General features: G+C 43.6%; 2 protein-coding genes and 1 long non-coding RNA gene across 3 annotated transcripts in view; 2 read left to right on the top strand and 1 right to left on the bottom strand.

Moving 5' to 3' along the window:
* Positions 1–4,970: 4,970 nt before the first annotated feature.
* Positions 4,971–112,726, bottom strand: LOC138981183 (kinetochore-associated protein 1-like). The gene is made up of 62 exons (XM_070354020.1): positions 112,613–112,726; positions 111,585–111,727; positions 111,267–111,384; positions 110,663–110,778; positions 110,159–110,225; positions 109,683–109,763; positions 109,124–109,248; positions 108,750–108,837; positions 107,314–107,378; positions 106,857–106,984; positions 106,261–106,402; positions 105,790–105,827; positions 96,892–97,030; positions 96,361–96,486; positions 95,678–95,767; positions 94,300–94,347; positions 93,891–93,952; positions 93,377–93,485; positions 92,043–92,186; positions 90,986–91,042; positions 90,613–90,729; positions 89,518–89,634; positions 88,228–88,371; positions 86,039–86,137; positions 85,532–85,635; positions 69,425–69,527; positions 68,445–68,591; positions 67,581–67,706; positions 66,144–66,222; positions 65,737–65,801; positions 59,966–60,076; positions 59,055–59,083; positions 58,692–58,793; positions 58,152–58,357; positions 56,924–57,018; positions 54,590–54,743; positions 54,030–54,232; positions 52,246–52,344; positions 41,732–41,860; positions 40,996–41,112; positions 39,866–39,975; positions 38,872–39,037; positions 37,325–37,405; positions 36,885–36,986; positions 36,350–36,440; positions 35,820–35,878; positions 35,369–35,633; positions 34,692–34,765; positions 34,039–34,243; positions 19,660–19,778; positions 17,067–17,143; positions 16,559–16,628; positions 13,306–13,418; positions 12,627–12,762; positions 11,298–11,393; positions 10,888–10,999; positions 10,499–10,562; positions 9,854–9,977; positions 8,798–8,884; positions 7,600–7,742; positions 7,145–7,259; positions 4,971–6,165 (listed from the first exon to the last, which is right to left on the bottom strand). Exons 2-62 carry the CDS (start codon positions 111,711–111,713, stop codon positions 6,136–6,138), a joined length of 6,657 nt encoding a protein of 2,218 aa, XP_070210121.1. The 5' UTR covers positions 111,714–111,727; positions 112,613–112,726; the 3' UTR covers positions 4,971–6,135.
* Positions 19,638–54,276, top strand: LOC138981189 (uncharacterized). Its single transcript, XR_011460584.1, has 3 exons — positions 19,638–19,737; positions 36,902–37,054; positions 54,141–54,276. It is a non-coding gene; the product is annotated as an uncharacterized lncRNA (long non-coding RNA).
* Positions 112,727–119,170: 6,444 nt separating the features above from the next.
* The window catches only part of LOC138981086 (uncharacterized), a 16,605-nt gene continuing 14,081 nt past the window's right edge, over positions 119,171–121,694 (top strand). Inside the window, exon 1 of the mRNA XM_070353921.1 lies at positions 119,171–119,305. Coding sequence (XP_070210022.1) covers positions 119,240–119,305 — 66 coding nt within the window. The 5' untranslated portion in view covers positions 119,171–119,239. The remainder of the gene's footprint in view (positions 119,306–121,694) is intronic.

Here is a 121,694-nt window from a genome sequence, read left to right as displayed (position 1 = left end):
TAGTTGGTAGGTTGATTGAATATCTGATAATTGTTGGTTGGTTGGTCCGTTCGTTCGTTCATACGTCCGTTCGTGTGTTCCTTCCTTCCTTCATTCGTTGGTCGATCGGTTGTTTGGCCGATTGAATGCATGGTTGGATGATAAAAAGGTAGTATTGTAACTTGCCTTACCGCAAGAAAGAAATAAATGAAATTAAAAACATAATTAAAAACAAAATATATAAACAAAAACACCACACACACAAACAAGAAAATCAGAGTAAACGAACCACTTGCCATAACCTACGCTAAACCCTCACCCCCGTCCACACCCAAACACCTCATCCTCTTCCAAACCCTCTCACGCAACCACTCACTATCCGTAAATGGTACGACGATCAGAAAACTAGAATAGACAAACACAGAGAAAAACATCAGACAAAAACGGAACACTCAGACATGTCCAAACAACAAGCAGCTATGCTCTTCCCTAGCTACCGCACGATACTTATACACTCCACAACCGGGTGATCACTAAATGTCGTTCCAGCGATCAAAGTATTGAAGGCTTTTGATAAAACCCTTCAATGCAATCGTGAATAGCACGCTTTATACTTTTCACAAGAGCTGTGTACTCTAGACCAAATCACGAAAGGTACGGTTTATGACAGCATGATAACAGTCCCTCCCAAGCCCTCTTTGCTTCTTCGAATTCGCCTTATCCCTATTTTCGGGGAAACTGAGGGGAATTTTTCTCTTCGACAACTTGAAATTCAATGGAAGTTGTCTATATATCAGAGTGGTTTGTTTGGACACCTGTAAAAATTGATGACGATATTCACAAGAGTAATCCGGCAACGGGGAAATGCTATCCTAATCGGGGGTTTAAAACTTTAAATACAAATGACTGCGGGCGAGAGAGGTACAAAATGGAATCGACACCAGTTGTCGAAATGTAACAAGCAAGACACAACTCGACTCATCGAGTTTCGACGACTGTCTTCATTCGCAATTTAGATAGAGAAATGCTTACAAAGATAGTTTTAAACGACTAAGAACAAAAAAGGAAACACAAAAATCATAGAAGAGTGTAGATGAGAATCGTGACAGCGATCCCCTTCTTTATCGGTTTGTTGTTAACGTTTGTTCCAGTTTTGAAATTGAAATTGGAGGGGGTATTTTGAGTGATTCGCCTCTCATACAGATTTCAGGTTTTTTTTATGCACTCAGAGCGAATCACGTATTTTGAGTTTATCAGTAAAATCAGCTGCAGCGAGTGTTTTTAGAGGCACGTTCGTGTTAACATAAAAATCTATATTTGTCACATCAAAATGAGTGGGTGACTGGCCCTAAAGTTCAATGGGTAAAATACTACTGAAGCACAAATTAATTTCACAAAATTGAGTGTAAGCCCGTGGTTAGAAAATCATCGCAAACTTAAAGGTCTACTGTAGTTGTATTAGATGTAATCTTGCTTTTTGATCGGAAAGAAAGAAAGACAATATTACTGAAGCACAAGTTATTTTCTCAAAGCTAACAGCAGCGCCACTGTGAGAAAGTCTTCGCAAACTGAATTGACTATTGCATTTGGGTACATGTATTTAAACATCGGAAAAACAAAAGGAAAGGAGGAAGGGGGAACAAAGAAAGATAGCAAGCTAGAAAGAAAGGAATTAATAAAATTTTGAAGTGGGGGAAAAGCTACTACTGTAGTGGAGGGGTGGCCTTACCCCATGTAAAAGCCTGGCCAGTTTATAGACGATGTTCGGAAATAACTGTGGGGTTTGTATCAATCAATAGGAGGCTTGTATCGGGCATATTCCGTGGGTACAGTTCTAGGCGCTCTGCAATGATGCCGTGTGAGATGAAATTTTATACGGCCAGTAGATTGCAGCCATTTCGGCGCATATTTACCTTTCACGGCCTATTATTCCCAGTCACACGGGTATAGGTAGACAATTATTAACTGTGCCAAAGCAATTTTGCCAGGAAAGACCCTTTTGTCAATCGTGGGATCTTTAATGTGCACACCCCAACGGGTGTACAACGGGTGTACACGGGGGGTGTTCGGACACCGAAGAGAGTCTGCACACAAAGTTGACTCTGAGAAATAAATTTCCGCCGAATGTGGGTTTGAACTCACGCTGACAGCGGCCAACTGAATACAAATCCAGCGCGCTACCAACTGAGCTATATCCCCGCCCCTGATATATATGGGTTGTGAACGAGTGAATACTCTTGATCTTGCTTTTATTGAGGCAAACTTTCCCACGTGAAATTATGGCCAGTCACTGGCGAGGGGTGTGTCTGAAACACATGGACAAGGAGCACGTGTGGAAAGTTTGCCTCAATAAAAGCCAGAGTATTCACTTTCACAACCCATACAAACCTGACAGAGCTAATTCCGGAGTTCGTCTATTATGATGTTGAATAGCAAAGGGACAAAAGCGCTTACAACACAAGACAATAATGAGCAAGAGTTATGTGGAACTCATGTGCCAACAAGAAGGGCAAAGCCCATACGACTCACATGCTTGACCTTGACATGACCTTGACCTTCAGGGTCAAGGTCAAATAACTAAACCTAGCAATGACATCATACACTAAGAACTGCTTTACACATTTTTCCTACCAAAATACATGTGACCTTGACCCAAGGTCAAGGTCATCCAAGGCCATGCAACACAAAGCTGTTAATTCAAGACATAGGAAGTACAATGGTGCTTATTGGCTCTTTCTACCATGAGATATGGTCACTTTTAGTGGTTCACTACCTTATTTTGGTCACATTTCATAAGGGTCAAAGTGACCTTGACCTTGATCATATGTGACCAAATGTGTCTCATGATGAAAGAATAACATGTGCCCCACATAATTTTTAAGTTTGAAACAGTTATCTTCCATAGTTCAGGGTCAAGGTCACTTCAAAATATGTATACAATCCAACTTTGAAGAGCTCCTGTGACCTTGACCTTGAAGCAAGGTAAACCAAACTGGTATCAAAAGATGGGGCTTACTTTGCCCTATATATCATATATAGGTGAGGTATTCAATCTCAAAAACTTCAGAGAAAATGGGAAAAATGTGAAAAATAGCTGTTTTTTAGACATTTATGGCCCCTGCGACCTTGAAGCAAGGTCAAGATGCTATGTATGTTTTTTGGGGCCTTGTCATCATACACCATCTTGCCAAATTTGGTACTGATAGACTGAATAGTGTCCAAGAAATATCCAACGTTAAAGTTTTCCGGCCGGCCGGACGACTCGGGTGAGTACATAGACTCACTTTTGCTTCGCATGTGAGTCAAAAAAAGGATTATTCTACTTTCATCTTCAGCTTAGGGCTGTGTTCAAAGGAAGCCCTTCTCTGTGTAGCTCAGAATCCAGAGGCATTTCAGTCTCCAAATTTGTAGAACCTGCACTTGTAATCATAACAAGTCATTTTAGATCCCTTTGAAGTTACGGAATGAACTCCGATGAACTGTACGAATGCATTTTGTTTACATGGGTCAAAGAAGGAATTATCCGTATGATCGGACAAGGGAGACAACTCTTTCGTGTAAATGATGTCCCATGGTTGACAACGTACGCCATTTTCGGTGCATTTTCGTCGATTGAACAACCAAATTAATTAATTATGCTTAAGTTTGAAGCTCAATCCGTCAATTAATTTCACGACAAATGTTCTTTGGCTTGCTTACATGGACTTGTATCAAAAATAAGTAAAGAATGTCACTGGATTCTGAGCTATGAATTAAACACGCTAAAGTTCAAGATTACCCAGAAGATATTGCTTCATATATCCTGGAGAGAAAAAAGGTTTGCAATTTTTTTTTTTAATCTTAGGCAGACCCAATTCATTTTCAGGTAAATTGCACGCAACATCCTTTCATTCCAGAAAAAAAAAACCACTACAACGAAACATACTGCTTTTGAGGAAGAGAAATTGGATCTACTAGTTGTTTGATTTTTGCTCTTTCATGTATTTTCTCCTCCATAGCTGGCTCTGGAATTTGGATTATTCTGTAGTGTCTGCACGTTCTCAACAAAGCTTGATACTGGTGTGTTTTCCCTGTGAAATTAAAGTCACAGTGCTTCCTGTGTTGACGATTTCGCACACCATCCCAGATCTGCATGGCCAGGATGTTACATGGGGAAAGGCGGGATCAGCTCGTTACTCCCCCGGCTCGTTACTCCCCCTTAGGGTGAGGGTTAGGGTTGGGGTTAGTAACAAGCCGGGGGAGTAACGAGCCGGGGGAGTAACAATACGGGGGAGTAACGAGATGCTCCTGGGAAAGGCCACAAGCGACCTTTTGGGAAAGTAATTTATGAAAACCAAATTCCAACTCTGCACAGGAACCAGTCAAGGTGTGGATTTTGTGGTATGTGTCCAAGTGGTGGGATGGTCTTATCCCATGTAAAAGCATGCAAAGATGTGAGATAGTGCGTAAAACTGTTTTTGCAGAAAGTACTGTGCCTTTAGTCTTCAATCAAATGCAGATGAAGGTCCAGCTGCTCCTTTCCCGTGAATTGTTTTAGGAGATTTGTGCCTAAGAATGTCCTTTAACTGGAGATAATTTTCTCACCGTTGGCATGTTTGAGAATGGTTATTTGTAAAATTATTAGAGGGCTAAACAACTGTTGATTTGCACAATGCCAATTGTGATTCTGCATCACAGAAATTGTTCAGGAGAATGCCAGTACAGACTACTAATGTGTTGAATCATTGCTGTCGGTCAAGATTGTGTATGTGTGTGGGAGTGGATGTGTGCGCGAGCGAGAGAGAGAGAGAGAGAGAGAGAGAGAGAGAGAGAGAGAGAGAGAGAGAGAGAGAGAGAGAGAGAGAGAGAGAGAGAGAGAGAGAGAGAGAGAGAGAGAGAGAGAGAGAGAGAGAGACACGATGTCTGCCTACACAAAATGCAGAATTATGCCAAAATAGATACCATGTCACACACACACACAAGACCGTATAATTTCAGACACAAAAACGGTATAATTATTGTTACCATTTATTTGCTTATGTTCTTAACGTCCACTTCTGAGCCTGGTCTAACATTAACATAAAACAGTAATAAACTGCCATGTGACACGGTCCAGTCAATCGAAGTTGCAGATTTATCTTCTATACAGCATCGAGGTCAAGTTTTTCATTGAGATTCATGCACTAATAATAAAACTTACAGTGATAAACTTCATCTACACAATCTGTTACCCTTTCTCAAGCTTTACTTCAACACAAGAGGCAAAGCCTTCAAGGCTAACGTTTGAAAACACAAGATCTTGTCAAAGGGACAGCACAATGTTAGGCATGGGAATTCAAAAATAGAAAAAACTCTGAAAATAGGTCGAGGTCCAGGGGCCGCCTAGGCTCCGGTGGGGTACAGGGGCAGAGCGAATCCCCCCAGAAGGAAAACGAATATTAGCATCTTAGACCAATATTTTGATAGTTCTCGTGTAAGCAAATAATGGATAGAGAGACAATTGTATACATGTACATATAATTTAATTTACCTTTTTTTTGCCGCGAACAATTTTTTATTTTCGCTGAAACGTAAATACACAATTCCCATGCCTGAATGTATGTAAACAAGTTTTCTTTAATTTTGAACAAGAAGAATTTACTTCACCATATAAAATACAAGCTATTGGAAAGGTCCTGGGATAGGCAAGCATTCATAAGAGAATACAATATACTACACACACAAAACACAACTTACTTTGCAGAAGGGAAAAATCGGTCTACATGCATACTGTTAAATGTGACCTTCCACCACGGAATGAGTCGCATTGTCACCTTTGCATGGTTTTCATATTTTTACATTTTCATAACGAGATTTTTATGCTCTGTTCAGTGGTGAAAACCGTTTTAGAAAAGAGCGAAAACTGTTTGAGTTATAAGCCTGTGACTAAGGTGACCCACACACTGTTACCAGACACTCCCCGGACTTATATTAAGCCTAGCGCAGAACCGCGCGAGGTGACATGCGACTCATTTCGTGGTGGAGGGTCACAAATGTACAAAAATGCAAACAATATCCAGCTCCTTTCCTGCATTGATTGCAACAGCAGTGCAGTAGTTCACACTTTCTTCCTCTTCAACATATCACATTGCACAAAACTCCAACCGAGTAGACTGCAGGTACAGAGGTAACCAGACTTCACACCAGCTCTTTCATGTGGAGATAAGCCTGCAAAAGGAGATACAGGTGAGGCAAAAAATAAATGAAACGTTTTGTTTCCGATGACAATGCAAAACAAACGAGAGTCGGTAGGTCAGCTTTTAAAAAAACTGTTCAAATATTTTTTTTTAAAGGTTGATGTTTTATTTATTCATTCGCATTTATTTAATTGCTGAAAATCTTATTTTTATTTTTATATTTCTAAATTTGCTCTGTCCTTGTAAAGTCTTGCATATTGAGATTCATGTTTTATTTACTTTGTTTTTGTTTTTGGTAGGGTAAAAATAATGTCTAGGGTCGGAAGGAAAAAATAAGGTTTGGTCAGGGAATCGGAAAAATTGATTTTTAACATTTTGGCCTAAGTAAGGAAATCCTAGTGTGGTGTAATAAACCCACTGGATATAGCAGGCACTGAAGAAGTTAACAGCAGCATGGGCACAAAAGACAACTGATCCAAAGAATGAAGCAGAATATGATAAGCCATAAAGACAGAAGTAAACGTGTTAGCCATATTATGCTGTTGAGGGTACCTGCATTTAACACTCGCAGGGTCACTTGATACAGGGAAGGTGACTGTCATCCAAGATTATGTATACAGTATATCAACAGTTTTTAATCACCCTGCCAAACAGGCGGCCATACTGCGTCTTAAGAGTAAGTGTTACCGGTGATCATATCAAATATAAACGGGGACAAAAAAATCGAAAAAAATCACACTACAAACAAATATTTTTCACAGCTTGTGTTTCTGGGCCACTGGTTGACATTCATTCCTTATGTTATACATATATATGTTAAATCAGGAATGAATGTTAAATCAGACAGCTTTTCTTTTTGTTTACTGGTTTTCTGAGAACATTTTTATCCTGGGCATGATCTCCGGAAAACACACACGGACAGACACACGAACTGAGAGACAGACCTGCATACAGCAGGTAAAAGTGCAGAAAGGCAGAGAGAAATCAACAAATGTACTCCTGTGACGTACGTGTAAACTGGAGTCCATTTCATATCCGTTGTTTTCACACCAAGCCTTGACTTCATCGTGACGTTCAGGGTGATGTTGAAGGTACAGTTCAATCAACGATTCTGCTTGGGCCAGCCTGGAATGAATAAATGAAATACATTTCATTTGGCCATTTAATGGAAGTTTGCCATTCCATCCTCTTAGTGACACACATGCACACTCACTCACGTACGTGCGCTTGCACACACACAAAACCATATACACACATGTAAAACTGAAAATAAATACAGCAAAGCAAACACAAAATAATAAGGTTATGACACATTACTCTCTCTAGCTTTATGTGGGAACAGGGAGAAAGAAAAAGTGTAGCTTTGGACCTAAATTATTGTAACCTGTTAAATCTTAGTTCAGCTCAATCAAAACGTCCATCTATCCACCAATCCATCTGTCTTTCTCTGCACCATGCAACTCACATGTCGTTAGACACAGCAAAGACGAGGCATCCATCAATGTTGTCCTGCAGGATGATGAAGTGTATGAAGTCCTGCAGGGCTTGAGGGCCCACCATGTGATAGTCGCCCTGCTGCAATATGCTGTGGAATATCGCTTCTCTCACCTGCTCACACAGACAAAACTCTCATGATTAAAAAGACATGGGCCTGTCTTTATGCAAATACACAAATATATGCTCACAAAAAATGTGTTCAAAACACCAACCTTGACCAGTAAAGAAAGGGCGAAAAAACCCACTCACTTACAGACTTTTAAAACTCAAGATGTGTGCATTTTCTTATTTACAGTCTCTCTTTCTCTGAGTGAAAGAAAAGGAGATGGATAAAGACAACAGGAGATCTTCACAGTGCCTTATTCATAATAATAGACCTACAATGTATCTAGATATTAATGCAATCAGACAGGGATATATACAGTAGTACCTGCCATATCCGGTCACCCATTAGTCATTGCAAAGGTGACCGCAAATATCAGGTGGCCGTCCATTACAGGCCCCCTCCTCCTCCAAAAAAAACCCAAAAACACGATCAAGTTTTCATGAAGAAAAGAAAGCGATCATCCATGAGCCGCCGATTCATTGTCTCTGTTAGTTTTGCTTTCGTTTATACATCTTAATTATTTGCGTGTTTAACTCGATCGTCCTGGCTAAGCTATTGTTTTGTATGTTTCTATGTGTGTTGTTTGGATTATTATATATGTATTTGAGTGTCAGATAAACAAGTGTTTCAAACTCACATCAGCTGTGATCGATCCGGAAGTGACTGCCGTAAATGTACATGTATGCGCATGTCTGTATTTACAGTTTGCGCATGCGTAAGTATTCATGTCGTCTGCTCGTGCTGTGCCGTCTGTGTACACAACACACACCACAGGCGCTCGCCCGCGAAAGTGAGACCGTTGACCTCGTCAGACAGGTTAACGGCCATTAAGAGTCAATTATAGAAGGAAAACTCATTAGTCATGGGAAAGCTGGCCGCTCCGGGCAGGTTCACGCCCACGAAAGGGCCGGAAATGGAAGGGACTACTGTATACAGCTTTGACACTCAGTAAAAGAAGAACCATAGGGTGTGCAAATAATGTTTGAAAAGAAACTCTTCAAACATCGTTCTAGATAATGGAGCATGAAAACAATGGGGCATAAGGTAATGATTACAATACCTGAGTTGCAGCAGGTAAATTCAGACCAAGGTGTATCAATGAGTAGCTTTTGTCTATCAGCTGTGCCGAGTCCTGGCTCAACAGTTCCTGAAACAATAAAACAGATAGTAAGACTCCTTAACATTCTTTCATTTTCATTTCATTTTCATTACATTATTGTCCCATTGCTGGGAAATTCGGGTCGCTTCCTCCCAATGGAAAGCTAGCAGCAACAGTCGCGCTACCTAGGTGTCTACGTGTTTAGGAGTATTCAGCCACCTGCACTTATGGCAGAATGACCAAGTCTTTTACGTGCCATTGTGGTGACACAGGGGTGGGACATGGCTTCCGTCTCTGGGTCTGCACATAAAGTTGACCCTTGTCCATCCCGGCCCAAATTCGAACCTCCGACCTTCCGATCACAAGTCCATTGCTCTACCAACTGAGCTACCGGGCCCCTGGACCTTCTGTTGCAACTGGAATCATTACCATCAGAAATTCTGTTAGAATTTTGCCTACGATGAACAATTCTTCAATCCCAATCTTTCAGATTTTTCTTTTACAACCTGCTTATTGCAAGTCTATTTGAATGTAAATTTGAATTCTCTTACCCAGTAGTTTACAAAGAGTGAATCCCACTGTTTTGTTGATACACACAAACGAAAAAGCGATCTTCTGCTTGTGTTTCTTTAGTCCAAAAAGTCAAGTCAGAAAAGATATGGTAGCAATAAGGAATTGATGACATCCCTACCTGCACATGGCACCGGCACAGTTGGCCTAGTGGTAAGGCGTCCGCCCTGTGATCGGGAGGTCGTGGGTTCGAACCCCGGCCGGGTCATACCTAAGACTTTAAAATTGGCAATCTAGTGGCTGCTCCGCCTGGCGTCTGGCATTATGGGGTTAGTGCTAGGACTGGTTGGTCCGGTGTCAGAATAATGTGACTGGGTGAGACATGAAGCCTGTGCTGCGACTTCTGTCTTGTGTGTGGCGCACGTTATATGTCAAAGCAGCACCGCCCTGATATGGCCCTTCGTGGTCGGCTGGGCGTTAAGCAAACAAACAAACAAACAAACAAACCTGCACATGGCTGTGTGACACAGTGGGGTCCATCATCATGCAGGCCGCTGCACACACATCAAGCTGCAGCCGCTCGAAGTGCTGCGTCATGGCCGACAGGTTCAGCTGTCCCAGCACTGGGCAACTAGCAACAAAAGCACAAAACTACGAAGCTCAAAAACAACAAGAGCATGAACAGCTGTGACAAAATCCTGCGTGTGTATACAGGGCAGCTAATGACAGATGCACAACATCACAATATTCAAACCACCACCAAAGGCAGTTGCAAAATCACATGGATGAGGGTCCACTACGTAAAACCTCTCCTCACTTTCGTGAAACTGATGACATTCTTACTGAATTATTTATTGTAAGAGGAGTGGCTTTCCACTACTTGTACCTACTGCACTCACCTAAGGGAAACAATGTAATAACAATTTTTCTGAACAACCATTCAAATCTGTATGGAAAGGCTCAAAGTCAAAGGCATTGTTCGTACGTGCCTATGACAACATTAACCATGCAATTTGTACTGATGAATGAACTGTTTTTGTGTTTAACACTTTTGACATGCAACCTTTTGCGCATTAAACACAAAGGCACAAATAGCAGAATTCTTCATGTTTTCACCACATGATCTTTGTTTGCCCACGATGCAGAACTGACCTCTGTAGAAGATTGAAGCAATGCAGACAGCTTTTGGTCTGTTCCTCTGTCAGTGGTAGTGTCGCTGCAGCATACAAATATTTGTGTTAAAACGAATCTGTTTACAACCACAAGGAGAAAAATTGCATCTATATTTTAATATTTTTTATTATAAAAACACAGGCTACAGAATTATAAATTGAGCACTCTGTGCACCTCATCTTTTCTTTTCTGTTTTTGTTTGTTTATATAACCTTCGACCATAAGACAAACTGCTCACGGTGTTATTAACATTCTTTCTTGAGCAACCTCAAATTTCAGGCAAACAAACTTATTTTTCTTTCTCTTTATAGCAGTAACTTTAAAAAAGTAAATGAATGTGCACTAGACAAGAGAAATGTGACATGTACCTTTGTTGAGGGGAGCCGTGAGCACAGCCTGCCAGGAGGAGGGTAAGATGGGAAGACTCCACAAGGTGGGGACAGACGTCAGTCTCTGTAGCACATGCTCCAACTCACACAGCTGAAAACAAGCACTTTGTTCATGACTTTGTTCTACTGCTGATGGCAACTTAAGGACAAGGGGTAGCAGGCATTGGAACTGTGAAGTGCATGAAGTCTGAAACTGACCTATGAGACCAAAATAAATCAGATTCTCTGTGTCTGAATCTCAAAAACTATTCCATAATCAAAGCCCTTGGGCTCACAGAAAAGTCTGATTTCAGTTAAAAATCTGAAGATTCTCATATAGATGGGTAAGTTTGGTGGCTCAAAGTAAGAAAGTCTGTTATCTATTTGCTAGTAGCCTACAGTTAACTGACCATGTGGAGCGTGATCATCTGTTGCAGTATGGCGGCCCATTGCTGTCGGTCGTGCAGCTTGTAGTCCAGACACAGGGCTGCTGACAATCTCACCGCCTGAAAGTCAACCCGTTGCACATAAATATATGCATATTTAACTGGAATAAGATACTTCACAGCTTTCTTGTATCACTCCCCCCCACCCCCCGCCCAACCCCCACCCCACTCACAGCTCCCTATCCCTAACATCCTTCCTATCCTGTGCAATATGCATTCATTTCACAGACTCTCTCGTCAGCATAGGTCCCATGGGGCCATGGATCTGCGCCTGGGAGGATTGTTCTACAGACTAACAATCATAGAAACCTGTGTATTTGACCCCCCAACAATTTTACTTACTTCCCTCTGTCATGAATCCATCCTGTATCGTCCCAACTGTCTGCATGCACCCTTCACTCAGTCTTTCTCTTTTAACCAACAGCCAACAAACCTTTATTTACTTATTTATTTTAGCAACGAAACACCTCATAGCAGGGTCCCCACTGGTTTTTAAAAACAAAATTCCATGACTTTTCCATGAGCCTCAATAACATTTTCCATGACTAGATCCACAGGTCGCCATTTTACGCAGTCAGATTATCGGTAATGTTTGCTGGTCCTGTCATTTCACTAAACTGGACCAGCCACTGTTTGTATCCATCTGCACTTTCGTAAATTCCGTTTCGTAACCGTCACTGTGACTTGACGAACTGTCATTCTTTTCACCGCGATACACAGTTCATTGCGAAGATCTTCCTCGGTAATTCGTTCCAATTCCGCATACTTTTTGTTGTCAAGAAACAACTCGAAAGAACGTTTCAAACTCATCATCCTCCATCTTGCTTGTCGAAGCGCTAAAGTACTTTATCGATGCAAAAACAAAAGCAGAAAACTTCGACGAAACCGACTCAAATGCAGCGCAGACGACACAACGAGATAACGGAAGGAAGTGAGCCTCGCTTTGGCTCAAGTGGCGTTAAAAATACCGTTATTCTCGAATGCAAATACGAACGAGAAGTTGGTCATACGAACAAGCCTTGTGCTGGCGACGCAAATCGCCGCTGGCGTGCTAAAGGTTAATTTTTTTTCTTTCTTATCTTTATGACTTTCCATGGCTTGAATTGAAATTCCATGACTTTCCAGGCCTGGAAAATTAAAAATCAAATTCCATGACTTTCCAGGTTTTCCATGACCTGTACGAACCCTGTCATAGGCAGTAAAATAACACTTTCACTACCGAAAGCTCAGCAAACAAAGAGGCAGATGTTGACAAAAGAAATACAAGAGACAGGCATATAAAGTAAAAGTTACCGATTTCTGATGTTTGTGGTTCCTCCAGATGGACTTGACCAGTCCGGTCTTGTTGCAGTCAGTCAGTGTCTGCACCGAGTGCTGGATGTGCAGCTCCTCCAGCTGGGTCAGGTAACACGACACACGCAGCATTTCTCTGAAAAGTGTGTGCAAAAAATGTGTGGAAATGGCATGCAAGCAACCAAACAAGACTCTGTATAGCGTGAGAATAAATACAGTAGGCAGATTCTTCTCAACTTTTTTAGCATAATTATAACCACTTCATGTCCCTAATAGGCACTAGTTCCTGTGAGGACGTTAAGCTTAAGTTAGCATAGCATTCTCAACTTCACAAATGAGGTAAGACACAAAAATTGCTTAATGATGTGCATTTTCTCTTTACATCATGATGTGCATTTTCTCTTCACTTTGCTCAAAGCGAATTAGATGTGGGTTAAAAAGTCAGCACATTTTACTTGAACCTTGCACATGATTGAATAAAGCGTGCTATGACAGTCAAACAAACAAAACAAAACAAACAAATGGACAGTTGTATTCAAAACTTTTACTTTAAACAGCACACAAAAAAGTGGTTCTACAACATTTAAGCCTATCCTTAATTAAGCCCAAAGTCGACTTCGTTGCAAGAGCTGAAACGAAGTTAACACACTGCAAAGCGCGACTTAAATACATTATTTACCTGATGCTGTGACAGGAGTGTCCGAGGGGCTGCAGATCAGCATCGTCAGCAATTTGCAGCAAGCAGTACAGACAATGCATGCGTCCTAAGTGACTGGTACTCTCCCCTTCTCCCTGTCAAAACAACAGCAGCATAATACATTTTCCACAGGTTGTACAGATCTTGACGCACATTCATGTGAAGAAAACTGTATTGGGGGAAAAAGAAAGAAGACAAAAAACATAAAACAGACTTAAGTTAAAAAAAACTTGGAGACTCTAACAATATAACATACAACAAGAGGCGAAGCCTTCACGGCTCACGTAAGAAATCGACAAACAGTAACACAAACTCGATAATAATGGTAATTCTGTTTCCGGTTTGTTGTGGAACAACAAAGATATAATTTGTCAAGGAAACCCACTCTTTTTTGCGGATTGGATTAAAAGTGGTATAATGTATGTGAGCGATGTGTGTGAGAATGGACGTTTTTCTACCTATGAAGAAGTGTGTGAAAGAACTGGCTACACTGCAAATAGATTGCTTGAGTACAATGTTGTTCGAATAGCTGTACATCTCCTTTTAAGAAATGTCGATATAAACGATGTAAATTGTTCAGTCTGTGACATTCCGACCTTCTGTGGGAAAAAAGTTAAATCAGTAAAAGAAATTCGAAAGATTCTGGTAGGAAAACAATACAGCCAACCCTGTTCAGAAGGATTTTGGAGAAGAAAATTAGGATTTGAAATTGACGAAAAGAATTGGAACTTAGCAGCCACTGTCACTAGTGAAGTTCGATTACGTGTATTGCATTGGAAAATATTGCAAAACATTTATCCAACTAATATTTTATTGTGTAAAATGAAAGTGAAGGCTGATAAAAACTGTACATATTGTAAGGATGAACTTGATGTATTGGAGCATTTTTTCTTTGAGTGCCCAACAGTGCTCAGGTTTTGGAAATATATTGAAATGTACATTTTAGTAAACATTGGTGAAAGAATTAGGTTGAATGTTACAGATGTGCTTTTTGGTATAAAAAGTAACAGCAAAAATATGAAGAAGATTAATCACATTATTTTAATCGCAAAGATGTGCGTAAGCATTTTTAAAAAAACCGATTCACGATTAACACTGGAAATTATTTTTGGAAATCATGTTGTTTTGAGATTTCGTTAGTCTGAAGTTTTATTAATTAAAAACAAACTATTGTTTATTTTCTTTGATATAATGTAAAGACAGCCATACATTATGATGCGAATATTGTTTAAAAAAAAAAGATCAATATATGATGACATATGATCATTTTGATGCTAAAAAAAAAATAAAAAAAAAAAAAAAAAAAAAAAAAAACACAAACTCAATCACTCCGTCACACATACACACACACAGTAAGCATACCGTCGCGATATAACCTTGAACGGTTGAAAACGACGTTAAACACCAAATAAAGAAAGAAAGAAAGAGTAAGCATAAGTGATACGGTGCAAGAGTGCGAGACACTAGATCTAGATCTGTCTGTCTGTAGCCTACTTACGGCGGGGACACGACTGCCAGATCGACACTGCGCTTTCGACAGCGCTTCCTCGCGCAGACACTGGAAACACGCTGTGCAGATTAACCTGTAGGAAATCTCCTTTGGTATCTTCTTTATCTATTTTTCTGGAGCTACGAAACCGAACAATGTGAAATCATGAGTCGTCTTCTTCGAATCGGCGAACTGCAGCTCGGTGATAACTGTATCTATACCACAATCCTTCACGTGATCTGACCTAACCTTGACCCCTGACCGGGTCTACATACCACACAGGACACAAACCAGTCGGCTGTTTTTACCCCCCCCCCCCCCCCCCAAAAAAACAAAACCCACCACCCGTTTTCTTTGGATACACACTTTAACTACATACGTGCCGACGAAATGTTGATCATTGCTTCAATACTTTGAAGCTGTTGCTTGAATAATAACCAAGTAAAATTAGTATTTCGGTGTTCAGTCAAATGTTAAAGTTTCTACCACAGACATCTATATATATATACGACTTGTGTCTGTGTGTCTGTGTGTTTGTGTATTTGTGTATTCGCCATGCACGGCCAAAGTTCTCGATGGATCTGCTTCAAATTTGGTGGGCTTATTCAGAGAGACCCCGGACACAACCTCATCGATGAGATATTTCAACACGTGCTCTCAGCGCGCAGCGCTGAACCGATTTTGGTTCCACCTCAGCTATTTTGGTTCCACCTCAGCTACCCGGGCCCCCATACCGACACACCAAAGCCAAAGTTCTCGGTGGATCTTTTTCAAATTTGGACACCGTATTCAGCTACACCCCGGACACAATATCATCGATGAGATATTTCAACACGTGCTCTCAGCGCGCAGCGCTGAATCGATTTTGGTTTTTGTGTTCATTTCACCATTATAAGTAACTCTTCCTTATCTTCTCATATTCTCCAGGTTTTCAGCGTTTACCTCCCTTCCTTCGTAATGGTGCACTATAGTGTGAGTGGAGCGTCTTCGGATATTCCCGGCGTTCTGTTACTGTTACTATTTTTAGAAGGTCAACGCAGTGTCCAGAACGTAAATTGGACCCGTAAATTATCCTCACTGTAAAAGTGCAAAGGTCGAATCAATTTATAGCCACGCGAAAAATACACTGTCATCTATCTCTCTATAGATACGGCTTCTCTGTGTTTGTGTGTGTGTGTGTGTGTGTGTGTGTGTGTGTGTCTCTATGTGAGCAACACCTGTGCATTGTTCAGTTCTGTTTGTGATGTGGTCTGGCGGCTTTTGTGAAAATTTATGTACTGGCCTTCCTTTTAGAAGCCATAACTTGCTCAGTCCTGTTTGAGTGGAGTTCGCCTCCAAAGGTGATTAACACGGTTACATTCGTCGACAAGGATGGGACTCGATATGGTCAGGAATGGCATTATGACCACTGAATCATTTTCGTGCTGTTCCCATTCCACGAATCTGGGAGGGACCTAAGCTTGGCGGGTCCATTGTTCGGACCCGGCGAAGCCGGCGTACGGCTCTAAGTACTTCTTCCCGGCGAAGCCGGCTACCCGGCGAAGCGGGTATTCATTCTAGTACATACATACACACATACATACACACGCACGCACGCACAGACAGACAAAAGTTAGCATCGCATAGGCTACACTTACGTGAGCCAACAAAAGTCAAAACTGAAGGCAAGAAGAATTCTAAGTGTGATCAAAGCATAGATAAAATACATGTAATTGCAACATATTAAGATGTTCTACATCTACTTACACTTTGCACTGTACTGATGAGCAACTTCAGCATCTCCTGTCTTGGTCCTCGATTGAGAAAGTACAGCACTCTGGAGAAACACAAACTTAGCTTGTCATTAGCTTCAGGAACTAAATATTAAAGTACATGTACATCTGAAATATGCTCATCGAAGACTGATCTGTATGCAAAGTATTTATTAATTGAATATCTGTGGACCTGAAGAAAAATAAACCTGAAGTTTTGAAGTACATGTATCAGGAAACTCTGCAAATGGTACGTTTTATGAGGAAACATTTCTGAGATCAACAAACAATTTTTCCTAGTGGAAACTGTCCTGTTGCGACAGATATACTTTGTTAAGTTCATTCATCAACAACCAACCAAAGATGTCCCTTATTTGAATCTGTTCTGGCATCAGAAAATTCTCATTAACAAGTGCTATACTGTTCTTTTCAGATGAGCCTCACATCAAGGTGTTACTGCTGTACTTCTATCCATCCATCCATCACAGCAAACGGCTACTGACCTCTTGATGTTGTCATTCCCATCACCTTGTATCGCTTCTTCCGTCATTTTCAGGTTGGAGAAACTCAGGTTCATTGTCTGCAGAACATCGAAAACAACACTGAATAAAACAAAAACACAAAAACACACATTCCAAAACCTTTATTCTGTCTGAATTTCAGTATGATTTTGTAAGAAGACTTACGAAATGAGATAAAGTACATGTGTAGAGGTTCGGAAACGAATGTTCTTTTGTTCTCTTTATGATGTGTTACGGACTCACTGGACTTTCACTCACGTGGACACACACGTACAAAGACATACACGTCTTTCTCTCCATTTCATCCACAACAGATGACATTGTGACAACAGCAGTACTACTGGTATGGCACCCTTTATTTCGGTGTTTCAACATCTTCTTCTCTCCTCTCGCCAACCCGACCGAAGCCGGTGGCCACAAGCCACAACATACAATACAAAGTTGACTACATCTCCTCAGTCAGCCGAGACACGGACTGAACGAATGAATGACTGACTGACTGACTGACCCCTTATGCTGGTACCGGGATGCTATTTATACTGCCCGCGCGGACTGCACTGCAAGCGGCTCTCAGCAATTTCCAAAAGGGCAGTCTGGCACTGCCTAATAGCCAAATCTGTGTTTGTTTAGAAACTTTGACAGCTAATAACTTTACAAAGAACGCACACATTAGAAATTGGTTTGTTGCTACAGAACCAGTGTGAAAAATACTTTTAAATCATGTTACAAGATATAACTTCAGAAGTCCAGACCAAAAAGTAATTATGATTAATTAGCCAGAACACATGACCGATTAACAATCAAAACCCAGCAAAATAAAGATTACTAAACTCTATCACTTTCTGCACCAAATACAATTCACTCCATTACAAAATGAACTCCTGAACTTTACATACATGTGTCATACTTGTGGTAAAATGGAACTTATGACGAGTTATGTGACATTAAACTTGATAAAGAAACACAGATACTAAAATGACGCGTGTGACGTCACGCGGCGAGACACCGGTCGAACTGAGGGGAAAACTTTGATTTACTCCATCCAGGCAAACAGTTATTAATGCACTTTAACTCAAAAAGTATCTTAATGGAATAAGAATTGAAGTGCACTAAGTTAGATTTACGAAAAAGTTACAATTATGGAGATAATAAAGAAATTCCAGACGTCACCTACTTGGCGCTAAAACTCGGATACCGTCGAAGGTTTGGGTCGGAGCTGATCGAACATTAAGGCAATTTAAGGAACAACAGGGCCTTAAAAAGTACTCAAGCATGAACATACAGCAACATAGTATCTATATCCATGCATTATTAACATCTAAAAGTAATATTTATCCTTAGATTGCATAAAATAGCACATGCACTCAATCTATTTTTAGACGGAATCAAACATGGCCACCGCTCAGATGTAAACAAGCTGTGTTTGAGCACGGCTGGTGCACACCAGTACTTTTTGTTAACAGATAATGAATAGACACCTAACACAAACTGATCGGCAACAAAGACTAAACTGGACAATGACAAAAGCTTACTCTATAATTAGTGACTGGTCACCCTGTCACACATGGATAAGGATAAGGACAAGATTTTACATGGTCCTGTGACGTTACTCTCATGGAAATTCGGGCTGCTTTCTCTCTGGGGAAAGCGAGCTGCCATACAGTATGGCGCTACCCATTTTCTTTTTCTTTTCTTTTTTCCTGTATGCGTGTACTCATGTTTCCCTGAGACTTATGCTCTTAACTTGGGTTCTTTATCGTGTGAGTGCGTGCACGCAGGGGTGTTCGGACACTGAGGAGAGTCTGCACAAAGTTGATTGAGAAAAATAAATCCCTCGCCGAACATGGGGATCGAACCCACACCAATTACACCAAGTTTTTAAGCCAGCACTGCTACGGACGGGGCTATTTCCCTGCTCCAGGTATATGAGATTCAAAGTTAGGCTTTTAAGTGCTTGTGTTACTGCAAAAAAAAACCAGAAAGAAAGGAGATGACATAGAAAAAATATAAACTACCAAAGGGAATGAAAACTGGCTGGACACCAGTTGGTTGAAGCCACAAATACCACTGGATAATTGTTTCTCTGTCCAGACCTGGGAACCCCTGTTTTGCACGTAGAGTATTCTCAAGCAAACTTGGTGTATTTTCAGACCAATAAGCATACTCTAGACAGCATTTGAACATCCATGATTCAAACATCTTTCACATGCGCCTGTCGCACCGTTAATTAAATTTACCAATACGTTTAAAACAAATGCTTCATTCAATGTTTACTGACAAAAACTAAAAACGTGTCAAAATACTGGATGCGCTTGTGAAGAAAAGTAGTCTAGACATTTTTTTCGTCATATTTTTTTCTCACTAACCGTACTGCTCGTTTTGTAGACAATCACACGTACAAAATTCAGCAAAATCATATGAGTTCCCAGGTCAGTCTGCCCTACATAGACCTTTCTTTTTTGTCTGTTCAATTCCTACATGACTGTCCTTGGCTTCAAGTATAGCCACGTGCATGCAGGCTATCAATCCTGGGATCATACATAGAGAGCAAAGAATCAATTCAAGGGGAACACACCGTTTCGTTGTCCTCTGCAGAGTCGGGCGAGAGAAGCCACTTGTGGACAGCGGTCACCAGCACCTCCCCAATGTCAAGGTCATTCACTTTACACACCTGCTGTATTGTGCTGTAGATATCTGTAAGTGTAGGGGCGCATACATGCAGTGTAAGTAAATCGAAAATTTACTTAAAAATTTTCATTTGATTAATATACTTACCCGAATCACATAAATGCATTGACGTAGTCAGAGATGCTAAGGTCTGAAAATCGCTACCCGTCTAACAGTCAAAGGGAAGCAACCCCACAAACAAAAAAGTGTAAGTGGAAGCGTAGCTAGGGATGCTTGCCATGTGGGTTACCTCCCCTTGGAGTGACCTACGTCACTGCCGCTTCCCGAGCACGTGGTAGAACTCATACGACTTATAGAATACTTAGAAACTATAATGCGGGGAAGGCGGGAGGGAATTACCTATGTGATTCGGGTAAGTATATTAAACAAATGAAAATTTACTTAAAAATTTTCGATTAAATTACATATTCTTACTCCGAATCACATAAATGCAGATAACTCCAACAAGGTGGTGGGAAAGATCAAAAGAGTTCTAACTCACTCTCAAGTTCTGGAAAGGCACTGGCCCGCTGCCACCAAGGCAGGGAGGGACCGTGAACCATCCTGGCAAACAGCGGCGACGTCTCTCAGGTAAAAGTTGATAAAGACGTCGTCAGAGCGCCAGTAAGCTGTCCGTAGGACGTCATCCAATCTCCGAGACCGTAAAACGGCCAAGGAGGAGGCCCACGCCCTGGATTCATGGACTCGGGCTGAGTCAAGGGGGAAAGACAGGCTGCGCCCCCCCCCCCCCCCCCCCCCCACTGTGTTCCGTGTGAGGTACTCTCTGCCAGGCTGCCACCAGCTAAAAATAACCGGCAGTACCACTCTCCTCCTGCCTATTTACCCTTTCCTTCCTCCAACCCCTTCCGCCCACACTGGCGCCTGAAATATATAGGGCCAGACCTGCACTCTTCTTTGTCTGCAGCGCTAGCGTGCGTGGCCCCAGCTCTCTGTTATGCTGTGTTGATAACCTGGATGCCGCGAGCAGAGAGATAGCAGTCGAGCAGAGAGATAGCAGTCGTTCTGAGTGTGTGGTGGCCACAGAGATATTGCCTATTTCGGAACTGATGTTTTTAGTGTGTTTAGTTGTATTTATTGCAATGCATGCCACAATTCACAAGACAGAAGAAAGGATACATGAGAGAATTAGAAAAAGTGTGTTCCCCCCCCCCCCCCCCCCCCAAGTATATAATTATGCGACTCTTTGCACTCTGAAAAAAAATGTGCATGCTGCATTTAATGAAACACCTTGAAACAACGCAGTAAACAAAACATCCTAAATGTGCCACAATAAAAGAACACAAAATAATGAAAGATAAAGACAAAGGTAATCCCCAAGTACATAATACATATATACAACACTTTACGAAATATATACAAACAGTAGAGTATATACAGTCGTATATTTACATACATATTATGCCAAGGACTACTAGTAGAAGTCATTGATGGTGCGCATGTAAAATTTGTTTTGCGTTTATATAAGTATATAATTCAAAATAGTGTAGATAATGTCAGTAACATATAAGAAAGAAAACTGTTCATGTTACAGTGTTAGCTGCATGTGAATAAAACAAAAAAGCTTACCTCACGGCCCTCCTATACAAGTCTCACAAACTTGTATATATAATATACCACAGGAGAAAAAAAAACGTAGCTCGCGCGCGCTCACCCAAATCCGCGCGAAGTGCCACATGATATTATACCCCGACAACACATAGGCGGATAATACATGTATGTCAATAGTATGAAACAAAACATGCCACAATTTTCAAGACAGAAGAAAGGGTAAATGAGAGAATTAGAAAAAGTGTTTGCTCCTCAAGTATATAATTATGCCACTCTTTACACTCTGAAAAACATGTGCATGTTGCATTTAAAGAAACAGGAACGGCACAGTATGTAAGACGGCAGAAGACAACACAGTAAACAAAACATCCTAAATGTGCCACAAAAAAAGAACACTAATTAATGTCGTATTTAAAAACATATTATAGGCATGCGTATGGTGCGCATGTGAAATTTGTTTTGCGTTTATATATACTGTTCAAAAAAAGAAACGCATAGCTTGTAATATTTGGTTAATTTAGTTATATGGCTACAAGGATATCCACCAAACTGCAGAAAATGTTTATCTGGTCGTCGACCTTTCGTCCATTGCCACAAGTGAGCTCTGCACGTGACGCATGCGTTATCAGTGGCTACAATGTCAAAATTGCTCATTTGGCATGACCACTCGTCATGCTTCAGTGTAATCTCGTGAAACTCGGGGAATATTGAGCTCTCACCATGTCTTCCAAAACCCATAAAAGCGGATTGTTCGCCACAAAGAAATCAGACGACAATTCATCGACGAAAGATGGCCCGATTGAGCAGAGAAGACCGCCAAATTGCATTGGGTCGTTTACAAGCAGGCCAAAGTCAAAGTGCAATCGCCAGGCACTTCCACGTGTCCCAGAGCACCATCAGTAGACTGTGGGTCAGGTTTCAAGCCACTGGCTCCGTTGCTGACTTGCCACGAGCGGGAAGACCAAGGGCGACAACTGCTGCTCACGACCGCTTCATACGGCTCCGCCACCTCCGGAATCGTTTCCTGTCGGCCTCATCTTCTGTCCAGGCTCTCCCCGGGCCACACCGATTATCGGACCAGACCGTGCGGAACCGCCTGCATGAAGCTGGTTTGAGAGCTCGCAGACCTCACAGAGGAGCTGTCCTCACCCGCCGCCATCGCCAGAACCGAGTGCAGTGGGGCAACCAGCACCTTCGCTGGACTGTCCGGAATCACTGGAGACACGTGTGGTTCAGCGACGAGTCCTACTTCCTGCTCCAGCGACATGATGGTCGGAGGAGGGTCTACCGGAGAGTAAACGAACGTTACGCGCCCAACTGTGTGGATGAGGCACCCGTTCATGGTGGTGGAGGCGTCATGGTGTGGGGGGCGATCAATACCGCTGGAAGGAGCACCCTGGTGCACGTCCAAGGGCGCATAACTGCCCAGCGATACGTGGAGGAAATTCTGCGCCCACACGCCCTTCCTCTTCTGGCTGACCAGGATGCCATATTCCAGCAGGACAACGCTCGCCCGTACACAGCACGACTCACCACCCAGTTCCTCACCGACCACCATGTCCAGGTGCTTCCCTGGCCATCCATGTCGCCAGACATGAACCCGATAGAACACCTCTGGGATGAATTGGACAGACGTGTGCGCAGGCGAGAAGAAGCGCCGGCAAATCACCGCGATCTATTGCAGGCACTTCAGGAGGAGTGGGACACCATCCCACAGCAAGATATCCGGCATCTGATCCAGTCCATGCCCAGAAGGTGCCGGGCAGTTGTTGCTGCTCAAGGCAGTCACACCCCCTACTGACTTGACAGCCTCGGCACCCAATCGTATTGATTGACTGATTGATTTGAAGATGCAAATGAACTGTGTGTGCATTCAACTGTGTCCATACCAAATTTCAAACAAATAATCTAAATATTGGATTTTCTGTTAATTTTTTCGAAAAATAAAACAAATTTGGCAAGTAGCAACTATGCGTTTCTTTTTTTGAACAGTATAATTCAAAATAGTGCAATTAATGCCTGTAATATAAAAGAAAGAAAAAACGGTCTTTCAATACATGTTCATGCAAATTGTTAGCTGCATGTGAAGAAAACAAAAAGCCTACCTGACCCTGCAACTGTTGGTCAGTAATCCAATAGCAGCACACAAGTCGATTTGAAAGTTTTTCAACACAGTTTTTCACTCGTATTGTTCTCACAAACTTGTATATATATACCACAGGAAAGAAAACTCGTCGATCCGACGACAATTTAACGTTTGTTTCATTATCGCAAACAAAACAGAACAGACAAAACGAAACAAAACAACACAACAACAGTTGGGGTTGTTATTTCTCTGAGATGCTGAAGAAAAAAAAGATGACGTGCATTGTAATGGAATAGAGTGGGTGTAATTTCAAACTAAACGGTTCAAATGTGAGTGTAAACACACTCTTTACGCGGGATCACATTCCCTCACACGCATATGAACACACACACACACACACACACACACACACACACACACACACACACTATGTACATTTTTAGAAAGAAAAACAAAACAAAAACACAATGTACATTGTTAGAAGAAGAAAAAAAACAATATGTACAATTTTAGAAGAAAAACAAACAACAAAAAACAATGTTTTAGAGCTGTTATTGTGTCAATATGCTAAAGGCCTCAATGACTTTTTATCATTCTTGTTTAGGATTTTGTTTTTGGCGGGGTGTCAAGCAGCATCGGTGAGGTCTTAATTTGTTGCTCTTTCATTAACTGGCAAAGTTGCTGTCCCTTGTTTTTCATGCCCCAAACTCTCCTTTTCAAATTGTTGACGTCAGAATGTATTTTTTCGCCGCCCTGTTCACCCATCAAACCAAGCCCCATCCCCCACCTGTCCATAAACTCTACACAATGTGCTTCAAGTATGTGCTGCTTTGGGATGACATTAACGTTGTCAAGGCACACGTTACCTCTGTAGAACTCCATGTATTCAGAAATAGCTACTTGGATGCCAGGAAGGTCATCTTTCCCAACTGGTTTTGTGTGTGACACAAGCCTGTGCACACTGGAGTAAAGACTGTTCAAACGGGTGTGTTTGTCTTTGATTTGACCTGCAAGGGTGTGCACGCCATAATCATCTGTCAGGATAAATGCCCTTCTTTCTACGCTGTCTGCTACGGCAGTAATCACTTCATCTTTAATGTATTTGTTGCAGTGATTCCCATTGAAGCTACCACCAAAAAAGGCCTGAGGTGTTATGCTATGCTTATTCAAAATCTCAGTAACCCCTGCAACTGTTGGTCCTTCAGATCTGTCGAAGACTGGAAACGTTTTCAGATTAAGTTTCCCTTTTTCTCGGAGATTATACATTTTTCTGACACACCTTCTGAATGCTTCGGTAGTGTTGTCAATCACCACCAAACGCTCTTCACTCAGTTTTATTTTAGAAAGGGCATCTGCTATTTGCTTGTCAAGCTGGTGACACTCATTTGCAAGAAGATCGTGGTGTTTGTTCACAACACCAAGGAGCAAATGAAGGTAAGGCGGCGCTACATGACTCACTTTGACGTCCCATATTGGAGCACGAATGACGTTGTAGTGGTCTTTGGCATGTTTTTTGTCACTGCCAGATTCTTGGTACCCTATGAGGTCTTCTTTCATGTTTCTTAACGTTCTTTTGGGGGCTTTTTCTCTTGGACTCCATTGCATTTGCGTTTTGGAAGTCTTGCACCAAAGACATGGATAACTACTCTGGGCTCCTGACAGTCCATACATTTTTGACTGGAAATCATAATCCCCAAACATAAACACTCGCAGCCTTTTTCCTTTCCACATCATGCCGTTGACAGCACTAACTCCCTCTTTAATAGTGCTGCCTAAAATCTTTTCAAGGTTTTCAGCACAATCTTTGGCTTCAGTCATCACAACCAACTTTGAGTTCGCATTTGGATTGTGGAGATTTGCTACTTCAAGAACAACTTTAAAACTCCCCCCTCCATGGTCACCCCCGATTTTAACCCAAATTTCATTTTCTGGCAAGGTGTTGTTATGCCATGTTAGCATGTTCTTCTTGTCGTACTGGTCTAAGAGATCCGTTACAAACTTGGGCCAGCTGACAATAGAAGACACGGGAATGCCCCTAACTTCCTCTTTCTTTGTCGCTTTGTTGATGCATGAGAGACGTAATGTGTAAACTTCTATTTTCCCACAAAGCACTCCCTCCTGAAATTCCCTCTCCTTTTTCTCACACTCCATTTTTATTCCCATTGCCTTGTTTAATTTTCGCAACTGCCTTTGTTTTGCCCAGCTAAGTGACAGTTTTGCTCTAATTTGAGCTGCTGATTTTGAAGAGACGCGTGCCTGTCCCAACCCAGCTGTTTTCAGAATGTCATCCCTTTTGCACTTTGTAGTGTGCTTGAGTTCAGTGCTTTGTTGTTTTATTATGTCAGCTTCCGTGGAACCGGAAATTTCTTTTCTCAAGTTGGCAATTTCCTTTGCTCTTCTCTTCCTCATTGGAGTAGAAACTAGCGCTGATGACTTTTTCGCTCTCACAATTTTCTTTAGGACAAGTGGCTGTGCTTTTGTCTTACATATCAACGTCTTCTTGTCATCTGACTGTGCCAGTTTCACCCTAACTAAGCCAGTTAAATACTCTTCCTCTTTTTTTGTCAAAGGTGCTTGCAACTGTTCTATTGGGCGGAGTTGGGTTTGTGGTTTGTTTTTTGACAAAACAGTGTTAGTATCTGTTGCTTTCTGTGACTGAGATACAGACTTTGCTACAGGTGTGTTATCGTTTGATTCTGCTGGGGCTTGGGTTTGAAATGATGTTGAAGCAGCTGACACGACGACTGTGTCATTGTTAGTACTTACATCACTCTGACTCTGAGTCGTACCCTTGCGAGATGTCAGCAGGTCGAACAGACGTTTTTTGACCACACGGCTTGCGGTTTTTGTTTCAGGTGTTGAAGAACACTGTGGCTGAAAGGTTTCAACAATAGAAGTGCTTGTACAGGCATCAGTACTGTCAACACATGTGCTTTTTCTTTGCGGACTAGCAGCTTTTTCACTGGCTTTTTTTTTTTTTTTTAAGACAACCGGCCATTTGTTCGGCAAACGTTTTACACACACTACAGTCAGCTACTTCCACTTTGGAGTTGTATTGTGTCCACATCACTTTTGTTTGTTCAATGTTACTATGCATTGCTTTTGAGAATCCTTGAGGTGGAATGTTAGGGTTTTTTTGTTGGCTGAGACGAACAGCGCATGTTGCACACAATGTACTTGAGAAAGTGGTGCCATTAGCTTCTTCAGAAACTTGAATACCGTGAAACTGAAACAACCCTGATGCATAGTTTTTGCAATGCCTAATGGTATGATGTTTGTCCTTCGCTGCCTTTGATCTTCTGCCACAAATTCTGCACATAGCATTTAGCCTAAATATGTGGAGATCTTCTGTATGTTGCACTGCCGCCATTCTTAACTGAGACACCTTAAATCAATAAATAGAGTGACTACAAATTGAAAGAAATTGATAACAATAAACAATCAAAACCATATACACTGATACAGACAGGCAAGAACATAAGCACAATTACAGTCACAACATTAAGTCAGGAATAAACACGTCACAAAAAAAAAGGGGGGGGGGACGCAAAACAAGCAATACAAAAAACAGAACAGATGAAATGCACTAGAGTCGAGTGCCTGTTCCAAACGGTGCATGCACTGATTAGGCGCGTGGATTAACGAATCAAAACTGCTCTAAACTCAAACACAAAAACAGCCTAAAAAACTTATTCTCACTCTATGACACAGTTTAGACTAAGTACTTACTGACGGCAACATCAGAAACACAGTCGGTCGTTGGTATAAACATTGAGCGTGGTTACAAAATGGTATACAATGCGCACGTTTTGATACAACAAAGAACGACCTGCCGGTAGATTCGATAGCAGTATTACTTCAACATCAAACAAACCGAATCCTATCAGGAACTCTAGTTTGCACATACACAAAGCCTGAATATCCGAGTAACAATATACACAAGATGACGGTAATCCAACGTTCAAGTCACGCAAACCAGTCCATTTCATACCAAGAAACACGTATTTTTTCACACTGGCCCAGCACGCTGTACACTTCCAGAGTACAATGAACAAGGGCTTTGTGAAGCTGGCATTTTCCCGCGAAACTAAAGAGGTCACCGCCAGCGCAGGGTAGGCTATTTATGGCCTGCTTGCTCCAAGCTGCCTGGCCGCTGAGATAACATAACCGCTGCAGCAGTGAAATAGTGTGCCCCCCCCCCCCTTCTTGAAAGGCTCCATACGTAGGCCTGCTTAATGAGAGCCGACACCCACCGGGCCAACGTTGTTCTGGCGATATCCTTGTCCCTTAGTGTTAAGGGAAATGAACAGAAGCTTCTGCGAGCTTGACCGAACAGGACGAATGCGAGCAAGATAAGCATCGAGGGCCCGAACAGGACAGTTAACCAAATCCGGATCGTCCGGGGCCAGGATGTGGGAAAGTGGTTTAACCTGAACCACAGGTGAAGGCTGATCCGGAGTCTGATTTTTGGCTAGAAACCCCACCCGGAATTTCAAAGTCAAAGAGCCATCCTGCTCACGAGAGATGTCCTCCTGACTACCTGAGAGGGCATGTATCTCGCTACCCCTGCGCGCCGTAGCTAAGAGAAGTAGAAAAAGCGCCTTCCGGGTAAGGTTAGGCAGGCTGGCGTCCCTCAAAGGTTCGAAGTCCGTAGAGCGTAAGAACTCAAGGACCAGGAAGAGATCCCACTTGGGAAAAGGAGAGCGAGTCTTGGCTTCCTCCAAGGCCGCGCCCTTAATGACTCCGGCAATAACCCCACTGACATTGATAGAATGCCCAATCTGTCTAAGTGTAGCAGCGATAGCCGACCTGCGGACCCTCAAAGAGGAGGCTGAGGCACCCTGAGAGGACAGGTCCTAGAGGTGGTTGGCCAAATGCATAGAGCGGGGCGCCACAGCGCTCAGCCCGTGAGACTGACACCATGCGGCCCAGGCCTTCCAATGGGAAGCGTAAACGGAAGAGGTAGAAGATCTGTGAGAGCGCTGTACCAAATCCAAAGTTCGTTCTGAGGCCCCAGAACGCCTCAGCGAGGACCGAACAACTTCCACGCGTGAAGGCTCAGTGACTGAGGGTCCTCGTGGGGAACGCCGGTTCGAGGCTGCACGAGCACGCCTCTCATGAGAGAGAGAGGGATGGGAGGGCCGTGAGCCAGTCTCAGAAGGTCTGGGAACCAGGTCTGAGAGGGCCAGAGAGGGGCCACCAGCAGCAGAGACGGACCCTCCAGATCCGCTTTCCTGAAGACTCGGTCGATTAACGGGAAAGGCGGAAAGGCGTAAGCCTCCAACCCCGCCCAGGGGATGTCCAATGCATTCGTCCGCCAAGCCTCCGGGTCGGGGAATGGCGAAACGAATATCGGGAGGCGCCTTGAGAATCTGGTGGCGAAAAGATCCACCATCGGCTTCTGGACCATCGCCCAAAGGCGAAGCAACGCCCCATGCGTGATGGTCCATTCCGATTGAAGCACCCTGTCGGAGCGGCTGAGCGCGTCCGCAAGTGTGCTCAGGTTCCCCGGCAGGTACCTTGCTGAAAGTGTGATCTGGTGAAGAGCGCACCAAGTCAAAATCTCGCAGGTCCTGCGCGAAAGAGTGGGGGACCGCGAACCTCCCTGTTTGTTCACGTAAGCAGCGACCGTGGTATTGTCTGTGAACAGACGAACGTGCTTGTGCTGGAGAGTAGGGAGGAACTCGGCCAGAGCTAGAGACACCGCCTCTAGCTCCAGGGAGTTGATGTGCCAACTGCTCTGGTCTGCTGACCACAGACCAGACGCTGTGAGCTGGTCCGTGTGTGCCCCCCACCCCGCCAGAGACGCATCTGTAAAGAGGTCCGTGTCTGGCGGAGGAGAGGCGATCGGCACGCCCCTGCACACCCAAGCCGTGTCCAGCCACGGAAGGGTAGCAGTCTGGAACCATTCCCCGAGAGGAACGAGGGTGTTCCAGTCCACACAAGGAGAATCCACAAACGGCTTCAGGGCAAGCTGAAGTGGATGCTTGTGAACCCTCCCCAGTGGTACCAGCTGAGACATAGACTCCATCTGCCCCAGGATGGAGGCCAGAGTCCTGAGGGAAGCCCTCACGAGAGGCAAAGTGGAGCGGATGAGAGCTTGGAGCTTGACCACCCGCTTCTGTGACGGCTGGACAGTCCAAGAGAACGTGTCGAACGTCATCCCCAAGTAGGTGAACGTTTGAGACGGTACTAGCTCCGACTTTGTGTGGTTGACCGAGAACCCCAGCAAACTGGCGCTTCGGAGAACCACCTGGGTATGCTGCGAACAGAGCATCTCGCTCTGACCCATGATGAGCCAGTCGTCGAGGTATGCTCGCAGCCGAATACCCTGTGACCTCACCAGTGCGCAAAACTGCCTTACCACCATGGTGAAAATCCATGGAGCAAGGGACAGCCCGAAGGGAAGAGCGCGGAACTGGTAGATCTGATCGGCCCACCGGAAACGAAGCCATTTCCGGTCAGCCGGATGCACAAGGATGTGAAAATATGCATCGGTCAGATCTATGGAGGTCACCCAGTCTCCTGGGCGGAGAGCGTCTCGGACCGAGGCTGGCGTCTCCATTTTGAACCGTATCGTTCTCATTTCATTTCATTTTCATTTTCATTTTCATTACTTTATTGTCCCATCGCTGGGAAATTCGGGTCGCTTCCTCCCAGTGGAAAGCTAGCAGCAACGGAGTCGCGCTACCCAGGTGTCTGCGTGTTTAGGTGTATTCAGCCACCTGCACTTATGGCAGAATGACCAAGGTCTTTTACGTGCCATTGTGATGACACCGGGGTGGGACATGGCCTCCGTCTCTGGGTCTGCACATAAAGTTGACCCGTGTCCGTCCCGGCCCGAATTCGAACCTGCGACCTTTCGATCACAAGTCCAGTGCTCTACCAACTGAGCTACCGGGCCCCCCTCAAGAGGGTGTTGAGAACCCATAGGTCCAGAACAGGACGCCAAGCTCCCGAGGCTTTGGGGACAGCGAAAAGCCGACCGTAAAACCCCGCGGAGCTGTGGTCGGAGACCTCCTCCACCGCTCCCTTCTCCAACAGAGAGGCAACTTCCGCCCGTAGGACAGCCTGTGCCTCTTGAGAGAAGGGGGGCTTGAAAACTGGAGGGCGCCTGGAAAGCGGGGCCTTGTTCTCCAGCCAAAGCAAGCGGAATCCCGACCTCACCACTCCCACTATCCACTGGCTGTGCGTAGCAGCCTGCCAATGTGAAAGTGCCCGGGAGGGGCCCCCCGCCATCACCAAAGTGGAGGGCGGGGAGGGGGGGGGGGTGAGACCGGGAACGCTTCATTGGGGGTGGGGCTTGCCACGAGAGCTGCCCCTACCCCTGCCCGTCGAAGACCTCTTGTTCGACCCGCGGGAAGGAACATGAGGCCTCTTCTGGGAAGCCGACTTAGTCTGAGCAGAAGACTGGGTCTGCTTAGGCTGAGAAGGCTTAGAACGCTTCAGACCCTGCAAAGCGAACTTAGAGAACTGCTGGTCTCTGTTGGTCTCTATCTCCTGCCTTCTGGCGTCCAGAGCCAGAGGACCGAAGAGAGACCCGTCCACGAAGGGTGAGGACCGGAGGATGTTTTTCGTTGATTCCTCAGCGAACTGGGAATGAGCGAGAAACAAGTCCCTCCTACACGTGACCGCGTGGGCATAGTGTAGAGAGGACAACCTCATTTGTTCCTCGTTAACCCTTGCAAGGGAAGCAAGAAGAGTGGCCACATCCTCTGGGTCCTGTTCCGTACTGAGCGTAAAAGGATCCAGGGACTCCGTAAGCGCCCGAGAAAGCGCTCTGAGGATGGTCTCGGAAATGGAAGCAAGTTCCAGAAGCTGTCGTCCAAGTTCCTCCGAAGAGGAAAGAGTCTGCTCAGAAAGAGTCAGACCCGAGTCCTTCTTCAGCGGCTTAGCGAGAAGAGGGAGAATCTCCGGCGACACCGACAAGGGTGAGCGCGGGAGAGAAAACGAAGACAGCAAATTCCGAGGAACCCTGGGCAAAGAAAGCTTCTTTGGCGCAGAGGGCACAAAACTCGAAGCCCGTGTAGAAGAGGCTAGCCAGGGCAGCGCCTGTTCCGGAGCTGGGCCGTAGGCCACCAGCAACGGAACAGGAACTGGAGGCACACCGCTGCCGGAAGGAGCGGATTTGGCAAAACGCCACAGATGGTGATTCTTCAAACCGGAAGTAGTGTTGCTCCTCCTTCTCCGAGCGGAAGTCAGCCATAGCCGACGGAACCGCCAAAGATGAAGTCACCGTAGCCGAGGCCCCTTCCGGGAAGTAACGAGAGGTGACCTCGGCCGCAGATTCTAGAGCCGCCCTAAGCCTGGCCGGAAAACCAGAACGTGTCTGCTCGTCGTCGACTGACTGCGAGTCCGACGCGGCGACAGAAGGGCAAGGCTCGAAACCGTAGTTGCCTGCGAAAGAGTGCTGGGGAGGAAAGCCGTAAGCCGGCAAACCACCCTGCCGGAAATCGTCCATCGTCGCCCCCTGACTCAGAGGAGGGTGAGAGGATGAAGCACCGAAATCCAAAGTCGCAGGAACAGAGGCGCCAGCAGTCGCCACCACAGAAGGGTGGAGAGGCTGCTGAACCACAGGAGGCTGGAAGCCTGAATGCCTGTAGGCCAGTCCATGGTCCGTGAAACCCGACGTCCATGAGGAAGCGTCGAGAACCGGACCGGACATTCCGGGCGGAGCCGGAAGTGCAACCGAAGCAGCGGCACTATGCCGAAGCTGATGCTGCAAGGACTGCGGGCGGAAGCCCGTAGGCCCATTGGCCTGCCCTAGGTCAGAACCGGATGGGACTGTCACATGTCCACTAGCCGGGAGACCTACACTTCCGGTAAAAATCGGAAGCGCAGCTGTCGAAGACTGCTGACGTAAGGCTAGGTTCATACCGGATGGGACTGTCACATGTCCGCTAGCCGGTAGACCTATGCTTCCGGTAAAAAACGGAAGCGCAGCCATCGAAAACGACGGCTGCTGCTGCCCCACTTCCTTGAACTGAATACTGGCGGAAGGAAGGGCAGCCATACCTGACAGGGAGTGACCCTGTGATGACCGCGTCCCCGAGGGGACATGCAAACCTGAGCTCCCGCAAGCGGGAGACAGAGAATGCCGATCAAGAAGAGAACCGACTCCCAAAAGGGAATGTCCTGCAGCGTCACGAGCGCTAGCGGACCGGTTCGAAGATCCAGGAGCGGACAGCGGCGGCGATGAACCAGGGAGATCCCCTCTGGAACAGGTAGCGGCCGGAACCCGAACTGTAGCCAAGGAAAGAGTGCCCCCCACCTCCGGGTGGGAAACGGAGCTGGAGCCCGGAACGGAGCGCTTCATCTCCTCGCGCACGAGGTTACGGATCTCTGGAAGTAAAGAGCTAACAGAGAAGACACCAAAGCACCAGGCTCTGGTGCCGGGGCAGAAGGCAAAGTAGAAGAAACAGTAACGCTAGGCTGAGAGCTAGCGCGAACATCTTCCGGGGCAGAAATAGGCACCGAAAACATCGTATTGCGTGCCTGATCCGATACTACAACCACCACGGGCTGCTTAGACGAAGTTGCAGAAGACTTGGGCTTAGAAGGACCCTTGCCCTTGCCCTCTGGCTTAACATTACGTTTTTTATCGCTGTCAGCCATGCTGACGCAAAAGGTAAACAAACTACTGAAACAAATTACAAGTCCGTCACGGACGTAAATCAGTAGCAATCAACAACTAACACTAGTCAAAAATAGCTACTCACAAGCAGCTAAACAACAACCTACTGAAAATATGAAAGTCCAAAACGGACGAACAAGCTCAGTAGAAAGACAACATGTGCTAGAACAAAATGGCTACCAAAATGGCGGCCGAACAACAACAAGCCACTCAAAATTTCAACGTCCAAAAAGGACAGAAATTCAGCAGAAACACAATCAAAACGCTAGTCAACAAGACTAACTGGAAAGAGCTCACCAACTACGAAGCAGTCAGCAAGCACACGGGTGAATAGCGTGGCCGGTGGGTGCCGGGCAAACACCAAGCAGACAGCCACGAGAGCGAAAGAAAATGCGACCTCCTCCTCTAAGTGAAAAAAGTCGTATGAGTTCTACCACGTGCTCGGGAAGCGGCAGTGACGTAGGTCACTCCAAGGGGAGGTAACCCACATGGCAAGCGTCCCTAGCTACGCTTCCACTTACACTTTTTTGTTTGTGGGGTTGCTTCCCTTTGACTGTTAGATGGGTAGCGATTTTCAGACCTTAGCATCTCTGACTACGTCAATGCATTTATGTGATTCGGAGTAAGAATATGTAATTTAATATGTGCTATAAGCATGTGGCTACTTTCAGAGAGTTTAAAGAGGTAACCCTTGTCCCCTCCCCCTTCCTTCTACACTCCCCATGTCATGCCGACCCATAATTTGGGATGTATTTTCGTATATGAATAATCATCCAGTGGAGAATTCCATGTGGAAGAAAGAAGATATATGGCAGGGAAACAAAAAGTCCTTTCTTGTAACCGATGATTCTTATAAGCGAGTTTCTTATTAGTGGGTTCGATTGTACATGCAAACACACACTTACAAACATTGTTTGATTGTAAGAAAGACAGAAAGAGTACTTTTCTTTTGATAGGAGAAAAAAATAGACAACAACACAGACTAGACCTTAACTCACCAGGAACAGGCCCAGCTTCCCAAGTCTGTGCTAGGACAGCGGCGTGCTCGGTGAGGCGTGAAATTAGGTCAGTGGGCATGGCAACCAGCTGCAGCAGCTGCGGTTCCGCCAGGTGGTTGATGTACAGGGCCTGCTCTGTCAGAACTTTGCGCAGAACTTTCTGGAACTTGTTGCTGGCTGCATGTGCCTTCTCCTTCTTGGCAGACTGTAGATTCAAATTGGCGAGAGATGCATGGTTCAGTACAAAGTGTTTTTGATGTGGTAGATGACTTGCAAATCATATCTGTGGGGTGAGACTTTTTTCACATTAATCATAAAGACGTGCGTTATAAGTGAAGAGCTCAATATTTGAAGCCCTGAACCTTTCACGATAAATCAGCGGTTGCTAACCTCTGAAAAAAATGAATAAGCCTTATATATTGAAGAATGCCAAACAGCTTTTGGAAGGGATTTAATATTACTGATAGGAAGAAGATCTGAGAAACAAAGGGATGTAACAGTAAGCGCTCCAAATGCATATGACATGTGCAACAGGAGTAAGTGCGAGTTAAGCAGAGCCAATCTCCTGGCATCTGAGAGAAGTAATAGAAGTAACATGCATTGAAATAAACAAACTTTCATTCTCTTGATAGGAAGAGAGATGGAACACTCACGTTGTCCTCACAGGCTGTGTACCATCTCTGTGCGAAAGCAACACAGCCCTGGAGCCCAAGCACCTTGTCTCCACCTGAAAGTACAGCAACAGCAAGCGTCAAGTCACTTGCTTTTCACAACACAACAAATCTAATGTAAAAGCTGTGTACAAAACTAACTCTGTGTACTAAATAGCATAGAAATATTCACTATCTTTGCAGCGAATTGTTAAGTGACACACTTTTCCCCAGCTGTTTTTTCGTTCTGCCTTTCTTTTTGGGACAATTCCATCCCTAACTAAGCTCAGTGCATAGTTACACAACCAGTTCAAGACTTTCCGCTTCATCCATTTTGACACAAAGTTCAACTTCTTTTAACTTTCACTGGAGTAAACAGACCGTGTCTGCATCAAAACCTATTCAATATAAACATCACTGCCTCTAACTCATTTCCTCCCGTGGCATGAAAAGTACATGTAACTACGTCAATTTCAAACCTGAACAAATCGTAGCAAAGTAACTACGACAAGTTTTCCAAAATCATAAATGGTCAAACATCGCAGAAATCCAGTAGAAATGAAAACAGATATGAGTCACAGGTAGCATTATGTACAGCGGGTGTTTCAGGGATCTGAATATGGGAGGTCGAGCAGGCGATATTGGGCGCTCTGGGGTGAAAAGAGCTAACGTCAACCTACCCATGGGCAGTTCTCTGACAACCCAGTTGGCGCAGGCAAGGGCCATCTCACAGCTGCGCACACAGCTCAGCAAGTGTTGCACCTGTTCCAACATCTGTAGACTGGCCTCGCTCACTTTCCAACTCCTGACCGTTGTCGGCTTGCTCTTGTCTCGCCCTGCTCCGCCGCCTTTGATGGTGGGAATGCTTGGGGCTGAGGTGGTGTTGGCAACGTGGCGACGAACTATGTTCTGCCCTGCCATCATGTAGACCTCGTCTGTTGAAAGCTGTTCAGAGATTGAGAAAGGTTTACATTGTAGAAAAGCGCCAGCATCACATCGCAAACCTTTTACCTAAGTGCTGTTTCTGCTTTTGATTTGTGATGAGTGCGACCGTAAACTGGCTAAACACACACGCATGCACACACACACACGTCTTGAAAGAAAAAGTGGCAAGTTTGTACCGATACTCACCTCCAACAGTTCAGCTATTTTCAGCCACTTGGGCACGGTTTCCGCATCTAATTCTGCAGCTATTGACAAACATACAAGACATCTGAATAAGTGAATCATTCTGTGTATAATTTGATCCACATGCTGACCTTTAGTCAAAGTAGAGCAGGTTATATGAAAGTAATGACTACCCTGAAACCAGCTGAAGCTTCCGAGGCCTAGACTACCGAAAAACAACAGTCATAAACTCTTCCCACAATGTCTTTCAGTACGATTGGTGATGGATACAGTTGACAATCTGAATGAATTGTTGAAGAACGCTATTTTAAGATCTCAGAAACAAAGGGACATAAGCGCTCAATATGTGTGACAAGATGTCCATTCAAGGGTTCTCTAAGGTGCCAGGAGATTGGTTTCACATAACTCTCGCTTACTCTTGTTGCTCATGTCGTGTTCATTTAGACAGCTTACTTCTCAGATGTTAGTTGATGTTGTGTATTAAGATCATACTAGAAACGCTTACAAAAACCGCTTAAGCAGAAAGCACTAACTGATGATTTTCCATGGTTCTCCTGTCAGCAACAAGTGAAGTGGAACTCGCTGTTTTGATCCATGTGGCAGCATGTCTCCAATGTCTCCACACTGTCAAACACATGCAAACGAGTTTCTCAAATATAATAAGCACATGTTTTGAAATTTCTACTTCATTGTAAGATCCTACTTGTGTAAGCAAGCCGCTCGAGAAGTAAAAAAAAAAAAAGCAGAGAGCACAGGCAAAGAGAAAACTTACCCAAGCAAAGGTCTTAACTACAAGACCTACCCAAATGATCATTATCTTCTCAACCACAAACAAGATGGCACACTTTCTTAATTTTCTTTTTGTTTTCCTGCTAGAGTTGGCACAACAAAACAATTTTCATTATAGGAGAAAATCAGGAAAGCTTTCGATAAAGGATTTCTGTCACCATTTCATCCCAAAACAAAACACTTATAAGTACAACTCTTAACGTGAAAGTGGCCTGCATACATAAGATGTAAAGTTAAATGTTCACAACAGCTGTGAGATTTATTCATAGTTAGACTTACTTCTTCTGTGCTTTCAGGAGCCACACTGACGCTGGTCAGCTCATACTCTGACGGAGGGTTGCGGCGTGTGTATACTTTCAGGTAAGACACCAGCTTTAAGCCCTGGAAAACATTTGCCAGTCTGAGATGAAAATCTACATCGCCATTCAACAATTGAAACTCTCAGGAAGGTCAGTTAATCAATCAAGCGGTCATTCTATTTTAATTTCAAGCCAAACACAGAGTATCACCAGCTTCAGGCCCTGAAAGAGCATAATCAAGACTGTAGTGAATATCCAAATCTTCAGCCAAACAGCCACTCCTCCAACACTCAAGAAAGTCAATCAATCCATCAATCTTTAAACCAATTTCAGAGTTTATACCACCAAAGGTCTTTCCCTGTGACTCTCTTTCGCAAATTAAATATCTGAAAAAAAGTCAGAAAACAAAAACTCTCTCACCTTCTCATACACTGGGCTGGTGTCGAGTCTGTTGATCTCTCCCAGAAGAAACTCAATGACCTCATAGTTGTAGGGGCTAGTCTGTAAACAGACATAAAAATGTAATGTAATGCATCCAGTCCTTACAATGGTCAGTGCATATAGCAACAGTCTTTATATGAAGTCTCATATCGCGCGCGTATCTCCAGACTCGGACTCAAGGCGCAGGGATCTATTTATGCCGTGTGAGATGGAATTTTTTACACAATACATCACGCATTCACATCGACCAGCAGATCGCAGCCATTTCGGCGCATATCGTACTTTTCACGGCCTATTATTCCAAGTCACACGGGTATTTTGGTGGACATTTTTATCTATGCCTATACAATTTTGCCAGGAAAGACCCTTTTGTCAATCGTTGGATCTTTAACGTGCACACCCCAATGTAGTGTACACGAAGGGACCTCGGTTTTTGGTCTCATCTGAAAGACTAGCACTTGAACCCACCACCTAGGTTAGGAAAGGGGGGAGAAAATTGCTAACGCCCTGACCCAGGGTCAAACTCGCAACCTCTCGCTTCCGAGCGCAAGTGCGTTACCACTCGGCCACCCAGCCCTATATAGTCTTTAACATACTTTACATTAACAGAAAACACACGGCATCTGTCGCAAACATTACATCTGCTTCATGTCTGGTGGTAATGCAGAAGATAGAGAAAAGCTGAGACTAAGGGTAAAGCGCTGACTGTCAAAATTGTACTCAACAATATACGAGTGCACTACAAATACATGTACAACATGAAATATACACTATAGATCTTCGCTCTTGCAATTCTTCTCTTTTCTTCTATCTCCATAAAAAATGAAGATCTACTATTAATTTTATCGGCAAGAAAGAAACAATTTCACTTGCGATCCCCCCACACTCCACGAAAAAAAAAAGTTAACAAGGCTGGCCGGCCATACAGACAAACACTACTCATTACTTTGTTTCACTGATTACTGAGGAGAGCCCAAAAAGGGGAAGGTTTTACCATGTTTGGCTTTTTGCAATAGGAACGCTACTTTTCCCCTGCACCAAGGTTTAGCAGTAGAACTGAATAAGAAAACTTGATATCGAGATCTGAGAAACAAAGGGAAGTCAGCGCTGTAAATGCCCACAACATGTGCATTAGAGTTAGTGAGAATTATGTGGACCCAATCTCCTGGCACCTGAGAGAGAATAAGAAGCATTGAAATGAACAAGCAACTTTCATCCTCTTTTTACATTTAGTCAATTTTGACTAAATGTTTTAACATCGACAGGGAATCAAGACGAGGTGTGTGAGTGAGTGAGTGAGTGAGTGAGTGAGTGAGTGAGTGAGTGTGTGTGAGTGTGTGCGCGTGTGTAATTGTATGTATGTATGTGGACAGCATATCCGGGAAGACTACCGAACATATCTTTATGAAACTTCGCAAACAAAGTTCTCCTAGATAATATCCCCCGCATGTTTTTTTCCATTTTTTCGATAAATGTTTTTGATGACGTCATATGGAGAAAGAGCAAAAGACAACGTAATGAACCACCTGCTTGTAAATAGACTTGAGCTTGTCTAAGCAGGCAGCCCTGTCCCTAGCCTCGACAGCAGCCACTGCAGCCTTTGCCCGTGACAGTTGTGTTGCTCCCTGGCACGTCTTGAGTAGCTCCTCCATGAACACCATCAGGCCATCGTCCGCCTCCATCCGGAAATCTCTGTCAGCACAGGAAGACATCAAAACATTTAAATCCCCCGAAAGCGGCGTATGGCTGCGTACATGGCGGGGTAAAAATGGTCATACATCTAAAAAGACACTCGTGCAAAAAACATGAGTGTACATGGAAGTTTCAGCCCATGAACGCAGAAGAAGAAGAAGAAGAAAACAATGAAAGTAATCATGAACAGTGTTCTGTGAAAAACAAGAATAAAAAATAAATATGAGAGGAACGGCCATCACAAAATTCTGAACACACTGACAGTTGGCATAAAATTGTAAGCATAAAGCCCGAAATTAATTGGACGAAGTAGACTACGTGAAGTCTACTTCACGAAGCTCGCTGCACAAAGCTTTTGCGCTGAAATTTCGTGAAGTCAACTTGGGCTCAATTCAGTACTTCTTTGTTCATGGGCTGAAACTCCATTTTTTTTATGTGTATGACCATTCTTACCCTGCCTGCATGGTATTTTTGTGTTTCTATAACCCACCCAACTCTGAAATGGATTACAGGATCTTTTCCGTGCGCACTTTGTCTTGTGCTTGTGTGTACACACGAAGGGGGAAAAGGCACTAGCTTGTCTGCACATAAGTTGACCTGGGAGATCGGAAAAATGTCCACCCTTAATCCACCAGGCGCAGCCGGGATTTGAACCCACGACCTTCTGCATGGGTGGCCGGCCAGCGTCTTATCTACTAGGCCACTGTGCCCGTCAATACAGAACAGCCTTAAAGAGACGAAAGACACTGTAAACTTGTTCCAATTAAACGAATTGAATTTTCAAAATAGTCCAAATGTAATTTTCCACAACAGCAGTTTCTTACTCACACAGCAAAATCAGCCACCATTTTGACGTCGGCCTCTTTGCAATGAGCCATGGCTGCAATGACCTCCTGCTTGGACGACACCCCTCCCTGAAACGCTTCCTTGAAGCTGATCTGCAAGACGCGATCAACAAAATAACAGCAACAGAGAAACAAGAAGGGCAAAGCCCATACGACTCACATGCTTGACCTTCTGCTTTACACATTTTTCCTACCAAAATACATGTGACCTTGACCCAAGGTCAAGGTCATCCAAGGTCATGCAACACAAAGCTGTTGATTCAAGACATAGGAAGTACAATGGTGCTTATTGGCTCTTTCTACCATGAGATATGGTCACTTTTAGTGGTTCACTACCTTATTTTGGTCACATTTCATAAGGGTCAAAGTGACCTTGACCTTGATCATATGGGACCAAATGTGTCTCATGATGAAAGCATAACATGTGCCCCACATAATTTTTAAGTTTGAAACAGTTATCTTCCATAGTTCAGGGTCAAGGTCACTTCAAAATATGTATACAATCCAACTTTGAAGAGCTCCTGTGACCTTGACCTTGAAGCAAGGTAAACCAAACTGGTATCAAAAGATGGGGCTTACTTTGCCCTATATATCATATATATAGGTGAGGTATTCAATCTCAAAAACTTCAGAGAAAATGGGAAAAATGGGAAAAATAGCTGTTTTTTAGACAACATTTATGGCCCCTGCGACCTTGACCTTGAAGCAAGGTCAAGATGCTATGTATGTTTTTTGGGGCCTTGTCATCATACACCATCTTGCCAAATTTGGTACTGATAGACTGAATAGTGTCCAAGAAATATTCAACGTTAAAGTTTTCCGGACGGACGGACGGACGGACGGACGACTCGGGTGAGTACATAGACTCACTTTTGCTTCGCATGTGAGTCAAAAAGCTCATTTAAAAATGCAAGCAGTCTTTTTTATTTTCAACTCTGTTTTAGGGATAAAACAAGATTGCAGAATGTATGGACCATTTCATAATTCAATACATTCAGATGTGTTTAGTGTTATCAATTATTCAATGTTCCATCAACTATTACCAAAAATCAAAGACGAAAAAAAAAAGACTGACAAAATTCCAGCTTTAGTTGGCGTGAAACAAGAGCGTACCTTGAGTTTGGCGAGTCGTACGCCCCAAGCAGCACCAGTTTCCAGGTCCTGACAGTAGGAAATCAACTTGCTCTCTCTTAACAGGTTACCCAGTGCCACACCTACACTTGCAATTGCCTGTTGGGGGAAGAAAAAATAAAAGAGATGGTCACAATAATGTCAATAATTGTGCTGTACTGTTGTTGATATTTCTTCTTTTTCTTTTTAGTTCATGGGCTGAAACTCCCAAAGTTCACTCATGTTTTTGCACGAGTGGGTTTTTAGGTGTATGGACGTTTTTACCTTGCCATTCAGGTGAAACATCTGTGATTTTGAAAGCAAGAGATATGTTCAAGCCTTCAATAATTATTAACCGCTAAGCATGAAAAGTATATAGTGTTGTTCTCAGGCCTCAGTCTTAGGTCAGTGGTGCACACTTTTCTTGATCTGACGCATTGTTCTGACCCCTGGCCTGTCGACCGTCCAATAGTTTAGACACATAGGTGGTCTTAGCCAGGACCTTTGGACCTATACATCTTTTCAATCCAAGTCCGACTGACCTATATTCCTCTGAGTCTGTGAACAACACTGTGCAGACAATCCATGGCTTTCACAGGAAATAGCCCTGCAGAAGTGATGTCACACACTGACAGAAGAGTGAACACTTGAGAGATTCATTCAGTGTAACAATGAACCTTAATCAGGGCTAAATCCAGAGACTGACCAAGCTACACATAACTAACCAAGTTAGCCTTACCCCCAGTTTGCGGAAGTTGAAGTTGCAAGTGGTAATGCTCTTCTTGAGACAGTCCATGCTGACTTTGCGTGGGAGAGACAGCAGGCAGGCCAGCGCCATCTTGTGGTCCACCCGATGAGCACTCAGTACCTACAGATGAGAACATTTATCAAAGACTGAATAGTACCAATCACATGTTCTATAAAAAGCGTGACAAGCTTACAAGCCAACCATTCACAAGACATATGTTACATAACTATCTGGTAATTATTTTATATTCATCAAATTGAAGTGGGATACCATACACCAAGAATTGGTTCAGATTAGTCACAAATGAATAAATAAAAATAAAAACAATGAACAAGCCAACACCTGAAAAATCCTAAGGGAAACAAAGAAATGCATGATATTGTCATCCCTGATTCATATTTCATCTACCTCGGTACCCAGCATGAGTGTGAACATGAGTTGAAAATTTTCATCTAAATTTTAATTTGATTATATACTTACCCAACTCACATACAGCAATTTACTTCAGTTTAGTGCTAGGACGCTGAATAGCATCGCCTTGGTAACAAGGGGAGGTCACCCTAAAAAAGAGCTACCTTGACCCCTTAACAGGACAAAGTCACACGTGACTTCCTGACCTTGCCGCCATCTTTGAATCATTCAATCGAAAGCGAACATAGAAAAATTTCCCTCTTTTTTAGGAAAAAACCCCCATAAAAACCCCAAAAGCGGGGCAGGCGGGCGGGTATCAACTATGTGAGTTGGGTAAGTATATAATCAAATTAAAATTTAGATGAAAATTTTCAATTAAATTACATTCTTATCCCAACTCACATACAGCAGAATGCTAATGAAGGAGGTGGGAAAACAAAATTCCACTTGTCCAGCAGCGACAATGGCTGGTAGGGAGCTACTGCCACCATGACGAGTGCTGGCCACATCTCGCAGGTAAAAGTTGATGAAAACGCCCTGCGATTTCCAGTAGGCAGCGTCTAAGACCTCCGCCAGCACGCCTGAGCGGAGGACTGCCAGAGAAGTAGCCCAGGCTCTGGCTTCATGAGTTCTTGACAACTTCATAGGAAGGACAGAATGCCCAATCCCAACTTGTCTGTGCCACCACGCATACGCTTGTTTAATAAGCGTAGAGACCCATCTTACCAAAGTGACCCGCGACAAGTCCTTGCTCCTTTCAGTGTTAACTGAGATGAAGAGCAGTTTTAGGTCCCTAGACCTAAAAGGCGTGGTACGGGATAAGTAGCTGGTAAGAGAACGAACAGGACAATTGACCATATCAGGGTCACCAGACGCAAGAATCCTACTTAAAGGAGAAATGCGAATAACAAAGGAGGACAGACCTTGTTTTTGGTTTTGGCAAGGAACTCCGGCCGAAAACTTAAAACAAAAGAGCCATAGCTCTCAAAAGAAATATCCTTAGCCAGGCCTGAAAGAGCGTGCACCTCACCGCCTCCACGGGCAGAGGCTAACAAAACGAGGAACAAGGCTTTACGAGTCAAGTTAGCTAAGCTCGCTGAAGCTAAAGGTTCGAAATCCGAAGAGGCTAGAAACTTGAGTACCAAAAAATAAGTACCACGCGGGAAGAGGGGACTTAGCCCTCGTAAAACCAATCGCTGCCCCCTTAAGAACACTAGCAATTACACCGCCCAGGTTAATGCTATGCCCTAATTGCTTCAGAGTAGAAGAAAAGGCTGAGCGCCTGACTCTCAAAAAAGAAGGAGCCGAGCCCTGAGCAGCCAAACACGAGAGATGATTTGCTACATGCATAGAGCGAGGTGAAGTAGCAGTAACTCCATTCTCCGAGCACCACTTTGTCCAAGCTGACCAGTGCGACGCATAAACAGTGCTGGTCGATTCCCTGTGGGCCTTTCAGACAAAGCCTAAAGTAGCGTCTGAGGAGCCAGAACGGCGCAGCGACCTAGAAAGAAGGGAGGGCCGTCTGCGAGGCGAAGGAGGACGGGGAACCAATGTTGGCTGGGCCACCAAGGGGCCACCAACACCAAGCAAGGCTGTCCCAGCTCCGCCTTCCTGAGAACCTTTCCCAAGAAATGAAACGGGGGGAAAGCATAGACTATCAGACGCGACCAGTTTACTTCGAGGGCGTCTGTTTCCCACGCCTCTGGGTCTGGAAAGGGGGAGACAAAGACCTGAAGCCTGCAGGAGAATCTTGTCACAACCAGATCGACTGTAGGCTTGCTGAAATGCGACCCAGACGTTGTAGGACCTGATGAGTCAGAGTCTACTCCGTGTGCATCGTCGCGACGGGCGACTGAGGTAGTCCGCAAGAACGTTAAGTTGGCCTGGGATGTACTTCGCGGACAACAGAATAAGGTGCTGGCTGCCCCAGGCAAGAATCTGACCTGACCTGACAGAAAGAGCGAGAGACAAAGTGCCTCCCTGTTTGTCAATATAGGCCGCCATGGTCGTGTTGTCTGTGCGAACCCCAATTTGTTCGTTCCTGACCATAGACAGAAACGATTGGAGTCCCAGGAAAACAGCCTCTAACTCTAGGGCATTAAACGTGCCCCCCACTCTGCGTCTCGTTCCACAGACCTGACGCAGTGTGAACAGAAAGATGGGCACCCCAGCCCTCCATAGACGCGTCTGTGAACAGAAACTCGTCCGGGGGGGGCAAACAAGATTGGCACTCCCTGTGAAATCCCAGGGAGCAGCCACTGCCTCGTTGTGTGCCGAAACCAGCTTTCAAGAGAGACTACCGTCTCCCAGCCCTGAAGAGAAGGCTTCCACAGCGAACTCAGGGCAGCCTGAAATGGCCGCTTGTGGACTCTGCCTAAGGGCACAAGAGTGGCCATCGATTCCATTTGGCCAAGAAGAGAGGTCAGAACACTTACAGCCGCTCTCTTTAACAAGGACAGAGTACAAAACAGACTTTGCAACCTGTCCACCCTTCTCTGTGAAGGGCGTACCAGCCAATCGACGGTGTATGTCTTTGCGTGTGGAAGAAAAACAACCCCAATGCTAAAAACGTCTGTGCCAAACCTAGGCTTAACCACATGATGGTGTTTAGTTCTTTCCGTAACCTCTTAGAAAGAAAAGCTGAAACTAAGGAATTCCTGCGAGTCCTTTGTGCTGCGCAGCGAAAGTCACTGACAGAAGCCACTGCCTCAAGAGGTAGGCTTAGCCGGAAAAGTTCCGACTGAGAGGTTACGAGCAATGGCTCAGTGAGCCTAAAAATCTAGTCAGAATGTGAGCCCATAATTTGGACATGTTCTGGCGCCTTGTCAGAAACCAAAGCTTATGACCCTGATGAGAAAAGCGCTATTCCGTAAGCCGTAAAAGCTAAGATAGTTTTAACAGCCTGCCTTGTTTTTCGCCACAGAGGCAAAAAACAAAAATTGAGGCCTTAGCAACTTCACCCTAGAAAGTGAAAAAAAGAAGGGCAAAGCCCATACGACTCACATGCTTGACCTTGACCTTTACATGACCTTGACCTTCAGGGTCAAGGTCAAATAACTAAACCTAGCAATGACATCATACACTAAGAACTGCTTTACACATTTTTCCTACCAAAATACATGTGACCTTGACCCAAGGTCAAGGTCATCCAAGGTCATGCAACACAAAGCTGTTAATTCAAGACATAGGAAGTACAATGGTGCTTATTGGCTCTTTCTACCTTGAGATATGGTCACTTTTAGTGGTTCACTACCTTATTTTGGTCACATTTCATAAGGGTCAAAGTGACCTTGACCTTGATCATATGTGACCAAATGTGTCTCATGATGAAAGCATAACATGTGCCCCACATAATTTTTAAGTTTGAAACAGTTATCTTCCATAGTTCAGGGTCAAGGTCACTTCAAAATATGTATACAATCCAACTTTGAAGAGCTCCTGTGACCTTGAACTTGAAGCAAGGTAAACCAAACTGGTATCAAAAGATGGGGCTTACTTTGCTTTATATATCATATATAGGTGAGGTATTCAATCTCAAAAACTTCAGAGAAAATGTAAAAAATGTGAACAATAGCTGTTTTTTAGACAACATTTATGGCCCCTGCGACCTTGACCTTGAAGCAAGGTCAAGATGCTATGTATGTTTTTTGGGGCCTTGTCACCATTCACCATCTTGCCAAATTTGGTACTGATAGACTGAATAGTGTCCAAGAAATATCCAACGTTAAAGTTTTCCGGACGGCCGGACGGACGGACGTCCGGACGGACGGACGGACGGACGGACGGACGACTCGGGTGAGTACATAGACTCACTTTTGCTTCGCATGTGAGTCAAAAATAAGAGGTATGCCGCACCAAAGATGGGCGTACATACCGCGAAGCTGCCTAAGGCAGAGGGTTTAACCCAATGTTTGTTTGCTTAGCTTCGTATCTTGCCCAAATAAAGGCCAAATGTGGCCAGCCGACGCAGATCACGCTTCTCCCAGAAGATGAACCACAAAAAGCAAAGAGCAAAGAGCGGAGTAGATCCGCCTCTTGTTTGCAACCTGAGCCAAGCAATGTGCCAAGAAAAGCGCTGGGAGGCTCCGCTGTTCAAAAGACTTTAGCCAAAGTAGCTAGCAGCGACATGACATCCTTCTCCCGTGCGTCACGACGAAACTCGAAGTTAACAAGAGCAGAGAAGATAGAGCTCTATAAAAAATCTTGCAAAGTTCCCGAAACAGAGGATAACTCGAAAAGATCATGTGCTTATTCCCCCAGAGACAAGAAAGAGAACTCAGTATAACAAACTGTTCTACTGTAGCCGTCTTCCCTACCAGAATAGTGACAACTTTCTCTACCGCATCGTCACGAAACCTGAATGGGTCTAATGACGACGCGATCAATCTCGACAGAGATCTCTGCAAAGTCTCAGAGAGAGACGATAACTCAAGCAAGCGTAAGCCAGTTACTCCAAAGACAAAAGAGAATTCTCCGAAAACGGGACTACCCTGTCTCTGCTGTATCATCTTGCCTAAGGACTGCAAGTTCCGGAAAAGTGGAACGAGGCAAGGCAAACGAGCCAATCAAATTGACTGAATTATGCAGCAGTGTAAACTTCTTAGCCAAACCAGCAGGCAAAGCTGAGGCTAAAAACAAAGAAGCACGGTAAGGCTGCGCTGAAACAGGAGCCAGACCTTGTGCTGTTAACCACGGTACAGCGTGAAACGCACCGCCATACTGCCCAGTAGTCAGTAGCATAGACAGCTCAAACGCTACCAACGGGAATTTCCGCAAACGGAACTGCTGTTCCCAGTCCTTCGCAGAACGGGAATCCCCCAAAGCGGAAGGAGGTTGGGCAACAAACCTACAAGTGCTGCCGCACCCTCCTCAAACTACCGTGAAGTAACTTCCGCCGCCAAAGCCAGTGCTAGCGGAAGTTCAACCAGTACACGGAAGTTGGCATCTTCGTCAACATGAACAGAAGCACCAAAATCCGACTCATAATCCCGCACATCCGTGCAACAAGGCAACGAACTTCCGCCCTGACTACAATAGTCAGGCGAAGCGTCACCCAGAAGAGACGACACACAAGGGATGCGATACCCAAGCAGTGTGTCCCTAGGGACTGCTTTCCTGCCCAGCGGGCGGAAGCGGGGAATGTCACCCCCTCCTCAAAATACCGTGAAGCCACTTCCTCCGCTAAAGCCAGAGCTTGCGGAAGCTTAGTCGGTATGCGGAAGTTGACATCTTCGTCCCCCTGGACGGAAGTGCCAAAATCCGACTCGTAGTCCCTCACTTCCGTGAAGTCAGGCAAGACACTTCCGCCGTGACTACCATAGTCCGACGAAGTGTCGCCCGGAAGAGACGCCCACGAGGGATTTTATACCCAAGCGGTACGTCTCTAGGGACTGCTTCCTGCCTGTAAGGCGGAAGCGGGGAAAGCTGTGAAAGCTGTGCTGCCGCACCCACCGCTCCTCTAGGGAGTGTAGGAGGACGCACTTCCCCTGTTCGGTCAGAGACCGAACGCGTGTCTGGGCTTTTCCCTCGATCTAGACGTTCACTCGATCGGAACGACGTAGACCGAGGGCCTAAGCTTTCGCGCACACGAACCGGTGTGGCTACTCTCTCCAAACACGCACTTCGTTTTGGCCGGAGAACCCGGTTACTGGCGAAGTATAAATACCTTGATCGTCGTCAGTCCAAGAGGCCTGGGAACGCAGCAGGGAAACACCACGGCTGCCCTCAAACGAGGCGTGAACGTCAGCGGACGTAAAAGTGGAGAAAGGCGGAACACACACCCTGGCAAGGGAACGCACACCTCCCACACCGGAAGGCAAAGACACATCTCAGCCTTGGTAGACGAAAACTCGGCTGAAAGAGAGGATATCTGAGCACTCAAGGAGTGCAAAATAGCATAAACATCCTGCTTCTCGCTAACAGGGCCTGAACCGGACAAGACCGGTGAAGCAGCTGAAGGCAAACTAGGCATAGCCGAAGAATTAGGTAAGTCTATCGCACATCAAACGAGGATTTAGTCAAGGATCTGTGACTTTAATCAAAGCTTAACATGCCGAACTCTACGACTTACGAGAAGGCTTCTTTGTGGGAGAAGGCTCGGCCACCAACTTAGCATCTTTATTCTTTCCTTATCCGACATGGCGAACGGAAAAAATGTAAACAAAGCTAAGTATTCGACCAAACCTAAGTCACAAAACGATAACAAACGACAAAAAAGCTCACCCAAACACACAGTAGGAGCAGAGGGACCGTGTGCAAGTACCAAGGCAGGGTCTGACAAAGGCAGAAGTCAGACAAACCGGCTGAAAGCCGGAGCAAAATCAAAACACGTCTGTAGACACGGATCGCTGAAGATGGAATGATTCAAAGATGGCGGCAAGGTCAGGAAGTCACGTGTGACTTTGTCCTGTTAAGGGGTCAAGGTAGCTCTTTTTTAGGGTGACCTCCCCTTGTTGGTTTAAGCGTGTTTATTCAAATTCACATACACACGTTTCAAACAATAACAACATTGAGAACGTTAACAAGCAGATTGCTTATGGACACGTTCTTGAACTTATAATCAATACACATTCAGATAGCAAAACATGGCGAACAAGTGATAGCTTCAACACTTATCTTGATAATCTTTAATTATATTTTATACAAATAGGGTAAAGAGAGAGAGAGAGAGAGAGAGAGAGAGAGAGAGAGAGAGAGAGAGAGAGAGAGAGAGAGAGAGAGAGAGAGAGGGAGAGGGAGAGAGAGAGAGGGAGGGAGAGAATGCCTGGCTACATCAATTGCACAGTTAATATAATATCAGCCGAAGCGATTAGTTAACATAACATAGTCTTGTACAACAGAGAATATTTTCGTGTTCAAAGATATAGTTAAATCAGTATTTCCAAACAAGAGTGTTTTGCAGTCCAGAACGTGTGTTGGCAGACTATTGAATAAAATGGTTCTATGTTCTTTAAATTTTGGACAGTGTAATAAGAAATGTTCAGAATCTTCCGGGCATGCTCCACACGTACATTCTAAATTATCAGAGAGGTGTCGGTTAACTAAGTCTTGTTGCAAATCGCTCATGTTTAATCTCAACCTGCTGTGAAGTACCTGTCCCTGGCGGTTGCCTAGATAATAATACGGTGGAACAACAACATCTCCATCGGTCAAATACCTTTTAAATTCACCAACTGACTGCGTTTGTTGTATATTTTCTGGAAGATTATTCCACAAAGCTGTCGTTGAAGGAAAAAATGAAGATTTATATAACTTACTTCTGCACAATGGAAACTTACGTTCAAGAGGGCGTCGTCTGTGGTAAGGATTTACATCGGAAACCAGGACCGGCAGTTTGGAATATAAATATTCTGGGGTTAAACGATTTACAATTTTATAATACAGCAAAAGTTTATGACGACGTCGCCTTTCTTTCAGGGGCACAAAACCCGATTCGTTATACAGTTTTTGGTGGCTTGTGCCACGTACTGCACCTACAATGATTCGGATTGCATCGAGATGCAATGTCTCCAACTCGTCTGCCAAACACTGTGTACAGTTTTCCCAGATAACGTCCGCATAATCAAACAATGGTAACATAAAGGATTTATATATAACTTCAAGTGATTTTCTGTTTAAACGATGCTTGAATAAACCAAAACACGCAATTGACTTTCTACATTTAGCAATTAGACTTTTTATGTGGGAATCCCATTTACAATTACCTTGTAGAATGACGCCAAGGTGCTTGTGATTTTCAACATCAACTAAGTGTGCATCTTCGAAATACAATGGTGGAAGTAAAACATTTTGTTGCCTACAAATGTCCAACAATTCTGTCTTTTGACAATTAAAAGTGACTTTCCATTTAGAAGCCCATGTGCGAATTTTATCCAAATCAGAATTCAAAATCTCTGCTCGTACATCATCGTTATCTAAACTTAAGTACATACTCGTATCGTCTGCAAAGAGTTTCAACACTGATTCAAGACCAACACCAATATCGTTAATATAAATGAGAAATAAAAGAGGTCCTAAGACAGAACCCTGAGGGACACCAGCAGAAGGGGTAGCATAACTTGATTTGGTTCCTTTCAATACTACTGCTTGTCTGCGATCGCTCAAGTAATGTTCAAACCAAACAAGCAAGGGACCTCTTATACCTATCGCCTCAAGCTTGTGGAGCAGACCGCGATGCCAGACTTTATCAAAAGCTTTGGATACATCAAAAAATATTGCCTGTGACATAATGTTTTTATCAAGTGCAACACAAAAATCATCATATATACTCAATAGTTGATAAACAGTCGAATCACCAGCAATAAAACCAGATTGGCAGTGTGTAATCAAATCATAATTTTTCAAATAACCAAACACACGGATTTGTATACATTTTTCAAGCACCTTCCCAATACAACTCAGCAAAGAGATTGGACGGTAGTTGGAACAAGCACTCCTATCGCCTTTCTTAAAAATGGGCGTAATGTGAGCAGTTTTCCAGACAACTGGAAAAACACCCTCAGACAAGGATCTGTTAAAGAGAACTGTAAGCGGTGGAACGATAACAGGTAATCCATCTACAAGCAATTTATTATGTATTCCGTCAGGGCCCACGGCCTTGGATAAATTTAAATTCCTTAACACTTGGACAACTTCAGCTTCTGTTAATTCAAAAGTCGATAAAGATGTATTACACCAATTTGCCTCGGGCAGGGGATCGTCTGGATTTTCAACTTTAGACTGGCTTTCAAAATAATTATTAAACAAAATCGTTTTTTCACAAATGTTATCAATAATTTTTCCATTATCTTCTAGCGGTGGAATTTCGTTACATGCAACACCTTTTTTCTTCAAGAAGGAATTAACAAGTTGCCACCAATTTTTGCTTCCGAAGTTCTGTTTACAATTTATCCTCTCATCAAGTTCTAGAAAATAATCTCTTTTTCTTTTACGAATTTCATCTGTATACTGATTTCTAGTCAGGCGGAATAATGCCCACTGCTCAGGTGTATTTAAGCGCTTAGCAACTTGATGTATACAATTTTTTGCGTTTCGTAATTGTAAAATATGTTCAGTCATCCATGGGGCATCATCTTCACGTACTGTTATTATCTTAACAGGCATACATGTTTTTGCAACACGGAATAAATGTTCAGAAAACAAGGCAGCAGCTTCGTCAATGGACGCATTTAAAACTGTTCAAAAGATCAATTTTGTTCAATTCAAACAAAAATGTATCAACATCTAACTTGGCATAATTATATATAGTCCTTTTGAACTGACCTTTTTTTAGTCTCTGTGACGTTAATTTTACACATGGCACAGAATGGTCACTACAAATGGGGGGTAACACTACGACTTCACTGATTAAGTTTATACTCGTGGTCAGGATCAGATCGATGCATGAGGATTTAGTTTCTGTAATACGTGTGGGTTCAGTAACGAGCTGGTGCAGATTGTTTTTTTGTATTAAATTAAGAAAGTGGGGAGATGGATTATTCAAAAAATCTTCGTTAAAGTCTCCAAGAATTAGAAATTTATGTGGTGTTCTCATTACTTGCTTTACAGATTCGTCAACCAAGTGCCAATAATCAATCCGAGAGTCTGGTGGTCGGTAAAATGAACCAACCAGCACAGTTTCTTGCAATAATTTAGTTTCTACCCAGACTGCTTCAAGGCCTGGAATTAACAAATCAGGCCTTGGTTTGCAAATAAAATCGTTTTTCACATAAACAGCTACCCCTCCATATCCATCTGGCCTATCAAGACGCACTGGGGGATGAAATCCTTTGAGGCATAAACTGTCGTTTGATATCGAGTCACACAACCAAGTTTCTGACAAAGTCACAATATCGTGCTCTTTAACTTCACATTGTAAAATATCAAGGCGATGCTATTCAGCGTCCTAGCACTAAACTGAAGTAAATTGCTGTATGTGAGTTGGGATAAGAATGTAATTTAATCTGTATGATTGGCATCTGCTGTGTCAGATCGATGTATGCTGGCATTCATGGAAAGGTAGTCATATGGGTACACCTGTGGACACTCAGGTGCTAACACTCTTGTCTACATGCTGAAAACCATGTTCAAATATAGAAATGAAGTTAGTATCTTACCTTGAGCAACTGTGCAGACATTAGATTGCGGAAGAGCTGCACTGCTGCTTTCTCCGCTGCTTGCATCACTGAACGCTGTACATTCAGCCACGTCTGCATCTGGTACACACAGTGCATTAAGCCCACACTTTACTATAAATACATAGTCATATGTCAAGTTCACTTTGGTTTTAGGTTTGGATCAACATCACATAGCACCACATCATATCTTATCTGTGCTAAATGAAATGTTCAGACTTCTGTTTCCACCATGAAAGTAGGATAAGGAGAAGGGTAAGATGATGATGAAGAAATGGAACTCTGACTTTGAAAAGGGTGTTTACCAACCTCTATTCACCTTCAATTAATCCTTTATCATCGTTATAGAGCTTTAAATAACCCATTGCATGTGTCTCTTAGTACCAAGTATGGCACTTAGTCTTCCTTATCTCAAATTTGCTGGAAAACGTTTCCAAAGGGGTTACTGCTAGCATACAAGCCTTAACTGTGCTTTAACCCTTTAAGGCCTGTCCATTCTACTTCTTGATTTTTAGCACACTTTTGTACTACTACCAGCCACACAAAATATTACAGTCGAACCCACTTAAAACGAACACGCTAGTTACGAATTTTGACTTATAACGAATTAGTTTTAAGTTCCCAACTGAATACCTCTTTCTTCATGCTTAAAAAAAATGCTTAAAACGAATTCTTTATAACGAATTTACGCTTATAACGAGCACTTTTTGGATTCCCAAGCATGCATAATGTCTGTAATTTACTCACGCTTATGACGAAATCTTTAAACTCGTCCCGAGATCGACATATCATGGGAATTTGAGAAGTTTGAATACACGTGTGTCAAAGTCTTCCCTTGCGTCGACTGCTTGAACCATTGCTCAACCGATCACTGAATAAAGTTAAACTGATTACACTGTACTCACAAAACAATTTCAAATTTAGAATCAAAGTGATTGATAGCTCAGACACTGAACATGAATGACTGACTGACGTTTATTTCCTTCGCGAATACCAAAAACGAAACATCGAACGGAAGCCATTTCCAAAAAATATAGATGCCAGAGTGGTTTCCCTTGGACAAGGGAAACCACACTCTCAACGTTTGCGTTCGCCGGTTCGCGATAGTTTATCAGTCAGTCAGTGCTTTCGATTTGGATTTGAACATCATGTTGCAACAAACAAACAAAAAACTAAATTGGCCAAGGTTTGCTACCCGTCGCCAAGGTAAGTGATTCCGGACAAATGATAGGAACACCGCGAATGTGGACAGTGTCAGTGTGTGCGCGTGTGTGTGACCAAAAACGTAACAACTGGATGAAACATCTGTGTTCTCACTCTCACTCAAACTCAACAATCATCACTCAACATGAGACACACATGAACATGTACCTGAATATGTCACTTTATTGTCTAAACGTGAAGCAGCATGAAAGTTGCGAAAGAAACAAATTGAAACACCATAAAATGTACAAGACTTAAAAAAAAAAAATTAAAAAAAAATTTAAAAAAATCGATCAATTTTCTTAATACGAATTTTGGTTAAGACGAACTTTTTTTCCGATCCCCAGTGATTCGTCTTAAGCGAGTTCGACTGTAGTTTCGTCCATCCGCTGCTTATATCTCTTGAACCAACTGACTTGCTTTAAAAAAAAATTTAAATTTATGAGATGAAAATTTTATTTCATTTGACAAGTAAATTCAAGTGACATCCAGGCTGAGTAAGATATGCTGTTGCTAAATTGCAAAGTGGAGCTGTGAGGGTTAATCAACCAGCCTTTATGTACCTCAGTGGACTCGGGGAATCCCATGTCGTGCTGAAGCAAGGCCTGCTGCAGGGCAGTAGTGGTGAAGATCAGGTATCTCAGTGCTAATTGCAGGTGGCTGTTCTCTCTCAGGTGAGCGATCACAGGCTGAAGGAGGCTGACTGTGTTCTGCGCTGACACGCTGTTCTCCTCATCCTCCTCTATGTCTTCGTCGCCTGTTATCACTGTTTGTACAGGGTATGGTGAAACTATCATACCAAGGAATTCTTATTTGAAAAAAACAAACAAAAACAAACTTGTTTCTCTTTTTTTTCAGCTGGTAAGGAACCTGTCTAAAATATTGTTTGGGGTGTGTGTGCGTGTGTGTGCGTCTGTGCGCGCGCGTCTGTGCGTGTGTGTGTGTGCGCGTGTGTGCCCATGCATATTTCAATAACTTCAATTTTTAAAAAGATATTGCTACACTCTAAAGCACAAGCATTGTGTGTGTCATTGCCTTGCACCTCTCCATATGTGCATCCATTCCATGGTAAAGAAAACTTTTGCTTTAAGATCACCATTCACTTTCAGAAAAGCATATCAACCTTCTACAACAGCAGTGGTGGCAGCAAGAGAGGAGGCCGCCAGGGGCAGAGCAATGGATGAACTCATGACGAGCGCCTCGTCGGTGTATACAGTGTCCAGTGTGTAGATCTGCAGGGGTTCTCGGCACTTGGGTCCAGGCTCTGACGCATCCATCTGTCAGTGAAAAAGCTTGGCATTTACCATTTTGCAAAGAATGATGGCACAGTGGTACCTGGGTCCAGGCTCTGACGCATCAATCTGTCAGTGGAAAAGCTTGGCATTTACCATTTTGCAAAGAATGATGGCACAGTGGTACCTGGGTCCAGGCTCTGACGCATCAATCTGTCAGTGGAAAAGCTTGGCATTTACCATTTTGCAAAGAAAGATGGCACAGTGGTACCTGGGTCCAGGCTCTGACGCATCAATCTGTCAGTGCAAAAGCTTGGCAATTAGCATTTTGCAAAGAATGATGGCACAGTGGTACCTGGGTCCAGGCTCTGACGCATCAATCTGTCAGTGGAAAAGCTTGGCATTTAGCATTTTGCACAGAATGATGGTACAGTGGTACCTAAAACGTGAGGCCCTTGTGATCAGGACACCTCCGCGAAAGGACACTTTCTGTTGTCCCTATGTCTAAACCAAAAAATAAATGTCGTTAATGGACAACTGCAACACATGAACACTTTTGGCTGCTCCCAAGGGTGTCCTTTCATTGCAGGCAAAACTGTATATATCTCGTGCAGCTAACAACTTAGCCTGCAACGTACGTGTGTTTATGTTCACTGAACAGTGAACTCTGTACCTAACAAATCACTAGCAATGCATGTACACAAACCGTGTCTCATATATGCCTCATCAAAATGATTCCATTCATGAATGAAATCACCAGTGCCACCAACAATACTAGAGAAGCAATTGATGATGAACTTTTACAGTGCAAAGACGTTATTGTATCTTTAGCAAACATTGTAATGGCATGTTCCCTTCATGCTTCTTACAGAATCATAATTTCTGTCCACTTTCAACGCTTTGGTATTGCCAAAACCCTGCAATCCGAGAACATCTATATCTTACAGTGCTGACAAAAGAGAAGAAAACAAATTGCAAATGAGCACTATCTATTGTATAAAGCCCCGAATTCACATATTCTGTACATGCCATAGATGTTGCTAGAATTTCTCTTCTCAGGTGAATTTGTCAAAATGGCCAGTTTCTGTGATTTTCTGAAGTTTAAAAAAACTCCTTTACATCTCCTTTCCCCGACAAAGGAAAAAGTTTGGCAAATCTACCCAAATCTTGCCATTGAAAGAAATGTTGGCGTTTGACACCAAACGACATCCATGAGAGTTAAACCAAAAATATTTTAAACTTTATTTGTACGATGGAACCTCCAAAAATCTCACAAAAACAGGTTTTCAAAAGGAGGGAGTCTTAAAATGGAGGTAAGTTTACAGAGTTTATGAACAGAAAATCTAACAAGAAGGGCAAAGCCCATACGACTCACATGCTTTACACATTTTTCCTACCAAAATACATGTGACCTTGACCCAAGGTCAAGGTCATCCAAGGTCATACAACACAAAGCTGTTAATTCAAGACATAGGAAGTACAATGGTGCTTATTGGCTCTTTCTACCATGAGATATGGTCACTTTTAGTGGTTCACTACCTTATTTTGGTCACATTTCATAAGGGTCAAAGTGACCTTGACCTTGATCATATGTGACCAAATGTGTCTCATGATGAAAGCATAACATGTGCCCCACATAATTTTTAAGTTTGAAACAGTTATCTTCCATAGTTCAGGGTCAAGGTCACTTCAAAATATGTATACAATCCCACTTTGAAGCGCTCCTGTGACCTTGACCTTGAAGCAAGGTAAACCAAACTGGTATCAAAAGATGGGGCTTACTTTGCCCTATATATCATATATAGGTGAGGTATTGAATCTCAAAAACTTCAGAGAAAATGGGAAAAATGTGAAAAATAGCTGTTTTTTAGGCAACATTTATGGCCCCTGCGACCTTGACCTTGAAGCAAGGTCAAGATGCTATGTATGTTTTTTGGGGCCTTGTCATCATACACCATCTTGCCAAATTTGGTACTGATAGACTGAATAGTGTCCAAGAAATATCCAACGTTAAAGTTTTCCGGACGGACGGACGGACGGACGTCCGGACGGACGGACGGACGACTCGGGTGAGTACATAGACTCACTTTTGCTTCGCATGTGAGTCAAAAAATCAAGGTCTTGAAAAAGAGGAATTTTTCAATTTGGGGGGGGGGGGGGTGTGTGTCTTAAATGGGGGGGGGGGAGGGGGGGGGGGGTTCCACTGTAGTCTATGAGTGTCATACCTGCAGTGACGTTGTCTCTGTGGCTTCACACTGAGAGCTCACTTGCTGCCATAGTCTGGTCGCTTTACTCAGCTCTATACACGACACAAGAATCTCTGCAGAGGAAATAAGACAAGACAAAAATTAAGCAGAATAATTTAAATTGTAATTCAATCGAGTTGGCGTTTTAATGAAACAGATCCTGTGATTGGTCAGAATGCCCCAACTCATTAAAAATTACCGGTCATTAATTGTCGATAACCACTCGCTAAAAAAGCCATTAACAACCTGCTGGCAAGGCGCATTGATACAACCTCAACTAGTCTCGGTTAGCTTTGAGGGTCATTTTACAAGTAGGAAATATGAAGTACATGTACCAACGAAATACCGAGACCATAAGGTATGCGAAGTGATGACGTCGAATACGTGACGTAAGTTGATGCATGAATTCTTTCGGACTACGTCAGTCAATTCCAAAGATCGCTTTTGTGATGAAAAGAATTTGTTTTGAGTTTGCTGTCCAGAAACCCGTCAAAAAAGAAGGGAAAATGTATGTGAAAGAAAACAAAACAGGAGGAGAGTGATACGATAGGAATACAGAGACAGATTTCTTGGGACTTGACCCTTGCAGGTAGGTGGACTGAAAGTAGTGTGTGAACAGAACAGAACCAATTGTTTACCATCGCATGAAAGCAGGAAAGAGATCGTCGTCAGATTGAATTACAATAACATTAACACGCTTCCATTTGAAACTTCTCGGTCTTCATCGTGGATTGACGCCTTCCCAAAGTCTAATTGAAGCCCTTCGTCGATTCGCTCCGTCGGGCTTCAATTAGCTTTGGTCGAGCGTCAATCCACGATGACGACCTCGAAGTTTCAAATGGAAGCATGTTGACGTGTAATTAACCTACAGTATCAAAATGACACACAAAATTGATCTAGAACAGAGAGCCAAAATCATGCAAGAAGAAAGATTAAGTGAAACATACAACATTTTTATCTAGAACAGAAACATACAAAAATGTCAGGTTGATTACTAATCTATACAATTTTCATTTGCATACAAAATATACCTAAACCAAAAACAGACAGAAAAGCTTTTACTGAAATGGAATCAAAAGTTTATTATCATAGTAAAAGAGAGAAAGCCTTTTTTTCTTACACAAGCGCAAATCTCTTCTGATACATATGTGTAAGATTAACATCATTCCCCTGTCTACCAAATTCAACACACTATGATGATAATTACCTGGATCACACATGACCACAGCACGATCGGCAAGCTTTTGCAAGATGAGAGAAAGACAGCGTCTTTGCTCATGATTTGTGGACATATCGGGATTGTCATCGTCATCATCCTCGTTCTGACCTTGACCTTGTTGTTGAAGCAGAGCACTGACCACACGACGCAACACTCTACCCACCTCCTTGCTGGGTTCAGCTTGCAGCAGTTCTCTGAGAACGCAACAGGACAAATGATAAACATGATAGTTGCTTTTTGAACAAGCAAAAGAAAATGCTCAACACTTTCAGAATGAACAAATTTACATCAAAAAAGGGTAGCTCCTGCCTCTTCAATCTAGCTTACAGAACAACACGAAAAACAAGATGCTCAACAGTTTCAGAATGAAAACATTGACATCAAAGAAGGGTAGCTCCTGCCACTTCAATCTAGCTTTCAGCACATGCAAACACGTGCCAGCACACACACACCCACACACACACACACACACACACACACATTCTCTCTCTCTCTCTCACATCTTTACTGCATTAAGACAATACTGACCTGCAAAGGAAGAGGACAGCTTCCAAGTTACCTGCCCTTCCCTCAATAACAGCAAGCTCCTCTTGTACAACTTCTCGCTGTAGCTGAAGCAACTCCGCCAGTCTGTGGACACAACACACAAACACTGTCAAACCTACCAATGAACACCTTTTCAGAAACCATCCATCATTAACAAAAAAAAGCTACAGAAAAACTACCATGTGGCCACAATCTAGGAATAGCAAGCACACACTCACTCACAAACACATCCAGGGCAACACAAATTATAATAAAAAACTAAAAACTAAAAATGATTACAAAAAAACCTAACTTTCTTGTGCAGAAAATATGAGGACTGACATAAGCAGAAAAAAAGTACTCTACCTGTATAACGCTGTACAATGTCCAGCTCCCTGAAAAGGAGACAGAGAGAAGTCATTATTGCTAGTCAAGACTTGCACTCAACAGTTTTAATTGCCAAAACAACTTGGTTTTTTTTGTTTCTTTCCAAGCCAACTTTTTAAAACTTGAAAACTTGACACACAAAGGAGCAAATGAGGTGTCATACACAGCAGCCACAAGTCCTACGTTCTGACGTGATCACAGTACAACAGACAGTGAAGGAGTTAAAAAAAAAATGGACGGGTAACACTGTACAATTTTCAAGGTCACACGAGGAAATATTTGTATACAATCGAGCTACGAGTCACTCGCAAGCGATTCTCTTGTTGCTTCGGACGATGAAACCTGCTCTATTCTCTGGGAGTCAATTACAGGTCAGAACCAATCAGAACGCGCTGTTGCGGCCTTCACGCCATGACTTCAAAAATTGACGGACAGTAGTTTTTGGAATTAACCTTTTGGAACTAACTTTTTGGAAGAACAGTTCGTTATTCAGATATGAAGGAGGCATTTTAGGCATGTTATGGTAGAGAACCAACAGATGCAACTGCCTACCTGATAAATTTATCATGAAGGCCTAATGCTTAAAGGTATTTTTAGAAAGGGTGAGAGCGATGTTTGAACATTGGCGGAAACCTTCTTTGCCAAAAAGCGTGTGCTTGCCACAATGAATCTAGCCATGACCAGTTGCTGCATGCAAGTCAATGGGCAATCGACTTGTATTGAAAAAAAGGTACGATCAAATTGCAGTAGTGGGACTCTAGCTTAAGTCACTGAATTGTGTGTGGCAGTACAGACATAAGTTACATTGTGTGTAGGAGTGTATACATTAGTACAAAAAGCATAACTGCATTCACACAGAAATCATCGAAAAGGACAAAACGTAACTTTACCTGGAAAGGAGTCTTCTCCTTCAGGAAATTCTGAGTGAATTTGGCAAATACCACCCCTCTGTTGGTCTCGTTGCTGTACTCTGACACTGACATGATCATCTTGTATTCTCTCTGTGGGACAAAAACAGATGTCAGTGAACTTGCACATTCTGAGACACTTGACTCACAAAACACACACGCTGGAAATCTGTCAAAGGCTGTACTCTTGTGGGCATGGTTTTGATTGAAAGATACATGATATGTGAGTTTGTAAATTCTGAAACATCTGCTTCAAACAATAGAGCTGATCAGCTATTAAAAGCTGCACTCAAAGAGTTATGTTTTTGACTTGAAGATACATTGGAGTGGTCACACTAACAGCAACTCCACTGCAAACTCTCCTAGACATTAAAACAACCATAATGGAAAATTTCAATAGTAAATTTTCATTTGATTAATATACTTACCCAATTCTCATGACTTCAATCTCACATGCTAGATGTCAAAAAACTACTCAAATTACCTGCCCTTGCAAGGGTGGTAACCAAGCTAAAAACAGATGCCATAGCCGTTGCTATGCCCTGTCCCACCTGGTTACCCATAACCCACCGCGCACCACGTGAGCACCGGCATTCGGAATAATCATTCGAGACTTCTCAAAAACCCTTAGAAAATTAAGTAGCGGGGATGGATGGGAGGAGTGTATTAACTATGAGAATTGGGTAAGTATATTAATCAAATGAAAATTTACTATTGAAATTTTCCATTAAATTACATATTCTTACTCCAATTCTCATAAATGCAGATTGCTCCTAAAGGCGGAGGGAACTTACTTATGTCCCTGAGAGAACCTGTCCTGCAGAAACTAACGAGGGCAAGGAAATTTCCCCATCAAGTTAAGAACAGGAGATGTCCAGGAGGTAAAAAATTAATGAACAAGTCATCAGACCTCCAAAGAGCTGTTGGCAAAACTTCGCATAGGCGACAGGAACACCACCAGCGAGAGAAGAACCCCAGGCTCTGGACTCCTGAACACCTGTAAAGGAACAGAGGGAGGACTGAACCCCCCCCCCCCTGTGTTCAATAAGTAGCAACACCTCTTGTGAGAGTCAATAAAGAGAAGACTCTTTCACTTATAGTGTAAAGAGATAAGAACATGAGCTTTTGGCTCTTAGTTCCAATTGACTGAGCGCAAATCAAAAAAGGATTTTAAAAACTCTAACCAGACAGTTAGAAAATCCAAACCGCCCGGAGCGAGAATCCTCCCGAGAGGAGGGAATTAAACACCAGAGGAGATTGACCAGGTTTCTGATTCAAGGAAATCTGGCCGAAAAACCATGAAAAAACGGAACTATAAGCTCAAAGGCTACAACCTCCGGTAAACCCCAACAACGCATGTGCCTCACTGCCCTTCGGGGCTGAGGCCCAGAGTAAGAAGAACAAAGTCCTACGCGTTAAACAAGGGGACGCCTCTAAACCTCTAAAAACAAGGTCCTTTGATCATGCCCGCAAAAGCGCCATGAACATCAGAAGAGAGGCCTATTTGTTCCAAAGTAGCTGAGATAGCCAAGACGTCGGAACCTCCAAGAAGAGGCCAAGCTGCCCAGAGCCAAAAAGAAACAGAGGTGATTAACCACCTGGATTGAGAGAGGGGCGCTAAGGAGTTGCACCCCCGCTCTATACGCCAATAGGAAGGTTTCCGCCAGTTATCTCTCTGAGGTTTTGGGTGCGTGCCCCTTGCGGGGGCAAACAACATCGAGGTCACAAGCAGGGTCAAGGGGAAGGTCGGCTTGGGCGGACAGGAGTGTGACGGCTTACTAGTGCCAAAACCTGGTGTTACCCATTATCACATGATAATTACTAATTAACGCTGTCAGTTACTGTTTTCATCTGTTAGTTACTAATTTTCACAGGAAAATTACTAATTTTTAGTTTGGGCACTAGCAATCCGTCAGGAAGTGAGCCAAAACTAAAAATTAGTAATTAACAGGTGAAAGTTAGTAATTTTTCCGGAAAAATTAGTAATTTTCCGGGGAAAATTAGTAATTTTCCGGGGAAAATTAGTAATTAACACGTGAAAATGGTAACTATCAAGAGAAAATTAGTAATTTTCCCTTGATAATTACAATTATGAGGTTTTGGCACTAGTAAGCCATCATACAGGAGACTACAATAGGAAGGTTTCCGCCAGTTATCTCTCTTTGAGGTTTTGGGTGCTTAGAGAGTACCGTACCCCTTGCGGGGGCAAAAAACATCGAGGTCACAAGCAGGGTCAAGGGGAAGGTCGCTGGGCGGACAGGAGACTATTGGCCAGGGAGGCCAATGAGGGGCATACACAGAGAAAGTGGAGGACCTATGTGCTTCCAGGGTTCCTGCAGGGCAGAGCTGATACAATTCAAGGAGTTTTCAAGGACATTTCCAGGACCAAATAAATGCTTTTCAAGGACATGATTTTCCCCAAATTAATGCAAAGCACCAAGTCATTCCGTAGTTGTTTCCCTTGCCAACTTCCGGGAAGGGAAGCAACTACGGGTGACTAGTAATAGTTAGTTCGTCTGCTTTCGTTTTCACTCGATCTTTTATTCTCCCAAAATGTGTGTACTGTATTTGACGAAAACAAAGGGGGTTGCATTTTTTTTTTAAATAAGACAAGCTGCTGATGAAATGTATAGGCAACAATTTGGAAAAATCAAGTACTTTTCAATGACTATTTATCAAAACTCTATTTTCAAGCACTTTTCAAGGCCTGGAAAAGGTTTTCCAATTTTCAAGGAGTTTTCCAGGGTTCAAGGACTCTGTACGAACCCTGTGCTTCATGCACCAAGACCAGAGTCAAAACCCACGATCTGTAACACAAACAGCACAACCTCCAGCCCTGTATGCAGATGGCCCAACCCGTGTGCAAGCCCTGAGAGGTCCTGCTGAACGAGTCGGCCAGATTATAGAGCCGGCCGGGAAGAAATTCCCCTGAGAAATTGATTTAGTGTGCAAGAAACCAAAACAGAATCCTGTAAACTCTGTCTGACAGGGAGTGAGAACTTGCTCCTCCCTGCTAGTGTAAAGCCGAGCGGTCTTAGCTTCACATTAACTCTAACTGTCTGTGTCTGTCTTAGATGTTATACGGGTTTGAAGGTCATTTGTCAGGATGGCAATCACACGACAGGACAATCAGACACACAGAGTATAAACTCAAGAAGAGGCGGGTGAAGTTCAAAATTGTATTGAATCAAAACAAATCATGAAAACAACAATACAAGGCGTAGGTTCTTTTCAGAAAGTATATCTGTACATTAGTTCACTCTATTCCTGTAATTTTCCTACTACTTAAAAATATATTCTCCTACTACTTAAAAATATATTCTAAGTCTTAAAATGGTTGAAAATTTGGGCATGACCCATAAGTACCCTTAGCAAAAATACGCTACTGAAAAAATATTTTATGTCCTAAAATGGCTGAAAATTGGGGCAGGGGTTCAGGGCCTGAGTAAAAATAAAGTAAAAGAGTAAAGCGACGCCACTTTACTCGCCGTGTGGTAACCTGGGCCTGCGGGGGGGGGGGGGGGGGGGGGGGGGGGGGGGGGCGGCGGTTGCCGGGCAAGGACAAAAGAGGCATAGACTGAGAAGACAGTCCAACAGCGCCCACCCGATCCCGCCCAGAGGGCGGGAAAGGGTGGGCCGCCGTCACAGCCCCCACCCGATCTTGCCCTGAGGGCGGGAAAGGGTGGGCCACTGACACAGCCCCCTGCCCCCATTGAGGCAGAGTGGGAACCAGCCCAGGCTGTGACTTACCGTGCCCCCCCACTCCCCCTTCCAAATGGTAAGGGGGCTGCATGCCCGACTCAGCTTAGCTAAAAGCAAGGAGAGCGGGCAGAGACAGGCCCCCTCTCCCAACGGAGAGAGTGCTCGTGAACAACCCAGTACTACCAGAGGCAGAAAGGGTTGAACCAAACTGGCCATTTGCACCAGACCACGGTGCGAAGCAGGGAACACCCCCCCCCAACACACTGAGAAATACCGGAGGTAATCAGAGTGGTCAGAGGCAGGTAGGGAGCAGGCCCCCCCCTCCCGAAAGGAGAGGGTGCTTGCGAACAACCCAGAGCCACCTGAGGCATAAAAGGGCTGAACCGAACTGGCCATTTGCACCAGACCACGATGCAAAGCTGCCAAGGAGTACGCCGCCACAGTGGGCGGGCCGATCGTGCCTGAAACAGCTGAGAAATAAACACATATTTCATCGTTAAGTCCCCCGAAAGTGGAAGACACTGACTGGTTCTCCTTAAGAGCAGAGGAGGGCTGGGAAGAAAAAACGAAACCTTATCCGCACGAACAGCTACTACAAAAGCAGTACTACTCGAAGGGTCGACAACCCGCACAGAGGTTTCTAAAAAGGGCTAACAGCCTTATTCACTTCCTGCCTAGCCCTAAGTTACTGCTTGCTATCGGCCATCTTGAAAATGGGCGAAATCGTAGTCCCCAAGAAATGTAAATTTCTGAAGCGGCTGTAAACAAGCAGCTAACAAACAACAATTCAATTCAATAACAAGAAGGGCAAAGCCCATACGACTCACATGCTTTACACATTTTTCCTACCAAAATGCATGTGACCTTGACCCAAGGTCAAGGTCATCCAAGACAAAGCTGTTAATTCAAGACATAGGAAGTACAATGGTGCTTATTGGCTCTTTCTACCATGAGATATGGTCACTTTTAGTGGTTCACTACCTTATTTTGGTCACATTTCACAAGGGTCAAAGTGACCTTGACCTTGATCATATGTGACCAAATGTGTCTCATGATGAAAGCATAACATGTGCCCCACATAATTTTTAAGTTTGAAACAGTTATCTTCCATAGTTCAGGGTCAAGGTCACTTCAAAATATGTATACAATCCAACTTTGAAGAGCTCCTGTGACCTTGACCTTGAAGCAAGGTAAACCAAACTGGTATCAAAAGATGGGGCTTACTTTGCCCTATATATCATATATAGGTGAGGTATTGAATCTCAAAAACTTCAGAGAAAATCGGAAAAATAGCTGTTTTTTAGGCAACATTTATGGCCCCTGCGACCTTGACCTTGAAGCAAGGTCAAGATGCTATGTATGTTTTTTGGGGCCTTGTCATCATACACCATCTTGCCAAATTTGGTACTGATAGACTGAATAGTGTCCAAGAAATATCCAACGTTAAAGTTTTCCGGACGGACGGACGGACGTCCGGACGGACGGACGGACGGACGACTCGGGTGAGTACATAGACTCACTTTTGCTTCGCATGTGAGTCAAAAAGGGCAGGTCTCACCAAAAGAAAGGCGAACAGGTAAAGGGCCCCCCCCCCCCCCCCCCCCCCCCCCCCCCCCCCCCCAAGCCCGTAAAGTCACAAAGACAAGGGCTAGGGAAAGCCAAGTGAGCAGACGAATTCCGCACGTCTGACGTGTGTCGTCGAAAGTCGAGAATGATTATTCCGGATGCCGGCGCTCACGTGGTGCGCGGTGGGTTATGGGTAACCAGGTGGGACAGGGCATAGCAACGGCTATGGCGTCTGTTTTTAGCTTGGTTACCACCCCTGCAACGGCAGGTAATTTGAGTAGTTTTTCGACATCTAGCATGTGAGATTAAAGTCAATGCATTTATGAGAATTGGGGTAAGAATATGTAATTTAACTACAGTATTAATCCTTGAATATAGAATTCAAAAGGATTCCAAAAAAGACTGAGACTTTTTCATCCTCCTGCGACCACAATGCGATTGTGCAAGCACACCCTTTCTCTTAGGAATGAAAAAACCCACTATACCTGAAGAGCTGCGAGTTTGGAAAACATCAGCAACTGCAATTTCAGTTCTTCCTGTTCCAGGGGATCTGCAAAATTGAAATAAAAATCACACTCTTTAATCATATAATTTAAAAGAAAAATGTGTCTTCTGACACACTTACGAGCGGCTTAGTAAGTGTGCACAAAAAAACACCCATCAGAGTACTTACGACTGTCACTGCTTCCAGCTAGTATGTGACTATGATCAGTGCATGTGTACTCAGTTGGGACAAGAGTATTTGCAGGTTTACCTGTTGTAGTTTTGTGTCTATGATCAGTGCATGTGTACTCTTTTGGGACAAGAATAGTTGCAGGCATACCTGTTGCAGTTTTGAGTCTATGATCAGTGCATGTGTACTCTCTTGGGACAAGAATAGTTGTAGGTTTACCTGTTGTAGTTTTAGGTATGAGGTACTGAAGCGTGAGCACAGCGGCCAGAGTCAGACGTTGCTTGTGCTCATCCATCACCTAGAGTTGAAAAAACAGCAGAAGAAAACTACATGAAAGCAAACAGTACATTAACCATATCCCACAATGAAGGCAGCTTTTTAGCTTGTAAAGAAAATCTTCAAGACTGCATTAAAAGAAGGAAAGACATGCACTTTGAACCTCACATGCACACTATTCAAACCACACCTGTGATGAACAATATTGGTTTCATTTCTTCAGTACATGCGAATTGTTCGCAATACAGCAGGTAATGCAGTACTGAGAACAGAATTCCAATGGGTTTTTTTTGTTATTGGGTATACTTGTGCATAGGGCTAGGACAATAGGAGTCTGCATGCATTTGAAACAAGACAAGTAAATGATTCTTGTATCCCTTCATATATGTTCTAAAGTGAGAAATCAAAAACAATTTCTAGGTTTTTTGTCCTGACAAAAAAATTAAATTAACAAGAAGGGCAAAGCCCAAACGACTCACATGCTTGACCTTGACCTTTACATGACCTTGACCTTCAGCTAAACCTAGCAATGACATCATACACTAAGAACTGCTTTACACATTTTTCCTACCAAAATACATGTGACCTTGACCCAAGGTCAAGGTCATCCAAGGTCATGCAACACAAAGCTGTTAATTCAAGACATAGGAAGTACAATGGTGCTTATTGGCTCTTTCTACCATGAGATATGGTCACTTTTAGTGGTTCACTACCTTATTTTGGTCACATTTCATAAGGGTCAAAGTGACCTTGACCTTGATCATATGTGACCAAATGGTCTCATGATGAAAGCATAACATGTGCCCCCCATAATTTTTAAGTTTGAAACAGTTATCTTCAATAGTTCAGGGTCAAGGTCACTTCAAAATATGTATACAATCCAACTTTGAAGAGCTCCTGTGACCTTGACCTTGAAGCAAGGTAAACCAAACTGGTATCAAAAGATGGGGCTTACTTTGCCCTATATATCATATATAGGTGAGGTATTAAATCTCAAAAACTTCAGAGAAAATGGGAAAAATGTGAAAAATAGCTGTTTTTTAGACAACATTTATGGCCCTTGCGACCTTGACCTTGAAGCAAGGTCAAGATGCTATGTATGTTTTTTGGGGCCTTGTCATCATACACCATCTTGCCAAATTTGGTACTGATAGACTGAATAGTGTCCAAGAAATATCCAACGTTAAAGTTTTCCGGACGGCCGGCCGGACGGCCGGACGGACGGGGGGGGACGGACGGACGGACGGACGACTCGGGTGAGTACATAGACTCACTTTTGCTTCGCATGTGAGTCAAAAATCACAATAAGACTCAAGAAGAATTCCATTGTAATACACTTATTACTGTAACCATTTTAAAACTCTTGCTACTGTTACCAACCTCCCTGACTGCAGCCTGTGGACTGTGGCCTTCAAGACAAATTTCTGCCAGCGACACCACCCTCTCTCCCAGTCTCCTGGCCGGCATGGGGTCCATGCTGCGTAACACTCTCAGATAATCCAACACCTGAAAGTTCGCAGTCAATTCAAACTTTTAGCTTGAAGGTCTAAGTGCTAGCAGTAACAATATTCTTCTTCTTCTTTGTTCATGGGTTGAAACTCCCTCGATCTTTTACGTGTATGTCCAATTTACCCTGCCATACGTCGTTTTCTGGGGATGCATGCTTGGTATTTTCGTGTTTCTTTTTCCGGCCCAACTCTGACATGGATTACAGGATCTTTATAATACACACGAAGGGGGATATGGCACTAGCAGGTCTGCACATAAGTTGACCTGGGAGATCGGAGAAATCTCCACCCTTAACCCACCAGGAGTGGCCCGGATTCAAACCAGCGACCTTGCGCATGGGAGGCCGGCGTCTTATCCACTAGGCGTGCGTCAGTAGCAATATTGTTTTCTGTCCCTGTTATAGTCGCTACCACTCTCTTCACTAATCATGAGTAATTATGAGTAAAGACAGAAAAAACATCCCAAAAAGCCTATCTAATAGTATGTTTAATTATAGACAAAACGCAAAATTCACAAATCCATCGACCTAGAGGTCGCTGTAGTAGCCAGACATACTAATAATAACGAGACAATCAAAAGAACAAAAACTTACAACAGTAAAGCCTTAACGTCTCAATATCAAAATGGCAAGAGTCAAGGATGAAAAGGCTATAGACATGAACATAGACAGCTATATGAGTCACCTTTCTAATAAACGGTGCACAAAATACTAACACAAAACAGAGTGACACTCACCCTGTCGCCCCTGATAAGGACGTTGGCATAGCGGAAGTAGACCTCGCTGACTGTGGAAGGAGTGGTGATGTTGTATTCTTTCAGTACTCGCAGAGCGTCCTCCAGTGATTTAGGCTTAACTTGCTCCACCATGAAGATTGACAGTTTCTGTGTGGAGAATAAGGCCACACATCTAGACATCAATACATGATGTGCATAATGTATACTGTGAAACCTCCTTTTACGATCTCCCAAAATCTGAGACTATCAGGTCTTAAACAGAAAGTACTCTCAAAAACGGAGGTCAAATAATATACACAGGCTATGAACAGAAAATTTAAGAAAGTAAGGCCTTAAAAGTTGAGAATTCTTAAATCGGGGTGGGGGGTCTTAAAACCATGGTGAAAAAAATTATAGAAAAAAAATATGTAAAAAAAGATTTTATTTTGTTTTCTGTTTGCTGAGAACATGTGCTTTGCCTAAAAATACTGACCAATCAAATTCATGTCACTATGCTTATAGCCACGCCAAAACAAGTGCAGCAACAGTTTGACACTAGAGCGCTGTCCACACTTTTTTATAAACGCACGAAATGCACGGGATTTGAGAGGAGTTTTGCGCTTGGCATTTTCCAAATAAGGATATCCTACTATGAGTACTACGCTGGAATACTACAATGAATTTTCAAACGGCTACACTGGCTTCGTCTTTCCTGATCGAAAGGGGGTGTATTGTTGATATTTGTAGATAATAGACTCTGCATTTCAATGGTCAAATGGCGATTTCGGTATAAAAATGTAGACAAGGACCTTTAAGTCTACAGACTTATCTGACATTTTTCAGGAAAAAAACATAAAATAATGTCATAAAGACTTTCAAAGTCTTTCATTTTTGGCATGAAAGTAACAGGGTATTGATGAGAACGTGATTAACTGAACAGCCATCTATCAAATTACTGTAAATCTAATGTGGAAAAGCAGTGCACACCGCAAATCACCTACCTCTGCCTGACTTTGACTTGGCACAGTGTTGCTCTTCAGCCCATAGTCCTGCATCAGCTGCCGCACTCCTGCGATCTTTTTCTGCTCTTGCAGTTCTCCAACCCTTCAAGGCATACAAATGGGCAAACACACATACATGTTTCTGGTTAATACAAGTCTACATAAATGACATACGAAGTAGCCGATTCGACAGTGCCTTAAGCCTTTCCTTAACTGGGTGAAGTCGACTTCGCGAAGCTGGCCACATGAAGCTTTAGCACCAAGCTTTTGGTAAAGAGATTTTGCAAAGTCTTCGCGAAGTTGACTTCGGGCTCAATGAAGGACCGGCTTTAGAGGAGAAAGGCTGCAATCACCCCTCCCCCTCCCCCTTTTGCGTACATCTCTCACATCAGACTTGTGAGCCACACCCAATGAGATTTGATAATCCCACAGACCTGCCAACCCTTGTAAGGCCTCACGTGTAGAAATTTAAAATGTTGTGGAATTTTCAGCGTTTCAAATTGTGTTTTAGTGTAGCATTTTCTAAAATGTATTCCCATATCCTCATTTATGCCATCTTACACAAGAAACAGCCATGGGAATTGAACAAAGTAAAAAAGGCTGAAAATCTGTAAGTACCGTAAAGTACCGAGTATAAGCGCATGACATTGTAAACGCCCATCCCCCACCTTGGAGCAAAATCCGTGCAAAAGGTGAAGTACCGAGTAAACGCCCACCCCCCACTTTTGCATGGCTAAAAAAAAAAACACACGAAAAATCGAGAACAGGGAGAGAAAAAAGGAATGCCGAAGAATGTCGTGTCAGAGTTGCTTCTTTCCAAGAAAATGTCGATTTACAGGATTTTTTTTTTCTCCAAAGAACCCAAATGGTGCAATATGGTGTCATCTGAGCTCTAAGTTTGACATTAAATATAAAATTTCAAAAATAAATTTTCATTTAATTAATATACTTACCAACTCACATAGATAGCAATAACTTCGTTTGGTTGCTAAAGCACTCTTACATGGTTACATGGGGAGATAACTCTAAAGAAAAACACCCACCCGCCATATAAGGCATGGGTCACGGTAGTTATCTCCCCTACCGGCGCCCGCGCATGCGCAAGCCGTACACCGGTAATACTCATTCCGTTCTGAAACCCATATCCCTTCAAATAAATTGCGGGGAAGGCTGGGAGGGAATTCAGTATGTGAGTTGGTAAGTATATTAATTAAATGAAAATTTATTTTTGAAATTTTATATTAAATTACATATTCTTACTCAACTCACATAGATAGCAGATTGCTAATCTAGGTGGTGGGTAAAAATATATACTCACAGTTAACATCGAGAAAGCATCTGTCCCGCAGCCACCATGGCTGGCAGACCAAATGTTCCATCCATACGAGAACTTGCGATATCCCGCAAGTAAAAGTTCATGAACACATCCTCAGATGCCCAGTAGGCTGAGTCCATGACTTCTTGAAGTCTTCTGGATCGTAAGACCGCTGAAGACGATGCCCAGGCTCTAAGCTCATGAGTCCGGGCTGACCGGAGAGGAAGGACTGACTGCCCCCCCCCCTTTTCTTTGCCACCAAATGTAAGCCTGTCTTACTAGGGTGGAGACCCATCTCGCCAAGGTTGACTTAATTATGTCCTTCTCCCTCTTCGTATTGACTGATAGGAAAAGAAGCTTTTGACTGGAGGATCTGATCGGATTTGAACGAGACAGGTATGCTCTCAGTACTCTCACAGGACAGTTTGCAATATCCGGGTCTGAAGGAGCGAGAATGGAGCTCAAAGGTTTGATCTGGATTAATGGCGAGGGTTTATCTGGTTTTTGGTTTTTTGCTAAAAACTTGGCGCAAAACCTAAGTATGACCGAACCGTCCTTTTCAAAGGACACATCGCGAGGTGAGCCTGACAAGGCGTGAATTTCGCTACCTCGTCTACCTGACGCCAACATGACAAGAAAAACTGCCTTTCGCGTAAGATTCGCCAGACTGGCAGAGCATAAGGGCTCAAAGTCTTGAGTTCTTAAATATTCCAGCACTAAGGGCAGATCCCATGCTGGAATAGCGGATTTCGTTTTGTCAAAACGAAGGGAAGCTCCCTTTAATACGCTAGTAATGAAACCTTCACGTGATATAGAATGTCCTAGCTGTTTCAAGGTAACTGAAATAGCTGACCTACGGACTTTCAAAGAAGCCGGCGCGGCGCCCTGACTAGCTAGCCAAGACAAATGATTTGCCACTTGAATAGATCGAGGTGACGTAGGTTTCACTCCGTTAGCCTTGCACCATTTAAGCCACGCCAACCAGTGAGAGGTATAAACTGACGACGTAGAACCTCTATGAGACGCCTGAATCAAATCGATAGTGGCGTCTGACGCACCTGATCTTTTCAATGATTCCCGCACAGAATCCAAGCGTGCAGGGCAAGCCACTGCGGATTCTCGTGGGGAATGCCCGATCGAGGCTGTACCAAGTCGCCTCTTTTGAGATCTAGAGGAAGAGGTGGGCCGTTTGACAGTCGCAGAAGGTCCGGGTACCAAGGCTGTCCCGGCCAGTATGGTGCCACGAGAATCAGAGATGGTCTTTCCATGTCTGCCTTTCGCAGGACCCTCCCTAGGAGGGGAATGGGAGGAAAAGCGTAGGCGATCAGCCCGCTCCAAGATATTTCCAGAGCATTGACTTCCCACGCTTCGGGATCTGGAAATGGGGACACGAAAATCGGCAGACGGCGTGAGAACCGTGTGGCGAATAAGTCTATGGACGGCTTCTCCGCTTGGGCCCAGAGGCGAAGAAGCGCTTGATGAGTGATCGTCCACTCCGTGTGTACTATCTTGGAAGACCGACTCAGAGAGTCTGCCAAGACATTCAGCCTTCCCGGAAGGTACTTTGCTGACAAAACTACACCATGATTGTGACTCCACATCAAGATCTCGCATGCCCTGTGCGACAGGGGCAGAGAGCGAGACCCCCCTTGTCTGTTCAGATAGGACACCACTGTGGTGTTGTCGGAGTGAACCAGAACATGTTCCCCCTTGACAAAGGGTAGGAACTCCGTCAGTGCTAGAAAGACTGCTTCTAACTCCAGCAGATTTATGTGCCATTTGACTTGCACCTGGTTCCAGAGACCAAAGGTTGTGTGACTTTCCAGGTGAGCCCCCCACCCCTCGAGAGAGGCATCTGTGAACAAGTGCCTCGAAGGCGGGGAAAGGACTATGGGAACTCCCTGCGAGAGCCAAGCTGTGACCAGCCACTGTTTGGTCGTTTCTATAAACCAGTCCTGAAGTGGGACTAGAGTCTCCCAGTCCTGAGACTGAGGGTCCCACCTGGAGTTCAGCGCCTCCTGAAACGGGCGCTTGTAAAGCCTGCCCAAATGAGTCAGAGGAGCCAGCGATTCCATCTGGCCTAGGATGGACGTCAGAGACCTGACCGAAGCCATAGACAGAACCGCCGTGGCATTTATGTGATCCCGGATCTTGTTTATCCTCCTCTGAGTGGGCTGAACTGTCCATTCCACAGTGTTGAATACCATTCCCAGATACGTAAAGTTCTGGGAAGGTGTCAACTCGGACTTCTTGCAGTTGATCATGAAGCCTAGCTCCGCTGCCTCCTGCAACACGGTCTGTGTGTGCGTGAGGCACAGAGATTGTGCCTGATTCTGAATTAGCCAGTCGTCTAGGTACGTCCGTAGACGAATACCTTGACCTCTGATCAGTATGCAAAACTGGCGAACCACCATCGTGAAGATCCAGGGAGCCAGTGAAAGGCCGAAAGGCAGAGCTCTGAATTGAAAAATCCTGTTGCCCCAAACAAAGCGGAGCCACTTCCGGTCTGTTTGGTGCATCAGGATGTGGAAGTAAGCGTCGGAAAGATCTATGGAGGTGACCCAATCGCGTGGCCTGAGGGCCTGCCTCACTGAGGTGGGAGTCTCCATGGTAAACTTGATCTTCCTCAGAAAAAGATTTAGCTGAGAAAGATCCAGCACCGGACGCCATCCTCCCGAGGCTTTTGGAACGACAAACAGACGTCCGTAAAAGCCCGGGGAGGCATGGTCCCGAACTTCTTCCACTGCCTGCTTCTGAATGAGAAGTTCTACTTCGGCCTGAGCGGCCTCTCTGGCTTCTGGTCTGGCCGGAAACCGAAAAGCCGGAGGAGTTCTGGTCAATGGAGCCTTCTGAGAACTCCAAAGAAGCCGGAACCCCGATCTGAGCACTCCTGCAATCCAGTGATTGTTTGACTTCTTCAGCCACACTGGCAAAGCCCGCAACAGGCCTCCCGCCACCGTAACCGTGGGGGACGCAGGAGTGCTGAAATCGGGGGGGCATCATTGGGGGTTAGGCTTTCGACCTGACCCCCTCTTCCCGAAGGAAGGCTTGTTCTTGGGGTAAGGTCGCGATCGGTTCCCTCCTCTCGAAGCTGAACCCCTGCTCGGCTTATGACCAGGCTTGGAGGACCCCGAGAAAGACTGGGCAGGAGGACCGCTGTGCTTAGCTTGCTGCTTCGAAAAGGCAAACTCAGAAAGTTTCACGAATTGCAAATCTTTGTTTTGCTGAGTTTGCTTCTGAAGCGCGTCCAGAGTGTCCTGTCCAAGAAGGGAACCTTGAAGGATCGGAGAGACCCTGAGCGATTCCAGAATGTTCTTGTCTTCTAGACGAGAGCCCGACAGCAGAGCTTCACGTCGCCAGAAGACGGCCTGCGCATACAACCTCGCAGACAAAGCCATTTGCTCCGCAGACACCCTTCCTAAGGTCGCAAAGAGGAGCGAAACGTCCTTAGGATCTGCATCATGCCTGAACTCAAAAGGGTTCAGAGAGGATGTCACTGCCCGTGAGAGGGAACGAATTAAAGTGTCAGTCAGAGACGATAATTCCAAAGCAGCGCGGCCGCATTCTTCGACAGCAATGAGATCTTTCTCTTTACAACCAGAAAGCCTCTCTTTGTTGTAGCCGTCTTGCCGAATGGAAGCCAGTTCCGGTGTAACCGGAAGTGATGCCGAGGGTAAGGCAAAGGAAGAAATCAAAGGTCTGCTAAAAGCAGCGAGACGAAGCTTCCTCTGAGAGGCCGCAACCGGAACCGGCGCACGACCGGAAGCAGCCAGCCAAGACTGAGCCCCTGCAGGCGCATCCCCATAAGCTGATAACAGCGGAAGAGGAACATCGCCCTGAAACACTTTCGCAAGTTGATAGGCCACAGCAGGTGACTCTAAAAACTTGAAGTTCTCAGTCCGCTCTTGCGAAGGGGCAAAGTCAGCAAAAGCTGATGGAGGAGGAGCAGCGGAAGTGGTTGCCGCAGCCACCCCTTCCGAGAAGTAGCGTGCAGTAACCTCTGCTGCCAAAGCCAACAAATGAGGTAGCTTAGCCGGAAGTCGGCGAGACGCTTCCTCTTCTGCTTCTGATGCTTCTTCCTCCAAATCCTGCTCATCCCCAACTGTCACGATCGGGTGACAGAGACCAAGAAAGTGTCACTCAGTGGAGTGCCTGTTCTTGGTCGTGTATGATAGAAAGCGCCTGTGCGTGATATTGGGTTACAGCAGAGTTTGCTGACGGTGCTCTACGAGCACGGATGTTTTGTATCGCACGAGTTTTACAGTGGAGGTTTCTGCTGTCATAGCTAGGGCTGACGGTTTTTCGCTGACAGCGCACACGGGATTTTCACGGATTGAGTTTCTCGTGTCTTTTTCTGCTTGGGAGGCAGAATTGTGTATAGCTGGACTGGGTTTTGGGACAAGGTCAGTCACGTGTATTTGGCTAGGTGGTCTGTCAGAGACTCAAGGACGGCACACTTGACACCCAGCGGCAGAAGGGGAAGGATCGTATACACAGTTTCTAGAGTATGATGGTTTTTCACCGAGTATTATATTCGGCACTCTAGGGGAACTTCCACTAGTTTTTCCTTTCTCCCTGCCACGTATTTTGCTGAGGACAAGTCGTCAATTTTCCTTCGTCGGCGATGGCTTTCGCATAAGGATTCGACAAGGGGTTCTGGACGGTTTTGGTCACTGTTGACGAACAGAGGCTGGTCCAGGGAGGAAGCGGACTTTGCTTCCATTGAGAGTACAATCATAGGCTTTTGAGGTAATAAATCATTATTTAACGCTGTTGATGAGTCTGTGTTGTGGAATGAAATACTCTCTGTTGTTCTTTCCAGGTTAGCGCATAATTTACTCTCTGTGACGCTAAAATACTAATCTGTATATGGTTTTTGCAGATAGGGAGAGAAGGACGGAAAATGACTGTTTTGTTGTTGTAAAAAGTCCATTTTGTGCAGGCCCACGTGCTCGATGAGATATTTAAAGATGACATGTTTTAAGGTGGTGGGTGAGGGGTAGCTGACATGTTTAGTGCACCGATGCTTTCTGTTTGCAGCCTTCGTTCGTTCGATTCGTTTCGTTTCGCTTCGTTCGCCTCGCTTCGTTACGTTCCTGTAACATCTGCACGGCTGACTCTGGCGGGAACTGTTGAGGCTACGCTAACCAGGAGACCGGCTAACCAGGAGACCGGCTAACCAGCGGACCGGCTAACCGGCAGCGGACCGGCTAACCAGCGAACCGACTAACCAGCATACCGGCTAAGCAGCAGCAGCAGAGATAAAGCTAAGTGCACCATGTCGTACGCACCCCGTTGACCACCGTTGTCTTTTCGTATCTATGATTTCATTGGAGTAGTGACAACGTGGGGTGTGTGACACCTGCACGAACTAGGGCTTTTCGGACAGAACATTCTCATTTAACTATATTTACACGGGTTCAGCGTGTTCCTATAATTTTCTACATACTACTGGCATTTTGTCAGTGAACACTGGTTTTTTACGTGTTGAGAACGTAAAAGGAACATATTTTGAGTGAAGGCTCGAGGGAGGTGGAGAGTTTATACATAAACAGGCGTCTGAAACTTATACTTTTGTTGACTCTATTTAATTGTATGACTGCGAGAGTGGATCGTGGTGTGGTTAGTTAATTAGTAGTAATTAACCGGTTCATAATCACCTTGAGTGATATATTGAAACGTGACACATGGGGGCCAAGCCGGGATTTACTCAGTTAATTTCTGACTGATAAAGACCCACCAATTAAGGATAACTAAGAGCAGATAATCTCGTCAGTGCTCGACTTATTTTCTGCTTGGTGCTACCCTTTTTTGTATAGTTTTGATCATATACCACACCTTAAGCGATTCACATCTTGCAGGAAATGTAAATTGTAATTTGTGAGTTATTGTATGCGCTAACTGTGATTACTTCCCTTTCCTTTGTTTGTGAATCTTTGTTGTTGTACGTTCAGAGTTTTCCGTTGCAGAGAGCTGAGCGGGGTTAACGGATTTGTTGTTCGTTTTACTCAGTTTTCTCTACATTGTTGTTTCGCATTCTGTAACAGGTTACATTTCTACCGTCTTGTTTTACTTGGATTTTTCTCCATATTTTGACTTTGTTGGAATTTTGGGGGGGAAGGGTCCGAGGACTTCTGTCCTAACCAAGGCTGTGGGAGACACTCTGTTTCACCGCAAAAAGCAGCCGATAAAGTAGGCCACGGCTGTGGGAAACACTTTGTTTCACCGCAAAAAGCAGCCATAAAGTAGGCTACGCGATTTGTTCTACACCGTTTGGATTTTTCTTCTGCATTTTCTGGTTGCTGGATTTTTGTATCCACCGCTTTCATCACCGCGTGTTCTAGCTATAGCTGCGTTAGACTTATTTTGGTAATAAAGCTTTGCTAAAACTAACCATGGCTACAGGGGGATCTCCTACGAGGAGAATAACTTTCGAGACTCCTGGGAGCGAGCAACCGACTGAGCGAGACGCACGCGTTAGAGCCCGAAGCGTTCTAAAACGCTTAGAAGTAGAACGGAAGGAAGAATTTGAGCGACTGACAAGAAAAGAAGAACGTGACCGACAGGACAAGAAGGACGAACTTGACAGACAAGAAAGGGAACGACAGGCAGAACGACAGGCTGAACGAGACAGACAGGAAAGGAAAGGAAAGAAGAACGTGACAGACAGGAAAAGAAAGACGAACTTGACAGACAAGAAAGGGAACGACAGGCAGAACGAGACAGACAGGAAAGGAAAGACGAACTTGACAGACAAGAAAGAGAACGAGACAGACAAGAAAAGAAAGACGAGCTTGAGAGACAGGAACGACAGGCCGAGCGTGACAGACAGGAACGGAAAGAGAAAGAGCAGGCGGATCGCGATCTCCAGCTAGAGCTAGCTAGGCTACAGGCCGAGAAGGGTACGCTTACTCAGGCTAGCGCGCCGACGTTTGTTGCCGACCGTACGAGACTGCCGACGTTCGACGATGACAAGGACGAGCTCGACGATTTTTTACGCCGGTTTGAGCGCATTGCATCTGACCAGAAGTGGGAAGAGGCCACGTGGGCTAGCCGCCTTAGCACCTGCTTAAAAGGACGCGCATTACAGCTCTACAATGCTTTGGATGACGACGAGGCGAGAGACTATCAGGCACTTAAGAAGGCGTTACTCCAGCGCTTTAACCTGACTGCTGAAGCCTACAGACGACGTCTGCGTAACAGCAAGAGACTGAGCGGCGAGCTGAGTCATCAGTTTGTGGCACGCCTTAATCTCTACCTGCGGCGCTGGGTGGAGATGGCCGAAAAGGACTGGACCGTCAACGACCTTGCCGACCTCATTGTCATGGAACCACTGATGTCCAGCCTGCGACCTGAGGTGGTGACCTTCGTGCAGGAACACCAGCCAAAGACTACTCAGGAGGCAGCCGACTGGATCAGAGTGCACGAGGACGCCCAGGCGATCTCCGGCAAATCTTCAGGCTCACGGCCAGGAAAATCGGGAAATTCGGGTTCTTCAGGACCCAAGGACGGGAAGGACGATCAGGGACACAAGGGATCGAGTTCCAGATCTGACATCCAGTGTTACTACTGCAACAAGCGGGGCCACGTGAAGAAGGACTGCCACAGGAGACAGGCTGACCAGAAGGGCGTTCACTTTGTTGGCAGTGAGGAGTTAAGGGACGTCACGAGCTCATGCACCATTCCACAACTCTGCGTTCCGTGCTCCAGGAAACATTTCCAGCCCCACTGCAACGTCTACGTTAACGGAGTGAAGGGCGAAGGTCTGCGGGACACAGGGGCAGACATGATAGTGGTTCGGGCGAGTCTAGTTCCAGCTATGGCCTACACAGGAGACAGCATCAGGGTGAGAATGGCCGAGGCATCTCACGCTTACGACTTGAACACGGCAGTGATCAAGGTCGTAACCCCGTTGTTCACGGGGACCATTGTGGCCGTCGTCATGGACGATCCTCCATGCGACCTGCTCATTGGAAACCGGGTTCAGTTTGTGGACGGCGTCACCAGGGAGGTTCCCGTTTATCGGTCTCCCGACGTCATTTCAGTGCTCACGCGGGCACAGGCGGAGCGAGAGGACAAACCTCTCAAACCTCTACCTGCTGCACGAGCTGCCCTGGGGAACGTGACCCCCGCGCTTCTCGCGAAGGCTCAGGCATCTGATCCGACACTAGCGACTCCTCGGGAGCACGCGAAGTCGGGGAAGGTGAAGCTGAGCGGGAAGCATGGGAGGTCAAGGTTCCTCAGGGACAAGAAGTTGCTCTACCGTGAGTTCAGCAACCAAGAAGGTACATTCAAACAGGTTGTCGTGCCTCGCGAGTTTCGCGAGGGTGTCATGGCAACGGCACACGACTCGATTCTGGGAGGTCATCTTGGTACCAAGAAGACCACGGATCGTGTCTGGCGCCACTTTTACTGGCCAGGCATCTGCACGGATGTCCGACGTTTCTGTGCGTCCTGCGATAAGTGCCAGAAGGTGGTTGCCAAAGGAAGGGTGAGGAAGGTCCCCTTGGAGAAGATGCCGCTCATCGACGAACCCTTTCGTCGGGTGGCAGTGGACATCATCGGGCCCATCTTGCCTGCGTCTGAGGACGGAAACAGATACATTTTGACCATGGTGGACTACGCTACTCGATACCCAGAGGCGATTCCTCTGAAATCGATTGAAGCCACGAGAGTAGCTGAGGCTCTGGTTACTATGTGGTCCCGGCTGGGAATTCCATCAGAGGTACTCACCGACAGAGGCACGCAGTTCACGGGAGGAGTGATGGCGGAGGCAGCACGACTGCTATCACTGGAGCAGCACTTCACCACTCCTTACCATGCTCAGTGCAACGGACTGGTGGAAAGGTTCAATGGCACCTTGAAGACCATGCTGAGGAAACTAGCTCAGGAGAAGCCACGCACGTGGGACAGGTACATCCCAGCATTGCTTTTTGCATACCGCGAGGTTCCTCAGGAGAGCTTGGGCTTTTCCCCATTTGAGTTGTTGTACGGCAGACAGGTACGCGGTCCCATGGCTATCCTGCGTCAGGCTTGGACGGACGAAGAAGCCGACGAGGAGGTGCAGACGACAGCGACCTACATCGTAGAACTCAGGAACAGGATTGAAGAGACCTGCAAACTGGCTCAAGAGAACCTGGGAAGAGCAGCACAGCGTTACGCGCGAGGATTCGACCGCAAGGCACGGCCGCGCAGCTTCAAGATTGGAGAACGGGTGTTGCTACTTCTACCTGTCAAACACAACAAGCTACAACTGCAGTGGCAAGGACCTTTTGAGGTGACAGCGAGGGTGGGCCAGAACGACTACAGGATCATGATGCACGGGAAAGCACGCCTGTACCACGCCAACCTGCTGCGCGCCTACATAGAGAGGACTGCCTACGGGGAGAAGAACAAAGACCAGAAGAACAAAGACAAGAAGACAGAGAAGGTTGCAGTTATCAGGGGTGAAACGAGGGGTTGCTCGTTCTTGAGGACGACCTTTCTGTCTGGAAACAGACCATCAACCTCTGCAATATCTTCAGGTTGCAAGGTTGGCAAACGCCAGACTTATGCGCTGGGCGTTGATTCTCCAACCGTACCAATTCACGGTACGCGTCATTCCGGGCGCCAACAATGTTGGAGCTGACTTTCTCTCTCGGGCTGTAGAGGAGAACATGACTGTGAGCGAAACCGAGGTTTCGTCTTGAAGAGGGGAGGTGTGTCACGATCGGGTGACAGAGACCAAGAAAGTGTCACTCAGTGGAGTGCCTGTTCTTGGTCGTGTATGATAGAAAGCGCCTGTGCGTGATATTGGGTTACAGCAGAGTTTGCTGACGGTGCTCTACGAGCACGGATGTTTTGTATCGCACGAGTTTTACAGTGGAGGTTTCTGCTGTCATAGCTAGGGCTGACGGTTTTTCGCTGACAGCGCACACGGGATTTTCACGGATTGAGTTTCTCGTGTCTTTTTCTGCTTGGGAGGCAGAATTGTGTATAGCTGGACTGGGTTTTGGGACAAGGTCAGTCACGTGTATTTGGCTAGGTGGTCTGTCAGAGACTCAAGGACGGCACACTTGACACCCAGCGGCAGAAGGGGAAGGATCGTATACACAGTTTCTAGAGTATGATGGTTTTTCACCGAGTATTATATTCGGCACTCTAGGGGAACTTCCACTAGTTTTTCCTTTCTCCCTGCCACGTATTTTGCTGAGGACAAGTCGTCAATTTTCCTTCGTCGGCGATGGCTTTCGCATAAGGATTCGACAAGGGGTTCTGGACGGTTTTGGTCACTGTTGACGAACAGAGGCTGGTCCAGGGAGGAAGCGGACTTTGCTTCCATTGAGAGTACAATCATAGGCTTTTGAGGTAATAAATCATTATTTAACGCTGTTGATGAGTCTGTGTTGTGGAATGAAATACTCTCTGTTGTTCTTTCCAGGTTAGCGCATAATTTACTCTCTGTGACGCTAAAATACTAATCTGTATATGGTTTTTGCAGATAGGGAGAGAAGGACGGAAAATGACTGTTTTGTTGTTGTAAAAAGTCCATTTTGTGCAGGCCCACGTGCTCGATGAGATATTTAAAGATGACATGTTTTAAGGTGGTGGGTGAGGGGTAGCTCTACGAGCACGGATGTTTTGTATCGCACGAGTTTTACAGTGGAGGTTTCTGCTGTCATAGCTAGGGCTGACGGTTTTTCGCTGACAGCGCACACGGGATTTTCACGGATTGAGTTTCTCGTGTCTTTTTCTGCTTGGGAGGCAGAATTGTGTATAGCTGGACTGGGTTTTGGGACAAGGTCAGTCACGTGTATTTGGCTAGGTGGTCTGTCAGAGACTCAAGGACGGCACACTTGACACCCAGCGGCAGAAGGGGAAGGATCGTATACACAGTTTCTAGAGTATGATGGTTTTTCACCGAGTATTATATTCGGCACTCTAGGGGAACTTCCACTAGTTTTTCCTTTCTCCCTGCCACGTATTTTGCTGAGGACAAGTCGTCAATTTTCCTTCGTCGGCGATGGCTTTCGCATAAGGATTCGACAAGGGGTTCTGGACGGTTTTGGTCACTGTTGACGAACAGAGGCTGGTCCAGGGAGGAAGCGGACTTTGCTTCCATTGAGAGTACAATCATAGGCTTTTGAGGTAATAAATCATTATTTAACGCTGTTGATGAGTCTGTGTTGTGGAATGAAATACTCTCTGTTGTTCTTTCCAGGTTAGCGCATAATTTACTCTCTGTGACGCTAAAATACTAATCTGTATATGGTTTTTGCAGATAGGGAGAGAAGGACGGAAAATGACTGTTTTGTTGTTGTAAAAAGTCCATTTTGTGCAGGCCCACGTGCTCGATGAGATATTTAAAGATGACATGTTTTAAGGTGGTGGGTGAGGGGTAGCTGACATGTTTAGTGCACCGATGCTTTCTGTTTGCAGCCTTCGTTCGTTCGATTCGTTTCGTTTCGCTTCGTTCGCCTCGCTTCGTTACGTTCCTGTAACATCTGCACGGCTGACTCTGGCGGGAACTGTTGAGGCTACGCTAACCAGGAGACCGGCTAACCAGGAGACCGGCTAACCAGCGGACCGGCTAACCGGCAGCGGACCGGCTAACCAGCGAACCGACTAACCAGCATACCGGCTAAGCAGCAGCAGCAGAGATAAAGCTAAGTGCACCATGTCGTACGCACCCCGTTGACCACCGTTGTCTTTTCGTATCTATGATTTCATTGGAGTAGTGACAACGTGGGGTGTGTGACACCTGCACGAACTAGGGCTTTTCGGACAGAACATTCTCATTTAACTATATTTACACGGGTTCAGCGTGTTCCTATAATTTTCTACATACTACTGGCATTTTGTCAGTGAACACTGGTTTTTTACGTGTTGAGAACGTAAAAGGAACATATTTTGAGTGAAGGCTCGAGGGAGGTGGAGAGTTTATACATAAACAGGCGTCTGAAACTTATACTTTTGTTGACTCTATTTAATTGTATGACTGCGAGAGTGGATCGTGGTGTGGTTAGTTAATTAGTAGTAATTAACCGGTTCATAATCACCTTGAGTGATATATTGAAACGTGACACCAACCGAAGCATCATAATGATCAACCGAGGGATGTCCAGCAGAACCGACGTCCGATGAGGCAATTTGAGCCGAAACCGGAAATGGTTGTGAAAAATTTCCGGAAACCGGAAACCCGTGGATTGAACCACCATCCGGCTGTCCAATGCCAGCGGAAATGCTGGGAAAGGAAGCGGAAGTAGCCTGAGCAAGGCTAGCGGAAGCCGCAACAGCGGAACCGGAAGCCACAGGCTGATGAATGACTCCCGCCAGCAGCGAAGTGCTAACGGCGGAAGTCAAACCTCTCCTGCCACCGGAAGCCGCCCCGACGCCAACGGTGGGAGCGGAACCAGCAGAGGACTGTATAGCATGAGCATCGACCAGCCCCAATAAATTGGAACCGGAAGATCCTGTAACCTGTCTGCCAGCAGCCGCCCCGACTGGAATTGCGGGGGCGGAACTAACAGACACATGCCCTTCACATCCCATGCCCAGGACCGTGAAAACGGAGCCAGGTTGGTCTGTGGGAAAACCCTTACGGTCAGTGTGCAATTCCGCCGAAACGGAAACCGACTTAAAAGGCTTGCGTACTTCGCCAAGAACACCCGTAGGTGCTGATGTCCTAGACTCAGACAAAAACTTGTCAAAAGATGAGTCCGACATATCCAACACCGTCGTTGGATCTGCCACCACGCCAGCGGACGTGACCGTAGCAGACGGTTCAGAGCGAACCCGCGCAAGCGAGGAAACATTAGTAACACCCGAAGGACGAGACAGAGCAGCATGTTGGGCTATTTGTCTTTCCGACGAGATCAACTCATGCACTTCTGTTTTGAAAGACGATAAAATCGCTAGCAAATCAGTCTTAGACAAAGATGAATCTGCGCTAGGCGCTTGAACTTTAGTGGAAGGAGCCGAAAGAGAAACGGATGGTTTGTCAATCGCAACTGAAAACGATTCATCATTCGCCGGGTTGAAAACAGAGACAGAAACGTTATCCGCCGGTGGAATTTTCTGAGTTCGAGACGGAGTGGTGGTAGCCACCTTAACTTTGGATTGGGGCGCTTTGCCTGATTGAGAACTAGGAGAGCAAGCCTGTCTGGTCGAACTCCGAGTTCTTTCTCTCTCCTTATCTTTCGGTTTGTCCGCCATATTGGATGACAAAGCTGAACCAAAACATAAGACGCAAAACGTTCCAAAAAGCTAATAAATCGCGTCTCGGTAATAAAAAGAAAGATCTCACCCAATACTTGGAGTAGTGAAGGAGACAACGAAAGCGTAACCAAGGTCCGATGGTCAAACACCGACGTGAATACCAGCAGATAGAAAATTGACGAGTGCAACACACGTCTTGCTCCGTGCGTTGAAGAAGAAGGAATGAGTATTACCGGTGTACGGCTTGCGCATGCGCGGGCGCCGGTAGGGGAGATAACTACCGTGACCCATGCCTTATATGGCGGGTGGGTGTTTTTCTTTAGAGTTATCTCCCCATGTAACCATGTAAGAGTGCTTCAATGTCTTAGCAACCAAACGAAGTTATTGCTATCTATGTGAGTTGAGTAAGAATATGTAATTTAATTCAGTTTTTAGAACCATTTTTGCCTCCCCCATTTATTTTTTCGGCGGACACTTTTGCTTTTTCGGCGGGAAAAAAAAATTATTTCGGCGGAAATTTGCTTTTTGGCGGACAATTCCCATGCCTGAAGAAAAGACTTTTTTTTTTAAATTTCATGAGAATGCAGGAAAATAAAATGCCCATTAGAGAGTATCTGCAGAGCCACTTTTTAATGTAGACAATATTTTCTGACCCATTTTGGGACTGCTACACGGAGTGCCAGGATACCATTAGATAAATGACACAAGACTTTCATGCTGGAAGATCACAAAAGCAGCCATGCCCATACTGACATGGCAATAGGTGTCAGCTTTGATGATAGCTACCAATCTACTTATACAGAATCACATACACCATTCTCTGTTTCAAGACATCAACAGACACGCACAGAGGCATACACATCTGCATGCATGAACCCAGTAACCAAAATAAAAAAAAACAAGAATTGTAGGTTATTCGAACGTTTAACTATGGACAAAACAAAACGTTACATTTACATTACATCGCCCCAGTGGTCTTTTAAGTATGATACAAATAACGCACTTATCTCAAAATAGTTGAATTTGGCATGCAAGATGCCAGCATGCCCAATTTTGAGATAAGATTGTTGTCTGTCTGTCAACTTAAAAGACCACTGGGTCGACGTACTGTAAATGTAAGGCCAAAAAAAAAATAGGTCTGTTTACGGTAACCCGACCGACCCTAGTTTTTAGGCCCGACCCTAATCTTTTTTTTGGATCGTCTGAAAAAAAATAATAAAACGCATCCAAAATAGAGCTGTTTGCGCTCAAACAGCAGACGACAGAAGGGAGGTAAGCTCAAAGTACTGTTTATAGTTATGTTGGGCAAAAACAGGGATTGATGAGAAGAAATGAACTGTGAAACATCATAGAGAGGGGGAAAAAAAAAAAAAAAAAAAAAAAAAAAAAGAAGAAAAAAAAAGGAAAAAAAAAAAGCCGACCTACCGACCCTATTTTTTCACCCTATGTTACCGTAAACAGACCTTTTTTTTTTTTGGCCTAACGTTTTGTTTTGTCAATATTTAAGCGCTCCAATAACCTACCATTCTTGTTTGATTCTGAATTTTGGAACGTTAGCAGTCTTTCTGTTTTTGGATGTCAGTAACCAAGCTTACAGAGGGTGCTGGATTGTAAGGCCTTCTTCCACCAGCTTTGAAATCTCTGCGCTCCATGGCAAAGGTGCATGCTTGATCACATTCAGCACAGCACAGCACTTTTCCTGTAACCACATAAACCAGAAAATGAGAGCTAAGATAAATGATTGCACACAAAAGAGAAACTGAGGCATATCTTTGTCCACTAGCCGGCAGCTCGGGCCTTTAGAATTTTATCTGTGAGACATGAAACACACAACAAGAGGGTGTGTGTGTTAAGACTTGAAAATACAAAATTATCACAGGTTAAAAGTCGTTTGTTCATTTCAATGCTTCTTATTCTCTCCGGTGCCAGGAGGCTGTTTTTACTTAATACTCTTACTTACTGTTGTCAATATTTAGAGCACTTTTTCCCATTGTTTCTTGGATCTAGGTACATAATCGTATGACGCAAAAGGAATATCAACACAGCAAATGTAACAAACTGTAAAAGGTGAAAAACAGAAAAGTAAAATCTGTCTCTCTGACCTTTGGGTTGTAGATGAAGGTCACAATGGCCAGGACTTTATCCTCCCACGCTGACTGGCCTGTGTACGACCTCATGTGACCCAGACGCTCAAGTAAATCCTGTCACAAAAACAATCACAGTTCAGCTGAAATTGCTTTTCAAGACCTCCAAAAATTCCAGAAAATCAGGTCTTAAAAAGGACTCTTTAAACTGCAATAAATTGACAGAGGTTATGATCAGAAAATCTGAAAAACATCAAAGTTTTAAAATATGGGAAGTCTTAAATTGGAGGGTCTCAAAAGGGGGATCCACTGTAACGGGTCTTCATCTCAAAAACAGCAAGACTTAGAATATGCAAGAAAAAAAGGACGAAAAATTATAAACAAAATAAATAAAGGTGACATTCATACAAGATGAGAACTCTCTGAGCAGTCAAGTGGAAATTTTGAATGAACAAAATGTAGCTGTTGTTTCAGCTTTAAAACCTGTGACCATCATCAGCGGTGCATTTTGCTGCAGATCAAAATAAAGTAATAACAGCTTATGCTTTTGACATCTACAGACCTGGGAACCCCTGTTTTGCACTTGGAGCATTCTCAAAGAAACTTGGCGTACTTTCAGAAAAATGAGTGTACTCCACACAGCATTCAAACATCCAAAATACTGGTTCGGCTTCAAGATGCGCTTGTGGAGAAAAGTAGTCTAGGAATATTTTTAATCGTATTTTTTTTCCACCGACCCTACTGATCGTATTTTAGACAATCAAGCGTAAAAATTCGTCGAAATCGTATGGATTCCCAGGTCTGCATCTATGATCCCTACAAAACTAAGCACAGCATTTAATCGAAGACACTGTATGAAGGCACGGTGAGACCCCAACTTGAATACGGAGCCCCAGCCTGGTCAAGCGCTTGCAAATCCAACCTGCAAGCCCTGGACAAAGTCCAGAATCAAGCACTCCGTATCCTGACAGGAGCAATGAGGTCAACTCCAATCAAGACCATGGAGTCCCTGACAGGAGTCCAACCGTTGATCACTCGAAGAGACACAAAGACACTCATCCAAGCAGAGAAATACAAAAGCCTACCAAAGCACCCAATGAACAGCAGAATGGAAAAACCTATCAGGAACAGGCTGAAACGCTCAAGCTTTGTGCACCAAAGCAGAAGCCTCAAGCGACAGTACCTACCCCACCTGCCGGAAAGCACTCTGCCGCTCGATGCCACAGGAACATGCCCAACACCTTGGGAAGCCAACCAGAGGGTCCTCGAGATCAACACAACTGTGAAAGGCGTGACATCACGGGACATGAGTGACACCAGTAAGAAAGCGCTTACCCTGGCCATGATTGCAGACCACTACCCTGAAGAAGCGTGGATCCACGCCTACACTGATGGGTCAGCCACTGATGCTGTGAGAGATGGAGGAGCCGGCGTTCTTGTTCGGTACCCAGAGGGAGAGGCAAAAACAGCGAGCATTCCCACAGGTTTGCACTGCACCAACTATAGTGCAGAAGTACAGGCCTTGAGGACAGCAGCCACAATAGTTGACGGATCAGACCATGACTGTCCTCAGGTCGTCTTTCTGACAGACGCAATGTCAGCACTCCAAGCTCTGTCTGCCAACAAGGAAACTGAGCTCAACAACGCCCTCCAACAGGTTGCTCAGAACCGAAGGGTCGTGCTTCAGTGGGTGCCAGCTCATTGTGACATAGCAGGAAACGAGGCTGCAGACAAACTTGCCAAGGAAGGTGCCTCAAAGGAACAGTTCACGTCCCAGCTGCAGTACAAGGAAAAAAAGACAATCATCAAAAACAAGAGGAAAACCAGAGCGGAGAAAGATGACTACCACCTGCTCCAACGTGAAGAACAAGTCGTCCTACTCAGACTCCGCACTGGACATAACAGACTAAACCATCATATGGCCACAAAGCTGAAGCTAGTTCCCTCCCCCCTATGTCCGTGTGGCAAGAATCAGACAGCAGAGCACATCCTGCAGGCTTGTCCATACCACAGTGCTCTGAGGGACACCACCTGGCCAGAGGAGACAGCGCTACAAAAGAAGCTATACGGCCCCAGAGAGGACTTGGAGAGGACAGCACGTTTCGCCCTGCAGTCCGGACTGACGATCTAACAGCGAACGACAAGAAGAAGAAGCATTTAATCGGAGAGCATAATTTGTGACAAAAGGGAAAATGAACAGTAATAACCTTGATGTAAGTGGCCAGGATGTTGTCCTGATCCAAACCATGCGCCCGCATGTAGGGGGTGATGTATTTCTCCAGCGTGGGTTTGATCATTTCCACCATCACCACCTGATCAAGCATGCGAAACGCCAGCGTCTCTTTTGTTTCCTGTGTGACAATGGACCAAGGATTTAATACATATTTTATACAATAATAATAAAAACAACGATGAAAACAACAAAAATGTTGGTATAGTAAAAAGAAGTTCAAACCACATTTTCCCATGTAAACAATTCAGAATGTTTCCCTTTACGCTTTTTGTTCCATTTAATGTGAAATAATTTATTTATCACCTGAACTTTAAAGGCACAGTAAACCTCCCGTAAACCATCACGGATACTGTCAGGCTTTTATACACAGTACAAACACCCTTTCATTTAAACACTCACCGCTTGAGAACATCCTAGGTGCCCTCCGTAAAGAGCGAGCAATTTTCAAAGAATTTATAAATGCGTGGTTTATCTTACCCCTGAGCCATCGTGAACCCGTGTGATCCAGTTTCCCTTTTTCACAATGTAGTCGTCAGTTAGTAATTTGAATGCGACTCGATGTGAGCTTATCTGCAATAGCACGTTATTATATACCTCTGACTATGCACGAAACAAACGGCTGTGGTTCACAAGAACTCTAGCGATGGCTTTTGACTGTTCAGAGGAACTGGCGATAGGCATAAACCGTCGTCTGCTACGAGAACCAAGACCTTGCGTGACCCTGCTTCTGGGCTTTTTTTTTCTCCAAACTTTCAAAACTTCAAATTGTACTGATCTTGTCTTGATGAAAAAAGAATTCTTTTATGATTTAAGAATGTTTGTGTAACAAGCTGTCAATTTATTATTTAGATTTAAAAAGTTAGGTCTAGCGCCAAAACACACCAAAGTCCGATTGTCTACTGAGACAATCCACAAAATTAATTCTTTAAAAATTGCTCGCTCTTTACGTAGGTACCTACGATGTTCCGTTTGGTGAGCGTTCAAATGGAAGGGTGTTTGTACTGTGTGTAAAAGCCTGACAGTACCTGTGATGGTTTACGGGAGGCGTACTGTGCCTTTAAGTTCACACACATGTATGCACGCTTGCATTCACATGCTTTTATATAAACGCACAAGCACATACACCCAAAATACGCTAGAACGATTCCTTTTGCAAAATCTATGATCCAAGACGGCACTCTGTTATGAAACTTTTTTCTTTCCTTCATCACATTGTGAATCATGCATCTACATTTGGTCGTGGTGGAAACCAAGACCAACGCACCTGCTGGAACTGCTTGGCAGAGAGACGCAGGTTGTATTTCAGCAGGTCCTGCAGCTGGTGCAGCATGGACAGGGTGCTGCACAGCGGCTCCAGCAGAGAAAACACATCTATCTGGGTCTGAAACAAAAGTGGTTGATGCAATGGTGCTGGTACATTGCTCCGGCAGAGAAAACACATCTATCTGGATCTGAAACAAAAGTGGTTGATGCAATGGTGCTGGTACATTGCTCCGGCAGAGAAAACACATCTATCTGGATCTGAAACAAAAGTGGTTGATGCAATGGTGCTGGTACATTGCTCCGGCAGAGAAAACACATCTATCTGGATCTGAAACAAAAGTGGTTGATGCAATGGTGCTGGTACATTGCTCCGGCAGAGAAAACACATCTATCTGGATCTGAAACAAAAGTGGTTGATGCAATGGTGCTGGTACATTGCTCCGGCAGAGAAAACACATCTATCTGGATCTGAAACAAAAGTGGTTGATGCAATGGTGCTGGTACATTGCTCCGGCAGAGAAAACACATCTATCTGGATCTGAAACAAAAGTGGTTGATGCAATGGTGCTGGTACATTGCTCCGGCAGAGAAAACACATCTATCTGGATCTGAAACAAAAGTGGTTGATGCAATGTTGCTGGTATGCTGAAGGCAGAAGTTGCTTCCTTGTCATTTCTTTTGATGGGATGGTACTGGTACACTTTATTAATTACATGCCGAAGGCAAAAGTTCCTTCTTTGTCATTTGTTATTATGTGCTGCAACAGACACCCTTTTTTTTAATGAATGAACTGTTATGAGGACCATCACCAACTGTTTCTTTCTCGCAATCCATGTTGTCTACCTGTTGCATGTTAGCAATGATCTACATGTAATGAAGCGTTAACTTTTACAGAAAAGCTATTACAATGAGATCTTTCCTTTCCAAAGAATGACATTTGACTGGTAACAACACTAACATGTAATGAAGCAAGAGCCCCTACTCTATGTTTTTAGAACATGCCCTACTGTGTACAATGACATGTTTACAAAGGTCACCAACTGTCAAGCAGAGAAGGCCATACGGATAACCAATCATCCATGTAAATTCACGATACCTTAGTGGCTGTTTCAACAGCAGTGTCATTGGTGGTGGTGAAGTTGACCTCTGTGATGTCGCTGATGCAGCTGGTGATGCCTTCCAGGAAGGTGATTGCACTCTGCGGCCACCCATCCTGATAGCAAATACACACAATCGTTTTTGTTCACTTGGTCTGAGAACTGATGCATATGTGTCTTTGTGCAGATCAAAAATTGCTAACATCAACATAACTTCATTCACCCGAGCACAGATGAGAAGCTTCCATGGGTGAAGTGCAAGTATGTGTTCACGCTTAGTAGTGCAAATTTAATTTTGTATCTTTGTAACTTAATACTGTTTGTTCAGCTGCTGTTAAACAGACACAAACACAGACACAGACACAAGATTACCTTTTCCACAAGTTCCATGTTTCCTGCTCTTTGTATTGCCCACTGTACCACGTCACCCTAGGACAAAAAAAGAAAACACATATTCTGAGGACCATGAGCAATTACTCTGGCTCATAACCAAGCACCCCAACCTGTATTACAAAATGACGCCAAGAAAAAATATGTGATTCTCTGAACATCTCTATTAATTTTTTTTTACCCCCGATCCTAGAACTTTTTGGACCCTTGAAATTCAAACAAAAACTAAATTGACAAAACTCGATTTTGCAGGCTTTACAAGGAAAGGTACTCTTCTCCGACATCCAGCGGAAAAGCTTGCACGATTTCCGGCCAATGAAAAGCCACATGCACCTGATTTGCCTTGTCAACACATTTTTTTTGTTTTTTTTGTTTTTTGATTAGCATGGATCCCCACCTCAAACATATTTAGTAACATCAACTCTGATTTGGGTGCCAAGAGAACAAAAAAGTACATGTATGGAAAATGCTGAATTCTAATTCAACACTGAGCACTGTATTTGTAGATTTAATATGCTTTAGTTCTCTGACCTTATCCACAGATCAATCAATCAATCAATCAATATGAGGCTTATATCGCGCGTATTCCGTGGGTACAGTTCTAAGCGCAGGGATTTTTTATTTTTTAAATTTTTTTTTAATGCAATTAATATCGCGCACATATTCAAGGCGCAGGGATTTATTTATGCCGTGTGAGATCAGTCCAAGCTCCCTTTTCTAAACTCAGTTCAATGTAGGGGAACACCTGTGTCAGCCAAGGAAGGTGTCTGAAGAGGGTGACAGTGCCGTTGCTCAAACAGAAGTCAAAGCAGCATGCACAACCAACAGAACAATACCTTTTATCAATCATACAAATAAATCCAGCATTCAAAATGCTCACCCTATGGAGTCGGTCTGTACATTCATCCCACAGATTCAAGTGGGAGGGTGCACTAAGTGCATGTTAAAGGCTGTTGACATCTGTAATTATCTTAAGTAATTATCTTAAGTAAAGGTCCTCACAAACAGGAACGCATCTTCAACCCCCGGGGGCACTCACCATAGCCTGGGGCAGAAATCTGGCAATGTAGGGCAGTAGATCATCCTGCAGCCACCCCATAATGTTTGCCCCAATCAGCCTCTGTGGCACAGCCTGAAGGATCTGCTGTGTTACTTCCAATGTGACTTTTTCTCTCCACTCTTTCTGGAGAATGCATGAATGGAGAGACATGATGATTTTCCAGGAAATTCTAGAGAAATAACTGGCAGTTTCTATTCACATGATTGACAAAATGATCACTAATAAAAATAACAAGAAGGGCAAAGCCCATACGACTCACATGCTTTACACATTTTTCCTACCAAAATACATGTGACCTTGACCCAAGGTCAAGGTCATTCAAGGTCATGCAACACAAAGCTGTTAATTCAAGACATAGGAAGTACAATGGTGCTTATTGGCTCTTTCTACAATGAGATATGGTCACTTTTAGTGGTTCACTACCTTATTTTGGTCACATTTCATAAGGGTCAAAGTGACCTTGACCTTGATCATATGTGACCAAATGTGTCTCATGATGAAAGCATAACATGTGCCCCACATAATTTTTAAGTTTGAAACAGTTATCTTCCATAGTTCAGGGTCAAGGTCACTTCAAAATATGTATACAATCCAACTTTGAAGAGCTCCTGTGACCTTGAACTTGAAGCAAGGTAAACCAAACTGGTATCAAAAGATGGGGCTTACTTTGCCCTATATATCATATATAGGTGAGGTATTGAATCTCAAAAACTTCAGAGAAAATGTGAAAAATGTGAAAAATAGCTGTTTTTTAGGCAACATTTATGGCCCCTGCGACCTTGACCTTGAAGCAAGGTCAAGATGCTATGTATGTTTTTTGGGGCCTTGTCATCATACACCATCTTGCCAAATTTGGTACTGATAGACTGAATAGTGTCCAAGAAATATCCAACGTTAAAGTTTTCCGGACGGACGGACGGACGTCCGGACGGACGGACGGACGTCCGGACGGACGGACGGACGGACGGACGGACGACTCGGGTGAGTACATAGACTCACTTTTGCTTCGCATGTGAGTCAAAAACGGTAGTCTGCAGATGCACCACAAAAACATGCATATATATGTGGACAACAGACTTAATAAGCCAACAATGCCTTCATTAATAATGTGAATTGCATTACCAACACAAATTTCAAGCAAAGTTCTTGCCTACTTGGAAATATAAGAAGAATACACAACACAGATAAAGGCAAGCCTCGACTTATACACAAGCACAGACACACTCATAACTCTTTCAATCAAACAAAATTGTAGTTGCACTAGCAAGGACAAAAATCATCTATGCACTATGCATCAAGACAGTATCACTCACTGAATGGCGTCTCCACAAAAGAATGGCAATGTGGGGCTGATGTTCCGTCATCTTGCGACACACCATGTGCACAAGGTTAGCCTGCTGAAATATGATCCAGCCGCTGGCACTGCACACATCAAGAAATGTCACACTGAATGTCAAAGTGTCTTTCAATTAAATAAAAGGTTAATACTATGTGTTCACATCACTCTTTTCTTGTTTTCTGAATCAGTATAGTCATGCATTGGTTATAGTTTAAACACGCAAGCATTTAGTAGTGATTTACATGGCATTTGATTTGTGACAAAAGCAAAAAAACAAATTTCAATGTTGAAGAAATGAATAAGTAAGAAGAATAGCGTAGACCGTGAAGGAGAAAATCAGTTAAACTTGACTGACACAAAAATAAACAAGAATGGAAGCTAAAAGTCATCAACAACATTTTTATTACAGCCGGAAAACGCATGAAATAAATTAGTTCACAAATCTGATCACAAACTTGAATGCTACTCCTGTCCCAGCTATTTGTTACCTGAACTCCTCAACCCCAAATGCCAGCTTGTATGTCATCAGACGGTTTTGCAGGGCCAGTACCTACACACAGAACCAGAGTTATTAGCTGCAATTTCGCAAGAATAAATACTTGTCTTGAAGGGGTACTGTTAAAAAGTCAGAATAAAATGTCATCTAAAGCGATAATATTATTTTCAGAGTTGAACAAATACATGCAGCTACATTGGCAGAATTAAAAATAACACACACACACCCTTCCCCCAAAACACACACAAGTACATATTGCACCAATATCATGGGTGAAAGTATGAGGCTGGCATTTCGGATTTCTGTCAATTGACGCACTACTTTCACCCATGCAACTTCAAACGTACAAAAGAATCTCTTTTCAAAAAGACACAAATCTCAACAACAGATTTTATTATCACCTTGGTCTGCAAAGCTTGCTGCTTTTCATCTGTGGTAGCCGAAGAGAGCTGAAAAGAGATTGCATACATGTGGTTCAACAGTAATACAAATTTCCACAGATACCTCTGCTGAAAAGCCACCCATATAAATGACAGATGGTATCATGAAGAAACCGCAAAGTTCTCTAAAAATTTTTTAAAAAAAGGTAACCCCCCCCCTCCCTTAAAAAAAAAGGAAAACAAATTTCAGAAGGTTCTTCAATATCAAATCTTCAAACATAATTTCAGTAATTCATATGGAGCAAAGTAATTGCTGTCATAGAGGGCAAAATATCAAACAGTGAAAATGTACTTCAGCACACACACACAAAATCTAAATTATTATTAGATGCATTAATTTAACAAGAAGAGCAAACGCTCGATCGAGTCACTTTCGCAGTTCTGAATATTATATGAGGCATCAGATGGACAGGAAGAAATTGCTATTCACAACACAATGAGTCACGTTCACATAAAATTTGAGCCCGGTCACTTTTATAGTTTCCGAGAAAAGCCCAACGTTAAGTTGTGTGTTGCCGAACAGAAAAGGCTAGTTATCTCCCTTGTTTTTCTGATAACGTTCGTAAAAGGCTACAGATGTAAATACTTTGATGTAAAGAATAATCCTACAAAGTTTCAATCACATCCGATGAACTTTGTCAAAGATATAAAATGTCTAATTTTTCCTTTGACGCTGACCTGTGACCTTGAAAAAGGTCAAAGGTCAACGAAACCATCGTTAAAGTGTAGAGGTCATTGGAGGTCACGACTAAACAAAATATGAGCCCGATCGCTTTGATAGTTTCCGAGAAAAGTCCAACGTTAAGGTGGTGTCTACGGACGGCCGGCCGGACGGCCGGCCGGACGGTCGGCCGGCCGGCCGGCCGGACAGACTAACACTGACCGATTACATAGTCACTTTTTCTCAAGTGACTCAAAAATACATCTAATTTCTCACACTGTACCATTTTGCACCATACCAAGATCCCAGGGGTCACCAGGATCAACACCCACAATTTCAAACAAATCTCATTGTTTAATCCCGAACGCAAGCCAATAATTAATACCCAATCCCATGCTTACGCAATCCTTTTTTTCTGGGTGTTTACACTTATTGGTCTGACTGTACAATTTCTACGCTTTTTGCATTTTTTTTGGTGAGATCATTCCCTGCATTTTCATTGACATTAAAGTTGCTTGGATTGTATTGATGAGTTTTAAACTACGGAATTATTTTAATTGAGATGCATACACAGTCTATCAAAGAAAGAAAAATAAAAACATTTTACATTATTAATTTTCATCTAAGATAGCCTTCTGCTGGAAGAGCATAACTAGAATGAACCAAATGAGCACAGACTTTGGTGTGACAGAGTTGCAGAAGTTTCCAGGTGTCCGAGAAAGTCGGCAATGCAGCTCTCATGCAGTTCTCGGCTATAAGCTGACTGTCCTGTGAGCATGAAGCAGAGAAATGAATAACTCACTTAACAAACTAACAGAAAATAAGCAAATATAGGGTTTTTGTTTTTTTCACTGTCAACTTAACTCAGAAAATCTGGAACACTTTTCATTCAACAGATCTGAATTCATTGCAATAGAGAAAGACTTGACAGTAACACAAATGCACGCGCTTGCCCCCAACAACACACATACATTTTCTACAAAATGTAAAAAGAAATAGTCCAGGCTTCGTCGAAGATTGCTTGCATGACCAAAGTTTCAATCAATATGATAAAAAAAAGAAGGTGTGACAGTGCAACTTCAACTTTCACTAGGATATCATACACAGGAACGCTCATGTAAAGTTTCAGTAGTTTTCACACACCCACACATGCACGCGCACACACGATTCCCAGTCAATGTTAAAACATTTAGTCAAACCTTGACTAAAATAATGTAAAAAAGGGAAGTGATGGACAAACAAAAAAAGACCAAAGGCAAAGTAACACACACACAAGTCTCCAATCAATCAACCAACCATTCACACAAACAATTCAGACGCGCCATTTCTTTTCTATCTTAATACAAAAGATCAACTTTAACCTTGATTCTGTCGACGCTGGTCCAAAGTTGAGTCAGCATGGCCGCCACCTTGTTTTCTTCATAACACACGATGCTCCAGGGCGACAATTGATCCAGTAGCTGGTTCATCTGTGCCTTGTACACAAGCTGTGTGGGGAATAAATAATACTTTTACTCTAAAACAAGACATAACAAATTACAAATAAAAACACAAGCAGATGAAAACGCACCGCTGATTTTGTTTTCATTACCTCGTTCATCTAGCTGAAAGAATTTAAATACAAAAACCTCTGCATCTATCTGAAAGAGCTGAAATACAAAAACCTCTGCATCTAATCTGAAACAAATACACAAAGCTCTGCATATAGCTGAAAGAGCTGAAATGAAATACACAAACCTCTGCATCTAGCTGAAACAGGTTAAATGAAATACACAAACGTCTGCATCTAGCTGAAATGAAATACACAAACCTCTGCGTCTAGCGGAAAGAGCTGATATGAAATACACAAACCTCTGCATCTAGTTGAAACAGGTCAAATGAAATACACAAACCTCTGCGTCTAGCTGAAAGAGCTGAGCAAACTGCAGGGCCTCCTCAAAGCGCTTCTTGTGCAAGATGCGTTGCAGACGTGTCTCCGGGTTGGTCTCCATCAGACAGCGAAGCCGCACTGAGGACACCTTGCCTGCAGCTCTAGGATAAGCATACATTACACATTTTTAGTTGATAATTGCTGTATCAGACCTGTTTACCCCCCAAAATGAAAATCAGGAATGCAGCTGGTACTTTTCCGTAATTTGAGGCATCTTTGAGTAATCTTTTTTATCAACCATAAACCAGCTCGAAAACGATTAAACGACACGTTTATTCGCGCGCTACCATGCAAAACAAGTACAAAATTGATAACCATGTTTAACAGTATTGTACTACACACACAGAAGCTCGATGACACACAAACACACGACACCTGATATATAATATGCAAGTTAACTAAGACAAGTTTACTTTATCTAAAAAAACAAAACCCACAGAATTCAGGGGCGGAGCAAGAGAGCTAGAGAGGGGGGGGGGGGGGGGGTACAACCTGGGGTCCAGAGGTGAGGGGGTCTGGCTGAAGAATTGTAGCTATTTTATTAACAATGTGTAGCTTATCCTTGATTTTAAACATGATAAATTGGTGTCAGCAGCCACTCATTATTTCTTTTAAAGTTAGTATTAAATAATGGCAATTTATCTTCATTGATATCTGCTCCAGACAACAACAACAATTTCACAGACAGAAAATGTCTTTACTGGGTTTTTTTCCGACAGACTGAATTTTTGTTTTGTTTTTTTGCTTTTTTGACAGCAAGGGGGGGGGGGGGGGTCCAGAACCCCTGTAACATCCCCCCACCCCCACCCCTCCGCCCTTGGACTATTTACAGTCACTTGAAGATGCATGTGAACAAAACCACCTTACATTCTGTCACATCAGTCATAATAACTCTCTCCAGAAGCTACCTTTAATTTTAGAGGACCGATTCGTTTATTTCATTTAAACATTTTGTTGTAAGTTTTTCAATTCAAAGAACTGTGATCTTTGCTATATTGGAAAAATATTAATGGAGATCAGTTTTAGACTCAGAAAGACTTGAATTTCGGCAACAGCCAAGTAACTGATGAGCGCGACCATACTCGACCTACATCTATGTCTCTGGCGCGACTGACCGTAGTGAGAGATCGGTTCGCAGGTCTGAGAGATTCTGTGGAAGTAGAGACCTAGGTCAAATAAACTCGATGCGAAGCAGGCTCATGTCTTGCCAAACATAATTTCGTGTTTTTGTTTGTTTCCATGTTCATTTGTGTACTGCATTTTGTTAAAACTAATGCTGCGTCTAACCTCGGGACACGTGCCGCGACGTGACTCGTAACTGACTAGCTTTGTTGTTGCACTGATATCAAGTTGATCACCAAAATGAATGTGGTTCGCTCTTCTTAAACTTCACCAGACACCGCCACTTGACTTAATAGTTTTGCCGATATTTCTGTACAACTTTCGCTTTTTTGGTTGGCATTTCGTCCCCACAGAGATCGGCCCTATATTACCGTTCGGACCAATGTCGATCTCAAATCCGCGGAATCCGACAAATACCTTGCTGTGCACATGCGCAGAAAAGGCTGTTTCGGTCAGCCTTGAAATCACAGCCCTGGTGACTACCACAATTTCGACTTCGAATTTTCACGCACGAAAAAGGTTCTCTCTACCGGAATTTCCGGAATTTTCGGTAGTATTCCGTAATACCGGAATTTAGACCCCAAATCCGTAATAATTCCGGACAATCCGGGAGGGTAAACAGGTCTGCTGTATATACATAACTGATACATCATCAGGCTTGAGATTTAAAAAAAAATAAAATTAAAAAAATAAAAAAACAAGAAGGGCAAAGCCCATATGACTCACATGCTTTACACATTTTTCCTACCAAAATATATGTGACCTTGACCCAAGGTCAAGGTCATCCAAGGTCATGCAACACAAAGCTGTTAATTCAAGACATAGGAAGTACAATGGTGCTTATTGGCTCTTTCTACCATGAGATATGGTCACTTTTAGTGGTTCACTACCTTATTTTGGTCACATTTCATAAGGGTCAAAGTGACCTTGACCTTGATCATATGTGACCAAATGTGTCTCATGATGAAAGCATAACATGTGCCCCACATAATTTTTAAGTTTGAAACAGTTATCTTCCATAGTTCAGGGTCAAGGTCACTTCAAAATATGTATACAATCCAACTTTGAAGAGCTCCTGTGACCTTGACCTTGAAGCAAGGTAAACCAAACTGGTATCAAAAGATGGGGCTTCCTTTGCCCTATATATCATATATAGGTGAGGTATTGAATCTCAAAAACTTCAGAGAAAATGTGAAAAATGTGAAAAATAGCTGTTTTTTAGGCAACATTTATGGCCCCTGCGACCTTGACCTTGAAGCAAGGTCAAGATGCTATGTATGTTTTTTGGGGCCTTGTCATCATACACCATCTTGCCAAATTTGGTACTGATAGACTGAATAGTGTCCAAGAAATATCCAACGTTAAAGTTTTCCGGACGGACGGACGGACGTCCGGACGGACGGACGGACGGACGGACGGACGACTCGGGTGAGTACATAGACTCACTTTTGCTTCGCATGTGAGTCAATAAAAGCATGTTGCAAAACATTTGTGCAATCTGGGATCTCAAGAATCATCTATGTATCTAAATACAGGAAACAAGCCCCTTGGCAAAACAAAATCAATTAAAAAAAGTCTCATGCAAGGCCCTTATAATTAATGAAGGGCCATAGTTCTTCAAACATAAGAAAAATACATCAGCTGTTTGATATTGCAAACGCCCACCATCCATTATTCAAATTCACATACAACATCTCTGACTCAGAGTCGACGTTTCTTGACAGCACCATCTACAAGGGTAACAGATTCTTGTCCAACAAAATATTGGACTTGAAAACACACAGGAAATCTACTGAAACATTTCAGTAAAATCTACTGAAACATTTCAGTATCTCTATCGGGAATCTGCCTCTGCCCCCCCCCCCCCCCCCCCCCAGCCCCAGAGTCTTTAAAGGACTTGTGAAAGGTGAATTGATCAGATACATTTGCACCAACAACAACATAACCACACAGAACAAGGAAACTGATTTATTCCTTTCAAAACTCCTTGAGAGAGAATATATTAATATACCGGACGAACTGGAGTTAATCAAACGGGAAGTCTTGAACATACCAAGAAACACACTTCTGAAACAAAAGAGAGACCATCCCACCAAAAACAAAGCTCCACCACTCCTCATGGTCTCAACCTACAACCCTAGACTGAGACACCTTAAAAAGAAACTCTTGAAACACTGAAAGCTGATTCTACAAGACACAGAATGTTCCGGGTTGTTCCCTAAACCTCCCCTTGTTGCCTATGCAAGACACAGGAACTTGAAAGAACATCTTGTTAAAACCTCTTAACAAATCAAGTGACAAGCAACCCCTGCCTTGCTTACATAAGGTAATGAAAACAATACAACGCCAGGAACTTTCGCTTATTCAAAAAGATATACCCCTCTGACATAACAACAGTCACGGAAATCACGGAGAGAATAAATAAAGCTACGAAAAAACATAAGTGTTACACCAACAAACGGTGAAGGCAAAAACAACCCAACAGTTTTACACTGATCAATAGTGCTGATAACACGAATGAATCGACACGCAGCACGGTCACTCAGCCGCAACGGAGAGGGAGGGACGTAGTTTCGCGCCCAACAATCACCCCCAAGGCAACTCCGCCCACCACGCCAAAAGGGCCCCACTACACGTATCAAAGACGCTACGCCCAGCCACCGGAGCGTTGATTGACACACACTTATCCCGCATCTACACAAACCAGCCAACCCACGGGCGGAGCTTGGCCCCACCAATAAGATCGCAGAACAACTCTGACGAGATTGTCTACTAAAACAGGCAGAATCAACTACTTGACCACATCACGAGTTTCTCCTGATTCCGAGACCTACCACGCTTTCCCACTACGCTCCTTGATCTACACCACCCTTTCACAAAATGGCCACCACCAACTTCAACATGGAGATTGCTGAAACTCAATTCAACTTCTCGTTGGAAGAAGAAGAGGAGTCTACCATCAACGCCAGCCAGTACCACGCCGCCAGGAAGATGGAACTAAACTCCCACACCTTGAAAGAGCACGACAGCATCCTCGAAATAAGCCTGTTACCTGCGGACGCAGATGCTCCCACCCAAGCCATACAGGTTAACCTGAAACCAGCCAAAGAAAGGGTAATCCCCATCTTGGACAAACTGCAGGAAACCTTCAAATGCAGAATGAGTCTTACCACTGCAAAGCATTCGCTTAACTCTTACCAGTTCGGGGGTTTTAGGGCATATTTTACAGTGCTGTTGGTGCCTACTTGCCGAGTGGCTATCTGGGGTCATATTCTAAATGAAATATAGAAAGTTATATATCAAATGAAAGGAAAATGAATAAGCTTTTCATATTTGCAAAGAGAATTGTGCTATCTTTAAAGGTAAAATTTTTTATGGGGGTGACAACATGATTTTTGTTGAAATTTGTACGCCCATTTTTTGGAACACGTGACAAACACAAAGAAGAAATTTTTTTTGTGTTCAGTTTATTTTAGATATGCTGCTAACTAGTCTGTTTGGGCATTCATTTTACATAACATAGCAAAGTTTTATAGAGTTTTGCTGATAAACAAAAAAGTTATTGTCACCTGAATACCCCCACCCAAATTTCAAAGTTGGACGTTTCATGCCTAAGGCCCCCCCAAAAAAATATTCTGTTTACGGTATCCTGACTGACCCTATTTTTTCGCACGACTCTAGACTGTTGTTTGGCATTTGGTAAAAAAAAAAAAAAAATTGAAAAAAAAATTTGAAAAAAAAAAAATTTGAAAAAAAAAAAATTTGAAGAAAAAAATTAAATTTGGAAGAAAAAAAAAAGGGGGCTTTGTTTTTTAGCAAAATAACTTAAAAATATGTTTTGGGGAAATTAAAAAAAAAAATTAAAAAAAAGTCCCGACCTACCGACCCTATTTTTTTTGCCTATGTTACCGTTAACAGACTTTTTGTTTTGTTTTGCCTAATAATGCATTTCTATTACTAACTTATAACAAAAACCCAGCTTGTTTCAGTCATAAAGTGTGTCTTAAATATGAGTTTATCTACTGTCCGACCCATCCAATGTAAAAAAAAAAAAATAAAATAAAAATATAATTAGATAATTGGTCAGTGGAAAACTACAGGGGGGGCATCGTAAGCTTGCTTACGATGGGCAAGGGAGCGAACTGGTAAGAGTTAAGCCTCGGTCATACAGGCGACTCAGTCATTGCGATTCAGTCTTGCGATTCAGTCTTTGGCCGATCGCACATCACATCGTAGGCCATTGACCCGTCACACGATAAACGATAGACGAACGACTGGCGAACGATAACTCCACGCGAGCGGGGCGGAAGTGATATGTCATAGTGAACACGGCAAACGCGCTTTGCGAGAGCAGACACTAAATGTTCGAACGTCACTCTACCTTTCTGAAAAATTCCTTTCAGCATTACGCCTTTGCAAGAAATAAAGTTCCCAGACAGCTGCAATTAATGTTTTCCGACTGCTGTACACGCCTAAAACGTCTCCTTTATATCTGAGTAAAAAAACTGTTCTTCCAAAAAGTTTTGAATCGACGAAGAGACGCTGTACGCCACTGTCCGCCATTATTTTACGTCACGGCGTCAAGGCCGCAGCAACGCGTTCTGATTGGCTCTGTTGGCTCTGCCCCTGCGATTGACCGACGACTGGATCGCAGGAATAGAACATGTTCTAAACCTCAAAGCTACGAGGGAATCGCATGAGACTGAGTCGCAGACTTGTAGCTGTTTTCTACGACTGAGTCGGCTGTGTGACGGGGTAAATCGCACGACTCAGTCGCATGTGTGACAGCCCTCTTATTCTCGCAATCGAGAAAGACCGGTGTGTACCCTTCCTTAAAGGGACCACTGAGTTCAACCCAGCATTGAACAGCTCCACTGCCAGAATACACGAGCTTAGAGAGCAGTTTCGGGACACCATAAGGGAAAACAAAATTTCCCTCCAACACCAGTTCGCCGAAATCATTGAGGCGGAAATTGAAAAGGAAACGGACACCATCAGATGTCTTCGCGACGAGGCCCTCGCCATCGCGAATAAAGATGAAGAAGCCCTTAACATGCTGAAACTCAGCCTGCAGAAATCTATCAAAGAGGAACAGGCTGCAGTACAACGCCACCGTACCTACGAGGAGGACAGGGAAAGGCGCGAGCGCCGTAGCCAACAGCGAAAACGGCCACACGACCACTCAGCGAACCGATACAGAATCCCTAAGCTGCCTAAACGACAATAGTCAATCTGTTGTCTCCAACCTACAACCCGGTCTGCCCTCGGGCGGACCACCCTCATCTTCCAAAAAGGGATGAATTGTTTCGTTGCTAAACCAAACAAACAACCACTACACCTTCCCTCCAATGAACCTGTACGCATACTACACATACGGGGAAATATAACCCGTTAATATACGACCACAGTACATTTAGTACAATACATCCTAGTACACACCATGGAGGACATTCCACCACAAATCACACATAAATGATTATTTTTGTTTTGTTTTCTGTGTATAAACAAAAGAAAGAAATGGGCTGAACAAACAAATACACTAATCACTGAGCCTCATATAAGCCTCAGTCACTGTGAGGACATTTTGGTAAAAAACCACCAGTACATGCAAGTACACCCCAACAAGGGAAATGAATAATAGTCATCTATAAATGACTATTCTCAATCGAGAAACAAAATGATGAGGATATGGGTTTGAATAGTTGTCCCCTGACGAGGCTACCTTTCAGTTTTCTCCAAAATAACCTCTACAAAATCACACTTTCAAAAGAAGTTGTCCCAACAGCATGAAACTGAAAATCTTGCCGAAAAATACCATCTTTGGGAGAGGTACTTAGGGATCTCTGGGCTGCCTACTGCATTTGCCGGGTTTGGCAGACCCTTGATATTTACCCCCTATGATTGATCGGTCCGTACGGGCCAGCAAGGGTCCAACCATGTAGCAATTGCCTTTGTGTGGAAAAGCACCCAGAGACACCCAAAACCTCCCCCTAATATAACCTTTCACAACAACGGTACTCGATCAATACCACTAAGTATTGAAGCAATTTGCTAAATCAGCTGAACACAAACGGCAGACATCGCGTGTAACAAGACCAACACCTCTCAGTGTACACCACTACACCAACAGGAATAACAGCTTGATAACCCAGAACAACTACAATGTTAGTGTGAAAAAGCACCTGGAGACACCCAAAACCTCTCCCATATACAACCTGTACATTTGTTGCTTTACAACACCATTACCCAGTACCTCTAAGTATTGAAGCATACTGCTAAAACAGCTGAACACGAACAGTTGATGCCTTGAGTAAGCAAGAACAACACCTGTGTATACCATTACAACAAAAGGAACAAAGATAACTAAGACGACACCATCAACAAACAACAACAAAACAGATACAACTACAACGACGACAACCACAACAACCCCACATCGCTCGGGAAGAACGGCTTAAATTTCAACAGCACCTCCAACAACTGATGTACACTAATAAACAGTGCTGGGAACACACACGAATGTCCTTGTAACAAATCAGACATTGACTACATCCACATCCACAACAACTACTACGAAAACTTCAACAACAACTCGAACTCGAGAACGATTAAAATTTCTACAAACCCCACCATCAACAAAACCAACACCAACTACAACTACCATCTCAACAGGAATCTGTGTTTTGCCTAATATATTTGCCAAGCCTGGCAAACCTTGAACTTACACCCTTGAGAGAGAAATTCAATTTCCTCATAAAGTGTTTGCTTCAAACTAGGGGAAAATGATACAACTCTACAATTAATCCCCAATTATCAAACCCTCATAGATGGGAAACAGACGCTGATACGACACAGCTAATCCTTCCCGTGCCAGGGCATTTTCGGCACACGCCTAAACTATTTGCCTCTAACCAGACCAAGAGGTTACAATTCTACAATATCAACCCAAACAGATGGGACACATCCGTTTCAACTATGACGCCGCAGCAAGAAGGGTATCAAGTTACAGACGCTGATACGCTACAGCTAATCCCTCCAGTACTAGGTATTTCCGGCATTTGCCATCCCTCAAACCCAATCAAGGGCCGGGGAAAGGAGACGAAGAGACTGGGGCCTGCACATTCCTAAGCCTCTCCCCCAACTGTTATATCTACACATTGGCACCAATTAAAACCTCCAACTGAGCACACATACCCTATCTCGACGTTTTGCTCATCCCCTCACATTCCCGTATCAAAAGGTCACGCGATACCACCCCACTATCCGTGGTCAAAGTGCACTTGTCACTATACGGCTCTCTCCCAAATCATGGGCAGACACTCCAAAACACAACTCTGCATCCAAAGGACGAGGCTACCTTTCAGTTTCCCCAAAATAACCTCTACAAAATCACACTTTCAAAAGAAGTTGTCCTAACAGCTTGAAACTGAAAATCTTGCCGAAAAGTACCATCTTTGGGAGAGGTACTTAGGGATCTCTGGGCTGCCTACTGCATTTGCCGGGTTTGGCAGACCCTTGATTTTTACTCCCTATAAGTATCCTGGCACCTTGCAAAATAAGAACCAAGGAATTAGTGGCTTTCCCCTTCCAACCATACATTTTGTTTCATTGATTTATAAAAAAAGAGGTTTTCTTATTAAATTTCAGAACTGAACAATGTACATGTACCAGTACCAGCGGAAAGAATGAAGATCACGATGTAAACAATACAGTATTATCAAGAACAAACACAGCTTACCCTATCACTGGTGTCCCCTCTGCCACATACAGTGACTCCTGAAACAAAGTAAAGTACAAAAATAAACTTGTAAAAGGCCACACGCACACTGCCATTATGGAAGCCAGACCCACAAGAGACAATCTGACTGTTTCTTTCTGCACTAAAGTAAATTCTATTGAAAAAAATATGAAAGCAATTAAACAAAAATGATAAAAGAAAACAACAAAAGTAGAGAAAAATAAGCAGGAAGAGGCGCCGGGTCAATGTGGCATGCAAACCTCTCCCCATTAAGCCTGTCCTTTATTGGGCGAAGTCCACTACGCCAAGTATACTTCGCACGAAGCTTTACCACTGAGTTTTCGGTAAAAAGACTTGGCGAAGTCGACTTCGGGCTCAATTAAGGACAGGCTTTATGAGACAGAGTAATCTGCTCAAATATGCAGAAGCAGCAGATAAGCAAGAAGAAAAAGAAAACTGCAGGATTGATACCTGTGTGGGAGGGCATCTGGCCAGTGAGGTAGGGGCTCCCAGTTGCAAGGCGTAAATGTCTTCAGCACTCTCAACATCGATAATGTGAATTGTGCTGCTTGTCTCATCTTGCTCTTGAACAACCAGGCGTGTTCCTTCTAGGCTACAAGTAAAAAGCATGTATGCATTTGTACATCCCATACTTAATATCATTCACAAGCATACTTGCAGGGAGTCCGTGACATTGTTCCTAAACTATGACATCACACACACACTTTTTGCTCCATGCCTTTCATGCTAAACGCTGCCATCATACAACCTTCTCATTACTTTGTGATTGCTTTGTTTGGTTACAGCCAATCAAAACCTGATGGAGAAGCCAGTGGCAAGATTTAGGACAGGGTTTACCAATGTTCATAGATACATTACATTTGAAATGACTGACAGTTTTGACAAGTCAAGCGTGCAATAGACTGACCTACTGATTTTGAAAATGACCGTGATTGATTTTTATGATGAATCAGTCAAATGATTGATTTTGTGCTGATTTTGGCATTATATCTGCTCAACTTTCTATTCGTTTGAGTCGACTACAGTGACATTTTCCATGGACTCACCTGTTTGCCTGTGTGCCTTGTGTTTCTAACAGAAGGAAATCAGTGACGTGTGTTTGAAATACAGCATCCAGCATGGTCGTGCATGACAACATCACCAGCTCAGGAACAAGCCATATGCTGATCCGATTCTGTAAACATATTCCAAAATAGCAATTTTTGAGAGCATATCTAGATATAGACAAAGTATTGGTTTGTGCAATCACAATCCTATATATTTCATTACTACCTCTCAGAAAGCAACCACACACACTTTTAATCCAAGTGTTTGCTCTCATAGTTTCTTAAAGTTAAACAGGTCCTGTGAAAATGATTTTCCACCACACCAGAACAAATTCAAACCAAATGTTCCCGATCTGTCTGAAATTGATTCACACAATAACAGTGACAACCAAGTCACAGACACACTCTTACTACTTTGGTAACAACACTACCTATTCACCAAAATTAAATTGCCTACCTTCTCATCAAGAGCACAGAGGACTGTGTTGTTGGATGCAAGCTTTGCACAGATAAAACCACATCCTGCAACACCAAAATACAAATCAAAATAAATGTAAACAATATACATCAGAATACAAACACTGTTACACATAGACACACGCAAATACAGTGCAAACCCCAGTGATGTACATTTTTCTAGCAGCCTTTAGGACAATTGTCCTGAAGACTGAAAATCAATAGGACACAGTGTCCTGAGATTGCAATTTCAATAGGACAAAAACACGACTCGTAAAACCGCATTTAAAAAGATTTTTCAGTTTAAATTCTCGGTTGACGTTGTTGTTGGTTCAGCTGAAGCCACAGTGGCTGGCGAACGCAGCATGGACATCAATGTCTGCTGATTTTTATCTGCTTTGAGCTTTTTTTTCGGACCCATGTCGTTTCTCTTTCGTTTTATTTTCGTTCGAACGCACAACGGTTTTTCTGGATATTATGGCGAACATGCACGGGTGGTTCCCATTGGTTTAAACGATTTATTGCTGAGCCAATGAATGCACTCGAGGCACCATATGGGTTCGGTTTTCTTTTTTTCTTCTTCATCCAACTTGAGGATAAATTAATTCAAAAAATCAGATCCCATATATGGTGCCTCGTTCACTCAACAAACTGGTCACATGCAGTGCATACTTTCGCTTGGCAAAACCGAAACCAGCTTTCCTCACGCAGTGTTTACTTTCGCTTGACAAAACCGAAACAAGCTTTCCTCTTGAAAATTGAACAGTCCGCATGTCCGCTTCATTGTCAAAAACGATCGGACCCTTGACCACTTCTTCTGTAGGTTAATCGGACCTGTGTCCTGCTGGGGTTAAAGCTATAGGTCCTGGGGAAATTGGATCGGTCAGAGACCGGAGACCGACTAAAATGTACATCACTGAAACCCCCTTTCAATACCAGTCATTTTAAGACCCCCCCCCCCCCCCCCCCCATCTTAAGACCTTGTTTTGTTGCTTTTTTTAAAATCAGATGTTCTGTTCATAACCTCTGTAGATTTATCAATCAATCAATCAATATGAGGCTTATATCGCGCGTATTCTGTGGGTACAGTTCTAAGCACAGGGATTTTTTTTTTTTTTGATTTACCTCCACTTCAAGACACCATTCTTTTTAAGATCTGAATTCTTCTTTTTTTTCCACAGATGTTTGGATCTTGAAAGGGGAATTCAATTGTACCACACAATATTCAAAGCTACGCTAGAAAGCTCACATCTACCACCACCCTCAGTCCATTCCCAATATACTGGAACCCCCTCCCTTTTATGACCCTGTTTTGTCAGATATTCTGTTCAATACCTCTGTAAATGTACCCCCTCTTCAAGAATCACTCCTTTTTAAGACCTCTCAGATTGTTTTAGGTCTTAAAAGTGGGGTTCCACTGTAGTTACGAAACATTACCTGCTTCCATGATGTCAGTGACACTGTCTTCAAGAAAGATGCCGTTGTCCTGCCATGCCCACACTGCTATAACACTGTCACCACTGCCCTGTGGACATGAACGGAGATGAATTTATAAGCAGAGCACAAACACAAATTAAGACACTGCATAAAAGCTTGTTAAAAAGTCCAAAACATGCGGGTTATTGGCAGAAAGTCTTTGAAGAGCTTTGTACATGAAGACATTGGACATTTATGAATCCAAAACTTAGCAAGGTGACTGAAAATATGTTCTTCTTTAGCTGGATGAAATCCATAAATGTTGCTGAGTGACATAGTCGTGCTAAGATCCATGGGAAAGTGTCACAAATGAATTCACTCAGAACATCACGTACCACTGTAATGACACTGCCGTTGCCAAGTGGGAGAGCGTCCCAGGTAGTGTCTGTGTGAGCCTCTGATGTTTGCACCGTGCGAAACTGCAGCTGTTCTTGTACAACACTGGCAAGATTCTCACTGCCTGCAAAGTGAAAGCGTCATTCCTTTCTTCTTTCCTCTCTCAAAAATAAAGCATAACATAGGAGATATTGCAATGATGTGAATGATGACCCCCTCCAAATTAAAAAAAATGCAGATTGGACAGATTTTTGTTAAAGGCAATTAATGTGCACACTAACAAGCAAGAACAATTTCTTACATTTTTTTTTTTATAATTCAATGACAATGATTTACAGGCACATGGTTTACATCATTTTATTTTTCAGTTAAATGAAGATGTATTTATCAAAATAAGAACAAGAGACTGCAAGTGAGAAGAACAAGAACAAGATAACAATAAAAATATACTCACCAAAAACTTAAACATGGACAATAAACGACAAAAAAACTCCTGTGAGTACATTTGTATTGTTATCTTGTATTTATCAAGTTTATCTGATCACTAGGGTCGCTAACCTTGAGTGAAGGCAGCAGGGTTGAAACCCTTGACGGCAAACAGAAGTCCAGTTGCAGACAGCAGTATCAGGTCACAGGCCTCTGCAATTGCACAGAACAGATATTCTCTGAAACATGTGAGCTAATACAGTTGAGAACAATCAAAACATCAAGAAAGGAAGCAATTTCCATCATGCTTCTGAATATTTTTTTTGTAAGATCTAACAAGTTAACATGCAACAGTACAATTAAACCCCCCTTCCAAAATCTCCAAAAATCTTAGAAAAAATCAAGTCTTAAAAATGAGCGAGTCTTAAAATGGAGGTAAATTTACAGAGACAATGAACAGAAATTTAAAAAGGCAAGGTGTTAAATACTAATGATCGGACGGTTAAGGGGTAGTTTCTGGCAAATTTTATGAATCTGAAGAACCCACTGCAACTCAATCTAGATGCACACAGCACAATTTGCTTGAAAATGCACTAATTCAGTTTTACCTTCATCACTCCTAAACACTATCCTGCGGAAGGCCTCTCCTCCAGTGGTGCCACCAGGCAACAGGTTCTGCCAACAAGATTTTTAAAAAACCATTTCAGGGCAAAGCATCAACAAGCATGTCAAAATCTGGTCCTGAATACTGAATTTTCAAACTGTTGTTGTAGGAATAAAAGACAAGCTAGAAAAATCATGGGGTAAAAATAATAATAATAATAAAGATAGCTTATATAGCGCCGCTTCACAAATTTAACTATGCTCTTAGCGCTGTACATCGAGATATAACAATTTCAATAATATAAATACAAAGATGATATTATAATAATACACATTTACAAATATCACTCACGTGCATACATCCTCGTGCACACCACGCGCATACACACTCCCACTCATTAACAAGTGCTTCCATCCCCCTGCCACTGAGATGTTCAGTGTTAGTCAAAATAAAACCAAACCAAAATTGTCCACAAATTAAATGCTGATGTTGCCAAACTCTTACTCACATAGGAGAAAATGGATTGCAAGGTGTCTGCACTGAACATGAAGAGTTTGCCACCAGCATCCACCACCAGTAGCAGTGAGCCATCAGGGCTCCAGGCACAGTCCTCCACAACATTCTCTGAAACCAGATAAAATTAGTGCTAAAACAAAATATTTTGCTAAATTAACTTTAATTAACCACAACAATAATCACAGTTATATTTGAAGTACATCTTAAAATCCAGGGCTCCCCAAACTATGCAACGCTGTGTCCTATACGCACTAGAACTAGAAGCCAAAAAGTGTGTTTCGACCTAGAAATGGTTGTATACCCTGTGAGCATACATTATTGCCAGCCCAGTATACACTCTGAAAAAGAGATAGGGGAAGTCAATACCTCAGATTGATTTTTCATTGGCTACTTCCTGACGACTTGTAAGGGGTTATTTCATTGGCTTAGAGTTGTAACAGAGCTTTTCATTGCCGGAGTTTATACAGACCTATCGATCCTGTATACACTCGGAGTGTATATATATAGCTTTTGCCGTCAGCCTTCAGCTTATTCTATGCCCAAACATTATTTTGTAATGTATGCTCAATTTTTACTTCCTGCCATGCATGTCTCACCAAATGCGATAGTGACTTCATGTTGAGAATCCTTGAAAATACTGAGATGCTGCTCCACCCCAACACACACCAGTTCTCCTAGGGCTGCTGATACCAAGCTTTTCACTTCACTGGCAACCTACAAAAGTCAAAGAAACAACATACTGTACTGTTATACAAATGTATAAGGCATTAAAAAGTTTCCAGAACCAGAACTTTCCCTGACCAACCCAATGTTTTCCTCCCAAAAAAACACTTTTTATAAAGAAAAGAAAAAAACTAACACTAACAGTAACAGTAAAATGAGTTGGAGAAAAAAACAATCTGTCTTAGTCTTACCTGATTCTGTGTTGAGATGGTAGCTAATGTGTCTACCTGGTACAAAGCTGTACCCGTCTCCTTACGAGGTCCAAAGTTTGTTGTTTCATCGCCAGCAAACTCTGTCTGCACCTGATCCCAGCCTGACATTGTCTCGTTTAATGCTGAAGAAAAAAAGTATTTGAATGTCAGATAGGCTCAGTCATTGACTGATTGAGTCAACTCATCAAACAGAACCAGAATGTGTGTGTTTCAATTAGTGAGTGTGTGTGTGTGTGGGGGTGGGGTGGTGGTGTGTGTTTGTGGGATCTTTGAGCTTGAGAATGCAGTGATGCACACAGTATGCAGTATTTGAACACCTGACGGCATTGTCCCGAATTAAATAATAACCTGAAGCAAGATCACATATTCATGATATTGAAAGAATAGCGAACGTTTGAGATTCACATGGTAGGGCTGTGAGCACAACACAGGGCTAAACTGCATGGGTATTGCCCACCTGACGGTGAGTGAGTCACTGAGTGACACAGGCTGGGTTTTCTTGTTCACACAGAGTGGCGCTTTGACAAATTTACCGAGGCACTGGGCAGAAGAAGCTCTAGAAATAACTCTTTTATTCTTTAGCTTTGGACACTATGGACGTAGCACTGGCAGTAGCACTAGTTAGCAGGGGCACTAAAAGCACTAGCAGACAAAGTTTACAAAGTATTTCTTGTTAAATTTGTCTACCCTCTATTTCATCTGGCAAATGGTCTGCAAAGATTTGGTGAGAATCCTGCTTTCACAGTATACATGAATTGCTAAAGGTTACTTGGTCAATCGGTTAAAAAAATAAAAGAAGCAAAGTCTCATTCAATGATTCATGCAAAAATGTCGAGTCATTGCTACTGCTAGCAGGACACCGTCAAACAGACCACTTCTTCTTCTTCTTGGCGTTCGCAGAGGTTACACGATCAATCCAGCACTGGTGATAAGCAGACCACTTCAAAGTTAACACACAAATCTACAGATAAAATCATGTCGTAAAAACACATCAACAAATATCTTACGCTTTTTAAGTTGTCTCACGTATCGCAGTCGCTGACAGCCTATCCACGGTCAACTGTCTCTTCGTTCGTTTACACCCCAAACTTCGAATTCAGCGCCATTTTGACCAACGTGTCTGACAAGCGAAACGGTACGGAATACCAAAGACCCGGTTGGTTGAAAGTGACGGTCGGCAACGGTCGGACGGTCGGTGACGGTCGGCAACGGTCGGTGACGGTCGGCGACAAAAAACAAGTGTTGCACCAAAACAAACCCTCTCTCCCTCTTTGATTTTTTTTTATTTTGAGCGAGCGTCTGTTCACACGTGAATAATAAATCAGTTCACTCAAAAAGTTCACTCTATTGTATACCCGAGTTACGACGACAAAAAACAAGTGTTGCACCGAAACAAACCCTCTCTCTTTCTCTCTCTTTAATTTTTTTTCTTTTGAGTGAGCGTCTGTTCAGTTCACAAGCGCATAATAAAACAGTATGAGTCACACTAGACTCCCACCTAACTATGAACGCACAGGTACAAAACATCACTCGTGCCGTCAACTTTGAACTCCGCCGTATTGGCTCGATACGCCATTACCTTTCTGAAGAAGCAGCTCTGACTCTAGTCTCTGCATTCATTCTTTCCAGACTGGACTATTGTAATGCACTGCTGTATGGCTGCCCCCAGTACCTCCTAAACAGGTTACAGAAATTGCAGAACAATGCTGCACGCCTGGTCCTCAGAGTCCGCAAGTCCGAACACATTTCCCCTCATCTCCAAGCACTGCACTGGCTTCCAATAGAGTCACGCATCAAGTATAAAATCGCATGCCTATCCTATGGTGCACTCACACAGACAGGACCCGCATACCTCACAGACATGACTCAGACATACACACCGGGCAGGACACTCCGCTCCTCAGCAGACACCTCTATCCTTTCCACTCCGAGAGTCAACACTAAATCTTTTGGTGAGCGCTCTTTTTCTGTTTCTGCTCCTCTCGTCTGGAACTCTCTCCCTGTCACTCTTCGTCACTCTGCCTCCTCTGGCTCTTTGAAAACGCATCTTTTTTTCACTTGCATACACATGATACCCCCCCCCCCCCCTCCTGCGTGCATGGAGTGTTTTGAATTTGTATGTATATATATGGCTTTTTCTCATTCCGTTGCTTTGTCATGTTTTTTTTCTTTTGAGTTTTGAGTATTGTTTGCATGGAGTTCGGTATTAATTTTGCTTGTATGGTTTTGCTTGTATGACTTTGTTTTGTCTTTACCCTGTTTGCTTGGTCTTGCGTGCTTGGAGTGTGTTTGGCTTTTGTGTTTGCTTGCATGGAGTATGCTGAGTATGCTATGTTATGTAGATTGTGGGTCTTGTTCATTGTGTATGGTTTTATTATTAGTTATGTTAAGTCTAGTTATTGTAAAGCGCATTGAGCATATACATGATTATGCGCTATAGCAAATGTCCATTATTATTTATTATTATTAAAACAGTTCACTCTATTGTATACCCGAGTTAATGACATACCCGGCATTGGTCTTTACTTGGCTACATTCTGTAACACTCCATGATAATGCCTCGAAGGAAACAGACGTGGCCATGTGGCATCTGCTGCGACGACACTGAAAATCTGAGTAGTATCGAATGTGAAGTCAGTATCATACCTCTCTCTCTCTCTCTCTCTCTCTCTCTCTCTCTCTCTCTCTCTCTCTCTCTCTCTCTCTCTCTCTCTCGCTCTCTCTGTCTCTCTCTCTCTCTCTGTCTATCTCTCTCTCTCTGTCTCTCTATCTATCTGTCGACAATCAGTAATGCCTGGCCGCTTCTGTGGAGAAGGTGGCCCTCCCTCCCCCCTCCTCCCCAGCCTCTTTTCTCTCGGTTGGGTTTAGTATATAGAGAATGGATTTTACACCCATGCATACTCAATGTAGCCATAATGTTGCCGGCGTCATTGGCAACCTCTCTTGGATTTCACAAAGCAGTTTTTGACTTATTTTTCTGGGTTTATAGCGATACATATTTGGAAGAAAAGAAAGTAAAAAAAAAAATATTAAAACTACAATTTCCGGTTTCCACGTACGGTTGTTGTTAACCTTTGTACTGTTTAAGGCGACTAATTGATCGGTTTGTTCGTCATTTAAGCATTCTCTCTCTCTCTCTCTCTCTCTCTCTCTCTCTCTCTCTCTCTCTCTCTCTCTCTCTCTCTCTCTCTCTCTCTCTCTCTCTCTCTCTTACCCTTCCTCTCTCTCATTATGTCTATCTGCCTGTGTGCAGACCTGTGTGACATGGTATCACAAGCGATGTCTGCAAATATCCGAGGACCAGTGGCAGAAGTGGGAAAAGATAGAGGAAGCCTATATGTGTCCCACTTGCGTTGGAGTTCCATTCGACTATGAAAAGGGCATAGCAAGATTAGAGGAGGTACATTTGCTATAACAAAACAATGGGAAATAAATATAAAATAAACATAGAATATTTATGTTAACTACCACAAACACACACACACATACACACACACACACACACCACCACCACTACCACACACACAACAAACACACACACACATATTCACCCACCCACACTATTATTTATTTGCGTCAGAGGTACATTTGCTATAACTATACAATGGGAAATAAATATAAGGCCAAAAAAAAAATAGGTCTGTTTACGGTAACCCGACCGACCCTATTTTTTTTTCGCGCGACCCTAGACTTTTTTTGGGCATTTGGGAAAAAAAAAAAATCTTTTTGTTTTTGCAAAATAACGTAAAAATATGGTTTTTTTTAAAAAAAAAAAAAAAAAAAAAACAATCCCGACCTACCGACCCTATTTTTTGGGCCTATGTTACCGTAAACAGACCTATTTTTTTTTGGCCTAAAATAAACAAAATAACTACATGTTAAATATCACAAACCCACACACATACACACACACACACATACCACCACCACTACCACACACACACACATTCACCCACCCACCCACCCACCCACACTATTATTTATTTGCAAAATTACATCAGTGTAACTGTCTTATGATAAAGGGGAAAAAGAGAAAGCGCAAAAGCTAAAACAAGTACGTGATGTACAATCGAGTTTGTTTCAGGCGGCTGGAACTGAAAGGGAAGGCTGCATCTGCGTAAAGTGGCCTTGAGGGAAGAGATGCTTCATGTTGGAAACCTCACTGTCACCACAGATCACACTGATATCACAGCAAAACAAACAGAAATAGATACTGTTTCTCAAACTTTTCTAAAAGAAATGAACTTACCCGGGAAGGCCTTGCAAACTCCAGCAGACGGAAACTGTCTGTTCCAAACTCATCGGACAAGGTCACATTTGATGTCAGATTGGAAAACCTGACAACGATGTGGCCTGAACAAGACACACGCTATCTCGAGTCAACAGGATAGCGCAGCAGATCCATGACCATGTCCTGAAGCTCCACTGGAATGGCCAACTACAAGACACGCATTGGACCAACAATAATGCTGAGTCGCTTAACCATACGCTGAAGCACATGGTTGAGTGGAAACCGAGAGAGCTTCCTGACCTGATCAATAAGCTGAGAACATTGGCCAAAGCTCAACAAGTGGAAATAGCACGCGCCATCATTGGCCGTGGAGAGTTTCAACTGGCTCCACACAATACGCACAAACTGCTGCAAGGAAACTTATGGGTTGCCATGACAGAAGTACAGAAAAGAAAGCACATTGCGACTCTCAGACAATCTGTCAGGCCCCCTGGTTCTGTTCAGAGCAGCTCATCATGCTTCCACGTCACTGGAACACCAACAAAAGGAAAGAAACCCGGCCAGAGGAAACGAAAAAGAGCAGAGAGGACAGCCACCGCAAAAAGGATGAAACTTGGAAATGAATAGTCACCCTCGTCGTCGAACCGTGAGGAAGAACCATAAAATTGTCCCCCTCCATCATCTTGTTTTTGGATGAGCAGCTGGCTGATTTACGGGAACTTTGCTCTGGGTAGAAAGTTGTCGTAAGTATTGATAATATTAAAATATAACTATAACACTGACAAAAAAAAATCCAAAGCATGTTGGGTACACATAACTCCTTCGTCGAAGAAGCAACGAGTCACCGGCGATCATCCTCGGCCCCATTTCACAGAATGACCATAAAATTAAACTAGATACTTAGGCTTACATCTGGCCAAGCCCTATTTAGCCTTAGATAATTAAGATTAGTTGACCTAAAATGACAGGAATGTTTTTTCCCATACCGGTAGCTTATTGTTAAGATCTGTACGATTGATGAATTAACAAACGTTGAACTTAGATTTTGTTTAGCGAATAAAGATTTTGCGTGTTACATTGAATCCCACAGTATGTGTTTGTAAACACTCTCTCTCTCTCTCTCTCTCTCTCTCTCTCTCTCTCTCTGTTGTTTTCCCCATTTGACCCCCTCTCCTAAGCCCCCTGAATCTCTCTCTTTCTTCTCCCTCACCTGACACCTTCTCCTAAGCCTGTCTCTCTCTCCCTCTCTCTTCTCGGTGTTGTTTTCCCCATTTGACCCCCTCTCCTAAGTTTGTAGTTGCCGACCGTCGCCGACCGTTGCCGACCGTTGCCGACCGTCGCCGACCGTCGCCGACCGTCACTTTCAACCAACCAAAGACCAATGTGAAAAAAACGCAGAGCTTTTCAAATCAGATATGGAAGCGGGCAGTGGTAAATTCAGGCACTAGAACATACGCCTTCTACATTCACAGAATAAATCAAGTGATTGCAATTGAATAGTATCAACATACTCTAAGATAAGGCACACACAAAAATTGGTATTCAGTTTGGGTTCCCCGAACGACCATAATTTTTCCTTCCAACTCTTGAACTTTTTTTGGGTCTTTTAGATGGCATGTACGTATCTGGTTGTTTAAAAAAAAAGAAAAAGACTCTAATCCTGAAAGAAAGGTACTGACCTAGCGGACCCACTTTTTTTCTTCTTTTTTTGTTGCCTTGTCATCAGAAATGCACTAGAAATGTGTATGCCTGTGCCAATTTGAGGTCAGAAAATGTGGTCTGGAAGTTCTTTTTCAGTATCCCTGATGCTCTATTGTTCTTCTTCTTCTTCTTCTTCTTCTGCGTTCGTGGGCTGAAACTCCCACGTACACTCGTGTTTTTTGCACGAGTGGAATTTTACGTGTATGACCGTTTTTTTACCCCGCCATTTAGGCAGCCATACGCCGTTTTCGGAGGAAGCATGCTGGGTATTTTCGTGTTTCTATAACCCACCGAACTCTGACATGGATTACAGGATCTTTTTCGTGCGCACTTGGTCTTGTGCTTGTGTGTACACACGGGGGTGTTCGGACACCGAGGAGAGTCTGCACACAAAGTTGACTCTGAGAAATAAATCTCTCGCCGAACGTGGGGACGAACTCACGCTGACAGCGGCCAACTGGATACAAATCCAGCGCGCTACCGACTGAGCTACATCCCCGCCCCTCTATTGTTCTGTATTCTTCCACAGATGTTGATAATGTGTTACACAGGCAGGTGACACTGGCCGGTTGAGCTGGATCAAGGCATGGCATCTGCCTCATTAGCCATATATATGACACTACAAGATGAAAGAGTAATAGCTTTGGGAAGACCAAGAGACCCAACCTGCAAACTCCCGACGTGACTTCTTACAAGTTCAATGTATGTTAAGCAAGAAAACGGCTGTGATAACATCAAACTGAAGAAAAAAAATACGATCAAATTTTAACACGTTTACACCACCTACTATTGTGGCGGGGAATAAAGCCATAGCATCTGTTCAAAGATTAATCAGACTGTGTTGTATACTGGTCGTAAAACAATTGATCGTTTGTGTAAACGTACTAGGATATGATCCTTTAAAAAAAAAAAGTTTGATGTTATTATGGATGTTCTTGTTCTTTGCATATGTTGCTAGTTTCAGAAAAGAGAAGCCTGCTAGTGCTAGTCAAGTCAATCAGTACACTTTGCAGAGCGGGACAAACTTGGAAAGGCTAAGGAGTCAGCTTGTTTTCCTCCAAACCAATTTCATGTGCCTGTGATGTGTTGGTCCCCTGCAACCATCTGGTCAAAAGTATAAAATAAAGTGATTCATGGTATGCCAAACAATGCTGCAAATTTTATCATTGTATCTCTCATCACAAGTGCCAATTTTGATTTGTGGTTTTTTTTTAAAGTAGACAAAGTAGACTTTGTGTGAGGTGGGGATAGGGGATGGGTGTGTGTTGTGTCCATCTGTCTGTCAGTCTGTCTCTATCTCTGTGTGTCTCCCACTATGACATTTTGCAAACACGTGTATGAAATAAAAGAAAGGTGCGAATAATACATAACAGTTTCAGTAAAAACATATTTTTGGGTATGAGTGTATTTATTTGTACAGTTTTGTCTAAAAATACAATTTTGTAATACGAAAATAACAACTGAAACAGAGCGACTAAAACTTGCATTTGTTGCAAAAGTAAAGTGTTTTTTTATATTCTGAATACCATAGGGTTGTCTATTGGTGTTAAATTTAATTGTTTATTTTGACGTTTCTCTGTGTGTGAAATATAAATATACTATATGCGTCTATGAAATAATATGCTAGCTTTATACCTTTAGCACATGGCCGAAACATTTCGTCTGTAACACCTAAATTGTGAAATATTTACAAGGAACAACGATGGGGAAGCTTAAAGTCAACAACTTTCAAAAAATGGCTAAAGAGGACTTTAGAGTCCTTACAGCGGTATGTAATCACTGAAATACTATGCTGTGCCCTTGTATTGTACGTGTCCTGATGTTTTTGTTACCGATCTGTCTCTCACTCTCAGTCTCAGTCTCAATCGCACTTTGTTCAACACAGTCGTCATCTGTGATGTTCCTAGGACTGGAGGGCAACAGGACAAAATGTCCTGAATCAAAAAACTAATAGGACATCATGTCCTGACTACAAAAACACAATAGGACATTCAGATCAAGCGAACCAATCATGGCACCTAACCTTTTTAGATGACTGAGAATATATGAATAGGCCCTAAAGGCAAATAAAAACTGAACAGTTCCAAATTTATTTTAATATTTTAAATGCAACAGTGTTCAGTAGCGTTACTTTCACACACACAGACACATGCTTCAGAATGTCATAAGTGATCTTTCACACACACACTGACAGTGACACACACACACACACACACACACACACACACACACACACACACACTATGCTTCAGAATTAATGTCACAAGTGACAAGTGATCTTTCACACACTTCAGAATGTCACACGTGATCATTTTCAGTGAGCTTGAACAGCTTTCTATCCTTCTTTAACTTCCATCTGCAAACAATGTCAAAAAGGTATTGATCAGGCGAGCAGGCGGTTTCTCTTTGCGGTCAAGATATTGTTCTGGGCACTGAAGCCTCTTTCCACATCAGCTGTATGGACTGGCAAGACGAGTGCGATTTCTGATCGCCCCTACTTTCGTTTCTTGCGCCTCTTCCTGCGTCTCTTCCTGAGGTTGTAGATCTATTGGCTCACCTTCTGAGGCTTCAGTCTCCGACGGGGCCGAAGGCCCTGCAACTTGACTGTCCGTGTCGTCCTTTTTTTTAACAAAGCCACTCAAAAGTGTCTGCCCTTTTCCCACGCAAACCTTTTTCTTCGGCGGCATCTTTGCAGAAATGTGGCGGCGGAAGTAAAGTGTCGCTGTCAAAAGTAGCGAGAGTTGTGGCTCTTGTAATATTGTTCGGTCGAGAGTTGCGTCCATTGTGTTATTGTTCGACCGAGAGTGAAAATTGAAGTTTAAGTAGGCCCCGATTCGAACTCGTTTTAACGGGGTTTGATACTTCAGTTTGTACAGATTCTTCTTGCAGTGACCGCTCTAGACGTAATACTATCGGACAATGACCGCTGACTTCGCGATCGGATCGGACATTTGACGGGACAGAGGTGTTTGCAATCGGTCATTTTACAACCTAAATCGGTCTATGACCGATGACCGACGCCTCGGAACATCACTGGTGATATATGTGTGTGTGTGTGTGTGTGAAGGGATTATTTGTTTTAGACCTGCTGTGAAACATGTATTATGAAGTAGGATCTCTTTGAGTGTATCTGTTGGTTGATTTTGGACAAACCAGGAAGGCTTCATTCAAGACGAAGACCAAGAAAAGTGAGGCATAATTTTGCTGATGGGGTCTATGTCGACCAAAAGAGTGGGATTCCCTGTAGGTGGAGTTCCTGGAGGGGGATTCACTGTATTCAGGGAATCCCACAGGGTGGAGTTTTTCAATAAAACTTGCAAACCATACTCAAATTTCTAAGAAATATAAAAAAAAGATTGAAAAACATCAAATTCTACCGATGTCGCCAAGCATCACGTGACTTTCAGCGATATCAGCGACACGCTACAGGAACTAAATCCTGTGGTATTCTCTGTATACAGGGAATCCCCCTCCAGGAACTCCACCTACAGGGAATCCCACTCTTTTGGTCGACATAGACCCCATCAGCCATAATTTTACCATCGCTATACCCAAAAAATAGAGGCGACTCAAATAGGCGCTCTCCCAGTTTCCGTTGCGACGATAGCCAACACTGGCTCCTACAACGTACCTATACCGGATCCATGACAATTGACATTTCCAGCAGTTACACACCTCTGTCTGACTCTGTACATCACAATGTACACTTACAAATTTGGACCTACAGATCTCTTTATTGTCTCCTGAGGCTGGAAACAACAGAGAGAGAGAAAGAGAGCCATGGCTTGCATACAGTAATGTCACTTGTCAGCCAGCAAGGTAGAACACCAAACGTTTTACGAGAATATTTTTTCTAGTGCATCCAGTGATCCAGACTGGGGAATTCTCCTCGGATCTGCAAATTTCAGAGGGAACCTGATTAGTTGTCCGATTATCTCTGAGGATGTGCTATGGCACACTGTCTTGAAGTACGTGTATGTAATTGAATAAACATGCCAGGAGAGGCCACCTTGATACTCTGCAGAAATGCCCAAAATCAATTTCCTACCCATGTCAGAGTACATGTATTTTCAAGACATTAGTTCCCCAGCCAGGTACTCATCTGGTAGGTAGCATTTAGCATACAAGGTCCAATCAGATTTTTGTTAGGTCAGTCA

The sequence above is a fragment of the Littorina saxatilis genome, linkage group LG1 (genome assembly GCF_037325665.1).
Source record: "Littorina saxatilis isolate snail1 linkage group LG1, US_GU_Lsax_2.0, whole genome shotgun sequence".
Taxonomy (NCBI): domain Eukaryota; kingdom Metazoa; phylum Mollusca; class Gastropoda; order Littorinimorpha; family Littorinidae; genus Littorina; species Littorina saxatilis.
This window is presented reverse-complemented; position numbering and strand designations above follow the sequence as displayed.

What these genes read in the sequence shown, in the direction of transcription:
- LOC138981183 (XM_070354020.1), bottom strand. Translation starts at nt 111,713, where the DNA reads ATGTCAGGCTGGGATCAGGTGCAGACAGAGTTTGCTGGCGATGAAACA. An exon ending in TCTGTGCTCTTGATGAGAAG is followed by an intron (nt 106,985 to 107,313) that starts GTAGGCAATTTA and finishes ATATGTTTACAG; the next exon opens with AATCGGATCAGCATATGGCT. An exon ending in ACCACAAACATCAGAAATCG is followed by an intron (nt 11,394 to 12,626) that starts GTAACTTTTACT and finishes GTTGACTTTCAG; the next exon opens with GCGGTGAGATTGTCAGCAGC.